The 144,179-nt window shown below is 45.7% G+C and overlaps 1 protein-coding gene across 9 annotated transcripts; it reads right to left on the reverse strand.

Moving 5' to 3' along the window:
• Positions 1–15,243: 15,243 nt before the first annotated feature.
• On the reverse strand, positions 15,244–85,109 carry CACNA1I (calcium voltage-gated channel subunit alpha1 I). Of its 9 annotated transcripts, XM_080633169.1 has the most exons (34): positions 85,052–85,109; positions 84,691–84,788; positions 68,336–68,495; positions 66,047–66,362; positions 65,285–65,377; positions 59,625–59,931; positions 57,866–58,269; positions 48,024–48,175; positions 47,237–47,422; positions 46,454–46,571; positions 45,808–45,963; positions 45,285–45,375; positions 43,152–43,354; positions 41,559–41,975; positions 41,326–41,426; positions 40,156–40,318; positions 39,258–39,326; positions 37,092–37,276; positions 36,630–36,756; positions 35,464–35,589; positions 34,899–34,988; positions 33,650–33,869; positions 32,460–32,611; positions 30,655–30,764; positions 29,919–30,052; positions 29,121–29,191; positions 26,191–26,269; positions 25,499–25,620; positions 24,407–24,745; positions 23,640–23,786; positions 19,619–19,735; positions 19,048–19,216; positions 17,962–18,158; positions 15,244–16,198 (listed from the first exon to the last, which is right to left on the reverse strand). In XM_080633169.1, the coding sequence occupies exons 2-34, from the start codon at positions 84,785–84,787 to the stop codon at positions 15,497–15,499; spliced, it is 6,120 nt and encodes a 2,039-aa protein (XP_080489295.1). In that variant the 5' UTR covers position 84,788; positions 85,052–85,109; the 3' UTR covers positions 15,244–15,496. The 9 variants fall into 9 exon arrangements, with proteins under 9 accessions (XP_080489295.1, XP_080489294.1, XP_080489293.1 ...); XM_080633168.1 differs by lacking the exon at positions 85,052–85,109 and having other exon boundaries at positions 33,677–33,869; positions 40,156–40,279; positions 84,691–84,994; XM_080633167.1 differs by lacking the exon at positions 85,052–85,109 and having other exon boundaries at positions 40,156–40,279; positions 84,691–84,994.
• Between the last annotated feature and the right edge of the window lie 59,070 nt (positions 85,110–144,179).

The raw sequence follows: 144,179 nt of genomic DNA on the forward strand, positions 1-144,179 counted from the left end.
AAACAGGCAAGGATTTCACTTGAAGAAAAGCATAAAGCATGGCAAGAGAGGAGAGAGTCTTTTAAAACACTTTCGTCTTTTGATAATCACAATAATAAGACCTCTGGTGGAAAATCTATACCTAGTAAAAAGTTTAACAAGTCCACGGAGATGTTCCAGGCTACGGAGACCAATTGGTGAGAGCCTGAAACTTACTCACAAGCCCTCAATATGTTAAACCACAATATACACAAGAGAAGAACATGACCCAGAGCTCCGCAGAGTTACAAAAGCATTGCTGCTGGGAGGATCAGGTGAAAGCTGTTTAAGCTGGTGGTGGCAGCAGCCATTATTGTTTTGGGAGGAAAGAGAAAGAAGCTGTTCAGCTATTTCGGAATAGGCAAATGCAGAAAAAAAATGTCTGAATCAATCTTGCAATCACCGAGGTTGGTCAGCCTTGTGTTTTCATGGTAGGCATTTCCACCAGGAGCTTAAAGCAAATGGTGAGGCCAGTTTTGATGGAGGGGTGCAGAGAAAGGCAGGGGCAGCAGGATGGGAGAGGCAGGCAGGAAGGCAGGAAAGCACTTCCCACACAATGCACAGCAAATTAAGGGAGAGATTTGGCTGCAGAGCAAAGGCTAGGAGGCACAGACTACGAGTGTTGGGCAGCTGTTTTCAGGGAAACGGGACTTTGTTTATGTTCCTTGTCAATAAGGAAAACTGCACCAAAGACAAACTTTGCCCATTATCAATTACTTACCAGCACAACCCCTGCACTCCTGAGCTAGTTGCTCAGGTGTGGAGCTGACATTGGCTGCTGGAAGGGTTTTGGGGGATGCTGCCTCTCCTGCAGCAAGTGCCACAAAGCAAGCCCCAGCAGGAGGGCTGGTAACAGCATCTCCAGCTCAAAGCCCAGGGCACACAAGATCACAAACACAGGTCAACAAATACATAAGAGTAGTTGGAATGTTTTACTCTCAGCCCTACTAGCTCAGGCATCCCCACCTCTAAACCCCTCTGAGGCCATTGGCACAAACACACACGGAAGGGATTGGTCCTTGCTTACCCCACTAAAAAGACCATCCTAGAACAGCAATCCCATGTCCTGGTCATATGCACATAATGCTTGGGAAAAAACCCCACATTGCTACTACTGCTTGAGCACCCATCCTCGAGCTTCTCAGAAAATACTGTAGCATGTGCAATAGTGCTTTTCAGTCTCAGCAACAGCAGGAGGAAGATGCAGCAACAAGGAAGGAGACTGTCAACCACCCCCCCCCACCACCACCCTCATCACACAGGCAGACGTACAAACTTACCTTTCACTCCTTCCTTCACTGTCTTATTGCCATAGCAACTGTAATCCTAGGTCATGCAGCTAGGAAAAGAATAAAAATACGGCACAAATGAAGATATACACTATCGCCAAACACAGCCTCAGTGGTAGAATCTGATTTTCATTAGAGGCATAACAGTGGTTTTGCATAATTATACATATATTAATGCCCAATATGCCCATCTTCAGTTAAAATTCATGAATTCAGTTCTAAATAAAAAGCATTGCTCACTGCAGGTTAATTTTTAGATTTATTTTTAAGAAAGAAAATATTTCTAAAGGCTGAAGTAATACTTACACATCTTTTTCTTAATCCTGAGATTAGCAGGGAGAGGAAAACTCAAGGATTAAGTAAACTCTCAAGTAGAAACATGGCATGAAACATAATGGGAAACTTTGCTACTTTTACAATGTGAGGAGTGAGCAATAAAAACCCTCAAAAGTGGCCAGATGCTGAAGCATACCTGGAGTTGAGACCCAAAGGAAAGCATCTTGCAGCTTTTCCTTTGGTGCTTGCAGTGAAAGCAATACAGCAGGAGCATACCATGGAGCAACGTACTGCTGTGAGTGACTGAGCACAGGTTTAGCTGGCACCGGAATTTACTACACAGCTTGAGGTCAGCATTTACAAGAGCAGGCTTATTTACTCTGATGGCACAGATACAAGGTAGCAGCACCAAGGTTCAGCCCCAGCCAAAGAAGCCCTGTGATGCAGTGAAACCCTTTTTATTTGCTCCTGTTAGCTTCAGGTTCCTCAATTACCCACTACTAGCAAATACCTTGAGGTTGGTACCCTATAACTCTTTTTATTACAGGGTTTCCAGGTGTGCCTCATCTGAGTGATGGGGAGTTCTTGGTGCTGGTCAGACCTCATCTTCCCTTGTCCTATGTGTGGGGCAGTGACTGGAGGGTGTTTATTGCCCCTTCAGGTGGCAGGGAACTCACATTGAGCTGCTGCATTGCAAGCAAGCACACAGCAATGAGGATGCTCACAAAACCCTGACCTGGTGCATGCTGGTCTTGATATGAAAATAAATGTAGTGTCCTTAGGGGATGTCTCTTATTTAATTGTATTACTATCCTAGCCAGGGAGTAAAGGGAGAAGCTACTACCTGGGTTTGTCTCTGCAGAGGCTTTGGTTCCTCACTTACAGAAAAGGAGGACTAGGACAAAAAGGAGAGGGTTTGAGGGAAAGATTTGGGGCTGGAGAATGGGTGAGGTAAGGAAAAAGAGGGAGATGGCAAAACAAATGGAAACACAGAAAAAGAGATTGAGAGAAGTCTGACCGAAACAGCAACAGAAATCCCTCATGGCTGTCAATCTACAGCTCCTCTCCTCCTTGTGCTGTCATTAGTGCACGGTGGGAGGAGGAGAGGCTGAGCACAAAGCTCAGCCAGTGTGGGGGAGAAAGCTCCCTTCTCATCCACATTTCTGAAGGGGGGAGAGGGAATTCACTGTCTCTATGTCCAAGCCTGTGTGCACCTCGACCAAGGTCTTGCTTATCCTCCCCTCTGCAGGAGGTAGCCCTGGCTGACATGAACCTGTGGGATAGGCAGCAAAAGTGGCCCCTTCGCTCCACCCTGCGAGCATCTCCTGACCTGCCCGAGCCCTGGAAGTCTACCTGTTCACGACAAAAAGAGAAATAACAGTTTGCTTCAGAGGCCGCAGGTTGCAAACAGGTTAAACATTTTTATTATTATTTTTAATAATGAACATACACCTGTGGTTCACCTGTGCTTGCTGTGTCTGTCCTCCCTCCCCAAGTGCTGGCCCAGACAGAAAAGGTGCTTTTTAGAGCAGTCAGATAGGGCCTGACAAATGATCCCACTGGACAGGAGCTGTGAGCTTAATGCAGGGAAGAGCCCACCTCCTCTCTGACCACTTTCTACCCGCCCTTGTCCTTCAGGTTGTTCCCTGGCTGGAAAGTAGAAGGCTGAGGAGGTGTGTATATGTACACATACATATCATATACTGGGTCGGAGCAATCCCAGGCACAGCTGCAGGTTGGGCAGAGAAGAGATTCAGAGCAGCCCTGCGGAGAAGGACTTGGGGTGTTGGTTGATGAGAAAATGAACATGAGCCGGCTGCAGTGTGCGCTCGCAGCCCAGAAAGCCAACCGTATCCTGGGCTGCATCAAGAGGAGCGTGACCAGCAGGTCAAAGGAGGTGATCCTGCCCCTCTACTCTGCTCTCGTGAGACCTCACTTGGAGTATTGTGTGCAGTTCTGGTGTCCTCAACATAAAAAGGACATGGAACTGTTGGAACAAGTCCAGAGGAGGGCCATGAGGATGATCAGGGGACTGGAGCACCTCCCGTATGAAGATAGGCTGAGAAAGTTGGGGCTGTTCAGCCTGGAGAAGAGAAGGCTGCGTGGAGACCTCATAGCAGCCTTCCAGTATCTGAAGGGGGCCTACAAGGATGCTGGGGAGGGACTCTTCATCAGGGACTGTAGTGACAGGACAAGGGGTAACGGGTTCAAACTTAAACAGGAGAAGTTTAGATTGGATATAAGGAAGAAATCCTTTACTGTTAGGGTGGTGAGGCACTGGAATGGGTTGCCCAGGGAGGTTGTGAATGCTCCATCCTTGGCGGTGTTCAAGGCCAGGTTGGACAGAGCCTTGGGTGGCATGGTTTAGTGTGGGGTGTCCCTGCCCATGGCAGGGGAGTTGGAACTGGATGATCTTAGAGGTCCTTTCCAACCCAAACCATTCTGTGATTCTATGATTCTATATACATGTATCTTGTAGCCATTCTGGGCAAAGCCAGCGCTTCTGTGACCATGCTGAATAACTGACCTGCGTACACAAAGCAACTCTGACCTTCCCAGACCATGCGTGCTGGGGAGGCAAGGTGTGTTGCAGAGCTGTGCTGTAGGTATGCATGGGGCAATCCGTGAACAGGATCCTGTCAAGACTACCCCAGGCTCCTGCCTGAACAGAGAGCAGTGCATTGCTGAAACATCCAGGGGAAGTGTTCAAATCCCTCTGAGATAAAATTCACTGGCGGGGACAGGACGAGCATTGAGATATGGCAGCTAACCTGGACTGAAGATCTTCTCCGGACTGGTGAAGGAAACAAAACCAGCCGCTCCTCTGATTTTTGTGTGCTCTGCAATTACCACCTCTGACTGCCACAAAAAATGCATGGGCCACAAAACGGGGAAATGGGGCAGACAGGGACTTCAGATGGAGGAACGGGGAGTCAAAGAGTAAGATGGATACGAGACATGTTTCTGTGGCCATCAGTGGTACAATTGTGGTGGGTGAAATTGTCTCAGCCTACTTTCATTTCATGCCAGTCTGGCAGCAGGGAACAGTGAAACTACCCTGTTTTGTGGACCTGTGACCTGTGTGGTCCCATGTCTCAGGTGCACTTGAGAAGCTCATGCTGAAGCCTTTTCCTTCCATCCTTTCAAAATGCATGCCTTGAGTACCTCTGCCAAAGCAAGCTCGGGTTTGTCTCCACAGCTCACTATGGTCTACAGCCCTACGGGCTGAATTCAGCCTTGCCTGACACTTGGCACTTCCTCCTCACGTTGTGCCCATCACCCTCAACACTGGCATGCCCTGAGCCTGGTTCGTGGGCACAGACCACATGCAGCCAGCAAGATCCAGCTAAGACCCCCTTCTCCCTTCCCACTTCCCAAAGGCAGAGTGGACAGGGATTTCCCTTCTCAGGACATTTGTGGGGAATGCTCAGCCATACTGGGAATAGTTAGCAAAGGACAACCCTTCCTGCCTCCTACTGTCTGTGATGAGAGATGGGCTGTGAGGGGACATGGGGCCCTTCCTGTGGGTGGGAGAGGGATGGGTCCCTGAAGCGACTGGGGAGGTCCCTGAAGGCAGCATGCATCAGACCCCTCAAGAGAGGATGTAGAATTGATGCTGAAAGCTGAGGGTGGGACTGGCTCAGCGTAGACATTTGTCTCAGGCAAGGACCATTTAACACAGTGGTGACTCCTGAACTTGAAAAAAAACACGAGTCCCCATGCTGAGGGACCCAAATAGCTCAAGGTGTGTAAGGAGACCTGCACAAGCAGTCCCCATGTCAGATGAAAGTGGATGTGACTGACCTATTCCCCTGTGTCCTCATAGAGCCAACTGCATGAGGTCAGAAGAGAAAGGGATGAAAAGAGGAGAGGTGTGCAGGAAGGAATTGGGATAAAGTCAAGGAGGAGCTGAAATGATGACCTAGGAAGCTTCTCTCTGCCCAGAAATACTGTTACACACCCACAACCCCCATTCCCCCACACTGGGTCCTGCAATTTTGACACGGGCTTTGTCTCTCCCTTGGTGTTATTTTCCTGCAGATGTCCCTGCACATAGAAATCCCTTGATGTGGGGCACAAAGTGGAGGAGGGGGAACTCCCCACTCCATCTCTTAGGGCTGTTTTGCCCATGTCATCTGCTGTGTTTCCCACACTGCTGTGGCAGCAGCAGGGAGAGCTACTGCCAGAGTGGCAGGATGGTACCCTCTTTGCAAACTCGGGCACTGAGCTGCACTGAGAGAAAGCAGAGAAGCAAGGATTGAAGTGACATGAGCCCTGTTCCCCTTTGGAGGGACGTTTAAGCCTGCTGGAGAGGCAGAGGGGATCTGCGAGCATAGCCAGCAGCACAAGCTTTATGATTTAGGCAAACACTGCAAATGCCTAAGTACTTACATGCTGATGTCTTCCCTAGCACTTTCACAAATAGACTTTCCTGCCCACCTGTGCAGAGCAACCTCAGCTGTGGTCTCACAGCAGGGACCTGTGTAATTGCCTCCTTCTGCCTGGAAGCCCACTGTGTGCAGTGTGGGCCTGTCCCTGTGCCCTGCCTCCTCGTCAGAGGGATGCTCAGCTTGTCCTGCAGTGTGCTGGGGACATCTGCACGGTGCATGGCACCGTGGAGGGTGGTGTCATGGGTTAGGAACACGAGGCAGGGGAGCAGGTGATCTGTTTCAGTGTTTGCTGAAGCTGAACAGGGATTCTCTGACCAGACAGAGAGGTGGAAGATGTGACAAGCCTGCAATCCCCGGTCTGGTGCTGGAGCCGATGCACGTGCGTACTGGGGTAGGGATTCACCTACCCTTCATGGGCCCAGAGTTACTCTCCTATGTTCCCACAGCAACAGCAAGGCAATCACGTTCCTCCTTCTCTCCTGTGCACACCGATTAAAATCATGCTTATTGCAAGTGCCTCAGCCTGAGCACCCAGCCCTTTAATTGCTGCAATGAAGGATATGAATGTAGGCGATTCTGAGGCCAGCAAAGCAGAAAATTAGCATTTAGCGTGAAAATGATAGCACTGCATCATCACCAGTGCAAAGCAAACAACACAACCAGACAGGCTGCCTCTTTCCCTCCCTACCTGCACACTTGCACCCTTTGGGTGCTGCAACAGACCCAGAGCTTCCCACACCCGCGGGTCCTTTGAGGCTGCCACTGGGAGACCCTGGGCAGGCAGGGGTCTGCAAGTTACCATCTGCTTTCTGCCTCTGGACCTTTGATGAAGCAGATCTATACACCCGTTTCTGACATAATCCTCCCTCAAATGTCAAAAGTGCCACATTAGCCGCTGTATTGATTCCTGAAGTATTTACAGAGCAGAAAAATGCAGTGTGAGCAAGCATGAGGCTGGAAGGAAGGAACCCGCACCCTTTGGGTGCCCCTCAGGGTGAATCATTTGCCTCTCAAGCCAGGATACAGATCTGCAGCTCCTCCAGACCCTTAACTAGCTTTCTCCATAGTTAGTGCAAATTCCCCTCAGGCCTTTTCACTTCTTTGTTACATAGGTGGTATTTTTGCCTGGTTGGACACAAATAAGCAGTAAAATGCTGTGTCCGTCCAACCACAAAAGGAAAGGCTATTTATCACTCAGGCTGGGATGGAGCCAGCATCCACAAACCCAGGGCTTAGCCTGTCCAGGCTTAGCCTGGATGCCAACAGATCAGGGCATCAGAGTTAGCTGGGATGGATGTAATGGCTCTGCCTCTGCATTGGCCACTGAGCAGGAGTATGGATGAGACCCAGAGGGATCTCTCTAGCAGAATCCAGAACGCTGGGTTTCATTCCTGCCACAGAACAGGCAGCCACGTGGGCACCCTTGCTGTGAGATTTGGGGCTGTTTAGCCATGCCACATCAGAGGTGCCCAGGATTGAAAGCAAAATCCCAAGTTATGGATCAGACCTCAAACAAGCTCCAAGATGTTGGGGTGGGGAGCAAGGGCTCCTGATTCTTTCTGGCTCCAAACACTGTCTCCATTTCTTGTGCAAAGCCATGTATGAGCAACATTCAGGTAAATGATAACTAAGCTTCCAAATCTGTGAGCAGAGCAGGAGTGCCCACCATGCTTGCCTGCCTCAGCCAGGGCTCTGCACACTGATGGTTTCTACCACAGAGAGAGCTGCCATTTCCCCAGTCTCCCTTGTGTTAGTGCCTGCACATCTATGCCCAAAAGGGAAAGTATTTCAAGATGTTTTGATATGAGCCTGTGAATTTGGGTTCCTGTGGGAATCATTGATGCTGAAGTGCCACAGCTCAAGTCCTGAACTGGAGACAGACTAGCAGTTTACACAGTGCAAGGAGGGTTCTGGTGGTCCCCCACAGTACAAGCACAAACACACACACATACTTGGTGACTCCAGGAGCCCTAGGTCCCCGCATGCCTGACTCTGTGTTCTGCTGTGGCTCATCACCAGCCCTGATGCCCCTATTTCCCCACCCCACGGACACCAGACCCTGGGCAGCAGCCATGGGCATGCTGCAATCACTGTCTTGGGTTGTAGTCAGCTTTGTAGGTTGCCACTTGCTCCAGGCCTATGGTGCATGGCTAGAGGGGAGGCGAGCAGAGACCTCTGCAACACGTGGTGGACAGTGATGGAAGTGCTGCCCAGGCATTGCCTGTATCGGTGCTGTGGGGACTCCTGGTGAGCAGTATCCTGTGTCAGGAGTGTGTGGGCTGTTTATTCCTTTAATATACGCTTGAAAAAGCAAGATATAAACCACAGCCTCCTGAAACAGGTACATGCCAATGCCCGCATACATACACACACACAGAGCAGCAGTGACTATGGAAGCCCAAAAATAAATAAGTACTGAGCAGACACTAAGAGATTTTCAGAATACTCTCTCTACTTATTTTTCTTTCATTCGATGCCACGTTGTTTGCTGTTGGTTCCTTCTTTTTCCTTCCTGTTTTATTTCCTATGTCTGGGCTTACTGTAACAGCAGAAACTAATCAGTGGCCAATGGTGATTAACAGTCTCTCATGTATCATTAACTCTGCATTTAATGGAAGGTCGTTTTCAAAGACTGTGCTAAGAAACACAAGTGTATGGGGGGTGGTTGTATGTGTGTAGGGGGACTATATACACATACCATGATCTTTCACCCACGCCACCCCATTTAGATTGCACTCAACTCAGAAATACCTATTATTACCTAGAATGTGTGTAGTATTTCTACATGTAGATCATATCTTGAAGCAAACCCTTCATGTGGCTCAGATGAGGAGGCTGGAAAAGAAGTGCACAAATGGGAACACAAATGTGTTTGTGGAGTTGTAATTCAAGTGAGAAATGGGGTCGTCTGCTCTCATTGTTATCATCCCAGCTATTACTAGAGACAGCTAACAGTGACAGTGGTAATTTTAGAGGAAAGACCACCTGGTAATTCATATCCAAAGCTGCGATAGCTTGAAAGCAAGGCTTATACCAGGGACTTGCAGGATAATAAAATGCCTGCCTGAGCGTGGACTACATAACTTAAGTGCTTGCATGATGCTTCTCCTCCTTGTGTGTGGGTGAATAGCTCTCTCCTAAGAAGGCGCTTTGCAGTTAAAGAGCAAAAGCTTGGATTAAAGATGTTTCACTGGAAAACATTTTCTCCTCAGATTGCCATCCACATAGCCCCTGGTATCGTCGATGGTCTGTTTTGAAGCAGCATCTTAGCCCATATGGGTGTTTCTGACTGAAGGAGGGGTGGCTGCCCTGTTTGTGCTGTGTGGTTGCCAACCCCCTTTTTGGAGATGCTCTGCCAGGCTCTGTGGAGGAAGAGTGCTATTCCCTTAGCAGCAGTCATAACAAAGATAAGAAGAGGAAGCAAGTTGTGGCAGCAGGGCAAAGACAGGCAGCAAATCCCACTGCACCATGGTCAGCACGAACAGATAACTTACAGTGCAAAAATTTCATCCAGGATGAATAAGCTGGAGGAAAGGGAGGGGAAGAGTTGCAGGAGGAGCTGCTGTCGTCTTGCACTGTGCACTGTGTGCACTGACCCTGCCCCAGCAACAAGAAACAGAAAAAACCCACAAGTGACAGCACCTTTTATAGCTTTCAGAAGTAATGCAGGTACCTAAAAGCAGTGTCAGCCAGAAGGGTTAAAGTGCTCTGGGCTCCAGGAAAATGTTCTTGGAAGAACATTGCCTCTCTCACTGTTTCATTCTGCTCCATGGACCATGAGACAAAGACAGAGCTGTATCTGCTGGCTTCGGTGACTACAGACAAAACCGCTAAGGAAGAAGATGTGTATTCTCTGTGCCCACAGCACTGCACGGTGAAGGGGAAGAATGAGCTGGAGCCTGCTGTGGCTTACATGACAACAGGCCAACTGCTCATGGGAGCAGCTTCGTGAGATGCCAAGTCCTCCCTACTCCTACTAATGTCACGAGCATGAATGATGTTCAGCAGCTCTGCTGACATGCAAAATGAAGCTGAGCAGGTACCAGGCCATGAGATCCAACTGTGCAATCCTATTGCTGGCATAAGGGAAAGGGCAGAGCCCTTATTACTGTGACTGTTGCTGGAGCAAAAGCAGAGGCATGCTGCAAACCAGAGGCAGGGATGCCTGTTTTGGTGTGTGTGTGTGTGTGTGTGTGGGGAGGCGAAGAGCTCTTCACTTGTAAATTGAGCACATCTACTCTGTAAGTGGCCGGGAGGCATAAATATTGAATATCACATTGCCAGCTCCTGCTCAAAGTGTGACAGGATCTTAGCAGAAATAAACAGGGGGCGAGGGCTTGGGAATATGTAGAAGAAGGAAAAAGTGCTAGAAAAGAAACATGCATGTCTAAATGAGATGGAAAAAATGAATGATAATTCGGATACTGACATACTGAGTTTCTACTGGAAGCCAGTCCCTAGCAAAGAACAAAAATAACATGGAAAAAACTGAGAAGTAAGGCAGATCTTAGTATTCATGAACACCAGGGAAAGAAATATTTGGGAAGTCAGATCACATGTATGTAAACTGAACTGGGTGTCACACATCCAGTGGCCTGACTTTGCAAAGTACCAAGTGCTTCATACAAGGTGCACTGAGTGTTTTGTATTGCAGATAGTCAGAAATCAATTTTTCTCTTTCGTGTGACGTTCTTGTGGTGAGGATAAGCAAACCAGAGCTGCTTACTGCCCTGTTCTCCATAATAAATGTTGAGGTTTGAGTTTCATTGGCTAAAATCCAATCTCTGCTCCTGAACTCTTGTTGCACGGTGGGTGTGCAGGGCACATCTCTTGCAGCTCCTTCTGGGCACCTCACCGCCTGAGGTCCCATCTTCAGTGCCCCACGGGGTGGGCAAATGCCCCAGTGCTTCAAGGAGACAGTCACCAGGGCCACGCAGGACACACCACCTCAGTAATGTCCTGTGGGACCATTTCAGACATAAGAGCCATTTTGGCCGGAATCACTTTGTCCTCAGCAAAAAGAGGAAGCAGAAAATTCCTTTGAAGACATCTGAGTTTTCTACTTTACATTTCTTTTGACTGAAAAATTATTTTCCTGTTCAATGACACTTCCAATTCCCTGCCCTCTCCCTGGCCTGCTCACCTTGTGGCAATTTTAATTTCACAGAAAGCTGGCGGTGTTCAGTCCTTCACAGGGCCTGGCCTCATAAAAGCCCCCCAGAAACAAAACAACCCCTAAAACACAAACCAAATGCACTACACTGCCAACTTCCCATGAAAGAAAACAGTGGTCATGCTGGCCACATTGGATATATGCATGGACCTCATACTTGGGTTCTTGCATAGTGCTTCTCCTTCTTGTGTGCGGTCAAATAACTCTGTTCTAAGAAGGCTTTTCTTCTACATGGCTTCCCCTGTATCTAATTTCACAAGGAAACTTTTGGTAGTAGTAAGGAAGACAGATGGAGAAGCCATGACATGGTTTAGTGCGAGGTGTCCATGCCCATGGCAGGGGGGTTGGAACTAGATGATCTTAAGGTCCTTTCGAACCCAAACTATTCTATGATTCTATTCTATGATTCTATTCTATCCTTTGAGAATTACACCTACTGCCACACTTCATTCATTTGGCAGTGCTGCGACAGGGTCTCTGGGCACAGAAGAAACACTAAATACAGGTGTGTTTTCCATGGGCAGGTGGGAGCAGTTGAGAATTTCATGTGCAAGAGAAGGTGGGAAGCACTGGGGATGAGCTCTGCTCTGCAGCTTTAGTGAACCACACGGACAGGCCCAGAGGCTGTGGTGAGAGGGGAAAAATGTCCATGGAGGGCTTAGGCAAAAAAGGCTCAGCAGAGTATTGAGAAGAGGTGGAGGAACCAGCTGACAAGCCAAGGTGAATGGGATTAAATACACCTACCAGGACATGGTAGCAGTGTGCAAGCACATAGAGGAGCTCAGCATCAAGCAGAGAAAGGGACTGCTTTCAGTTGTAGACATGGGGAAGAGCTAGGCATGAGAGTAACATGGCAGTGGGACAAATCAGAGAGATCTTGGTCTGATGATGGCAAAGAGCTTCCTGGCAGGATCTGCCTGTGATACAGTCCCCTGTGGGAAGTGGGGAGAACGGGAGGTTGAAAAGATGCCTGGGCAAACCCTGGGCTGCCCTCAGGTGTTGTCTGGGAGGTGGGTGGGTGATGACAGAGGTTTTTCCTGGTGCCAACAGCCAGGCATAGCTGGGAAAGGCAGCTCTTCCCAGGAGAAACCACACAACCTGCCCTGCCACGGAAATCCCACAAGGCGTTTGGTGGGTTTTAGTATTCTGCTTCCTCTTTGGGAAGGATAGATGTTTCCTCCTTCTTCTTCAAACAGTTAGTAAATAATTAAAAGAGAGAGACAAAATATTCTCTAAAGATAACCTAGTCTTCTGTTTCCATGGCAACCTCCTTCCTAAGCCAGAAGCCTCTTGCTCGAGTCATATGGCAGAGGGTGAAAGCCCTTTTGCGGGAAGGAAGGAGTGGTGTCATGACCCTGTGGAATACAAAGGGGAAACGTCATGCAGAGCAAAAGGACTGTCATGAACCCCAAACCATGACAGAAACAAAGAAGTTTTTCCTTGCAAGTTATTTCCACGGACATCTGAAAATAAGTTGAGAAAGCATCCATCCTTGAGCCTGTAAGTCACCCCGTGAGGTCGTCACTGCCATCTTTCCCACCGTCTTTTGATCCTTCTTCCCTCCCAGCTGGCCAAGTGCAGGCCATAGTTCTATCATGACATCATGACCGAATATCAGGGTAGCTTCTAGCATTGCACTGATATCTGACCTTTCTCTCATTCCTCAGCTGAAATGTTTCACTGCCAGTACAATCAGGGTCCCATCGCCACATACCCCTGAGGCCACCTTCCAGGAAACACCATGTACATTGAGGTGTCAGGTGTTTGGGTGGGTTTTAAGAGTTTGGGGCTTTTTTTTTTGGTAAGCCCTACCTGTGGCTTCAAAGCAGCTCTGAGTCTAAGCCTTGTGCTGGCCAGGTTCATTTCTCAGCCATTTGGAGACTGACTGCCCTCCTCCTGAGGACGTGAAATCACGTCTTGTCTCTCCTCTCTGCTCGTGGGAGATCAAGCAGGGGCAACTCACCCAAAGAACCACCAGTGCAAAAAAAGCATTTAAAGACCCTTATTATTGCTTTAATAAATCTGGATCAGCATCCTTTCTGCAAGAACAAGGACACATGCTCACCTGTCCTCTCCCCAGAGGCCTGACCTCCCTGCAGTCAGTGTGCACACTTGCAACACAGCAAACACTCCTTCAAGCACATAAATCAAGTCCACACGGTAATTATCGTTCTCCTGGCTGTTGGTCCCATTTGGAACACTCACTGTGTACAGCCCCAGTTTGTAAGATGCAGCAGCTGGTTAGAAATCAAACAGGTCATAATAAAACTAGAACATGGTTTTGTACTCACTTCACAACACTTCATGTGCCAATGGGGAATACTCTGGGAGGGCTGCAGGGGCCCTCTTGAGCTGATGGAAAGAATGGGACTGAAAGCCCCAAGGGAGCTCTGCTCCTTCTCTGAGCAGTGCAACAGTTTCTACACCTTCCTATCTCCACTGAGCTGCTACCCTCTCTCCACTGTCCTTCTCATTCTGTCTTCTCTGACATCCCTGGGGTTGTAGATGGCAACCAGAATTCTTCGTGCCCCTTGGGTGCCTGGTCTTCCTACTCACCTGCAAGCCTGGGAAGGGTATGAAACCTTGGAGCTGCTGCTGAAGTAGATCCCGGCTGGCCCTGGCCGGAAAGGAGACAAATGCAGTCACACTGCTGGAAAGGCATGGAGGGATGTAGCCTTCGGAGGCCTTGCTGCAACCATGCCAGGAGAGGACCATGTCTGCTGGAGTGAATCCTGGATCCTGAGGCAGGTCGTGGTTCAAGGAGTTGGTCTGCCCTTCCTCGCCCTCCACACTGCAGCCCTCCCCACTCACACTGCCCTGCAAGGCAGAGGCAAGGAGAGCTGCAGCTTTCCCTCTCCCCATCTTTCCAGCTGGTGAGCCAGTTAGCATGGACACAACACACATACACATCCTTACATTTGCGTGCACACACACATACACACACAGACCAATACTCCTTGCTCTCCGTGTCCATGGTTGGCACTGAGCAGGACTTTGGTCCCAGCTGATGCAAATCAGGAAAACACCAAAGGATGAAGGTGGTGGTGCAGAGGATGCAGAGACACCACCAAGCTGATGATGTTCTTGTAGGATCTTTCCACTGAGACTTGGAACAGTGTTAGCCCTCAGCCAGGGGACTGACTACATTTTGTGTTGTTGAAGCCCCCTTTGCTTTTATTTATATTTTTTTAAATTCTAGGTTTTGTCTTCTTTTAATATATATATATAGCTATAGATACAAAAATAACAGATAGGCTTCTCTAGAGATGATTTTTGCACCTTTGGGCTTCTAAAATAAAATATCACAATTACTGCAAATGAAAGGGGAAAAAATTCAAATTCCTCTCCCCTTTTTACCTCTCCATCCCCTTCCACCCTTCCTCCGCCGCTCCAAATTTCCCCACGTATCTTGCAATTTTTTTTCCCTTAGAAGTTTTCTTTCTTTGGAAAACGAAAAAGACAAAAAACGATAAAGCAACAACAAAAATATGCCATGTAGCCTCCATTCCCTCCTCCCACGAGCATACCCGCTGCGTTCACACATTCCCTTCAAAGCAAGGCTTTTCACCTCAAAACGTTTCCCGTGCTCCATGGCTTTTTGCTTTTCCCTGCTGCCGGGGCCAGATTTTCACCTGCTGTAAATCAGCGTGAACCCACCTCAAGCCAGAGCTCTGCTGCTTTACACCAACAGGAGCGCACAATCGCGTTTTGCCAATTTACGCTCAACCTGAAGATCTGGCCCCTGAAGATCTGGCCATGAATTTTAATGTTTGAAATGGAAGCATGGACAGTGAGGAAGTTCCCAGAAACAGGCAAGGCAAACTCCAGACGCTCTTCCCTTGCTGTTCCACGCTGCTTCCCTTCCCTTCGCCCCCACCATCCCTGTTTGGCATAGCACCTCCTTCAGCCCCCATTTGCTTGTTCCTCCTTAGCACTTTCTGAAATTCATAATCTCTCAGTAAAAAAAATAAATAAATCGATCTCTATATATATGTATATGTATATAACTAAACAGCTGCCACGCAGCAGTCACCTGGCTGGAGGGTCCTGTCCCTACCAGCCCCATGGCCTTTTCTTGTCACTATAGTCTCTGCGGTGATGGTCCAGGTCTTGCCCTCAGGCAGGACTGTTCCCATATTGCTTGCACTCTCCCACGCCTCTGAGGTACGGTACCAGAGTATTTATTCTATATATATATATATATTTATGCATATATATATATTTATATATTTTTGTTTGCCTGGTTCTTTTTCTTGCAAATCCTTTGGAATTGCTGCTAGGGAGAAGCCAGTGAAACATGCTTCCCCATGCCAGCGGCCGAACGCTCCCTCCCTGTGCCCCAGGGACCCTCATCTGTTCCTCTTGCTGACTCCATTGCCCAGCTCCAGGTCAGATGGGAGCGGAGAACCACGGTTCCCCGTCCCCAGTCTGCCAGGGCCATCCGGCTCCTCTCCTTCTCCAGGTGAAGGGGTGTCCTTGCAGAAGTCCGTCACCCAGGAGGGCATTGAGAGGAAGCCCCGCGGATCAACGGTGTAGAAGGGCTTGGCGTGGTGGGCAGCGGGACGGCGGGGAGAGAGGCTGGCGTGAAGGCTGCTGGTGCTGCTGCACTTCTTCACCAGCCTCAGCCCTGGTGGTGGGGGCGAGAACAGGGAGGTCAGCGAGAGGCTGCTGAGGGTCTCCGAGGGCTCGCTGTTGTTGCCACCCCCCCGCAGGCTGCTGCCCACCCCTTCCTCATCCGAGGGGTCCATGGAGTCGTGGTGGGTGCAGCCGGGGCTGGTGCTCCCGCCGCTGCTGTGGCTGCGCTGGTGGCGGCAGATGCTTCGCAGGCTGAAGAGCCCCCGGCCCCGCAGGCTCCGGTGGCGGGAGGCAGGGGAGAGGGGGGCTGCCAGGGGTCTTTGACTGGTGGCAGCTGGCACGGGGCACAGAGCCACCGGGAGGTCCAGGGTACACTGGGGAGAGTCGCTGAGGTTGAGGCTGTCCTCCAGTGTGGTCTGCAGGCTGCCTGCGGAGCTGCTGCTGTGGCTGTCCAGCGAGGTGTCGCTCTCGGGGGCCTGGGGAGAATGAGTGCATATCATAGTTCTCAGGAGAGATATGGGCAAAGAGACTTTGCCTTTTTTATTTTAGTTTAGTTTATTTATTTGATTCTTTTTTAGTGAAAATAAACCACAGAAATAGGGGAAAAAGTCCAATTCCTCTCTCACTTTCCCCTGCTGAGGAGGGCACCTGTAAACTACCTGACCAATGCTGCAAAGCACCAGCTCTGCAGCATGCCCAGAGGATTCCCTTCTGGAGTAGGAGAAAGATTTCAATACTTTGAGCTGTGATTTCATTCTGCTCCAGGATGAATCTTTCCCTCCCACGTGAAATGCTCTACCAAAGGGAAGGAGTGCTGGGTCTGTGAGTTCTGCAGCCCCTGCTGCTAGGCTGTCTGTGACCACAGGTGGTCCAGAAGGCAGCGGAGCTAAGGTTTCCTGTGGATCCTGCCACACAGGCTGTGGACACATCAAAGCTGGCAGGAGGTCAGGGGACTTCTGTACACAGACCTCAGGCTTTGTATATAGACCTCCTCTCATTAGAAAATCAGCAATATTTGGGAAGAGAAAAGAGGCCTCATGGTTCTGACCAGCACTAGTGGCAATGATGGTGTTTAGGGCAGAAAAGTGGGGTTCAAACAGCCCTTATTTCCTTGTGTTGGAGATCAGTTAAGCTTTATTTCAGTTGCTCCTAGGAAACTGGTATGCACTGAGATCATCACTGGGACACAGCATTGGAAATGATGCACATAGGACTGGGAGCAGTCTCCTGAGCCATAGCTATTCAATACAGTCTGTATCACATAATCAGAAGTGTAGCAATTTCTCCTTTACGACAGTTCAGTACTTTTGCCCCAGTGACACACCAGCTCCAGAGCTCTTTCTCTTCTTGTATCAGAAGTTTCGGCACTGCAACAACTCGGCGGTCTCAGCTTGAAGCTTAAATTTATTGTTGGTGAATTTATACACATTTGTATTGTGCCAGCAGTGTCTGTCACATAGAACTGGATAACATCTTTTAAATGTATTGTTTAGTTTGTCTGGAATAGATTGTTCCTGTACTCTTCAAAGGGGAATTGTTCCTGGAGTATTTTCCATGAACAGTATCAGGGATCTCTATTGGACTTTCATCTCTGCCCCCTCTGCTCTTCAGAGACACTCAGTCTTCCCTCAACACTTTTATTCTTCTCTCTCATTAGCAAGAAATAGCTGCCTTATTAGAAAGAGATAGCACTTTTCTGGGATGTAAGAGCTAAGAGGGCTGGGGAAAATAGCAAGCTCAAGGATGTGGTGTGTGGATGTGGCATGAAGGTCTGTGGAGGAGGCAGGTGAGGGGAAGCCTGTTCCAACCAAAGTGTGTGATTTGGAGTTACGGCACTAAGAGGCTGTCATCTCCCTCAGTCACACTGCAGCTGCTGTGCATGCAGGTGTCTGCAGCACATGTGGTGCAGGGGACCCAGGAGAGAGCTAAAAGGTGATGTGATTTTGTCTTCATGTGGGGCTGCAGCTGTCAAACTATTTTTTGATACAAAGCAGAAGAATATATGATTTCAGATGGTGAGAGCTATACAACACCCCTTTTGCTGTACAACCCTCTCTCCTCCCTAATCATCCTGCACTCTGCAGTCCACTGTGCTCCTCCAACAGGTTAGATCCAGGTTGGCCAGCCCATGACCACAGCTGCTTCTCTTCTTCCTCTCCTTCCTCTCTGTTCAGCCCCCTCTATTTGGGTGTGCTGTGAAGATCAACCTTTCCTAGCAGAGGGAAGTGGAAGCTCTCACCTGATGAAGAAGTGAACAGTTCACACTCGGAGATCTCAGTGATGCCCAGGAGCCTTGCAGAGAGATCTTAGGAAGGTTGCGCGGACACGAGACTTTCTCAGGCCCTGTCTGGTTGGCAGAGATAGCTGGGTGGAAAAATTCTGCTGGTACTGGTAACACTGGGCAAGATGCACCTGCAGAGAAGGGGCTGGGAGGGACTGACAAAGCACCAAAAGAAATGGGGGGGGAACAGAAACAGAAAGAAAAAAATAAGTTGAAGAGTCCTCCAATTTGATTTGGTGCCCGCATTGCTACAAGTCCTACAAGTGCAATGTTTGGAGGATTTCAGTAACACACACTCCTGGCCAAAAAGCCTCAGTTTAGTGTTCACTCCATGGGTCCCACTTTCTATGCAAGGACCAAAACCTACACCAGATCAGGAAGATTTAACACAACTCAGAGCCATAAAGCAACAGCTTAGCTTGCCTCTCCAGTTGCTGCTCTCACAGAGAATACTGAGAGAAATACTGAGCTTTAAGGCCTTGATTCCACTATGTGTCACTGCTAGAGGACTTTCATCCCAGACCCTGCAAGGCAAGGGATGAAGTGAGATGAATAAACTAGCAGTTTGGGGAACCTGGGGACCAATGGAGGCCAAAGAGTGTTCTAGGGCAGAAGTGGAACACCTCCACTAAGAGCAGACATGTATTACACGTTCCCTGAGTCTGTACCTGAGGAACCTGGTCTCAGGGCACAGCAGCATTTTACCATGCCAAGTGAGCACAGTTCATCCACTTGATGCGTCAGGAGAGTCTGTCCCCACTCTTCTCTGACCGTGCATGGGTGCACTACTGTGAATGGGAATCAGCCCTTTCATGACAGTTCACATAGGAAAGTCTGAGGGAGGATGTAAGATCTAGCAGAAAAAGAAGGAACTGCTCCTCACCCCATTCCTGGAGACTGGCAAACTGAAAGCTAATTCCTGGTTAGTGTAACCCCATGTCACATTAACTCCATTTCTGGCAGGGGAAAGGCAGGGGAAATGCGAAGGAGCTGAACCAACCCACACTTTCAGCAGGCTTGGAGAATGATCAGAGCTGTGCTCACCTTTGGTACTTTCGTGCTTTAGCCAAGACTGGACTGAGTTGAAAGGAGCTTTCTCCATTTCACACAGGTAACTGTCTGGATTTGTAGAACCATCTGCACTGGATAATGGCAGCAGGCATTCCCCCACATTGCCTACCCCATTGGAGTCAGGGCTGTCCTGGCCGTCCCGCTGGAAAAAATGTGAGGACAAAGCCTTGTGACATTTAATGGTGGACAAAAAAGCAGACTTGTCAAAGCCTCAGGAAGGGCTGATTCTGAAGATCTAGCCCTAGGCTGATCCTCTGAGCTAGCTGAGATGCTAGGTTGGAGATGGATAGGTTCCCAGAACAGAACCTCTAGGTTCGTTCAGAGGAAGTTACTGACAGTAGTGAAGAGAACTTTTAAGAACATATATAATTTTTTTTCTCCTTAAATGCTTCTCCACAATGTGTCTTTATGGAGAAGCTCTTGAAAAGTGACCAGAATTTATATTCCTCAGCAGGCACACTTGGATGAGTACAGAGCACTTCAAATGAGCACAGGCAGAAATACAGTGCATAGTGCGATATCCCCATGACTGCCTGGGGCTAACCTTGGTGTCCTTAGGGCTCAGCTGAGAAGTGCTTCGATTGTCTGACTCATCTCCTAGAAGGATGGAAGAGGACTTGTCTGAGTTGAGAGACAATGCTTCCATTTCGGCCAGCTGGACCTGCAGTAAGGGAAAGGAGCTGTCACAGGTCATGTCTGGCATCCACATTTCAAGCAGTCACATTGTTTATGGTGGATAAGTGAGAGCCTGTAGACCCGAGATCAATTTTAGGTTATATTCCTAACATACATATATAAATACATCTTTATATGTTTTTCTATATATACACACATATATATATATGTTATATACATCAGGTACTGCCTAACCCAAATCTGGGCTAGGCAGAAAAATCCACTTTTCAGGGAAAGTTTAACATATGATCTGCAGGCAGCCCACCACCAGCCCATGCTCCTCTAGTGCTAGAATTGGAAGAAGGAGTCATCCTGTGTCTGTCCCAGCAATACAGCTGGCATGAGGCCCTGCAACTAAAGCCAGGCAGGGAGAGGGCTCCCTCATGCAGGTGACAAGGCAGCCTGCTCTGCTGAGGGATGAGGAGTGGGACCCCTCTCTGAAGATGCCACGGATGGCCCTGCTTAAACATGAAAGTTCTTTCATTCCAGGGATAGTCATGCCTCTTGCAGTCCATGCCAGTATCATGCTTTTCATATTCTCTTACCTTCATCACCCTCCAGCTCCCTGTGTCTTTCCTCACCTCTAACCTACCCAAGAGCTCAGCTAACACTATCTCCCATCCTGATCTTCACCCTTAAACTCACCCCTCCTGCACAGTCATACTTGTGCTGTCTTGCTTTCTGAAACCAAATCTGACCACTGCATCTTTCTCAGACCTGAGCCTCAGCTCTGCTCCAGTCCTATGCCTGATCCTTCGGTCTCTTTAATACCACATGTGCCCCTCTCCCATCCTCTTTCTTCCAAGCTTTCAATTCCCCTCTACCTGACATCTTTTTCCCACAATGCCTGAAAAGCATATCTGTTTTTCTAGTAGCCTAAGCAGCTGCTCTGTCTCTCCTGTGCTTGGCTTTCTGTCCCACCAGTTCTCACCACCAGCACCTGACTCTCAAGAGCTATATTCGAGGTTGTCTCAGCCAGGACAGCCTGCTTCCTGGCTATTTATCTTGTTCTCCCTTGTATTTGTGTTTGTAAGAGGCGGGTACAGCTTTTGTGCTATAAGAGCAGGTGGAAAGTTTGAAGAGATGATTCCTTTGAGTTGGGAGTTTAGTGGCTTGTGCCAATGCCAGAGATGGAAGAGGGAAAAGGTCTCCATTTGAGGGATAATGCACTTTGAATAGACAGGACAGAGAAACAGATCTGGATCTAAATAAAGGGCACAAATTACATCCTTATTTGGGATATTATTCTGACACAGGAACATGGTGCTGTGAAGAGAGCCCAAAGCCAACAACTGCTGCTCAGAGAACGGGTGCACTGGAGAGCCCAAAGTTATGTGAATTACACGAAACAGCCACCAGTCAACAACTACTTGCATAGAGAAACACAGTCTTCATTAAGTCCCACTTAGTGTGCATACTCATCCATTACTCTCCTAAGTGCTTGTTACACCAGAACAGCCTTACAGCTGTGCTTGTAGAGACACCAGCGTGAAATGTGGTAACATCTGCAACTATCTTCTCCACCCGTAAAAGAGTTTCAACAAAAGCCAGAATAGTCTGTTCTTCACTGAACCAGTTGTTTACAAATCCTGGCCACCCTGGGATCTACACAAAAAACCACAATAAACAAAATCATGGACAGATAAACTACATGAGTGGAAACATGGTTCACTCACTGACAAACGCCTACCACTGGCTAAACTCACTATCAGCCACCAATATACAGATGTCTGTCAAATAGCCCAAGAGTGAAAGGATAGGATGACAAGAAAAGAGGTTAGTGGCATGAAAAAAGATGTTTAGTTCTTATAGCTTCCCTACTGAAGAATGTTTAATGTTGTGTCCATCCACTGTGCTCAGCATCTTGATGGTTTAAAGTACAAGCAAAATTGGAGTGAACATTTTTGGCCAATATGTGTTTTTTGTCATCAGAGTGATTCAGCAGGCAGCAAGCACACGATTTAATTGGAACACACATGTGCTGAATACGACTGCATAAAAACGGTTTTGCCTATACAACTTGCTGTTGATTGCTTCTGAGATAGTAAAATTCTGTCTGTGTGTATAATGCACATTCGGATATGCTGACATACCAGAGTACACTCTAATTTAATAACTACGTGCACTGCTGGTATTAGTTCTGAGACTAGCTTAGCCTAGCTGTGACTCCATGTAGAGATTTCCTATTGGGATTTCCTCAATGTTTTTTATACCATGAAATATGAAGAAAAAGTTGTAATCAACCATGACTTAAAATCCAGAGCTGTAGTTTTTATTCACATGATCAGAAATGAAATATATGATCAGAAACATCTATGTTTTACTACTACAGTTATTCATGCAGATACAGATAATTTCTTCTCAAAATTCCACATCTTAGATGTGTTGAAGTATCAGTTTTGAAAAATAATTTATGGCTCTATAACAGCCAGTGGAAAATATGATCCAAGAATAATGCTTTGGTTGTGATTATTCTGTTAAAGTCTTCACTGCGGCTGTGGGGGCTGTCTAGTCTCCTTGCTGGGAAGGTAGGAAAATCTGTTGTTGTCTTAACTCCTAGGCAGGGTACTGAAGACTATGTGAAGGGTTTTCAAATGCAGCAAACTGGTTGCAAATGACTTAACTTGGGAGTAATTATTGTGGAGTGCCTTAGAAGACCTGATTTTCTGAGAAGGTTGAGCACCAATTGCTGAACCTAAGGAAAGCAGTGGAAATTGCAGTTGACTGAAACCTAGTTATTTGGCTTCATTAATGCAGCATCCATTTGCGAAGTATTGCAATACAGATAAACTGCAGCAATATTCTCCATTTGACACTTTCAAAGGGAAAAGCAGATAGCTGAAAGGCTGAAAAAAAAACAGAGCATCAGAACTAGGCATCTGAAGCTAAAGAAAATACTGTTTTCTTCAAACATGGACAGAATAATCTGCCAATGAGAGCTCTTTTTCAAGTTTCCTGGTTTCTTTACAAGCAATAGCAACATATCAAGTTAGCTATGTGGAAGGACGCAGTTAAGATTGCCACTGATGTACTGATTTACTGTCAGATGAGCCACAATCATAGCACTTAAATACAATAAAATTATTGCAAAACCAAAATGAATTCTGCTACTCACCTAACTTCTCCCAGACTCCTTTGCTCTAAAAATTTCAGAACCAGAAAATACTAATTGCTTAGGAAGTAGTTTTCCAAACACCTACTAACTTTAGGAACACAAGTCTAAGCCATTTGGTGTCCTGCTTTTAGCAACAACTCATTTGTCAGCTAACAGGTTCTACATCAGAAGAGACTCTCAGACTTCCTCAATAGGACCATTTTTATTTAGTTTTCGCTCAAACTAATTAAGTGGTTTTCACCACACACCAATTCTTGTTCACAGACGGTGACTCTTCAACAAGGCATTTAAGCATGTGCTTAATTCATTGACCTCAACAGGGAATAAGCTAGCACATGTTTAAAATGAAGACAAAACACATGCTTGATTCTTCAACTGAATTGCCTCCAAGTGCTGTCACTGAGGTGAGATCCTTTGACTCCTTCATTTGATAGAAGCTTGAACCCCTGTTTTTCTTGCTGAACTGAACACAACAAGAGCTGCCAGGATGCCTTCGTAGTCACTTCTCTACAGCTTAATCAGTCCTTCCTGACTCCTGTGTCCTGTCACATCTCACCTCTCCACCACGTCAAACATTCCCCTGTGGCTAAGGAGGGCAGGCCTGTGCTAGAGGCAGTATCAGCAATTCATGACAGATGACAAACACAGGTCAACAAGCTCTCTGTCTACATAATCTACAGCCAGGAGCACACATCAGATGACCTGCGGGCATGTAGGTGTGGGTGTGCAGGTCTTGGGGGGAGAGTCCCCTCACGCATCCTCGCACGCAGGTTACCTCTTGCTTGTCATGGTTACACTTCTCGCACATGGCCGGCGAGGAGTAATGATGGAAGACGGAGCCCGATAGGTTATCGATGATCATTAACTCCCCGTCGAAGGAGTCCTTAATAATTAAAGAGACACTGTCCAGCCATAAGTTCTCCTAGGGGACAAGAAAGGGGGGAGGATGGGAGAGATCATTTTAAGAATGCTGAGCTTTTTGCTTCAAAGTTTCATGTGAATGTGGGGCTGGGTTCTCCACACTGACTCGTCTGGAACAGCACCTTGTTCTGCAGGTACCTGCACAGGGTCACTGGGGAAGCATTTGCTCCTTAAGGTGTGTAAAGGTGCCAGAGTTCAATGCAAAAAAAAAAAGAAGGAGGAACTGTCTTCACTCACTGTCAGTGCACCACAGCACTGCTCACGCCTCCTCTCCAGCTCTGCTGGACAGCCTCACTCTTGATCTGACATTTCTCCTGCTCTCTTCTCCTGAGCTCCCCTCTTGAATTTGCTCCTAACACACCTTTAGCTGATCTGCTCCATGCCTCCTCTGCTGGCCCTCAGGTTCCTACACCATGATAACAATGAACAGGACCCACTGCTGTCACAGCCTTGTCCCCACATGATGCTACCACTCAAAAGTCTACTACTTGAAAGCAAACCTCTTACCCTGAGGTGGAAGCATCTATCTGCTACTGCTAACCCTTCAGTCATCTAGGCTGCCTAGCTTCTCCCCACAGCTACTTGCTACAGTCTAGTTGGTAAGCTCAAAGGTATACTCACCTGTGCTGGAGAGTAACATCTCATGCACAGACGTCCTTCAGGATCTGTTTTCCCACCGCCTCCTCCTGTTCCTGCTCCTTTTCCCTGTCCTGAATTTGGGGAGCCTGACTTGCGGGAGCACAGCCCATGTGTAAATTCCAGCTCAATCTCGGCATCCATCTCTGCATCCTCCTGGGCTTCCTTGTTGCTGTCATCAAGATGTTTCATGAGCACAGCTACCACCACATTGATGAGGACAAACTGGGCTGTGAGCACAAAGCTGACAAAGTACAGTGGGGAGATGAACTGCAGGTTGCTGAGGCAGCTCCGGTCATCGTGGCTGCAGTCACGCAAAGTATCCTTGAGGGGAAGTTGGGTTTGAGAGGGAACGATGGAAGGAAGGAAGGACTAAAGTAAGAATACAAACTTGGCTGCTCTTTCTGTCAAAAAACACTGATGCCCAAGGAAAGAACAAGGTGAACTTTTCTATCATCCCACACCCTCTGGGATCATAAGGTCTTCAAAGAAACTGGGATACTATCTGACCATGTGTTTTCTGCTTCAGAGTAAATACGTCCAAAAGTGTACAGAGCAAACTACTTCCAGACCATCACATGTTGCTGCCACTGTAACCCCACACATGTGAACAAGAACAAAAATGAGCCATCTGGTACTGCCTTCTCTCATCCAGACTCAAAACCACCATACGTGTTCAAAGAACCTTCCTCTCTGTATGTCCTTTGAAGGAAGTAAGTTTTTAGTTTGGATTGCCCCGGTAGCTCTACAGATGGGCCCCATGTCACTGGTTCTATATTCAGCTTTGGTAATAGGCCTTATGATAGTGGATGCTCCCTTTTAGCCTGGCCAGCCTTCTTATTCCTTCTAAGAAGAATTTGCACTTTTCTAAGCCAGATGACTGGCTAGAGGACTAGATGAGCCCAGGATCTGAGTTACCATGGTGGGGAGGGAGATCTTGGCCCAAGCAGGACCTTACCTAGCAACCCAGCTTCTGTGCTCTTCCCCTTTTCTAGCCCAAGCACTGCTGAACAGAGCACACATCAGAATTTCTCCTTCCCCACAATAAGGACAACCACATCCCTGAGGTCCAGTTACCTTCATAATTCCATTCCAGTTGTCACCTGTGGACACCTGGAAGAGCGTGAGGAAGGCCATCCCGAAGTTCTCAAAGGTGGCGTGACGGCTCATGCCCTCACAGGGGTTCTCATCATTGCATACTGAAAGGAAGGGGATAGCAGCTATCAGTGGAGGGGACACTGCCAGCCCTGAGTTCAATAGCAGGAACTGGGGAAGGGTGCTTCAGGATTCTCACAGCCTGGAGACCTCAGATAATGGCATCAGCACCCCGCCCAAGAGTTGGGTTTTGCACAGCAATACAAAAAAATCCCTGATGGTCCAGCCCCAGGATCCCAGACAGTGTAACTCAGTTGCTCAGGGGTATCCTCCTGATGTGTCATTGTACTGCCTTTCTTCTTGATCTGTGTTCCATGGCAAGAGATGTAAATAAACTTTCCCTGAGTTATTCTTGTACTCTTGAAGGCAATATCAAGGCAGGCAGTGCAGAAAAAGCAAAAGTTTAAGAATGCAAGAGAAGCCAGACACTGCCTTTGTTTTGTTAGGCCAATAACTATTTAGAGGGAAATTTGTTTTATATCAGTTATGTACAAGGGAGAGTAAAGGCCACCAAGTAATTCAGTGCCTTTATTGAATGAGTACTGATTTTGAGAAACCTTAGCTTCCCAGCAGGCCTGTAGCTAACACTGGAACATGATCTGCTTGAGACTTACCTAGTTTTCCAAAGAGCTCCACTCCTAGAGCAGCGTAGATGAAAAAGAGGAGCATGAAAAGGAGTCCAAGGTTTCCCACCTGAAAGCAAATGGCACAGTCAGCCTACCCCAAAGCCTGTTTCATCTGTATAGGGAAGTGTTTTTAATCTTTCAAAGCCTGAAGAGAACAGCAGCATATTACCAGTGTACAAAATTCAGCCAAACAATTCCTCAGCACTTGGGAAATTACCAGTGATGGCACCAGTTGCAACTGAACTCGAAGGATGCTCTTTTCCCAGTCACCTCCACTCCAGCACAAGCTGGCCAGGGCTGACTAAAGTGTGCAGTATCTGGGCCAGGTGAAGAGAAGCACATTGGTGCAGGGGCACAGAAGGTGAAGCCAGTCTAGCTGAGTGAAGGACAAGCTATGGATTACAGCGTACATACATGACTTGCAGTGCTACACTCTCCACCAAAATTGCCTAAGTCCCTTGAAGTTATGCTCATGTGAAAAGTGCAACAGAAGTGCTCCAAAGAGACAGTGACACAGGTACACCAGCTCCTGCTATGAACCAAGTAGAGCATGGTGGGGCAAGGCACCGGGTATGTGTGAAGGTTACAGCAGGGCTTGTAAAAGGAGAAGGGAGGCGGAAAGGAAGGAGGGTAAAGAGGCACTCTTGAAATGTGTGGAGAAGAGGAGAAGAGAGGAGATTGGAGGAGTCAAGAAGCAGAGCTTCCTTTGCATCTCATGAATAATAGGTCAAAGCCTGATTTCTGGGCCTCCAACAGCTGCTGTTTGTAAACCTTCCCCACAAAGCAAGGATTGCTGATTTGTGGTGCATAAAGGCAGCAGTGCCACCAGCAATATGGGCACCGTCCCCAGGTCCTCACTCTCCCAAATCACTGCTTGCCTCTTATTCTCCTGCCTCTCAGCATGTGGGGTAGCCAGGGGCAGCAGGAGGGGGTTTTGCAGGAGGTAGACTAAATAGTGACAGAAAATGGCAATAATGGTTAGTACACTGTTGGTGGAACAATAGAAGGCAGAGAAAAAATTGAGGACCTAACAGGTATATGGGTAGTTTTGAAAAACTGAACAGTGTCTGGTCATTGTCTGAATGCATGCAGTCATTGTGTCTGTGTTAGGATCATCCACTTCAGGAGTCTAATTCAGTCATTTCAACTGCTGTGCCATCCAAATTTACGAGAAAGATAAATGACTCAGCCTAGGACCAGAGCAGGTCTCAGAGGCTTGATCTGAGGTCCCAGGTGTGCTTTTTGCCATCCTGAGCAAAACCCTTCACTGCCTGATGACTCAGTTTCTCCATCTTCATGACAGGGATATGAACATTTCCTCCTTTCTTCTTTATTCTCTGTATTTTGGGGGTAGAAGTTGGGTCTCATCATTTAAGTGCAATTATACTGCAAAGTCCTCTTACCAATGGCAAGCCAGCTCTTATTATCTGTATGCATTTATCTGGGTTGCAGATTAAACATGCCACAGACATGCAGATGCTGGATCTGGAGACCTGCTCCAGACTCGAGACCTGCTCGAGTTACAGATCCTCGTCTGAGAAAAAACAGCTTTTGTGGCTCCTGGAACAGAAAAGAGCCAGGTGCAAAGGAGCTGCACTGAGCCAGCATGGAGCAGCAAAGCCAGAGCTAATAAACATTACTGCCCCAAAGCTTCCTGCTGTAAGAACACCCTTAATCTCCTGTTCCTTCATTGCCCAGTGTATCTCAGCCCTCAACTATCCTTGATGATGATATTATTATATATCCTGCATATGAATTATGTAATTATTATTTTTAGACAAAACCACAAATTATTATTGTGTAATAAAAAACATGGGAGATGAGAGCTCAGGATCCATAAAAGATTACAGTGGTTTCCCCTTGCTTTTGTGCCATGAGATTTGTCTAATTCAGATTGACATTTATTGTCACCAACATCAGAAGTAAACTCCTTGGGTAACTCCTCATGCTGTTTTCAGATTGATTCTCAGCTCTGCATCACTCCTTGAGACTGGCACATCAGCTGATAAATCAACTGACAAATGCCCGTGGATTTTGATATCATGCAATATAGCTGGTTGCTCAGGGTCCGCCAGGGGAATGGTCTGATGTATGATCAGTAGAGCCACTTGGTACCATTTCTCCTTGCTTAACAATTCTCTCTCAAGGATGCAGAAGGAAGGGGACCAGTTTCCCTGGCTGTTCATCCATCACGGAGGATCCTCACAGTGGGCTTGAAGCCTGTGTAAAGCACCATGTCAGCAGCTCATTCGGGAACAGCTGCCGCTCACAGCTCATGAAATCCTTCTGTCTAGCTGTCTTGCAGTAGACACTTAACTGCCGGCTGCGTGAGCCACAACAGAGTGTGTCACTGCTTCTCATACATGAGAGGCTCAGAAACACAAAGGGATCCAGGAGGATAAAGGAAGAAAGTAGAAAGGCAGAAGCATGGGCTAAGAAAAGGAGTGCCAGGAGTGCGAATGAAAGAGAGGGAAGGAAAGGGAGCATGTGCGGGAAAAGGAGAGAGGGGCAGAAACACAAAGACATCTTTTCCTCCTGAAATGGCTGCCAGTCACTCTTCCCTTTTTCTGGAGAGCAGAAAGAGAGGCTGGGGACTAGCCACAAGCAGTTAGACACTAGCTACATGTGATGGGAAAAACAAAATCTGCTCTTAACCAGGAATCAAGCCTTTTATCATTCACCCACTGGAGAACGGAGATGAGAGGTGAGCTGTACCCCTGTGTTTGACATGATAACCTGGACAACACCTATCTGAGGAGAGATGTATCTCTATGAACAACATGAAAACTTGGACAAACAACCTTCAGGCAGTTGCCTGCACAACACAGCAGACACTACTTCTGAGTCTCCACAAGAATCAAGACTTTTGAAGAAGGGTGCAGAAAACAAGAGTCTTTAGGAGAGCTGGTCTGTTTTACCTGTGGCAGGGCTTGAACAACTGTATCCAGCAGTGCTCGCATTCCTGTGGCCATCTTCAGTAGCTTCAGGACTGCCACAACAAGCGCAAGACGAGTGTCACTCAAACTGAGCTCAGGAGATCCATCCTTTGTTTGACTTACTAATAGCACACTGTCTTTCCTTGCCCTAGAACAAGTTGATTGTACCCCTTAGCCCCTTTCTCCCTTCTTTTGACTCTACAACCCTAGTGGTTCTTTCTCCTCCAGCCCACCTCTTTCTTACTATTTGCTGTTTCTTCCCCCTGTGCCTACTGGCTTCTTTTGCTTTACCCACAGTCCGGTCAAGAGCCCTCTTTCTCCCAGAAATATGTATCACACAGTTCTTCCTCTGCTCTGATTTCAGCACTTTCTCTTTACCAGCTATCAACTGTTAAGGCAGCTTAGCACACCTTTACCACCACTAGGAGGATTCTGTCCCCTCCCTGAGCGAACTTCAACCTGCTTGGTGACCCCTTCTCCAAACACCACTTCCATACTTGCCCCGTAAAAGAATAACAGGGAAAGTTCAGCTCTCACATGATCTGCTCACCCTTGCGGTCATTCAAGTCCTGTTAAAACCACTGCCTCTAAATGCCTGGCTAAGTGAAATCAGAAAGCCTCAGCCTCTAGGCAGTCCTTTGTCACATCCCTTGCCTGCCTCCCTCCCAGGGCTAGAGACAGGGCAAGCCCTGACTCTACAGCCACTTCTCAACGAGTCATGGCACCAAGTCCCACTCCACAGCCACCTACACCCCTGCCTCTGGCCAGTGTCTTTCTTACCCCGTGCGATACGCAGCACCCTCATGATCCGGATGATAGTGGGGTTAATTGGGAGAGCAGCATTGATTTCAATCTCTTCCAATGTGATGCCCATGACAGATAGCAGCACAATGGCCAGATCTAGCTGGTTCCACCTTAAGAAATAAAAAATAAGAGAATAAAGGAAGATGGAGCTTTTCCATTTCTCTGAAAAAGAAAGTGAATTGTCTCCACTTCAACTTAAATATTTCTTTACGCATGAGTTCAATGCCCCACTCTGAGTCAGTCTATACAGGCTTTTGCAGACAAACAGAGATTCACTTTGCACACCCCATGAGCAGCCAGAGGCAAGTCGGCCTGATCTGAAAGCATGGAGCTGTGTTACTATGGTGCTATGCTTTGACTAATGGGCTCAGCTTTTTACAGCCTTACTACCTCGAATCAGCTTCCTTACATACGTTCTGCTTCAGCATGCTCCCAGTTTGCCTCAAGCTCAGGAAAAAATGGCTCTCTCTAACCCCACCTCCTTTGCTTTCTAGCCTAACCAGCAGGTGCCAAACAAAAGGCATTTTTTGGACAACTCTTACTATTGCCTAGGCAATGCAGCTCATGTGGGCTGACGCTAGGTCCATGCTGTGCAGAACTGAGAGGCAGTCAGGGCACTGCTTCTAACTCACACTCCAGACAGGGCTCCATCCTCAAAGCCACCCCAAACCCAGTTGTCCCACAGCTGCAGTTGACATAAGCCTCTGCTCACCTGTCTTTGAAGAATCGCCGCAGACCGAATGCCACCAGCTTGAGGACTGCCTCGAAGACAAAGACAGTGGTGAACAGGTAGTTGCAGTACTTGAGGGCGGTCTCCAGGGACTGCCAACAGAAAGAAAGGGAGAAGAATAAGGCAAAAGCAACATCAAGCACATAACCTCTGGGGGACTCTCCTGAGTGCCAGGAATTCACTAGGAGGTGGGGAAACTGTCCCATGCCTCCCACCTATTTGAATGTGGAGGTTGCCAACTAAGGGCAACTGCCAGCTGTCTCCTCTGCCCCATGTTGTTCGCAGGATCTGTTCTTGCTCCTTTCTCCTGTACTGCTCAGCATAATAGGGAGGAGGAAGCTATTGCCAGGGGAATCCATCAAGTACCATCAGCCTCTTCTGTCATTAGTTCATGCCAACTGGATGACACCATGTTAACAGCACTGACATAGCTATCAACTAGGAGTGAGGCACAAAGGTTACTTCAGTTGTGGATACATGTCATCTCTGATGGGAGGAAACCCCTCTGTGCCTTGGTCTGGGGCAAGTATATGTCCTATCCCTTAGCTGTTGGGCTTCTGGTTCTTTAATGTGCTGCCCCTTCTCCACCACCAAGGACCAGTGTGAGCAGTGGGCAGCATTTGGTGGCACTTTCTACTGGAAGGGTTCAAAGTGCTTTGGGAAGATTCCTTAGCAGAGACTGACAGCAGGCTGGCATGGCTGGACCTGCGTTCCAGGGAAAAGAGCTGAGGAGTAATGAAGAGGAGTGACTTGTTCAGGAACAGAAGCCTGATGTGAGGATGACAACAGATAACGGTTGAGAGTTCCTGCAGAGGAAAACTGGGCACCATCAAGGGCAAGATAAAAGCTGGGCAGTTGGGCAAGATGGGCAAGAAACAGAGGAGCGTGGCAGTAGATTTGAATGAGGACAGGCAGATTCAGTTCTTGATCAAAGCCTGAACTACCTTGGACAGCATCTGCTTGCACACGAGAATTGTCACCTAAACCAAGGGTCTCCTGAAGCAAAAGCTTAAATACCACCGGACAGATATCATGATGAATACTTTGTCTATATATTGAGGAAGAAATCTCCTTTGACATGTACAGAACAAATTCTTTTTCCATCAAAGGCATCTGTATCTTTGCCAGGAACACTGGGAGGTACATGGTCTTCCCCAGCCAAAAACGTACAAAATTTATTCGGCCTTCAAGGCTCTTTACTGGGAATCACACCGTGCAGCTGAAAGAAGCTCTGCTCAGCACTTTGGCCCTGCAGCTTCTCTTATGGAACAAAGGTGGCTTGGTGAAGACATCTCATCCCATGACATGCAACCAGCCATCCTAGTACTCTCAGCTCAGGCCATATGGTAGGGAAACTGGACCAACATTTGGAAATCTGATGCAAAACCTGGAGCTCCCAGGACCCTGCTGCTTCCATCACTCCTCCTGTTAGAATCCAGGGGAACAGAAAAAGCAGACCAGGCAGCTAAATTTGGATGACCCACATATCCAATTGATAGAATATAAAGCAGAGACTTAATTGCACCATACTTTCCAGGGGCCTGACTCTTGCTTAGATGCCTTCTCACTATTAATTTTAATGGATAACAAGTGTCTGAGTAGGGGCTATCTTTATGGATACATATGAAACTCTTCACATAACTTGACCTACTAGATTAAATCCTGCAACTCTTAACAGTATGTTTTAGAAGCACTCAAGTGACCTACCTATGCTGGTGGTTATCAGACAGCAGTTGCAAAACAACATAATAACTAGAGGCAGGGCTTATCTCCATGCTCTCACTCACCACAGGTTGGTTGTAGTGCTCCAAGGACATAGTGACCACGTTGAGGCAGATGATGAAAGTGATGAAGATGTCCAGATAGTGGCTGGTGCAGACCGAATGAATAAGGAGGCGTATGGGGCAGTAGGTAGCATAGTACGGCAAACGCTGCGCCTCTTCAGTGGAAAGAGGGAGATGGGCAGAGTTAGGAAGAAATTGGAAGAAAGAGAGAAACACTGAGGAGGGAGCAGGCATAAGAGTGGTAATAGGTGTTGAAAGGAAAAGGAATAAAGGTGGGATAGAGAAGGAACAGAAAAGGATAGGTAAAAAATAGGGGACACAGGAAGGAGGGGAAAAAAGTGCAAAAAATAATAATAAAAGAGAAAAGTAGAAGTGGGGAAAAAGAAGTCAAAAAAAGACAAGGAAAGGAATGCTAGAAGGAAAATCTGTTAGTCTATGTTTGTGGGAATGGTGCTAAATCAGCATTTCATGTCTTGACAAATTAAGATCACAAATGACAAAAGGGAGCAGATGGTTCCAGGAGAGGCCCCAGGTTCTCACAAGGAGAGGGAAAAACTGAAGCAGAGGAAGGTAAAGCATGCCCACAGGCTGTGAATGGAAGAAAACCATCAGTTTGGGGTAGTAAGGATGATTTCCAGGGGCAAGTATGCTTTTGAAATTTTTGTCTGAAGGTAATACAGAAGAGCATGGAAAACCAGGAAGAGGGCTTGCTTCACCACAGTGGATCTGGGACCCAAGGAGTGACACTACAACACTGATAGAAAGAGACAGGAAAAAAAAACACCTCTTCTTTATGTTTGGGGTTAAACACAAAGGATGGTCTGTCCAGATCTTCCCCCAAACACCATCTGGGTTGTGCAGAAGCCCAGGCAGGACTATCCAAAGCCCAGGAGGTGTACCACTGCGTGTATGTCCTATTTTGACAGTGCATGCCAGCATGTGCACAGGGGTGTTTTTGGTACATGTTATCTCACAAGGGGCAGGGTGTTAAAATGCCAGCAGCTTCCCCAGAGTCCCAGCACTGTCAGGCACCCCTCTTCCCCAAACCGCCCTGGTGAGGTGCGTAGTGACATGGCAGTGGCACGGGGAGGAAGGCTGAGAGCATGGCACAAGCGATGCAATTCTGAGACCAGTCCATTGTGAAAGAAAAAGAAGAGGAGAAGGTTTTTCTTAGAAAACCTTGGCCTACGAACCGACCAAACACTTAGGCTGTGCCTTACTCCTTCGTTTCTTCTCCAGGCGGCGCAGGCGCTTCTCTTCCCGACGGCGTGCTTCCTCAGCCTCCTGGTGCTGCCGGCACTTGTGGAAGTTCTCCACCACCACCCCCACGAACATGTTAAGCACAAAGAAGCTGACAATGAGGAGGAAGGATATGAAGTAGAGGAGCATCCAGGGGTTGTTGTTGGTCACAGGCTGGAGGAAGAGGGAGAACAGAGGCAGTTAATTGGTTGGGTATGTGACTGCATGGAAATGATGGGAATGGGACCTGCCATGGTAATTAGCTGCTGGGGAGGAACTATGGAAATCAGGGGAGTGGGCTGGGAAGAGCTGGGGCTATAGGCAAGGCAGCTTGTGATTGGTTGACTGGATTTTGGCATCAGCTGGCAACTGATGGAATGAGAAGGAGTCCAGGTCCCATCTGTGCAGTCCGTTCTGCATAGTCACCCATAATTCAGGCGTAACCCCAGTTGTAGGTTGAGTACATCAGTATGTGTGTAAAGGGTACAACCTTTACCAGTATGTGGTAAAATGAGTGGCCCAGGTACTGGGAACACATTTGGCTCAAGGACAAACGCTAGAGAAATTTGTCTCGAGATCACATTCATGCACCACCAAAATGGCAATGAGACTGGAACAGAAATGTCATGCAGTCTTGGAGATAAAGGAGGTCCTGACTTTGACTGGGGAAAAAAGCCTACAAAGCCAAGAGTGGTGCATCTTGTGCAGAGGTTCAGAGGTAAATGGAGCATCATCCCTGAGGTTCAAGCCTGTGGTACTGCACCCCATGGCAGGTGCCTACACTGGACACTATCAAGGTCACTGCATTAGCAGTAGAGGAATAGAGATGCAGTGGGCATCAGCCCAGTAGTCCCTGCTTTACAGGGTATTAAAATAACCATCTGTGGACCAGAAGAGAGCCAACATGCCCAGAAAGGCACGTGGCATTCTCGCTCGGTCATTACAAATAGAAAAGTGCTTGCTGTGAGATCCAGACTCAGTAGAAGGTGAGAATTACCACAAATACCCACTTGCACAGCCACAGCTGCACTTCCCAGTATGGACCAGGCATGACCCTGACCCCTTGCAAATCAGTGAGCAAAAGATTCAGAAGGGCCACAGAAGGGACTCCTGCTTTGAGGGAGGTGTCAGAAGCAGGACATTAAAGCATGCTTCTGCCTGAGGAAAGTGAAAAAAGGTCCTTTCACAAGGAAGCCTTCGTACCTGCTGGTCAACAGCCACAGCATCTAGTCCGTTATACATAATATTGACCCAGCCATCCTTGGAAGCCAGAACAAAGAGGGACATCAGAGCCTGCAACATACAAAGAAAAGCAGATGTGGAGCAGGTGCATCTGTCAGGCTGGGAAAAAAAAGTAATCATGGGTTTACACTCTAAAACACACAGTGTTGAAATACTCTTCCTGCCTGTGTTTCTGCACATCAAAACCTGCTTCTTCCCCCATGGAGGAAAAGGAGGGGGGACAGGAAGCCATGTGCAGCCAGACCCACCAGAGGAGAAAGGTTGTGAAGAACATCTGCTTCACAGCAGGAAGAAAAAGAAAATCAAGCTCTCTGCTGCCACCACTTTTCCGCGCAACCTGTGAGCATCATCCTGATACCAATCCACTAGTGACACAGCTTCTGTATGGACACCCATGCTTAATAACCACCGCTCAGGGGTCAAGCTTCCCAGGCACTGCATCTGTGCCCCAAGGAGGAGTACATACAGAATGAAATGAACTCTATGCTGAGATCCCATCAGAGATGGGGGCTGTGGGCACACTCACCTGTCCCAGGTTGTCAAAGTTATATTTGTGGTGAACCCACTTGTAGTTAGCAGCCACGCAGTCAGATCGGTTGGTGATGTTCCTGATGTCGACTCCCAAGCAGTGGTAGAACTTCCCTTTGAAGAGCTGCAGCAGAGGAGAGACCATTCAGACCCTTTCCCCACAGGGTTCTCCATGCTACCTGGGATGTGCAGAAACTCCCAAGATGTTGGGTTGGCTGCAGGGCTGCAAGCCACATGGAGCATGACAGGTAGAGGGGACCACCAGCGCAACACAAAGCAAAGCTCAAACATTGCTAAGGAGCCAGGGCCAACCTCATAAACCCACACCTGGCTTTTCAGCCTCCTCCACTGCCTCAGGCTAGCAGTGATTGTAAACCCTTACCATCTGGCAGCCTTTAGTGCAGCCTTTTGGGGTGCAATTAGAGCCACAAATCTATTCAGTCCCCAAGAATAATCTTCCTTCTCTGCTTCCCATTTACTGAGAGATCTGATGGGAAAAGATCTCATCTGAGGGTAAAGAACCAGAAAAAAACATCCCCTGCTTCTCAGATACCTTTTTTTCACAAAGCTGCACTGCACTGCTATGGCTCTTCTGCCCAGGGCTCCTTTCCCCATATGGAAGGTACTGGATTGTGCATTTGTACAGATGCATCAGAGCAGACTAAGTATAGCTCATTCCCTGAGATGGAAATAACACCCACACCCTTGCTCCTCTGCAATGCAACAGCCGAAAATAAAGAGGATTAAACAAAAAAAAAAAAAGAATTCAATAAAAAGTTGTGGGTGGATTTAGGGCTCAGAGCGAGGGAGAGAAACGGAGCTGACTGATGGCAGTGTTTAATGCTTGATCTTGTGGTATGACATGGATGTGCCCAGTGAGCCCTGTGCTCTGCCAGTCCTGGACTCTTCCTGACCCAAACCTGATCCAACTCCTGTCTTGCACACCCAGCAAAGCCCGCACTCATAGAGTGCCTGGATGTCTTTGCCAAAGGCTGCGGGGACATTATGGTGGGATACAGCTCATGGAGGAGGACAGATGCAGAACATGTCCTGGTTTGCCTGTATTCCTGCTCTGCTTGGCTCCCTGTGCCTGTTGTAGCATGTGGGGGTACGGGCACCCACGGTAGGGGCACAGGGGCAGTTTAATGAGCAGTAACAACCTACCTGCACTCCCAGGATACCAAAGATGATGAAGAAAGCACAGCAAATGAGGACAATGTTTCCTATGGGCTTGAGGGAAGAAATGAGCGTTTCCACCACCAGCTTCAGGCCAGGGGCTCGGCTGATGACTCTGGAAGGGAAAGACAGGACGGGATGACAGAGGGACAGGGGCAGGGATGTTTGGCCTAAGCTAAACATTTTGAGCAGCAGCAGTGGACCCCTTTCTCCCTGTCCAGTGACCCATCAGAGGATCACTCTCTTGTGACCAAAAAGCCTCTTCTGTGCCATGGGTTGATTGTCTGATTAGGTACCTCCAAGGCTAGAGCCATAAGGGGAACCTCCCTGAGGTTTATGGCTTGACAAAGACCACCCTTTGCTGGGCACAGCTGGAGCTGACACTGAGACCCTTCTGGGGGAGGCCTGGCGGGAAGAAGGGGGCTGAGCGGGGCTTGGTGGGGCTCTGACCGGAGGGGACGCAAAGTGCGCAGCAGCCGGAGGACTCGCAGCACCCCCAGGATTTTGGCACCGCCAGCAGAGGCTACTGAGACCACAATGTCAATGAGAGACACGAAGACCAAGAAGCCATCCAAGATGTTCCAGCTGCTGCGGAGATAAGCCTGATCCCCAAAATACAGGCCTAGAGAGACTACCTGCAAGAGAAGGGAGAGAAGAGGGTGTTAAATGGCTCTTCTCCATGTTGTCCTGGTAGAGAGCCACTGTGGAGAGAGGGGGAGGATGGAGAACAGTTATTAACTCCACACGACACCAAAGTGTCATCTCATCTTTCACCTGGAAGGCTATGAAAGAAAATGTCTTTAGGGAAAGTGGTGGCACATAACTCCAGAAAGAACAGGGCCATGGTGTCTTCTCACCTTTCCTTTGCCTCTCTGAGGAATAGGACACTGTAGGGAACGTGCAGAAAATCTTTTCCTGTCATACCACAGACCTGGGACAAGTCTCCCAGATCAGAGATCACCTGGGAGGTAAAATCCAGCACCAAATCCCATACTTTGATTCTTAAGGGGGTAGTTTGATTCTCAGGAGTTCTCAACACCAGCAAGTGCTACAGAAATCTCTGGTTTTGGGGAAAGCTGAATACCCTGCAAATCGTGGCCATAATTCAGATATGAATTTTAGGGGTTTAATTTCAGGTGTCCAGTTTTAGGACTCTTTCCCAAACACAAAAGGGGAATAACAAGTTTTCTCCATTGTTGAAACGTATTTAGGCACCTACTGAATAATTATCTCACAGTATCACAGTATGCTAGAGATTGGAAGGGACCTCAAAAGATCATCTAGTCCAATCCCCCTGCCAGAGCAGGAACACCTAGATAAGGTTACACAGGAATGTGTCCAGGCGGGTTTTGAATGTCTCCAGAGAAGGAGACTCCACAACCCCCCTGGGCAGCCTGTTCGAGTGTTCCGTCACCCTCACTGAGAAGAAGTTTCTTCTCAAGTTTAAGTGGAACCTCTTGTGTTCCAGTTTGTACCCATTACCCCTTGTCCTACCATTGTTTGCCACTGAGAAGAGCCTGGCTCCATCCTCGTGACACTCCCCCTTTATATATTTATATACACTCATAAGGTCCCCCCTCAGTCTCCTCTTCTCCAAACTATAGAGACCCAGCTCCCTCAGCCTTTCCTCATAAGGGAGATGCTCCACTCCCTTAATCATCTTTGTCGCCCTGCGCTGGACTCTCTCCAGCAGGTCCCTGTCTTTCTTGAACCGAGGGGCCCAGAACTGGACACAATATTCCAGATGCAGTCTCACCAGGGCAGAGTAGAGGGGAAGGAGGACCTCTCTCGACCTACTGACCACCCCCCTTCTAATACACCCCAGGATGCCATTGGCCTTCCTGGCCACAAGGGCACAGTGTTGGCTCATGGCCATCCTGCCGTCCACTAGGACCCCCAGGTCCCTCTCCCCTACACTACTCTCTAACAGGTCATTCCCCAACCTATACTGGAACCTGGGGTTGTTCCTGCCCAGATGCAGGACTCTACACTTTCCCTTGTTCTATTTCATCAAGTTTCTCCCTGCCCAACTCTCCAGCCTGTCCAGGTCTCGCTGGATGGCAGCACAGCCTTCTGGCGTGTCAGCCACTCCTCCCAGCTTAGTGTCATCAGCAAACTTGCTGACAGTACACTCAATTCCCTCATCTAAATCATTGATGAATATATTAAATAATACTGGTCCCAGTACTGACCCTTGAGGCACTCCACTAGATACAGGCCTCCAACTAGACTCCGCCCCATAGACTACAACTCTCTGGCTTTGATCCCTTCAGCCAGTTCGCAGTCTCAAGTAAGAGCGTGTTATTAATATCGTTGTTATTTCCCCCATTCTTACAGGAATAGACATTCGACAACATTACAAAATCCATACCTGAAGACCAGCTATTCCTCCCATATACTAAGATCCCTTTGGATTTAAAGCCTAGGATAAACATCCCTTCCACACCTGACAAGAAAGAACTCAACTCCAAGTAGTATCTGCCTTTAGCAAGGCAGAGGGAAGGACTGGCACACTTGAAAAGATGGGGACGTTTTAAAAGTGTGCTGACCAAAGGCAAACCATGTTGTTCCTGACACTAGGAAAAGGCTCTGAGCTGTCCATCTCCAGTAACTTACCTTCAGTGTCATCTCAGCTACAAAAATTGCTGTGAAAATGTAGTTGGACACAGTGAGAAAGATTCTCTCCTAGAAAAAAAAAAAATAGAGAAAGGCCTTAAATATGTCTTGAGTTCTTGTTACTTTGCCAGGTCCCTCTGATGAACTCGATATATTTTGCTTTCCTGGGGAGGGTCTGAAACTTGGGGAAATAAGAGATGTGCCCTTGGCAAAGGTCAGTGATGGGCAACTTTGAGCTCATACACCTTGGATCAGCCCTGTGCCACAGCTGGGACAGGATCCTGTGCAGCTCTGCAAGAGCACAGTGGATGGGATTTGCAATGCATCCTGAACATCTGTTTTCAAGGCACTGTCTGCTAGCACTGCTCAGTCCTGACCTGCTGCAGTGTCCTGGAACTCCTTCCTGAAGAGCTGCTGAGCACTGAACACTGGATTGTGTGTAAGTGCAGTAGAGTCTGGGGGTCAGCTAAGGCAGACGTGCAGGAAAAGCCACTTCGCTTGCCTGCTTGAGCTATCTCCATCTTGAGCCATAGCTCAAAAGCGGCATACATGAATGATGGCGTGCCGTTCCCGCAGAATGGAAGTTACTTGTGTCTTTTAGTTCCTAGTCCCTGTCCCTTTTGCCAGTCATCTCTTAGCTGCAGGTGCCTGGAGGACTCACTGTCCAAGAGGGAGGGAACTAGGATTACTGTATTATAAAGTGGGTTGCCTTATTATAAAACCCTGCAGGGGAAGCACACACTATATGATGATTAATACTTGGGCATTTGAATAGATGAATGGGAGCTGGTTTTTATTGCTGAAGTTCTTCCAGAGGTCATAACAATGCCTGGAACACTTACAAACCTCTGTCAAATGTTGTGCTAAAAAGCTGGTTAGAGGTAATTGTGTTGCTCACCGTACTTCTGTGTTCAATCTGTGGTCTCTCCAGGGCAATGGTGATGCAGTTCAGGAAGATGAAGGCCAGCACAACATAGTCAAAGAGCTTGTGAGCAATGACGGTTTGGCAGAGGAGGCGAAACCTGCAAGAGAGTTCTAGTAGGCACAGTAGGCACCTGTGCCTTGGGCAGAGCAAAGTTAGGAGCTGTGAGGACAGAGAATTGAGAGGTCTGGCTAAAACTGGACTCTGACATAGCAACTTTCCTACCACTGATATTCATGTCTCTTGCCATGGCAATATCCCAAGGTGGCCCACAGTCACATAGGGAGCCTGAAGCAGAGCAAGGGCAGAGCAAGGAGCTGAGCCTTCATCTATTGCCTCAGTCGTTTCCTAACAACTATGGCTCTGTGCTCCTCTCTTGTCCTGTAGAGAAGAGGCTGTTCCATTTTTTTCTGCCAGACAGGTGAAGAAACCATGAGGCAAAGAGCCCACATGATGAAAGCTGAGGAGAGGCAGGTAGGTTGGAAGTCATGAGGGCCTTACTTCTGTCCACTCTGAAAGACACCTTTCTTCATAAGCATAGGTGTCACATAGAGCAAGGAGTTCTCCATCATGACCCGCAATGAAACCTTCTTTACATATGGGTGAGAATACTGTTGGCTGGGGTAGATAGACATTTTCTCCTGGTGGGGAAATTAGCAGGAAGAATTTATCCCAAATTTCTTTTTTCAGGCAAGAAGAATCCTAACTTCGCCCTAAAAGGTGTGATACAACCATTGATAAGTTGGTATTGGAACTGAAAATGAAATGGAGAGACTGTTCTGGTACCGGGGAGGAAACAGCAGTATTATGGAGTTGCTAATAATACATTCCTCCTCCTTTTTGGGTTAATGTTAGTATTCCTTGCCTTGCTTTGCTATAAATATTTATTACACAAAAGAAAAATGGGATGCTCCAAAGGGTGGGAAAATCACAATAACTATTTAGGATTCTCATCTTTTCTTTCATCTCCAGAATCAAGGAAGAAAGCTGTTGTTTGGCTGTAGAAGTGGGGATGTAGAAGTCAAAACACAGCCTGCCCAGCTGGCAGGTTTAAAGTTGCAACCTAACATGCAGATCTGGGGAGGCCAGCCTGGCAATAGAATCTGCCCCATTTTTCAACTCTCTAATGGCAAAAACTGCACAAACCTGTTTTGAGGAGAGAAGAGATATATGGACCAGTCTTCCCGTAACTCACACCAGTCTGGCTTATAGACTTCCATCATCTTCCGAATGCGAAAGCACAGGGTCTGGAGAGACACACCAGAAGCAAGTGCTACTGGTTACCTTCCACATGGTAGGGAGACTGAACTTGAAGATGGATTTATGGTTTCCAACAGCACTGTGGTGTAACCCCGAGTTCCTTCCACCCAAGTACTCACATAATCTATCTCTTCATCATCCTCTCCCCGTTCCTTGCGGTTGTTCATCTTTGGGAAGATCTCTTTGGCAATACTGGGCATTTTGCCATTGCAGTCTTGATGCTCACTGGCCCCAGATGCTGCTCCCAGCTTATGGGTCACTCTGTGGCCAGATGGGACGGAGGCCAATTCCAACAGGTCACAGGAGCCTTTGTTGTCCAGAGAGAGGGTCCGGCGGTGATGAAACACCCTTCCTGTCCTATCCGGGTCCCCATCTGCCGCCCTGTGCCTTTCCCCACACAGGAGGGATTCATGCTCAGCAGAGGGAGGTTTGTGCTTCAGGCTGTGTCCCCGGGCCAGGCTGTTCCAGCTAGAGCGACGACTCCCCCAGGCTCCACTGCAGCCCCAGGCACCATAGTGGGAACTGCGAGAGCTGGACTGTAAGACAGTAGGATGGGGGTTCAGAGACTCTGGGCACAAGGAGGGAGCATGCGATCCTATTTCAGATCACAGGCTTCTCCCTGGCCTCCTAAGCCAGGAGGTTGCCATTTTTCAGCCTTTGAGGAAGTTGCATGGTGGGAATTCAGCAGCAATCATTGTAAATCTGACAATAAATCAATAATGAGTTAGCAATGTTGTTGACCATGATTACTTTATAGCACCATCTGTGTGCAAAGCGCTTTTGGGGAAGGTAAATTACAAAGCCAAAGGCCAGGTGCCTGATGTTGTTACACCCACACAAAGCAAGACTAGATCTCTCCAAAAATCTCATTGGCAGCTTTTTACACTGCCCTGGGGTAAAGGATAACACAAGGTACAGGGTGATGGATAATATGACACATAGCCTTTGAGTTCAGTCTTAGTAAAAGGAAGAAATGACAGAAACAGGCTTGTTGGTTACAGTCCAGTCCAACCATATCAGCAACTTACCATGTAGTACGTGGCTGCCAGCTCTCCCTGTTTAGAAATAACAGGGGTATGAACCTTCTGAGCACTGATGCAACCCCCAAAGCTGTGTGTTTTAGTGAAAAACCCAGAAGCTGATGTTACAAGGTGGGTAGGTCTGAGATGCATTGGCTAGACAGCCAGCAGTGATTGGGGAAGCATTAAGGGGCAGCAGGACCTACTATGGGGAGCTTCAGTTCAAGATTTCTCTCTTCACTGTTACAAAAGCTTCCAGAAAACTCATCTGTTATGGGACTTGACAGTTTTGGCATCACCCAGTTATTCCTATGCCTTTAACTCACCCAGGGCATCATTTTGTGTCCTGTGCTCTAGGAAAACAAGGAAAGAGCAAGGAGACAAAACATGTTTCACTCTAAGAAGGCGACTCTGTCTTCTTGCTGTTCCCTCTCTCCTGCCAGAGGAATATAAAAGAGCTGAATCCCACACTCACTGGAATACAGGTCAGCAACCTGGAAATTGACTTTAATAATCTGCAAATTTAGATAAATAATGTGAACCGACCTGGCTTCCTAAAAACAGGCAATGTGCTTGTGTTTGAAGTCTACAGCAGCAATGCAGTCCTCCACAGCAATCTCCAGCTGATGGACAGAAAGACAACAGAGTGCTTGGACTTCAAAAGAAGAGTACAGTACATTTCTAGTCACTCACCAAGGATCGCTGGTCATAGGTCATTCTCCCCAGGGACATCACACTGCTCTTCCGGGAGCCAACAGCAACATGGATCTGGTCAGGCTGCAGGGAATTGCGCGAAGAGTTGGTGACCCCCCCAGCAGTCAATGGTGGGTTGGAAGAGGGCAAGGATGGGTCCAAGTGACCATTAGGTGTCACAGGAATTGCACAGAGCTTGGGATCTGGGTGGAAAGGTGCAGAAAGAAGAAAGAGAAAAGAAGAAGGTGGGTTCCTAACTATCCAGTGACTGTTTTGGTGTCTAAGCTGTTTAGCATGTTAGCAGCACCTAGCAGAATATTATCTGTTTCACATCAATCAACATGGATTCCTTCTGATTTAGGGTATTGTAGCAAAAACTTGGAAGACTTTGAAGTAATCTCCTCAGCCCCCAAAACTGACAGCAGCAATCCTTGGGGCCAGGCAAACAAGCAGAGTGCTGGTCAGGCAGGCTCAGGCTGATGGCCACAGCAAGAAGTCAAACCCTGGCAGCAAGGGGAGGAGAGTGTGCTTCTGCATGCCAAGAACAGATACCTGCATCTTCAGGCCTGAGCAAATACTGTTAGATTGGCCATTTAAAGCAGTTAAGCTGAGACACTAGGGAAGAGACCAAGATGTGAGGAGATCTGCAGCCCTCCATGTATTGGAGTTGTCTTTAAATCCCTGCAATCACACTCTTCAATCCAGTCTATCCTACTACACTGGACCTCTTCAAATGACTCATCATTGACCTTGAAGGTCCAAGATACCTCTGAGGGGTACATTAGGCACTGTGGATGACCATCAGCTTTTATCAAGATGGATGGAGAGGATGGGGTCCTGGATTCTAATGCCTGAAATGACTGGAACAATCATTTCTGTTTTGACGAAAGTCACATATACTCGCCCGCACACAGTGTCACAGCCATGAGCGTAGCAGCAGGCTCCATAACCACTTCCTTATCTGCCCTTCTACGGGTTTGGCTGCCTATATTCAAAGTAAGCTCTGATATGGTGTAGCCATGTAACCCAGGATCGCACTGCTGTGAAAACAGCTAAGTTGCCGTAAAGAGCTGCGACAAGCCAGCACTAGAGCCACTGCTCCTTGTTGTGGGAGCTGCATTTAAGCTCAGACCTGTGTTTGTGGTCCTTGCCTGGGTTATGCTGTGAGTATGCTTGTGCTTGTTCTTGCACCTTGCTGATCCCAATATTATCTTGCTGACTGGACTTTCTGGCTTGGCCTCAGACCTGCCTCACCACTGTGGACCTGCCTAGCAATCACTGAACTGCTGGCTGACCCTTGCTAGTGGCAGCAAACCTGCTCTGCTCACCTTGTGTATGTACTGTGCCTTTGTCAGTGTGATCCCTGCCCTCCTGCCTGGCTGTTCCCCCCACCTCAGCTCCTGGCTCATCATCCATCACAGAGTAAGTTACTCTTGCTGCTCCCTGCCACACAGTCCTGCATGAAGTACAATACCTCTTGCACAAAGACTTGCAAGTCTTCAAGGAAAGACTTTGAGGGGTGGAGACCTTACCTGTCAGTCTGTAGGCAGACTGTTCCGACAGTTAATTATCTTTTCTTAAAAATATGTGTCTTTTTTCAGTCTCAATTTGCCTAGCTTCAGCTTCCAACCTTTACAATCTCATTATGCTTTTCCTTCTCAATTAAAGAGCCATCTACCATCAGAAATGTCTCCTTATGTTTGTCACTTACAGAGTGTGCAATCAAGTCACTTCTCTGGTTTCTCTCAGCTTCATTACCTCTTGCAATAAGACAAGACTTCCAGATTTGTCTGAGTCCTTTTTAATGGTATCCCCTATCAAATGTGGGTCCAAGATCTGGACACAGTATTCCTTAAATGGTGCTCCTGAAGCTAACCAGGGATGGTCCCACTCCTCAACTCCTAGTTTCTGTTGTGTTGGTCATTCAAGAACTGCTTCCTTTAGCTACCACATTCTTCAGGATGCCATCATAGCTCTGCTTTTCTGCAGATAACACCACAAACTAGCACAAAGTTCAAAATGAAAACTGTAAGGTCTTGGAGATTAAAGTACATTTTCTGCACAATCTGCTTTCAGACTTCTCACTAAACAACAACGGGAGATAAGCAAATATGGCTGTTTGAGTTATTGTACCTGAGCCTTCCTGGGCCTCTTGGAACTGATCTAACTCATCCATGTTTGATGAACTCTGATCTTCATCTGAATATGACCGGTTGGCATCACCCTGGAACACATAAATTTAGAAGTTGGGAACTCATAAACAGAAAAGATTGTTTTTTCTTGTTTTTTGTTTCTGGAACAACTGTAAAACCCTCCTTGGCAGCCAGGCATCAGTGTGATCACTGGAAAAAGTCTCACGTGACCTGAGATGGCTGACGTACTGTGTTCTTGCTTTTGGAGGGACAAAGGACTCACCCTGGTAGGATAGGGTCTGTTGCACAGGGTGGAAATTGTGAGCTCTCTTCCAAAGGGCTTGTCTCTTTCCTTGCAAGAATTAATACTGTTGGTCTGGGGTTTTTTTTAATGACACCTACCCTGAACTTAACAAGGGAAATGACAGAAGTGTGATACTTTGGAAGTCCTCCAACCCAGCACCCTCAGAGGTCCCCTTTCTAGTATCTCTCTTTCTCCTGATGAGGCCTCAGTGGCAACTCACCTCAGCCTGGAACCCTTCCACAAGAATAGCCACCAGCAGATTGAAGAGAACGTAATTGCCAAATGTCATGAGAGCCACAAAGTAGAGGGATGCCCATGGTGAGGTGGAGGCCATGCCATTATAGAGCACAACATTCCAGTCCTCCTGGGTTAGGATCTACAACCAGGAACAGAGGCCACATAAACATGCAGGAAGAACTCAAAGGGGATTCTCAGAAAAGGACAGTGAAAGGATATGCATCAGGACCACATAGGCCCCTTAACTTCCCCATAACCATACACACACTGTCCCCTGTCACTGTCCATCTGTGGTAGTGCCCAATAGTTTTAGCTGAGTAAAGAAGAAACAAGAGCAACCATAAGGACAGTCATGTTCTGAGCTGATGGTGCTAAATATGGGAGTTGCCACGCAGAAGTGATATTTGCAAACTGTCTCCTAGGGAAGTAGAAGCGTCTCTGTCTGAGAGATATACCAGTTGTTTGGTTACAGTATGCAGTTGTTCTTCCTCCAAACATCACATGCTAGCACCTTTTGTGTGGCCTTTAGTACTGTTAGGAGCAAGTGCAACACTCCTCAATGAGAAAAAGCACCTCCTGATCCTCTTCACTTTGCCCTGGCACACCCACAGAGAGAAAAGTGGGCTCACCTGGAAGACAGTGACAATGGCCCACAGCAGGGAGTCAAAATTCTTCCGGTCAGGAACTGTATCTCCTGTGTCTGTCCTGAGGCTGAACTTGCAACCAAAGATGTGCATTCCCAGGATGCTGTTGGGACAAGAAGTGGAGATAGTGTCAAATATAAATGTCTCTGCCATCACAATGAGCTCATCAAAGTCATTCTTTTTTCCTCCAACAATCTAATATCAAAAAAGTGAGGGGTACAACAACACAGACCTCTGGGACCTATCTGTGAAGAAGGAGCTGTGTATTGCACCCCTATAACTCACCAAAAACCCTTGCTTTCCACCTGTACTGCTTCAGAGCTATTCCCACTAAATTGTCCTTCAAATCTGCTCTCTTCATCATTCTCATTTGCTTTCATTTTTCTTCATCTCCCTACCACTGCATCTGATGAACTTTCTTGGTTGCCTCCTGCCACCTTTCTGCCAGTCAGCCTCCAGTCTGAACTCTTCCTGCAGCCAGTGTTGATTACCAAGAGACTTCACCTATCCTACGATGGGACATTATGCTCAACATGCACATTTGGTGGCAGTATTTCTCCAACCCACCCAGGCCAGATCTTCAGCTGCTGAACTCAATTTAGTGCAGCAGTAACCTCAGCCCTTATGAACAAATAAACGTTTGCCACTGCTGCCTGAGCCTAGAGCATTGAGCAAGATGAGTCATGCAATCATGCTCTGAAGTTACTGTCCACATGAGCCATGCAGTGCTCCTCCAAAACACTGAGAGGCAACTAACTACCTCCTCACCTGAATATAAAGATGAAGAGCATGAGGAGCATGCAGAAGGTAGCTACATTGTCCATAGTCTTCATCAGCACCACAAGCTGGCGGCGCAATGCGGGCATGAAACGCACCAGCTTCAGCACCCGCAGGAGACGGAAAGTCCTCAGCACAGAGAGCCCCCCATCTGCCTGGCCGATGATCTCCCAGATGCTATGGCCCCGAGAGGCACAAGGGAGTACAAAGGACAAAATGAAAGGCAAGTGAATGAACAGAAGAGAGAGAGAAAAAACAATGCTAATCCTAGTTTTCACCTCTACATTGGCAGCAAATATGAAGGGATCAGAAGGAAAATCTGTTTGAGGAAGACAGAACTAGAAGCATATACTATAGGCATGTACTTATATGTAGAAAGCTGCGTTTCTCCCTTCAGATGAACATGGCACTGCATGTTGCAGGAGTGAGGAAGGGACTGAAGCATTAAATTCCAGAAAGGCAGGTTCTTCTATCACACATTAAACATGTTTTAAATATTTCATAGCTAATATTTGTTGTGGATTTACAAGGCAATCACAATTGCCTCCATTCTACAGAGGAGAGAACTGAGGGGCAGAAATGCTATGTGGCTTGCCTAGGGTGATTCACCAAGTGTTGGGAAAAGACATCTTGCTCTCCCCATCCTTGGTCATGTGCATCAGCTCAGCTCCTCCTAGTATAAGTGCTAAATCCTTTTTGAAAAGGCACGTGGAAATGTGCAAGCTCTTTGGAACTCTTTTCTATGAATGTTTCAGTTGATCCCCATGGCCCTTGTCACCTGATGATGACGATGATACTGTCAAAGATGTTGTAGGGGTTGCGGAGGTAATCAAAGAGACCAAAAGCAGCAAGTTTCAGGATCATCTCCAGGGCAAACATGCTTGTAAAGACAACGTTGCTGATCTCCAAGATGTTGGTCAATTCCTCTGGCTGGAGAGAAAGCAAATTCAGAGAGTCAGAACTTAAAGAGCCCTGAAATTTTGGGAAATAAATTGCCAGCCTTCCCAGGGGACAGGCTTTGTAGGGAGCTTCCATGGGTGAGATTAGAGCTGGATAGAACCACTTGCACTCCAAATCCTTTGCACATTTTCTACCTTCATCATAGATTACGTTTCTAACAAATTCTTTTACTAGAGACGGTCAGGATCCCCACAGCCATTTACACAGACAAGGCTGACCAAGCGTCTCCCACATCCCACTGCACGCCCAGCTAAAAGCTGCTTTATTTGTGCAAAGAATTTGAGTGTTTTTTTAAGCAGGGCAAAAGTGCTGATCTGTGGGCCCCTCTTTCTTCAAGGAATTCTTCCTCTGAGGTTCCCACATGTAGCTAGCACATTTTTTTGCTGTCATTCTGAAAACATTTGAATGATAGGAAAACAGTTCCCCATCTTCCTCTAAATCTCACTGCACTTCTCCACCCCTTTTCCCTCTATTTTTATCTTTACCATTTTTCTTTCCCCCACTTCCCACTAAATCCTTCATACACATTAGCCCTCTGTTCTTGCTCCAGCAGCCTTTTCTCATGCCTCTATCCTTACAGCGGTCTCAATAATTACCTGCCTATAAAGGACAGGAAGAGCAGGAAAGAGTGAGAAAAAGAGAAAAATGAACTCCAGGGATGACAGGAGATGACTGGGTTGAAAGGGGGAAAAAATGGAAAAAAAAGGAGAAAATAAAAAGCAATCTGACCCTTCTTTCAGCCCCAGTGAAACAGCCTTCTGCAGCAGAGACCAATGTGCTTGTGCATATGAAAGAAAGTGTTTTAACAACTCCATCAGTGGAACAAGTCTGAGCAAATTAAATTACTCCTCCTTTTGTTTTCTGAATTAATGACTTTTTCTTCAGTGTGTGCAGCCTTGGAAACTTCCCTGACAAGGTCAGGAACGGATCTAGACTGTTTCCTCAGGACCGAAATGTTGCTTCAGAGGGAAACAGAGGCTGCACTGGTATCTTTGATGAGGGATGTCAGGATCTTGCCATCGCTGTGAAACAGGGGCAAACTGAATTTGGGATGGACTCACCTTCTCAAAGCACTTCTCACCCAGGGACTAGGACTGCACCAGGCCAAACACCGAGGGCTGAGGTCTTGAACAAGTGAGAGAAAAACTTCCTCCCAGTATAATGGGTTGCATCTTGGAGCCAAGCTAGACAACCCATGGCCTTCAGACTGCATGAGACTGCTAGGGCAATTAACCTGATGCTGGACATCATCTTCCCAAGGAGCAACTGAGGGGGACCTGCTCCAAATGAAGGTGTGCCACCTTCCCAAGCAGAGGAACAAGGCATGGCAGCTCCAAGGCACATCTTCAGGGCTCTTCTGGCCCGAATTTCCATGTTTACCTTGAAGTAGTTATGTCATATCTCAGGCAAGTTTACATATTTGATATTTAATGTACTGTGCTACTGAGCCCCAGCTCCAAGCCTTCAAGATTGGTCTGATCCAGGCTTCGTGGTAGCAGGCAGTACTGTTCTCACTGTTTGGATACCCATGCTGAAAAGGTGGCTGAAGGCTCCTTACTTCCTTCATGTTGGTCTAAGCTATGTGTGGACCACTCTTTTAAGCATCATGTGAAAAGGATGGGAACAAAACTGCAAAAGCCTGTTGTTTGAGGCAAGCGAGGACACACACTCCTGGCACTGCAGAAACAAAAAATCAGTCCCCGCAGGTCAGAACCAGCATTTTTACCATGAGCTCATTATTAGTGCCCACTAGAACAGCAGTCACGGTCTCTCCCTGAGGACTGCAAAATTGCTGTTTTACTGAAGAGCAGCCTTTGTGTTGGCTGTACCTGTTACTTACTCATCTGTTGGAAGGTGAAGTGAGGAAGGAATGCAGTTCTGTGCCTGATCCTCCTCTTGAAGCAGGGGGCTGTTTTAACCCCTGCTCTGGGACCCCCAGGGACCCAGATCCTCCCAGGTGAGTAAATGGACTGGAAACTGCTCCTCACTTCTGTGGCTTTCCATACCCTTTGCTAATTTCTTGCACTTCTCATTGCAGATTTTTATTGAAATACTCAATTTCTTTAAAATTAAAAAAAAACTGAGATGGCTCAATTTCCATCCATAATTATATTTGAATAACAAAACCATCCTGAAAAGGAGGGGAAAAGAAGAGGAGACTGAAGAGAGAGAAACAACAAGCAAGTGCACATAGGAAGGGAGAGATGAAGATCACTTCATGGAGAGCCAGCCAACAATGACACTTGCTGGGAACATGAGGTCCATATGCTAAACAGAGATGTCAATTTCAGCCTGAATCAAATGATTGTCAGTGAGAATGAACAATGTATAAAAGTGACAGGCTATGATAGTGGATTATCCTCCCCTCAGCTGTCCACACATTCTCTCTCGAGGAATTGATGTTTGAAAAGCCACGCTTGCATCTCGCTTGTGGAAAAGGTCATCTGTTCCCCTGTCTCTCCTTCCCTCCCTGACATCTGTTTCTCTAGGCAAACCTCCACCTGTTAGTCTTTTCCTAATGGGCCATCAATCAGCCCCAGCAAAGCATCCTTCCTAGAGAGAGGGGCAGGAAAGACTGAGCAGGCGAAGGAAGGAGAGATGAGCAGAGAGAAAGGCAGTGAAGGAAGAATCAAAAAGCAAAGCTAAACAAAAAACCTTAAATAAACTCACTGGCACCCACAAGAAGTAGAGGAGAGATATTTTTTAATTACTTTTTTCTTTTTAATGGAGTAGGGTTCTTCCTGGAGAAGGAAGAGCAACACAAAAGGAATGAACTCAGGAAAACAAAGAGAAAAAGAGAGGACTATGTTGGAGAGGTACGTTCCCTGGATAAAGGACACATTGCAGCTGTTTCTGGAGATACAGGTAATTCAGCATTGTGCAAAGAGCCAGAAGGTGGGAGCTGGGGCTGCAGGGCTGGGGACACCAGGGACCGTGTCCTGTGTGGGGATACCCTCACACCTGAGGCACTGTGGCCATGAATGGCAGTGGACACGGCTGGTGCAGGGTTCTCTCTCTGGCCAGGGAAGTGTGAACTTCATGAGGCAGGCAAGCAAAAAGGGAAAAAGTGGTCTAATAGACTGGTTTACCCATCACACTGAGACAGAAACTTGAACAAAACTGTGGGAGCTGAGTATTAGGGTGAGAAGGGTGGCTCGAAGGGGAGAGAAATCACAGAGGGCAAAGCATGCCCAGAGCCAGTGTTTGAACCAGGCTGGTTCACCTGCTCTGCATACAGATCTCTTTCCAAACCTATGAAACTACCCAATTCTTCATGGCACAAAATCCTTCATCCCTAACAATGCAGATCAAATATGGAGCAGGAAATGTATGAATCAGATCTATTTCAGAGTTCCTGCCCAGTGATCAGAAACTAAAACTGGGGCAATAGAGGGCAGCAGCTCAGCTTTTTTCCCCTTTTCAGTTTCTTACTTACATTAGAGTTCTTATGTCAGATTAGACTGAAAAAGTAATTAGTCCATTAACTGACAGGAGCCAGAAACTGCTGCACTGTCAAAAAGGTTTTCACAGGGAAGTCTGCTGCTTCCCTGGGGCCAGGGTAAGGGACTTCACCGGAAAACTCACTCATCTCATTCAGCACTGCAGCTACTATCTTTTATTAGTATTCCAGGTGGGCAATGAGGAAATCAATTCAAGAAGCCTGAGGAGACTCAAGAAGGACTTCAGGGCCTTGGGGTGACTGGTTTAAAGTTTGGGAGCACAAGCAGTGTTCTTGTCCCTCCTGCCAGTCACAATCAGTGACAATGGTTACATCAGAAAAATCTCAGTAATTAAATACTGTCTCTATGACTGGTGTCAGTGCCATAACCTGGGGTTTTCTGACCATGGGCCAGCCTACATGGCACCAGGCCTATGAGCAGCAGATGGGGTACACTTGTCCCAAAAGGGGAAAAGGATTCTAGCCCAGGAGCTAACAGAGCTTATAGACAGCACTTTCAACTAGGCTTGAAGGGGATAGGGGGCAACACCAGGCTCACTAGATGTGAGCCACTGTTGGAGTCCAGATCCACAGGGCAACTTAAATGCATTTATGCCAATGCCTGCAGCATAGGCAACAAACAGGAGTTAAAAGCCATGGTGCAGCAGGGAAATCATGACATAATTGACATCATAGAAACATGGTGGGATGATTTGTATGATTGGAGTGCTGCAATGGATGGCTACAGGCTCTTCAGAAGCAATAGGCAAGGAAAAAGAGGTGGCGGGGTTGTGTTGTATCTCAGGGAGTGCATCAACTGCCTTGAACTCAGTGTTGTGAGTGAGAAGGCTGATCGTTTGTGGGTGAAGATCAGGGGGAAGGCCAAACAAGTAGATATCCTGGTAGGAGACTGTTATAGACCACACAGCCAGGATGAAGCTACAGATGAAGCGTTCTTCAAACAACTGGGAGAAGTTTCATGATCGCTTACCCTTGCTCTCGTGGGGGACTTCAACCCCTCACTTGTCTGCTGAAAGTACAACACAGCAGAGAAGAAACAACCCAGGAGGTTCCTGGGGGGTGTGGAAGATAACTTCCTAACCCAACTGGTTAGTGAGCCAACTAGGGGAGATGCCTGCCTGGATTTGCTGTTTGCAAACAGAGAGGGACTGGCAGGTGACGTGATGTTTGGAGGCTGTCTTGGGCAAAGCAATCACAAATGATTGAATTTTCAATCCTTAGAGAAGTCAGGAAGAAGGTCAGCAAAACCTCCACCTTATACTTCTAGAGGGCTGACTTTGGCCTGTGCTGAAGATCAAACTGGTGGGCAAGAGACCAGCCTGGCTGAACAGGGAGATAGTGCTGGAACTCAGGAAAAAAATGATAATTTATCATCTGTGGAAGAAATACAAGGATACAAGGATGTTGTTAGGTTATTCAGAGAGAAAGTCAGAAAGGTAAATGCACAGATGTAACTAAATCTGGCCACTGCCATAAAAGATAATAAAAGTACTTTTACAAATATATTAGCAATAAAAAAGGGCCAAAGAGAACCTCCATCCTCTGCTGGATAGTAGGGGAAAGCTAGTGACTGGGGATGAGGAAAAAGCTCAGGTACCTAATGCTGCCTTTGCCTCAGTTTTTAATAGTCACCAGCCATCCTCAGGGTACTCAGTTCCCTGAGTTGGATGGCAGAGATGGGGAGTTGATTGAAGTCCCCATAATTCAGGAAGAAATGATTAGCAGCTTCCTGCTCCACTTAGGCATACAAAAGTCTGTGGGGCTGGATGGTTTCCACACGAGAGTGCTGAAGGAGCTGGCAGAGGAGCTTGCTAAGCCACCCTCCAGCATCTATCAGCAGTCCTGGTCTAGAGGGCAAGTCCCTGAGGACTAGAGGTTAGCCGATGTGACACCTCTCTACAAAAAGGGCAGGAAGGAAGACCCTGGGAATTACAGGCCTGTCAGCCTCACATCAGTGATGGGGAAGGTGATGGAGCAGATAATCCTAAGTGAGATCATAAAGCATGTGAGGGAAAATGGAGGGATTAGGCCAGTCAGCATGGGTTCATGAAGGGCAGGTCCTCCTTGATCAGCCTGGTCTCCTTCTACAATAGGGTGACCTGACTGGTTGATGAGGGAAGGGCTGTGGACATTGTGTATGTGGATTTAAGTAAAGCATTTGACACTGTCTCCCACAGCATCCTCCCAGAGAAACTGGCTGCTCATGGCCTGGATAGGTGGATTCTTCACTGGGTTGGAAACTGGCTGGATGGCCAAGCCTAAAGAGTGGTGGTAAATGGTATCACATCTAGTTGGCAACCAGTCACTAGGGGTGTCCTTTAGGGCTCAGTATCAGGGCCAGTGTTGTTTAACATCTTCATTGATGATCTGGATGAGGTGATTGAGTGCACCCTCAGTAAATTTGTGGACAACACTGGGCTGGCTGGGAGTGTAGATCTGCTGAAGAATAAGGGAAGCTCTGCAGAGGGATCTGGTATCGGAACAGGCTTCCCAGGAAATGGTGATACAGATTAGTGGTGGCTTTGGCAGTCCTGGGGTAATGGTTGGACTTGGTCTTAAAGGTCTTTTCTAACCTAGTTGATTCTATGATTCTATGAACATGCTGACCACCATGAAGTTCCTGCAGGAGAAGTTTCTCTTAACCAGGAGTAAAATTACAGCTGTCTAGAAACTGAAGAGTAATTGATGTGATCTAAGCAGACCAGCCCTACAAAACCTGCACATCACTGCCTCTGAGAACATGAGAGAGAAATATTCCATAAAGAGGTCACTCCAGACTCCATTTTTACTCACTATTTCAAAGTCACTTGACAATAATCAGAAAAGGCATAGAAATCAGCCACTGAAAATATCAACTAGCTTTTACTTACTCTAATCACCACCCCACAACCAATGTAGGATTTCATGATGTCTTGTTATACCCTAGTTTTACAAGACTGAAGTAATGTGGTTTCATTTACCACCTCAGGGAGACTGTTCCATCATTTACTAAATGTCAGTATGATGAGCTGGCTTGGACATTTGCTGAATGTTTTTGACAAGCAGCAAATAGTAAAAAGAGAAGCAATAACTGTAAAATATGAACTTCTGGATGCAATAATGGCTGGTTTAAAGGGAAATCTCATAGGCTATAGGATATGAAGGTACTGATCCACAGGGCTGCTATAGTTAGGAAACAAGGGATCGTCTCATGATCCACATAAGACCTCATAAAGTATTGATCTGATGCACAAAGGAATACTGTGAGTAGATACTGGAGAAGATAAACCAAGTTATCCTGCAATTGTCTCATTGGCTACTAATGGCAAAGAAGCTTGAGTCCAACAGGCCATGCAAGAAATATAAGAGAAAGGCAGCCTGGGATGTTCAGCTGGGACCAGCCCTTCTTCTGAAAGCTGAATAAGGGAGAAAAATGAGCAGCACCACCACGTCCTCTGTGAATATTTTAAAAAGTGAGCCTCTTAAAAGGATCCTTCTGGACAGCCACAAGCATCTAATATTTTCTATACTGGATTTTAAAAATAGGCATTCCCAAGTAGAAGCAGATCTGAAGAACTGCAAAAAATATTTCAAGGAGGACAAAGCTTGAAATGATTGATTTTGGCTTGTGCAATGTCCCAGCAATGTCTGAAGACTTAATATTGAGAATATTATATGGTATAATGCACATTGATGGATCTGAATAAACTTACCTATTTACAAGTGATAACTTGTGATAACCTTAAGAATTAAAAATGACTCACAGCAGTGCAGTTTGTCCCAAAATGAGTTTATTTCCTTCACAAGAAATGCACAAGGAGATGGGAAACTGCCCTGGCCACATATATAGGAAAGGACAAGAGGACTAGATGCATAAGCTAAACAAAGCCAAATGCCAAGGTGATTTGGATTCAAGTAAAGTGGTTTGAGTTGCTGAGGATAAGTGGCAGAAAGACACTGTGAATATTAAACGCCTGACTTGTAACGAACAGATAATTTTAATTCATGCCATTCTTTCTGTTGGTCAAGGCTCAGGAAGTGAAGGTCAGACTTGCACATCGGCTATGGCCCCCAGGTTCCTGTGTTTCTGAAGCTGAACCTTTGTGCCTGTACCACCTGTCTCACCCATTAACCTGATGGTTGTTGGGTGCTTTGGTCAGTGGACCTACTCACCATTGTATAGTCTATGAACAAGTGGAGCAGCACGGCTCAAACCTGTGACACTTTCACACATCTTCTTGCCCAGCCAGGTATGTCCCCAGAATGTGGCTGGCATTGTGATCTCCCATGCACCAGAAAATAGAAGAGGTCTCTGTATGCATTAACTCTGGGCCAAGAGACATTTGTATGATGAAGTAGCTGAAGCAACAGAAACTACTTCGGTCATAGGATGTCATTGCCCTGCAAAACACAGATCCCTGTGGACAGAGGTCTTTTGCTGGAAATCTTTCTGTGAAATTTGTGTTCCTGGGAAGAAAAAAAAACAAGAAGAAAAAAAAACCCAAAACAAAGGAAGGGGAGAAAAGGAGGTGATGAAGTACCCGTCTGAGATGTACTGATAATGTGGCTTGAGGAACACTGAAAGAAAGCAAAGGGAAGTGTATATGTCTGTGTGCTTTCGAGCTAACTGCTTTCTGAAAAGGACCTCGAATTCATGGTATGGTCTGAATTGTTTTTAACCTTGTGTCAGGATTCACTGTACATATTTTAAATAAACAGGCTACACCACATGTTTCAGTTATGATCAATTCAGCTGACATAACTTTCTAGCAGAAACAGTATGCAGGGTCATAAGCTTTTCCTAGCTACTTAAGGATAAAAAGTGATAACATAACTTTAAGGACATGTCATTAACAGCCTGCTACTAGAAGCCTCAAGGCTGCAGGCAGATCCTACTCTGCTGCAGGCTGTACAAACATAGCAGAGGTGGCCTAGAAGGGCCTAAATCTGCACACAGGTTTGCCAGAACATAAGAGTGAATTCTCTACCTCCAGCTCAACTATTCTTCTGCTAAATACTTAAGTCACGCTGTCTCCAATAAACCAAAATGAACAATGGTTTTCTCTGCTTGGTGCTCACATCTTTAAAATATCAGTGGGCAGTTTTCATATTTTCCTGGGCTTCAACCCTTAGTCATCTCTCTGCTATGTGTTAAACACATCGCTCTTTTTTATCTGCTTTCATGAGTCAACCCCTCCAGTCTCTTTTTCATTCTTCTCTCCTCTGAGCTCTCACCAGTATTTTTCTGGTACTGAGGCATCCAGTGCAGTTTTGCAATCTGGGTTCAGATTAAGGTTTCCCACCCTTGTATCAGAAATTAGCTGGGCTTTGAAGAATGGTCTAACGCTTGGTATGTGGGTGGGATCCAGACGTATGAGGCTTCAAATACTGGCTCACACGCTACGATGCCTCAAACAGGGAATTTAATGTACTCTGGGTCTAAAGATATCTCCATCCTGATGCAGCAACGGGCAAACCAGAATGCCTTGCTTGAACCAGATTCACTGCTTGTCTCTTTGCTACCTGAGACTGTGTCCAGAACTAGACTTCACCTTGGTTCCAAACCACCTGCTGTTGTCTGACCCATCCATCACTTCTTGCTGCCAGGGCAAAGGAAAGGCTCAACCCATCTGAGCCCCCAGAATTACTGGACATGGGAAGTGGTGCCTTTCCTAGCTATCTTGTATAGTTAGACTGTGCTCAGGCATCTCTTAATTAAGCTGGAAAGGCTAGCAAGCTGATTGATAGATTTGAATTGACATGCTGGTGAAGTGCCTGTGACATCCCCAGAGGGCGCATTAAATAAACCAAATAGACTAAGGATTCAGTAAGCTAATGAAGAGGGAAATGAGAGAGAGATGAGGAAGATGGAAGACACAAGGGTGAAGGAGAAAGAAGAGTATGGGAAGAGAAGACAGGGTGAAAAATAAAACAGAGGGATAAAAGTGAGCGAGAAGGAAGAAAAGAGAGGAGCTGAGAGGAGGTGAGAAGGAAATACATAAAGACAGTGAACAGGATTAAGTGCAGGGGTAAGGAAAAAAAGACCGTGCAAGATTCTGAGGATTTCTCCAAAGCCATGCTGGGACCATCTGTGCTGCAGCCTGGAGTCCAAATTGTTCAATCTCTGCCTCCACCAAGTTGCATTAACTGCTTAGCAAGGTCGTAACCCCCAGCAGGACTCACCGGTCCCCTCTGCCCACCCATGCCCTAAGGTGCCTTACCTGCTCATGGTGCTCGATGCCCATGCTGATAGTGTTCACTAGGATTGCAATCATGATCCCACGGTTGAAGTACTTGCTGTCCACAATCACTCGAAGCTTGATCCTCACTTCTCGCCACATATCACTGCAGAGCTTCAGTCGTCCGCCTTCTTCCACCTCCTCTTCCTCCTTCTCCAGCGCCGAGGCACCCTGGTCCTCTCTGCTGCCCTCTCCTTCCTCTTTGCTGGCTTCTCCGTCCTCCTGCTCTGAGTCAGTGTTATCCAGGACAGAGAGCCTTCGAGATGCTTCATGCTCCACCCTATGGCATCGGGGACAGTTGGTGGGATCAGAGGTTGCTGTCACAGCAATGGGCTGGACAAAGCCCTGAGGAGGGCAGTCAAGAGAGTTGTGCTGCTGGCAAAGCCCTGGGGAGAGAAATGAACATGCTTAAAGGAGGAGGCTTTGAAACAGACACTGAAACTGGGCACATGTTTGACTTTTGGGTATTTAGACAGGGTAACTGGGCTTTTTAGTGGTAAAGATGATTAAGCACTGGCACATCATCTCAAGGGTACCAGTAAAAGCCATTGCCGTTACGGGCTTTACACTGGCTGTGTCACCGAAAGGCATGGTACTGTTCAGCTGCCAGCGATTAGGCTCAATGGGGGTTTGCATCCATCAGAGGAAGAACTGTTTTGGCTGATACAGGAGTCACAGCTTGAGACTCAGTAGCTTGTGTTACATGGGAACTGAGGGAAAAACCATCACGAGGGCTGATTTTTGGCCTGAACTGCTACAAGTGGGGTCCAAGAACCCACATGCTGAGCTGAACTCTCTAAATTAGAGGAGCTACATTAGCAAAGCATCTCAAGAAGCAAGAAAAGGTAGCACAAGAACACTTTCTCCTGACAGTGTGCTCTGAGTCAGAACAGATCTCCTGACTTCAGTGAGAAAACTAAGTTTGTGCTCCTCAACCCTCCAAGTTGGGCCTGGAAGATCAAATAGACATGAAACAATTAATTCATTAGCTCAGTGCATGAAGGCTGCAGAAACTTTTCTCCCAGCAAGTAAAGAAAATGGAAGACTGAATATGCAAGACCAGCTGAAGGAAAATACGCTTTTTGCTTGTTAGTGGGAGCGTAACTGGGGAAAGGCATTGGAAGCAGTTAATACTAACTCTATAAAACCACTTTTACAGTTACTTTTCAGGCCAGGAATCCAATTTACATGGTATCTCATATCTAATTTTACATAAGAGCATGTGCTTTCATCAAGAGAAATTGTCTCATTGCCCTTGCCTAAGTTCTTCAGTATTGCTCCCTTGGTTCAGGAGATACCCATTACAGTTCTGCTCCCTTTGCCTCTCTCTTACAGCACAGCAACTCACTTTTGGCAGAGAACTTTGGGGGATCTGCTATGTCACGAAGTCAAATCCTTAGTCCCACTTTGTCATATCCCCGTAACACTTCTCTCTCCCAAACTGCTGTCATTACCCTGCTGTATATCACACCTGGAGCTCTTTACTAGACTCTGGGTTTTAGACCTGGTTTTCCCATGTTCCTTGCTGGTCACCCCTGTTTCATTCCAATACTTGCTGGTCATCCCCACCTTGCAAGTCTAAGCGCACTGGCCATGGCCCCATGCTCACTGTGCCCAATGTTAATTCTAATTCTGTGCTTTGTAGGCACAGGTCCTTTGGCAAGCTGGCACACAGAGATACTGCCAGTTACGCTCACATTTCCACTACTGGTATTTCCAGCTTTACACATGCAATCCTTACTGTAGTGCCTCTGGCTTTTCCTGTTCATGCCTAGCTTGGCATTGCTCGGCTGCACGTGGCCCTGGCGCCGGCTCTGTATGCTGTTATACAGCCCAAGGGTGCGGCGTTTGGCTTTGCGCATGATGTGGCAGATGTATTGGAAGATCTCCTCATAGCAGTCTCCTGGCTCCATGTAGCTGGCGACAGTGCTGGAGGAGAGGTACCGGGCCCTCTGCTCCTGCATCAGCTGGTGCTCCCGCTGCTTGGTCTCTGAGAACTGTGTGGCAATGACCACCAGGCACAAATTGATCATGAAGAAGGAGCCCACCTAGTAGTAAAGGATAAGAGGGAACAATCAATGAAAGCACAAGGAAGAACATGCAGGAGGGGGAACGTAAGAGGAGAGAGGAGTGGAAAGTGACTGGAGGCAGACCAGTCTGTGTATGGATATAGGATTCCAGAGAAAGCCAGGACTAGCTGAGCTTGTTCTTGAAAACTCAATGGGATTTCCATGCAGAATTTAGAGCTCTGCATTGAAATTCAGGAAACACAAGCCTGGCATTTGGCTCTTTTGGCAGGTTTAGGACCTTTAGCAAGTCCCTTAGAAGCACTTTTATATCCCTCTTTATATTTGTTGGTGCCGAAAGATCTGGAGGTAACAATCTCTCACTGTTACATATTATGAAATTACAGATGAATCTCCACTAGGAGATCTATCTGCTACACTTAGGATAAAACCTGGGCTCCAATATGAAGAGAATTTCATACATAAAAGGGCTGTAACCACTTTCAAAATAATTTTCAAAGCTATGATGCCCTGATTGATGCCTACTCCCCACAGAGCTATAAGTGGTGATACGGCATTGATAAAACGCAGAGTCTGATCTCTGAACAAGGACCACGTGTCTGCTGTGCTCGGAAATGGACTCTGCAGGGTGGCCCCTGGGAGCAGAGGAAGAACCAGCTCAAGATTTCTGCTTCCGATGCACCAGGGAGCATTCCTGCTAAGGGATATCCTCACACACTGTTCCTCCTGTACGAACTCACACAGGACCCAGTCTCACCTACCTGTCTCTCCTTTCCTACCTAACAGCTCTGACACAGAGCTGGATCCATCCTGACCTTATGCGTGTGTCCTTCCCCACATAACCCTTCCAGCAGAGGTGAGAGGACAAGCAAAGTTGGTGATAACCTGACCCCAACCCTTCTGCATGGAAAAAGCAGAGGTTTTCTTCAGCAAGTACCCCAGCTTGTTTTATCTACCCAAGCAGCCTTCTCCTCAGTGCACAGCTCTTGCTGCTGCCCATACCAACTTGTCCCCTCGGTTGTCCCCTTCTCTTGCACACAGGTGCCTAGAAGCTGTGTCCGGAAGCTTAATACAGTGGTTCTCAGTGTTTCGAAGGGGAGGTGTCCCTGCTAGCATTTGAATAAGCCTTTGAAACATGAAGCTCTTCCCAGATAGATTCAACATAAGGACAATAAACCATCTCAAAATAAAGGGCTGGGTTGGGGTTTTTTTTCTCCTCTTCTTTGAACACTTCAAAGCTGTTCTAATTCTGCTTCCCTTCATCACTGAACTCCTCTCTTGCCTCTTCTCCTGCCCGTATTTCAGCCTATTTTCCCTTCAGCTTTTGTATGTGGCCTTGAAAATTAAAACGATGCCTCATTCAGTTTCCTTCCCTTTCCCCCTGGATTTTTGCTAGTCCATAATGTCTTGCATGTTTTCACTGACAAGAATACGACTGGGAATCCAAATTCTCCAATGTGCTCTCCTGCCGTCTTCCCCCTCAGCTTGCCCATTTGGTTATGTCCCTCAGCTTTCCCTGCGTGAGGCAGGGTTGTGAGCTGGACACCAGCTACACATGCATTTCTGGAACTCTAGTTGTGACACTGCCCAGTACTTTGCAACTTCCAGCACCTCCACAATCAACAAGTGGTTGAGACTTGCAACACCTTTTCTCTAGGCTACCTGCAAAGGAACTGAGGGTAACAAGATGCTCTCAGCAGGGTCACACTGCCAGCCTGGGCTTGAATCTGCAGGGTTGTTCAGGTTTAACGTCACCAAGCCCTATCCTCACAGGCACCATTTGCTGTGATCTCCCACCACATGAGCAAAAAGGAGAGGAGTGAGAGGACTGGATATGGCAACTAAACCCAATCCCTAAACCTCTTAGCTAAGAACATCAAACAAATGAGCTTGTTTAAACCCAAAGACAACAGGCAAGTCCATAAACTCCCAGGCTCTGCCAAGCTTGACACAGCCCCCCAGCTAGCAGAAGAACAAGAAAGTTCCCAGATGGCATGTAACTGAGTGATCCATCTCAGCTAGCTAAACAGGGAGATCAAAAGTGTCTGACATGAGTCGGACAAAGCATATGACAAAGGCAGAAGGAGACCATTGATTCAGAGCCCCAACACAGGAGTCCTGTTCAGCCCTGAGGCTGAGCCCAACTGTGTAGATCCTGGCCTTGTTCAGCCCGAGGTTCAATCCCTGACTCTGCAATCTTGAATAAAACCTGACTGGTGCTGGAGATGCTGACTAATTTGCCCGTTATTTTTAATTTGCTTACGCCTGGATATCCAGCTTGTCTTCTGAAACCCGCATGTGTCAGCACAGAGCACTCCAAGAAGGTCACTGAATGTTGCAACGTACATGCCAGCCTGACAGTTCAGAAGAATTTTCTCTAGTCCAAGAGCCACACCAATGGCCAAGTAGCTGGAGAAGTGACAAAGAGACAGCTGGACCTCAAGCAGGAAGATCCAAATGAAACCCTGAGAAGTGAAAGCAGTCCTCCTTTCATGTTAGCTTCATGATCTCTTGCAGAGCAGGAACCTACTTGCAATTTGCTGAATATGTAAAATGCTTTTACCAAGCTGTTCTGCAAGGCCACTCTGAGCGCCAGGGTCAGCCAGCACTCCTCCCCTTGGTGGAGCACATCTATGCAGGAGTCCTAACTGTGCTAGGAATATATCCAGGTGGTGGAGCCTTCTTCCTGCCAGATGAGCAGCAGCAGGTAGTGCCTTTATGTAGGTGTTTGAAGATATATCTGGGAGGGAATAAGAAGTCATGGATGAAAGCTTAGCTCTAAAGTAGTTGCTGCAGAGATCCATTCCCAGAAGAGTAAGTTTGAGCCAAGGCTAGGATGTATGTGGAAAAGCAAAGACTCAGGTCTTGAAGTATGACTGTCAGAGCAATCCTGCTTAGAAACCCAGGCCTTTCAACCATGGAGAAGGGAAAGATAAAGGCTGGAAGGACTGTTCTTCGTCACATTTGAAGAGAGGTCATCATTTCTATAAGAAGACATGGAGGGAAAATAAAACTAAGGGATTTCTATTCTGCAACCAAGGGGAACTGGTGTGTTTCTACGTGCTGTAAAAGATGCAGTATACATGCAAAGAATGTAACAGAAAGGTTAAATATTTTCATGGTGTAACTCCATCAAAGGCATAGGAAATATCCCACCTAACATATGGCTCCTTTGTTCTGAGCAGTCTCCAGAGTAACTTGATGTTCATGTGCACCTGCATCTGATGGAAACAAATCTACATAGCTTCTGAGAATGAGGAGGGAGTGTCTAGAAATGCCAATGACACTGCAGTAAGATCTCAGGTGATGTGTTTAATTGAGGGGTTTCAGCACCTGCAAATTCAGAGGCAAAGTTTGAATCACTGGGAATCCACATGAGGTGAGCCAGCACTAGAAGGATGCTCCTGCTTAGGAGACAAAAAGACACTGACAGCATTTATGTAGTTTGGAGCAGGGGGTGAGAAGCAGTTTCTGGAAGTCCCGCAGGAGGCTGGGCCCACCCCAGTGGTTAAACACTGGCTGTGCACAGTCCTTCCTGGCCCTACGAGAGTCTGTGTCTGAGACAAGGAGTAAATTCTGTGCTGAACTACCTTGTACAAATCTGGATATTCTGGCCATGATGCTCAAAGTGAAAATGCAAGTACTAAATATGTATCATATGGTGGGAATCTGAACAAACTTCATGGGAAGTAATTGCTTTCTGAACTCACAAAAAGCAGTGGATGTTCAGTGTGCGTTTGGGAAGAGTTGGGGTGAATTCCCCTCCATCCTGCGCAGTCATACCTCTGTACCGTCTCTCCTTGGGACTCTCCAGCCTCAAAGTAAAAGCAGCATTCCTACAGGTCTATTTCACCTCTGCTGTCCTGCCTCATGATTCAGCCCACAGGAGCAGATTGTCTTCCTGTTTTTATCTGCTTGTCTTTCCCTTGTGATGGCAGGAGACCAGAAGGCAGGGAAAAAAGAAGTATACCATGAAGATTCAGCTTTTTTATAAGTTCTCTGTCCTGAATGGACCAGTAGGTTATTTTTTGCATGCCACTCCCCATATGTACAGGCAGCAGAATTTCTTCCAGAAACTGGATTAAGGTTTGTTTGCTCTCAAGTCACTGCATGTCAGCTTGAAGTTAAACTAGTTCCTGTGCCAGATGAGCCTGGGCTGTTACTGGATGACTGGTTCTAGAGATCCTATCTCTAAGAGAGCATGATCACATAGGACAAGTAGCAAGTGAAGAGCAGAGTCTTACCCAGGTCTGTTCAGCAGCCCATCCAAATACACGCAGGCCTTGAAAACACACACTGAAGTCCTTACTGGCAAAGTGACCTAGAACTAAATTGCACCTATAACGTACAGATTTCATACTTCCCATAATCCATCCAATGTCTTTCCTTTCCACTCTTGACTTTGGTCCTAAACTAAAGCATCAGTGTGTTATCAACGTTATTCTCAGACTAAAATCAAAACACAGCACTGAAACCAGCTAGTAGCTGGAAGAAAGTCAACTCTATCCCAGGTGAAACCAGGACAGTTCCTACATGTGAAAAGTGCAAGAGTCTTCATAGAAACAAAATTCTTCCTTGTTAGAAACAGGATATTCTCTCCAAGAAAATGCATTTACAAATGAGAGGCTTGAGAATGGAAGAGGGAATGGCACCATATCTCACCTCTCTTTCGAGGCACTCACAACAAACATCCTTACAGCAAAGCAACCTTCAAACTTCACTTGTATAAATCCACAGGGTTTATAAACTGTTTATTAAGCTCTCATCACAGACACACCTCTCTCTTTCTATTTCCACCAGCTACAAGTAATCTCACACAGCCAGTTTACATTGGACTGCTGACACTTTTGGAGCAGCAGCTCCTTTCTGTTCATGGTGAGGAAGTAATCCAGCATGACAGATGCCAAATCTGACAAAATCTGAATCTGAGAACCTGGATCTCCGAAATCCATGTCCTGCCAAAAGCCATAAAACATGGTTCAATAATAACTCAAGAGCTTAAAACATATAAAGAGACCAAGTAGGAGGGCAGATGCAGAAATGGTTTTCTGTGCTTAGGCTCTAGGCCTACGAGTTTGGGAAACTGACTTTGAGAGAAGATTCTTGGATGAGAACATTATTCTACACTGGGTATGTATATCTCTAGGAATCAATCCTAAGCATATTTTTTTGAATGAAAGACAATAACCAGGCTGACAACCACGTGATCCTGCCTCCGACTCTTGGTGAGAATCAACTAGCTGGTTCTGGAAATTCCTAGAAGAAATCCAGGAGAAGTAGTTTGCTTCCCTGATATTTGTGTTGACATAACGGCTGGCTTTTAGCTTTTAGCATTTAGCTTGCAATGCTGACAGTCATCAAGGCTTATACTTACGATTATCAGCAAGATAAAGTAGATAAAATTGTAGAACGAATGGGCATCCATCACATAGTACATGATCTCCACCCACCCTTCCAGTGTGATAACCTGCAGAGACAAGCAACAAGAGAAACAGTAGGGAAGTGGGCTTCCAGAGTTCACTCCTCAGTGTATACAGGCAGATACTAGCAGGGCTGTTGCAACCCAAAGAAGGTGAGAAACAACAATTCATTTCAAGGAGGCCAAATTTCCATTCCAGGAAATCAGCATGGTACTGCTTGGTGACACTGGCATACTGTCAAAGCCTGTGAGATCATGCTAGCCCACAGCAGGAATATTTCATTAAAATAGTTCATTTCCCTGGATCACAGCAGGGAAAAAGCCCGCAGCAGGTTTCTGTGCCCCTTGGACTGGACACTGCGTACAGCCGGCAGAAAAGAGAAAAGGTTTGAATTTTAGGTCCCATCTGCAACGCATGCTTTGCTATAGTGATCTGGACTGAAGGGAAGACTGGTACAAGTCAGCCTGAAGAGTGTAGCTCATTTCAGCAAGAGCCTTGAACAGCTCTATGTCCCTCTTCATCTCAACCTTTATGTTCCATCTTCAGGAACACCATTCGTGATGGGCACTCTGTCTTTCTCGATAGGATAGTTACAAGGCCCTTTTCTCTCTGCTGCTGTATCTCACCCTGCAGAAACTGTCGCAAGAGCACAGAAAGATTGAGTTGGAAAAAAGAAAACTTGCTTGAGCTATGTTAGGAGGCAAACTTGATCTTACCTGAAATATCACAATCCAGGCATACCCAATGTTGTCAAAGTTGATGGCACCCTTGTGTGGATTGGCATTGCCTGTACGGCACACATTGTAGTACTGGTTCCAGTTGACACACATGCCACTGATGTTGAACTCTTGCCGGACCGAGTTGTAGTAATAATAATCATCCTTGTCCAAACAACATTCATGGCCCCGCTCTTTCAGTGGGGGTATCTCGTGACAGCCCATAATTCCATTGTCTCCTGACAGCGAGCAGATAAAGGGCATCTCATCATCTTCCTCAGGCTGGTAATAAGGGGGAAGGACAATGTCACCTTGTCTGCAAGGATAAAAAAACACAGTCATAAAGTTCCTGTAACAGACAGTTTCCCATCAGTGACGCTAGTGGAGCTGGATGCTCCCTGGATAGGGACTGCACTGGGTAAGAGATTTCCAGGTTTACTGCCTCAAGACAGGGCTCCTGGAAAGCAGGAGATTTCCAGGGTGAGTCCCCAGTTTTCAGAGCTTTGCCTCCCATCAGATCACCCTAAGCCAAATTACACAATCTCCTTCTGATCACTCTCCCATTAGCATCAAGGCTAAATTAGATGCAGTGATATTAAGGAAGTTCATCAGGCTTTACTGTGATGTGCTCATGCATGTACTCATGTTGATGGACATGTTTTATAACATTTGGTAGTGAACCTTCTGTACTTCTAAAAAATCAAAATCCAGCTCATGCATAATTAAGGTTGCACAACTCAGCCTTAAAATCGGGAAATGCGAAGATAAAATTGACTTAACCTTAACTATGACTCCTTTTTGACAGTTGGCATTATGGGTGCAATGTTTCATGACAAGTTCACAATAATGCAAGCACCTTCCAAATACATGAATAATTAAAATCATCTATGCTTGCCTAGCTGGAGATGAGCTAATGATCAGGAAAATGAAAGGTGAAGATTTAAAACTTTCTATTAAACTTTATCTGGTGTATTCCTTGCAGTGCCACAATACACAACTTTTATGTTCTGTAAATGCAGACTTGTTCGTTAAGTGTCATAGGAAAAGGACAGGTATTGATGCTGGGGAGGGACTCTTCATTAGGGACCGTAGTGACAGGACAAGGGGTAATGGGTTAAAACTTAAATAGGGGAAGTTTAGATTGGACATAAGGAGGAAGTTCTTTACTGTAAGGGTGGTGAGGCACTGGAATGGGTTGCCCAAGGAAGCTGTGAATTCTCAATCCCTGGCGGTGCCCAAGGCCAGGTTGAACAAAGCCTTGGGTGGCATGGTTTAGTGTGAGGTGTCCCTGCCCATGGCAGGGGGGTTGGAACTGGATGATCTTAAGGCCCTTTCCAACCTAAACCATTCTCTGATTCTGTGATGAAAGAGAAAAGAAAGTCTCTGATTCTAAACTAAGTGGAACCAAACCACAAAGATGTGTTGTAGCACATCCACATCACTGCTGAACTGGGTGCCTGCAGAATTCATTTCTCTAGTAATGGTCAGCTAAAGATTTTCTAGTATCTGTCACTTTGCCAGCTGCCCCAATTCAGTTCTTGGTTACACTAACTCCGCATGGATGTAATTACACTCGTTAAAGTAGTACTACCCCTGATTTACATAAAGGACAATCATCCTAAACATTCATTTTTCCCCAAAGAATATATAAACACAGTAAATGGATGCTTTAAGCAGCTCCTACTCTTCAACCCCACTGCTCTTCTGCAGATTATATTTTCACACTTTTTTTTTTTTTCCAATTTGAGATGATCTAAAGCTTCAGAATTGTTTAATCAGTCTAAACTGATCTACAGCTTTAGGGGTTTTTTAAGCAGTCTAAACTGATAGCTTGCCTGGGATTAGTATACGGTTTTAAGAAGATATTTCAAAGCCTGAGATCTACTAAAGCCAGAAAGTCAACAGGAGGAGCTGTGCCCTGAAACTGATGCTCTCAGCTCCAGCAGGGTAATTGGAGAATACATAACAGGCAGAAGTATTTCCACCCCACTGCCTGCTTTGCAGGTTCTCCTCTGACCTCCCCAGAATAAACCTCAGATACCTGTAATCAACCCCTGTGTGGTCCAGGCTCTTTTTGCCAGGGCTGTGCCCACATTTCTCCATGTTTTATTTTTGTCCCATTCAAGCAGCCATTCTTCACTTCCAGATGCTCTCACTTCTACTAATATGGCTGTGGGACACCTCTGCCAACAGCCAGAGAACCAGGCAGCAGAAGACAAGAGAGCAGGGAAGAGGAAAGAGAAATGTCGCTGGAAGAAAGGAAGGAGACATCATCTCCCAGGCACTCACATTGTGAAGTTCTCCTCCATGAAGCAGCGGTTGCGGAGCAGCCCAGCCCACAGCTGCACCCCAATGATGCCGAAGATGAAGAAGACAAAGAAGCAGAGAAGAAGGACGTTCCCCAGCATGGGCAAGGTGTCCAGGAGCAAGTTCACAAGGATGCGCATGCCTGCAGGGGGAGAAGAGAACCAGAAGGAGCAAGCGCGGGGCGGAGAGAGAGAGAAAGGGAAAAAAGGAAGGAAACGAAAAATTAGAACACACACACACACACACACACACAAAGCCACATGAAGATAAAAGCAGTGTCAGAAATTAATTACTGCCCAAACCAGGCCAGATTCATGATTGTCACCCTTTCTTGTCCTAACCTCTACTGACAGGCAGCCAGCAGACCTGCTATGATGCCATGATCTCTTAACCCTAGGCCTTTGCAGCAGCGGGAAGAAAGGGGAAAGAGAAAAGCTGGCACTATCAGCTATCTGACCAAAATCCTTCTCTCCCACTTCCCTGCAGAAGGGCAAGAGAGTGACAATTGTCCCGAAGGTGTGCAGAAGCTCAACAGCAGCATTGTCAGATGTCTTGAACTGAAATCATTCCAGTTAAACTGTATGCTGCAACCTGTGAGAATTGCATCAATAGACCAAGCCAGCCTGCATAATGGAATGAACCTATCCAGCACACGTAAACCGACATAAGTTGGTTTTCTCAGTGACAGTATCATCAGTGGACAAGCCATGGAGACCACACTCTCCTCTCTAGGCTAGCCCTCCCTCCACAGCAGCGCTGAAGCACACAAGTAGCAGGCAAAGCCCAAAATGCTGTCAGCACAGCACCTCTGGCCAGTGCAAATGTTTCCAAACCCCTTTTACTTTTAATTATCTAATTAATTATTTCTATGGTTTTATTTCTCCCCTGGCACTTCAGCTCACACAGCTGCAAGTAGGGGTAAGGATAGGCTCCTTTCACTGTGGAGCTAATGACTTTTCCTCTGCTCTCCGGGGATGGCAAAAGTTTAGAAATCCTCCTGAGCATCGTTGTACTGCCTTTACCACAGCATACACCTCATGTGGTTGTCTCTCGCGCCTCCGTGGAGATCCTTCTCCCGGGGGTCCAGGGAATTCCTTCACTGAACATGTTCCATGTAGACCAGCAAATAATTAGCTAATTAGGTATTTATAACCAGTTCATTACTTCAGATGGCAGTGGAAGGGGAAAGAGGAGGAGAAGATAAGCTTAGGATTCTCTGACAGCCCTTTGAGGCACAAGTTAATTCCCCTTGCGTGCCCAGCATCAAGTAATTAGCCACACAATGCTGTGCATTACACTCTATCTCTATTTCCCAGGCTGCTCACACTGCAGAGAGTAGGGGGAAGTGGTACCTGCTGGAGGCACGCAGGCATGGGGTGCATGCACACTGAAAGGCTGCCCAAGGAAGCAGAACTGAACAGGCTGAAGGCAGCATTTGAACAGGCTGCCCAGAGAAGCGGTGGCTGTCCCATCCCTGGCAGTGTTCAAGGCCAGGCTGGACATGGACTTGAGCAATCCAGCCTAGTAGAAGGTGCCCTTCCCATGGCAGGAGCATTGGAACTGGATGATCTTAAGGTCCTTTCCCTATGAAAGGAGAGGGAGAAGAGTGCCTGGTGGGGATTGGTTTAGTTTAAGACGGAATGTTCTGGGGGCAGATTAGGGTAGCAGAGACAGGAGTGGAGGTAGGTGATATGTAGGAAAGAGAGATGCTTAATGTCAGTTAGATGGGTTCATGAAGGAAAAGGAGTGATGGCATTAGCTCTAAGGCCAGGCTGTGGAGCAGCGGCTAAGCCTTACTTGCCTGGCTGCCCAGCTGTATCACCAGTCACCAGTTAAGGCACTTTCTAGACAGCACGTCAGGAACTGAGCCGTGCAGGGGCAGAGTTCCAGCTGCTCGCTGGCAATCACGGACATGCCATGAGTCACTGACAGCTTCCTGATCTGCTGCCACACAAAGCCCAACAGCACTGCCACAGTGCTCTGCTGCCTCTTGCTGTGACCTGCCAGGCTTTGGAGCAATGCTCTGCACAACACTTCGGCTTTAAGGCCACGCAACCTCACTGCGGTGCAGCATGTTCCCAACATTAATGCTGCTTCACAGCACAAGCTTGGTACTTCCCATAAACTGTCCTGGCCAGTATGTTAGGGAGAGCCAAGTGACACAGGAAGCTGTGCCAGCAGTGCTGCAAGAGGGGATGATGTTTTTCAGATCGATTGATGCTAGCTTTATCTCAGAGCAGAGGCAATGGGAAGAATGAGACTGCCCTTATGCTGAAACACAGAACACGGAGAACAGACATCCCCACCACAATTTTACAGACAACACACTTGTTGGATCAGAAATTGATTTTGTCCACGTTCCAAGAAAAGAAAAGTAACTTGTAAAACTTGCCTGCCTTTTCCTTGGAAACATCCTGCCTGCCTATACATTCTCCATCCTGATTCCAAGTAGCTCCACTGATGGTGCAGGATCTCTATCCATAGCTTCAGGGTCACAGCAATTGCCCTCATGCTTGGCCTTCTTGGGGTACCCGGGCCCATAATCCAAAATCTGTCAGGTGGCCCCGCGCCAGGCAGGTGATCACCAGGAAGGTGGCCCTAGCACTTGGCATCTGTTCCACATCGCAAAGAATTTCAGCATTGGTGGGTTCCATTTCTAAATCCAAATGAAACCAAACCTGTATCTTTTAGAAACTCTCCCAGTTAAACACCCACCCTTCTGTGCGCACTGATGCTGACACCGCATATAACATTTTGAGATGGGCTCTACCAAAAGCAAGAAGGCTGAAGTTCCACCCATCCAAACATCGATTGCAATTCTCCTATGGGCCAACCACCTCTAAAACAAATACATTATCTCATTTTGTGCAAAGCCTCTTCTGCTTTTTGCTAAGCAATTGCTCTGGAAACCCATTTTCACCAGAGGCATCAGTTTTCCATCAAATGGACCTCCTAACTGAGTTTGCCCAGTTAGTAGAGTACTTCAACTCCACTCACTCATCCATCTTCCATATAGATGAAAGGCACAGTGTCAATACAACCTTTGTTCTCTCCATTGTTAGCCTCCCCAGCTGCCTGCAATACTCATGCCAGAGTCCCTGAGCACCCTTTGCTATGTCATTTTGGCAGTATCCCTCCTGCACCTCTGCCAGCTCCACTAGACACTTCAGGGGGAAGCCCTCACAGCCTCCCAGTCCCCTCTTGGGCCAGCAGCCCTGTGTGGGTCTGCCCATTGCTGGGGCTTTGCAGTCCCACTGACCCAGGAAGGGATGGGCTGGTAGAGCAGCCACAGCAGTGCATCTGCTGGGGGTATCCAAGGGAGGACCCTCACTGCCAGGTGTCTGAATGCTGTCATGGGCAGGAGGGGGTGGGCCCCACTCTGGCAGAACCCATAGAACAGTGTGTTTTGTGGTCTGCACAGAGAGCAGGATGCAAACAGTCCCTGATTCCCCAAGCACTCACAAAGTGTAGGGAAAAGGGGGAGCAAGGCTGAAAAGCACACGGATAGAGGCTGATGATTTACTGCAGACTCTGGTGACTGAGATGTCAAGGTCTGTAAAGCAGCTGTGGGGCAATGGAAATGGGCAGAAAGCATATTTCTCAGAGCAGCTTTGGGAACATCCTGCCCTGAAGAACTGGGACACCTCTCTTTTTCAGGGGGCCTTTGCCAGACAAACCGCCATCCACAGCAACACTGGTGCATCTTGCATGACAGCTTCTGGAAGGTACTGGAATCTTTGCAGAAGGTTCTTCTGCAAAGTGCTGCTGCAGCCTCCTTCCTGCCTTCTGCCCCTTTACTCTTCTCTTGCCGTGCCTACATCTCCTCTCTGCCTCTGCACTGCTCTGCAGCATACATGTGCACATCTCCCAGCCCCCACCAACACTGCTGCCTTTCCCCACATCCCCATTTGTCCTCTATCATTGGCAGAGCAGAAGCCACGCTGGCTCACAGCAAGGAGGAAAAATGAAAGGGACAATGACCTTTTCTGAAGCAGCCTTTGAAAAAAAGAGACATTCCCTGAGAAGAGAAAGGAAGAGGGTCTTGGGCAGTCTGGAGGAAAATCAGGGAGGGAGAGCATTGATGAAGCAACATTCAGCAACCAAACAGGCTCCCAGGGCATCAAATATGAAAAGGTTTTGCTCTTCACGGGGAAGAAAAGCTAGAAACATGAAATATTCATGAGTGCCAGGTGTGGGCTCTGAAAGGCCTTTTCTCTTCCCCACTCATCCTTACGAGGAGACCAGGGCAAAGGAGGAAACCAAATGGCATCGGCTAGGGGCATCCAAGGGAGAATCCTGATGAAATGGTGCTCAGATTATGCTTCCCTACTGTTCACCCATGCCCTTGGGCAAGGGATGGGGAAGGGTGCTCAACGAAACTCATGGTAGGACATCCTGCAGGAGCAAAGCCACAAGCACGAGAGATATGTTCACTGCTCCAATAGAGCAGTGTACATGGAGGGGAAGGCACATCATAGGGGTAAGAAGCAGCGGGGGCGATCAGAGGACTGTCAAGGTGCGAGCTACCAGAGGGAGGCACAGGGCTGAGCAAAGCCAAAAGCCGAAGCAAAGTCATTGAATGCTGTCCTGGCTTCAGGCAAAGCAAATCCTCTGTCTCACCCCAACGGCACCCAGAGGCCCTCTCTGACAAACTGTGAAGATGCTACAGTGACCACAGTTCCCTCCAGACACTTGCCATCAACCCCGATTACCCTGGCCATCACAGGTATGCAGACTCATCTGGCATGTGTGAGGGAAAGTGAGGTGAGCAGCCAGGGCAGGGCTGGGGAGGAGGGCAGCTCCAGGCAGCCAGACCCAGCAGTGCAGTGCAGGTGTGCCCAGTGGCTTACCACTACCTCACCCTGCTCCTGCTCAGCATCATTCTGCCACTTCGCTTTCTCTCCACCTGCCTCTTTCCAAGAGCCAGGGCCAACAGCTGAGCTAATTTACTCTGTAGCACTAATCACCCTGAGATCTGAATGGAAGACTGGTTCAGGAGAGGGTGAGAAACCTCGTTCTTTCTAGTTTCTTATATCTCACCCACCTCTGAGTCCTCTCCAGCTCTGCAGTGAAAGACAAAGCTAATGTGCAGAGTCAAAAGGAGAAAGCAGTTTGAGGTAATTGTTCCCTTGCATAGAGTAAACCAGATGGAAGAAAACAGAAATTCTCAGCACTCGTCTTATCTGCACCATGGGCCAAGCCTTCAATTGTCATTTTAACTGGAGCAAAAGCAAATTTCTTCCCCATCAGCACTTGTGACTGTAGCTGGCAGGACATTTTGCAGAGTCCAGAGACTGAAGCATCATCTTGTTCCTCAGCCAGACCACTTGTCCAAATATGCCTTCTTTCCTTCCTCCCCTGCCCCAGGACACATGGCAGTCCACACAGCTAGCATGGGGTTGGCAAGATTTTCCTGTGCATGCTCCTTTATAGGAATTTTCAGAACTGAGGAACCATTCCAGCGGATAGATTGTATTTGTGCAGAAAGCACACACAAAGAGATGCACCTCTTTTTTGTGGCTGACCCCTGCTAAAACAACCTCAGTCTATGTGCATGGTACAAGCTGGTGCTTCAACTTGTGACCCTATTCACTGATCTCTTGCTGATCTGAGGCTTAGCTGTCATTTCACACGTTGCGCTCATTTACATCGGCTAAAGCGTGGGGCCAAACTACTGCAAAGAGAAACGGATCAACTGTGCACGCACTGCCAAGCTTATCATTTTTATAACCCACAGCTCCCCTCACCACTCAGATCTTTTTCCCTCTGCTGCATGCCTCCAAGCTGAGGCCTTTCCTTCAAACACAAGTGTAAGCAAGAGGAGCTTGGCTGGAACAGCCAGTGCTCAGCTCCAGATACCCTCTCCTCAAGCTGCAAAGCCAGCCTAACTCACACTGGAGACTGTCATCCCCTGCTTTGCACCAGTGCAAGAGAGAGCAGGACCAGACGGCTGGCCTGACCCAAATTAAGCTAACCATATGGAAAAACAGGTCCAGACGACAACGCAAGGTAGTGAGAGATCTTGAGCTGGCTTTACTGGTAAGGAAAAGCTGCCCCAGACACGAATGTGAAACACTGGCCTTGCTCGGAGGCAAGCAAAGTCTTTCCATTGATATCTCTTTCAGGTTTCCGGTATGTTCATAGGATATATTTAGGGTTGGGTTTTTGCACCTGCAGGTTGTCAGCATGATCCATAGTTTAGGAGCACCACGAAGTTCCTCACCAACACCCCATTCTTGCCCTGCCTTCAAGCTTCTGGCATCTCAGACTAGCTCACACACCTCATCCTGCACAACCTGTTGATGACCTCATCTCCAATTATCCAAATCTTTGTCACTCCTCAGCTTGACCACAGAAAATATCAAAGCACGACACTTCCAGCACTTATAAAGCTTCAGCCAGTACAAAGAGCTGTTGTTCATTTTCTCAGTAGCATAAGCTACTCACCTTGGTGCAGTGACTTCCCTTAGGATACTGAATCAAGTTCAAGCATTAAGTGTCCTCAGTCCTTACCTTCAAAGTACTCCTCAGCTTAAGCCTGAGGTAGCCCAAAGAGAAACTAAAGCTTCAGGAAAATATTGTCAGTCAAAGCTTCACCCTGCTGGGACAAGAAGAGCTCTCCAGAGTAGGTTTAAAGTGCACTGATGTAAGAGAAAAAGCTCTCTCAAGGCTGCTCCGAAGCTGTAAAAACAATTCCCTTGGGAGCCAGAGACTAACACAGGCCTCATGCTTTTCACTCAGAGAACAAGATGCTTACCTTAGATGGATCAGGTCAGGGCAACATGAGCATCAAAATGAAGAGGAGGAAAAAAAATGTATCACTTACAAGACTTCCCAACATACGCTCAGCTAAAACCACTGCCAAAAAGGGAGTGCAAATGAAACCTGAGACATGCGGTTATCCTTGGGGGGAAGATGAGAAAAAAACCACACAGGTGCTGCATAGCCACGATGCTCAGCACACTGCTCAGCACACTCAGGTGCCAGAGCCAGAGCAGAATTCCCAGTATTCTTAATCCCTGAGAGATTTCCTTCCTGCCTGCCCATCAAATGCCATCAAGGAAATGGGCCCTTCCTAGTGAGACTTAGTATACTGAAGTGTCAGCAACCTTGAAAATTATAATTCTCTTTAGCACAGTATACAGCAAGAAGTCCCATGGAGCCTTGGCCTAGCTCACACTACGAGTAGTTATTGGCACATTTTGCTGCAGACCTACAGTAAATCCTACAGAGAAACAGCTTCCAGCATAGGTTAGTGAAGATCTCTTCATGAAGGGCTTTTTTCAAAAGAGAATATCAAGACGTCAAAAGAAAAAAAAATAAAAAATCTAAACCAACCAAACAAAAAAATCTCCCAAAATCCAAACCAAAAACCTTGGAGAATGCTATGAGAAGTATACACCAAGGTCATGCAAAAGTACCTACTCACTAGATCATAAATAACACCAAAAGTGAACTGTGGTTCAAAGTTCATTTAAAAAAACAGACTATAGTAGCACCTTCCAAGTCTTTCACAGAAGATGGATGGTCTATACAGCTGTTCTGACCACTAATATTTCTTAGCTTTGTCCAAGATGTCCAAGACCCAGGGGACAAAATAGCTCCTCCCCGCTGAGCGGGAGCCTAACCAGCCCTACAGAGGGAGCAGAAACCAGAGCCATGCCAAGTGGAGCTGGCAGTAGAAGAAGTAAGCCCAGAGATGAGACCTCCTAATTGCAGACTTGAGCCCACGGTTAAAGTGGCCTCCAGAATGAAGGCAAAATCCAGAGCATTTACCTTGACACTTAAATGCTGACATCTCTGGAAAAACAGAGGCACAGGTCCAAGCTTTGTTGTGATCCAAAAAGGAGCCATCTCAGCTCTGCAGCAGGATACACCATACTCAGGGGTGCTGTGAGAGCAGCTCAGGTCCATGGAGAGCAACAGAGAGCTCGTCCACCACAGGCACACACATTCATTATGTGCCACCATAGCATTGATTATGTTAGTAGCTACGTAATCTGTGACCTGAGCAGAAATAGATGCAAGCAAAGGTCTCAGTCAGGAGCCCCCTTCTTCACTCTCTCACCCCTTGCAAGCTTTGGGCAGTTAAGTAACCTTGTCTTGGAGAGTGATGCCAGGTGACAGATTATTCCTTAGAGAGGTGTCTCTGGGGGATTGTTATTGTTCTGTTCTTTTTTCTAACACTGAACATCTAATAAGCAACACCTACTACCACCTGCTACTGTTGTTCATTCACTGATCATCTCATTTTCTCACCATTTATCACTGCAATGATGACTGCATTCACTTTCAGTGAAAACCCTATTAAAAACATACAGTGTTTTCTTTCAGAATTGCAGGGGTCACCCAACACCAAGGACAAAAGGTAACTCTAGCACCACGGCTGCGAGCCTCCATTCTATAAATACGCTTAAGTTCTTTACACATCTCTAGTGCTGTGTAAGTAGGACAGAATAATGCAAAATATTATGTAAAACAGTGTTAATGCAACTTCTGGTTAAGGTTTAAGGGAGCTAATTTCCTCTTGCTGTCACTAGCATGAATCATGTTTCTTTCTACTGCAGGCAGCAACCTGACATTAGGTAAAATGCATGTGAAGAGGAGAATTGGGCCCGAAATACACAAAGATGAAGAAATTTAAGGTTATGGTTGTAAATTGCCCTGCCCACACACACGAAGTATAATTTGCATTAGTGTAATATGACATTATCTTTCACCCCATAATACACTGTCATTATTGCTCACATTTCCATGGTATCCACTGCTTGATATGTCCCATGGGACAGATTTTGCAAAACAGCTCAGCTCCCATTTAGGCAGCAAAATACATGGCTGGGCTTTCGAGAGCACCGTGTACACTGGAGGCTGAGCTTGTTTGAACAGGCAGCAAAACTGTCACAATGGGAGCTGCAAGGCACCAAGGATTTTAATATTCTGGCTGCGCAGGTTCCCCAAGAGGAAAGGACAAATACAGATCCCAGCAAAGGTTTCCTTATGACTGGTTTCTAGTTTGCTGTTTTCTGCTTGGTTTTAATGTGCTTTTTTTCAGGCTTGCTTTACTTCCAATAACACAAACTCCAAAGTGCTGCTGTTAACTCTTGTGATTTTTGTTGGGAGCCTTGGGATGTGTGGCATAAACCTGCAGGCATCAATCCTGCTATGACTTGACAATCTCGGACCACAGTAAAAGAAAGAGAGAAGAAGTTTTATTCCTCACTACTATGGGGAAAAAAAGAGGACTGCAAGATCTGAGCCACAGGCCTAAAGGTCTGAAAGCCACAGGAAAAATTAAAACCATATGTGATGATTTTTTTTTTTCTTCTTCAAATCTCATGGTTTTAAACCCATCTGACAACCTACAAGTACACAACTTGTGACTTTGGAATGCTTGTTTATAGTGACAGTGAAATCGAGCAGACTTGTTCAGAGAGGGAAAGATGACTTTCACCTATGATCTGTGACCACAAAAAAAAAAAGGGACTAAACAATGTATGGTACAAAACAAGGCATTACCAGGTCTACATTTCCTGCATTTCAGTGTTCTCCAGCTCCCTGGCTAGGATGCTACACTAACACAGGGATACATTTTTCTTTTTGTTTTGTTTTTTCTTCTCTCAAATTTACATTGATTACCCATTTAACACACGGCAATATATCGCACACTGTGGAATGCACATGAAAAATGGCACTGACATAAAACAAGAAGTAAATAAACTTGGAGCCTGTCTTCAGTGACCGAAGACTTCCTCCAGCATTACAAGATGTGGGTCTGTTAAAGCCCACTCTGTTTGTAAAAAAGCCCCAGAAAAGCACTGATTTGCAAAGCCATCCAGCGTATTTATCTGAGGATCAATAGACTTTCTTTATACCAGTCCTTGCCCTTGTTTCAGTTTTGATTTCTGCCCCTTCTCTCCCTCCCTTCATCACCACTTTCTCTGTATTATCCTACACACAGAGGTGCATCACACCTTTGAGTGCTATGCCCAGCAAACCCTGCTGCCTGCTTTCCTGTGTACATCTCCTTCAAGCCCTGCTCCTTCTCTGCTCTCCTGTCTGTTGATCCTCATACTGCTCTGCTCCTCCTCACACTCATTCTATGTATCCTGAACATGCCTGTCTGATTTAGGGCTCAACTGACAAGAGTTTCACATACAGAAAAGTGCAGCTCTGAGCTACATCTTCAACCTGCCCCCCTCTCTGAGGAAAGGCATCCTTTAGTGGCCTGCTCTGGGCATAAATCACATTGCTCTCTTCAGTGCTTTGCTCCACACTTGGGTAGAGGATTACATTGGGAAGGAAGGATACAGACTGAACTCGACCCTGTTGATCAAGTCCCTGTTGGCTTTCCTCTATCCTTTCACTGCCTGCCTGCCCGGGACAGAGTCTACAGAAAGCTGGCAGCTTCACCTTTGAGACATTTGAGTCACACATAGCCTGACCAGGGAATGAAAAGGCTTTTTTGACCTCTTAACTTTTGTGTATGGATGGTGCAAGATAACATCGCTCTTGTCCCTGTACTAACCTGCTCAGGACTGTGGCTGCATGTGGATACATCTCTCTGTGTACACATTTGCAGATGGTTTGTGTGTCACTGAGTTGTGACAATAAATATTGACAGAGCAGATTTTACTGTGGATGGGGTGAATTTAAATATTTAGAAAACATAACAATACCTGAGTTTAAGTTATCACTTCCCAAGTAAAGCCACGAGGAGAAAAAAAAATCTACATCCAAAAGAGTCAAATGGAAGAGTGGATTTTTGAAAGGGAATCAGTGCTAGAAGAGAACAAGTGACAGTCCTCTTTCAGAAAGGCCAAAGCATCTGAAGCAAAGACCCTGTAGGGGGGTCTCAGAAGAAGAATCTCATAATTCCTTTGCCTTTCCAGCTGCTACAGCAGGACTGGGCTTGTCAAATGCACTTGCTTTTTGTCTGATCTAGCTGCAAATGAGACTGCTTTACAGCCTAATATATCTCAGTCAGAAGCTAATTTCACACACGCTCATCAGTGAAATCAGTTCTTCAAAAACACATTTAGAGAAGTAAATGCTATCACTTTTCCCCCGTGCCAAGTGTTCATAGACAGACCACTCTGTCTTAGGCACTGTTACAGCACCAAACACAGATAGCTTGGAGCTCAGAGTGCAATACAGATTTAAGGTAGGCATATAAATACAAAATTTGTGCTTTTCCCATGCCAGGTTTCAGCTACTTTAAACTGGTTTTTATGTTGGTGCTTTGGTCTAGTGAACTGAATGCAAGGCTAAGAGTTAGGAGATGTCAGTTGAGTCTGCTGGTGACACTCACTGCACCTCACTCACCTTGTCTGAAATATGAGACATTAAACTAACAAGCCTTGGTTTATATCTCTGAGATCTGTAGAAGATAAGTAGAAAACTCCAGTCTATTTGGACTCATAGAGCTACTATAATAATAATATTTACTAAAGAAAAACGGTGCTGGACCAAGATTTTCCTACACATCACTTTTACCAGCAAAAAATGCTGTTTTATTGAAATTGAAACACTTTAGTGTTTTGATGAAATGAAAATCATTTGGCAAAAAAATAAGGAGGACAAGAGGAGAGAAAAGCATTTTTATACTAGAATGGCATGGCTGAGGTTTTTTCTTTTTTGTGACTTCTCTGTCACAACAAAGTATAAGAAAAAAAACATCAAAAAGCCAAACAAACCACCTAAAATTAGGCAGAATAAATCAATATTAAAATGGATGGGAAATGCTTATCCTTGTTCTGAGGAAAAACAGGTTTAAAAAGAGCAGGACTTCCCACAAATCTGAAATTCTATTTCCTGCACAGCTAGTAATAAGAATATAACTGTATATTTCAAATGCCTATACCTCCACATAAATATTACTGTACTTACACACCAAGTATTAGCACACGTTTACATTTTCTATTCAATAAAGTTGCTATGCAACACTCTGCAACAGACTCCTTCACTTCCGTACAGTGTGCTCAACTGAAGTAATCTGCTTTCAAACGATGAATCAGTTACTAAATTCTAAGTGGAAACTGGAAGGCATCAAACACAATGCAAGGACTCTGCGCAAGACCAATGCAACAAGAGTAAGCTGAAGAAACATTTTCTGCTCCAACATCAAAAAGGTGTAATAATAAAAGTGAAAGAAATTCAAATGATCCGAAATGACTACAGACTCCCTGCTCAAAAGCAGACAGAAATAAACCAAAACCAGCCTCTCTCCCCTCCCAGCCTTATGTCATGCCAGGAAAAGAAGGGATGAAAGAGGTAGCAGAAACAGCATTTCACCTAGCAACCTGACACGCAATCACAAAAGGATAATAACGAATGGATGTGGAATTTCACCCCAAGCCCAGGACACAGACACGTCCAAAGCAGAAAGCAGCTACTGCTGATAGAGACCTGGAGAGTATTTTTTCTCCTCTTTTACACTTGCTCAGTGACTCTTGGGGCTTGTCACACCAACTCACGGCCATGCAATTGAATCACATGGTAGTAGGACCAGAACAATCACTAATTTTTTGTTTTATGCATTTTCAAGCAAACCCCCAGAAGGCAGCGTTCCTGGGGCTGTACTTAGGAATGCAAGAGATAAGTGGGAATATTAATGAAGGTGTGATATGTATTACAAAACTAGGGCACCTCGTGTTCTCTCTAGTACGCTTCACAGGTGACATGCGAACAGAGGAACGATCATACAGGGCAGAGCCACAGACTTCTTCATCCAGAAGTGAAATCTGGAATGGTCAATAGCGCATCCTGCTGAGAACTGTAACAAATGGAATTGACTGCTGATAACCAATAGCTAAAGTTCAGCTCTAACCCTAAAGCAAGGAGGTTTGAAATCTAGAAGTATCTCTACAGGAGCTCTCATCCCTTGATGACAAATACTATTTGTCAGATCCTTGTGAGGTATTGTTTCAAAGCCTCACAAGTTTCACTGTAAGGAAAGGCTTTCAGTAACACGTTAAGAATGAACACAGGTAAGCAGAATTTAGACATAACCAATTTAGGTATTTAAACTTCAGCCTTGCCCACCTGCCAAGAATACAAAATAACTTTAACTTGTTTAATAGGTGATGCGTTTTCCTCTACCATGATGCTACTATTTCCTTAGAGTCATTCTGAATTTTCTCCCTCCTAATTTTCTGGCATTGCTTCTTTTTTGCTTCACGTAGCATAAAATTTCCATCAAATTTCTCCAGAAATGTCTGTTTTCAGTATGTGGACTTTTCAAATGTTGGCTGGTTATTAGAGTGTTACTGTTCTTTGGACGCTAAATAACTTACCCAGACAGGTAGCACTCTTCCACTCATGCAGTAATCATTCAGGTTCCTAATCACTTTGTCCATTCTCCTGGTAATAAACTGCCATTATTGAGTCCACATGGCCAGACTCCTCTGTGAAAATTGGTGCCTGCCTGAGTGCCCATGTGGAAGCCTTTGAAATGGCCACCGGTGAACTCTGGGCCACATTGTCCCTTCACAGCCTTCTGAACATGGCCTAATATCTGCCTCTGGGATTAACTTTCCTGTACCTCTCCAAATACCTCACGCTCCCACCAAGACCTCAGTTTCCCTCTACCTCCTGCTGTCTCATTTCCCACTTTCTTTGCTAACACCTGCAACACCTCCAGCTTGGTATCATCAGTATATCTCACTAATAGACTTTCCTCTTGCTTCACATCAGTAATGAAGAGCTTTAAAAAGACATTAAAAAAAGATTTGTGGCCAAAGGTCTCATTAATTATGTTTGCTGTACCCCACTAAGTACCTTCCTCCAATGCAGCTCATTCCATTTATCACAACCCTTTGTTTACAGCCTCTTTGCCAGTTTCAACTCTCAAGTCAGTGCTTCCTCTCTCCCAGGGAATCCAATTTCTTTTCTTTTTTTTCTTCCTTTATTTAATGGCAGGATGTCTTTCTTCCAAAACGTTTTCTGCATTATAACCACGGATTTATGTAGCGAGAAAGATATATAAAGGTTTAACCCCAGAGTGGAAATTAAAACAGCATCAATTTCATACAGGTGAAGTTTTATATGGATAAAAGGAGCAGACAAGCAGCATCACGGCTGGGACAGCCAGAGGAAATTCAACCGCCTGTGCTCTGCAAAGGTCAGACGAGATGATTGAAAGCATCCCTGGTGCCTCTGCATGGACGGAGCAGGTCTCTGGTGGGCCAGCTCCTGCTGGTGCGGGAGTGACTCCAGCTGTTCTGGGAGATAAATAGGAATAAAACAAGACCTTGACTTTTTGTCAGTCAAGCTTTGCTCCTGGTTGCTGCTGTCCAACAATTAACATGGCAGACATCTGCAGGAGTCAATTGGCAATCATTCAAGATGTTCCCACTCATCACCGAGGTTAAGTTTACTCTGATAAATGGGATCAACCTCTAAGTGGTCTTTAAGAACAGACTCAGGGGAACTTCTTATGAAGCATGGAGGAAAGGGGGCTGCATAGCATGAGGATGGTGCTGCCCTTACACAACCAGCCATACACTTCCTGGAAAAGGCAAACCTGCCATGCACAATCCAGGCCACCCCCTCACAGAAGAGATGTCCCCCACACTGCTGGGGTGCCTGCCCGCAGCATGGACTGTGGCTGGCTCACAGCTCTCTCCTCTCAGGATAAGAGCCAGAGAGATAGAGAGAGGCTGAGGGAGTTGTGCTGACAGGCAATAGATAAAAAGCTGTTCTTGGTTCCCATCTTTATCACCCCATGACAGACCTGTCATGTGCCTGGGTGGGCACTCAGTGCCCAGCCCAGCTGCTCCTCTGCCTGCTACACTCCTGCCACATTGGGCACATAGGACTGTGCCTCAGTTCCTCCATCACAGCTTTCAGCTACTGCTCAGAGATAAAAACACACCCAGGAAGAGGGATAAGACCCTTTCTAGAAGGGCTTTGCATGGAGCCAGACACCCTGAAATCCACCTCCGTAGCATGTTTAAGAAATAGGTAGCATCAGGAAGGTGACTTTGGCACAAGGCAAAACGTACAATTTAAATTGTGAGGTCAGCTGTGTAAACTTTCCTGATCTGGAAAAGAAAAGGGAACTCCGAGCTCAAGAGAAGGATTAGGAGAGCTCTGGCAAGGTGTTAACCACTGCAGACAGCCTGATTAGAGAGATTACAGGGAAGAGCAAAGAGGCTTCTTGCCCTTCTGCAAGACAGAAAGAAACCTGTGGATGAAATGCCTAAAGGGCTGCATGTGGCAGCTGCTCCCTTTGCACAGGGAATAGCAGAAACATCAGAGTGACACAGTTCAGTGCTCTTGCAACCCCCTGATCCCAACTGCAAGCAATCTGCCCAGCAGTTCTCTTCCAGCCACCTGGATACAACCACAGCAAAGACTGAGCCACCTCCACTGATGTTTTCTGCAGTTAAATAACAAGAGTAATGCCTGCTTACTCACTTCAGGGTTGCAGGAGAATAACACTGATTTAAAAACCAAAAACAAACCAGGAGAGGTAAAGGAAGGGAAGGAACAGTTCAGCACCAATAAAAACTGCAAAACACAACAATGAGGCTGGTCTTGTCCCCATCCTCTGGGAAGGGAGGAAGCAAGAGTTACGGAGGGGCCAACTCCACCGTGGGAATAACACATGCGCATGGCACATGCCCCAGGGCTGTAGCACCTCTCTGGTTTGCATGCAAACCTGAGCTGGGAACAGCATCGCAGATCTGAATCGCACCAGCAAGCAGCAGTTCTGCTGCTGACACATCTAGGCTCACATGCAGTCCCAGCAGCCCTATGCCCAGCGGTGCTCAGCCTGGCTCACACATACACTCCAGCTCACAGGGGAATAGTCTGCATAAAAGAGAGATTACAAAGCACAGGGTGAGAATGAAAATAAAAACAGCCATGCTACACACCCCTAAACTGTAATGGCATGAAAATTTTTCATGTGAGAGGATCTGGAAGAATGTGTGAAATCCTGAGTAAACCAATTCCCCCTGCCTCCCCCATCTCACCCCTCTCCAGACCTCACACACATCCCTCTTCAGGCAGATGTTATCAAACTTGTGATGTCCTTCAGTAAGAAGAAAAACCCCTTTCCTTTGCTGCACACTGTTCATCTTGAGCTCCTGAGCCACGAGCATGACCTTGCACTAAAGGATTACCAGGGCAGATATGCTAGGAGACTGTAGTTTTCTTGCCCATCCAATGACAACTCTTGGTGCCATGATGGGGGAAAGCATGCACATACAGTGCTCAGCCTGCACTCAGTTTGCACTGAAACTCCACCTGAAGAACACCACCACACACAGCCTGACTGATCACATACTGCCCACAACTCAAGTTCAGCAGGTGTGGAGGGAAGCACGGCTTACTAGGCACACGGTTGATAGCTTTCAGAGGTCTCAGGACGCGGACAGTACGGATTGCAGACAAGTTAATGTTCTGGAGATCCAGGGAGTACTCCACCATCCTGTAGAAGGGAAGAGAGAGAAAAGAAGAAGAAAGTTTAAAAGAAAAATTAAACATTTTGGTTTGAGCCATAGAGTCATCATTTGTTCATTGAAGGGTTTCTGCAAGTCATGAGGATGAAGCCTGAGTCTTTGGGAGCAAAGCCAAAGCCTCCAGGAACCCTCCAGGAGGAGGACTGGAGACCACGGCTCCCCTGGCAGAACATGCAGCGAGCAGTGAAAGGGTGCCAGGCGAATGCAGGCCAGCAGCTGTGATAACACTTACTTGCTGTGACTTTCAGGTGGAAGGAGAGCTGTATGAAGATGTGCCAACAAGGAGTGTGCACTCCTGGCGAGGGCACGCACGTGGGGTGGACATTTCCCATGAGGACAGGAAGAGGAGGGCTGTGTAGCTGATTTTACTGAGCATTACCTGCAGCACAGCAGCATACTCCCATTGTTCCCCTCATCTCACAGTGCAGGATGAGGTCCCTGGAGGCAGCTTCAGCTAACCTGTTTTACCTCACGTAGAAGCAAGCTCTCTACTTAAAGCGGTAACTGCTTTGCCTAGGCAGGAAGGCTTCTCCTAGAGCTGTGATTCACTCCTTTATGACAGCAACCAAAAGGGGAAAAGCCTAATTTTAGGACATTTGCTAGACCTTATCTTTCCTAACCCAGCAGCATGCTCCCTAAATAACCTCAAAGTGCAAATAGCTATGACTAACGCTTTGGCTTTGCTGCAAGAGCAGCAGATGCAGGTGAAAAAAAGTGACCTGGCCTAGCATCCTGTGGCCCTGCGCTCCTGTCCTTGCCCAGTATGGCGGACGTCCAGTAACGTGCCTGCCTCTTGGAAAGCACAGTGAGAAGCTGGACTTTACTAACCATTTACCCTGGCCAGCAATTTCCACCTGAGGATCTCAAAGCATTTTGCATGTTTTAGTTAACATAGATGCATGAGGCCTCCAGGAAGACATGGGCTGCTGTCATCAGCTTCCTCAGGGTGACCCTGATGTGCAGAGGAAGGTCAAGAGGGTGACAGCATTGATGGGTGAAATAGCAGCAGAGTCAGTACAGAAACTGCTTCTTCTGAATCTCTTCTCAGATGTGATTAATGAAGCTATAAAACGCTCCCTTTTCCTTGGTCTATCAGCAGGCTCAAGAGATGGGGAAGAATCAGGGGACTCAGCCTTTTGTTACTCCACCCTTTCTCAAACCAAAACCATTATAATTTATATAGAAAGACCCATAAGTCAGTAGTCCAGTAACCTAGTCCATCCAAATCCTTTTTCCCAGGAACCACTGAGGAGTGAATCAGAGAGCCTGAGATGTTAAGAGGGCCAGTCCATAAGAAATATCAGGGTGAAGACTGGATCGAAACTTCAGTGAAACAGACTGATCTTTCTATCGATTACCCTCTTCACTCAAAAGGACCTGGAAGAGCAAATGTCTAGTTATCTGTCTACACCTTTCACAAAGGGGACTTGTCAGAGTGATAGATTTTCAAACACAGTGCAGTAAACTTGTTGAAGTGTTGTGATTATTCTCTCTCATGCTCTCTTTCTTTCTCTCCCTCGTTCATTTCACTCTGTTCTCTCATGCACTTTTAGGGTAATTGCATGAAATAATTCTTCCTCTGAAATGCAGTGGCATTCATTTACATCCCTGGAGCTGTCAGTTCCATGTACAAAGAGTGCAGAGGGAGAGAGGAGGGATTTCATGCAGATAATCAAAATATTCACACCCCCAAAAAAATGCAACTCAAAAAACGCCTACCCCAAACCAAGCAGCAATACTTAGATAGACTACAAAAAGCATCAGTGATAGACAGAGGCTTAGGATCCAGTCAGATTAAACTGGGAAGTGTGTATGAAAGGAAGAAGAATGCACACAGATATAATTGGAGACATGACTACAGGCATCATACTAAGGACAAACCTGTGTGGTGTAAATGAACACAGTGCAAAGGGTCTTGAGTAATCACTGATCAACCTTGCTCCAAACGCATAAAGTAAAACTGTCTCACCAATGTGCTGTTGCTCCAGAATTAGACAGACCTGCTGCAACTTTGGAACTACAGTTACGGGGAAAGCACTGTATGGACATAGCTGTATTGCTCTCAGGACATGGGTTAGTACCTCTTCACAGCACAGTTTCACAGTGCCAGCTCCATGACTGAAGAGGTTCTTACACTGCAGTTTGTTATAGGGGGTAGGTATATGGACAGAAACATATAAAGATTTCCAAGCTTGGTGAAGTCCCACAGAACTTCTTTTCCTCTCCTAAAAAAACACATCCCCTAGAGCACTGGGTTAAGGCCAGACCTCTGAAGGCAAAGATATTCCTTATGAGGAAAGGCTGAGGGAGCTGGGTCTCTATAGTTTGGAGAAGAGGAGACTGAGGGGTGACCTTATTAGTGTATATAAATATATAAAGGGGGAGTGTCACGAGGATGGAGCCAGGCTCTTCTTGGTGACAACCAATGGTAGGACAAGGGGTAATGGGTACAAACTGGAACACAAGAGGTTCCACTTAAACTTGAGAAGAAACTTCTTCTCAGTGAGGGTGACGGAACACTGGAACAGGCTGCCCAGGGGGGTTGTGGAGTCTCCTTCTCTGGAGACATTCAAAACCCGCCTGGACACATTCCTGTGTAACCTTATCTAGGTGTTCCTGCTCTGGCAGGGGGATTGGACTAGATGATCTTTTGAGGTCCCTTCCAATCTCTAGCATACTGTGATACTGTGATATTATTTTTGAGCAGTAGCAAACAACCTGAAACACACTCTGCCAGATGCCAAATAAGAAAATAGCCCCAAAATACATCTCATTTCAAAAAGTGGTCTTTTCTGAACTGCAAGTGATTAAATGAGAAGTCTTGAAGAACACCGTGACCCTCACAGAAACTGAGCACAGCGGAACAGCACAGTGCTAGAGCTGAGATGAAATCAGCGGGCAGAGGTGAAATCGTTTCTTAGACTTAGCCATGCAAAAGTCATTTAAAAATAGAACCTCTGTTTACAAAGCTTTCGAGTTCTGTCCTCTTGTGGCTACATCCATGTTGCTGGCACTACAACAGGAGCAACCTTAACTCTTAACTCAGTGATGTGCCCTCTTCTAACTGGAATGAGCTTGCCACCTATATGGCACAGTTTGCATGTCACTAGAAAATTAATAATCATCACAGTAGTGAGCACGGGTCCTTTGAGAGCAAGATGAATGCTACTCTAGCTGCAGCCATGCAATTCATGCAGCCAGTGAGCCAGTCTCCTGCAGCTCTTGGTGGCTGCAGATCTGCTGTGATTACATCTCAGTTTAGCTAGAAAAACAATGTTGAGCAGTCAATCCCTCTGCCAATGAACACAGCAGTCTGTTTCCAAGCATGGGTCAGAGAAGGGCAACTGCTACATTTTTCAGAGAGCAACTTCTAGCAAAAACGAGCTCAGCCCTAGCAGGCCCCAGGGCTTCAGCTCACTTAGCAGACCCCTTCTGCTTACAGTTACTCCTGTGGCCTCCTGGTCTTGGCTGTAATAACAGAGACGCATCCAGGATGCTTAAATCTCTGTGGATGAGTTATGTCTACTGTAGCCACATAAGTCATATACAAAACAACTCCAACATAATTCCAGTGCAATTTTACATTAAGGACACTTGTTCTCGCCTTTTTGTTCCTGGTGATGGCCTTAGCATCAGCTGATGTTTACACTTCTCTTTGCATAAGGGTAGCATGCCCATACCATAATGGACTGCAGGTGACCGGGGTGAAATGAAACTCCGTTAAATAACAAGAAAACCTCCAAACATTATCTGTGTAAGTAAAACCAACAAATCCAAACACTGCTTCCTTTCTCCAATGAAGTGGCATTTTTAAGTGACTCTGCTATCACCTCTGTGTGGATGATTTTCTGGCAAAGAACAGCCACATACCCAGATCAGCAAGTGCCTACATGGAGTTCGACATGAACCAAGGAACAACAAAAGGTGAAGGAGAATGGGAGCGAGGCACTGGGAGTGAGAATCCCAGCAAGATAAGAAGGAGCTGGAATTTACTGAGTTGCTAAATTGAGGACTGTTGGAAAACTTTGAAGGTCAGGTTCTCACACCTGTGCTTAACCAATTATATGTTAGTTGTTAAGGGCCTCACAGATATGTATCCAATCACAATGTGCCAAGTTAGTGAAAACAACTTTAAGAAATAGTATATAAAGAGTTAGTTTTCTATAATAAATGGCTTTGTCTGATCACATTGATCTCCGACTGAGTCCATTCCGTGACACCTCTGGGCATCCTCATCCTTTCAGGGATTGTCAACCCAGCTGCTTGTTGCTCTTACCTTTCTCCAGCCAGTCCTGCTCCCCACTGCTTGGACACCCTCTACACTTCACCCTTTCTAAGGTCTGGGGCTGTACCTGATCTCCTACTGCCACATGTGGAGGTGGTGACAGATTGACAGAGTCAAAGGGGCTCGTCACATAAAGCAGATTTATGTCAGTAGGCTCATGTTTTCCCCTGGCTGTATCTCAGGAACTTGCAATGGTGGATTAGGCACATGGTGCTTATTTGGACTCCCAGGCAGGCACCCAGGCTTCAGTGCTTGTATCCTTTTATCACACCAGCAATCCGAGGAACCATGTGTTCGTTGGGTGTTCATAAACCAAGAGCAGGGAAACATTAAAGCTAATATAAAACAGTTGACTCATTAAACTCCAGGAGCTTTCCAGGCCTCTTGCTCTTGAGTTGTGGCCCCAAAGTGCCATGAGTGACGGTAGCCCCAGGACCTGATGGCCCTTCATCTATTTCTCCTCTCTTTCTTGGCTATTTCAAGCATGTCTTGTTTGTAAAAGCCTTAGTTTCTTTAAGGTACAGGGGCAGTAAAAGCCTAGGATGTGGGGGAAAAAAAGCCCTGTTCTTGTTGTTAGCTGACCTCTCCTCTTATCATAGTGGGGCAGGGGGAAATGCATCTCTCCCAAGGGAAAAGGCATCTCATTTCTGTAACCGCTGAAGTACTTTACAGCCTCTGGAGTGGGTGGCCAAGTGCAGGGACAGGTTAGGAGCTGGAACTATGCTAAATCAGAGAGAAACTCTGATCCATTTGAGCACTGAGCTGTCAAGATAATTGAATTTATACAGTAATTCTTCTTCCCTCGGCTAGAGATTTTCTTCTTCAAAACTTTCCGCATGAAAGTCTTGTGGAAGGAGAGAAGATGGATGCACACACCATCCCCATGGTCCTCAAGGCTGGTGCATGGTGAGAGTGTTGACAGGTGGGAAATGAGACAGGGGCACCGGCTGCATGCATGGGCTTGATCCTGCAGAAGCATGGGGGATGCCCAGTAGGGAATACCACCCAAGAAGAGCTCTGGCTCCCTCCTCACTCTCAAGGTATCCCACCTGCTCCCAAATCCCTCTCTCTACTTCTCTCTGACTCATGCCTGCCTGCAACCATTTCCACCTGTCATTTTAGTTTTCCTCCGTAAATCCTAGTTTTTCCATTCACTCCTTATCTTTACTTCATCTTTTTCCATTTTCCTTCATATTATAGAATCGTAGAACAGTTAGGATTAGAAAGGACCTCAAGATCATCTATATATCCTTCTATTCTTTTCCCAATCCTTTCTTTCCTCTTTCATTCTCCTCTTTATTCCTTTCATCCCTTTCCCTACTTATCTTCCTGCTTACTCTTCCAACTCAGTCTCTGCCTTGCTGATAAACATTAGCTTATATCAGGTAAGTCTGCTCAGCTGAACACACAAGTGACCTTGAGTTTAGCAGAGATAAGCACGAGCGAACACAGGGAACAAGCAAGCAATTTGTTAGCACGCTGACCCTGCCCGGAAATCACTTGGTCTTCTGTACCTCCACCCCATGCTAAGCCACTGGAGCAGAGAGCAAGCACATGAGGACAAGGGGGCACAAAAAACACCAGTATTGCACACCTTCGCTGCTTGTGAGGTCTCAACCAAAGCAGAATAGCTTCATTGGCTACAGCTTGGCACTTCTTTTACTTCTTTGCACCTGTGAGCTCAAGAGCAGGCTTGGATCTGTCTTGGCACTCTACCCTTCTCCAGCAGCAATGAAACTCAGAAGAGTGATGTTCATTGCCCAACAGCAGAAATGCATGACAAGTGGGGCTCTGTACCAGGCATGGGAGAGCAGACTGACCAGCAGAATGAGGGAATAAAACCTAAGGCTATTTAAAATAGATACAGAAAATTCAGACTTTATCTTGCTGTACGTGTAACCCCAGATAATGTACTTATGCAGTTCCTGGCTAGCAGCTTCCTTGCAATTAAGTTCAATGAAATCCATGATTAAAACAGTTCAAACATTACCATTTACCTCTTCATATTTACATCTCCTTATACCTCTATTAAATACTTATTAACTCTCATAATCTTAGCTCCTGAACTTTTATTTGCTGAAAATTAGGAGCCAAGAAATAATATTTAAAATGTATTCATGAAAAATACCAAGCCAGTATTTTTCTTATGACATAAAGCCAATATGTTTTTGTCAAATTCAAAAGCTGCCTAATACCCCTTCTCTGATAGGGACTTTTAATTGAAATCTAATTAACTGCAGTCTAATCAATTCATATTTCTTTGTCAAATAAATTTGGGTTTGGCATTGAAGCCAGAAACTTTGTGACTGTGGCTGCCTAGCTGTAATTTCAGGCTTGCTATAAGTCTCTGCACACAGGGAAGCTTTTCCTGCTTGTGGACTTCTATTTGGTCCTTGCATCTATGAGCGCTTGGGGCAACCAAGGCAGAAGATCAGTTGCTCTCTACTCAAAATTCTTTCTGCTTCTTCTAGTGGAAGTAGATGACTTTTAAGGACCCTTCCAACCCAAAACACTCTATAATTCTATGACTTTAGCTGTGTCAGGGGTATAAACCTGATGTACCATGTACACGACTAGATGTGATCTAACCAGAGTCTTCTGTATACAAGAATATGCCTTTCTGTCCTTAGCTCCTTGCTTTGGCCATCAAATTCCACCAACTGGAATGTCTACCACTTTGAAGATCCAGGACATAGGAGTCACAGGGAAAACACAAGACTAAGTCTGACAGTTTTCCCTGTCTGAATTTTTAATTCAGATACTGGTGCCAAAAATTGAAGCTGACATCTCTTCATTTACCAGTGTGTCCATCCCGCCAATATACGAGCTGTGTGTGAACCATCCCACAGCTGGAATTTGCCACCTGCACTTTGTGGGGTGATAATGGGAGACAGATTTACCCCTACGTCCTCCCACCTCTGTAGTATACACCAGGATGAAAGGAAGGACTCACTGCCTCTGCTCAGCCTTCAAAGATTGTGGCTACAATGCGAAGAAGGAAAAAAGGCAGTCCTCTAACTGGACAATGTACTCCAGTTGTCCCATATGTCCCCTCTCATAATCATGAGCCATTCTAATGAAAGTTTGTGCTTTTGCATGTGCATCACTAGATCTGCTCAGTCCTGGCCATCTGTGGTCAGAGGTGTAGCAGTGGTCATGGGATGTGGAGAATGGGACTGGCCAGGCTTCCCCAGGGGCTCTATTAGCTCAATCTGTGGCGTGCAGAAAAGGGACAGCAGGCAGCAGAATCCACTTACAGGTTCCCAAGACTGCCTGCATAGTAGGGAGCATGAGTTCTGGAGACACAGGAAGAAGAGCACACAGGTGAAGAGCTAGAACATGGGGCACATGTAGCATTCAAGATGCCTTCTTATCAGCCGTTGCTAAGGCTGGAAGTCCCCTAGCTTGTACACAAGGAGAGCTGTAAGCAGGCAGGCACCAGTAAGGGTTGAATTCAATTTCTCACAAACCTATCTGGAGACATCAGAAAGGGAGCCAGGAGATTCTGACAAGGTCTGCCCAGATGCTGGGCAAGACAGGAAGGCTACTGCCTCCACCCTGAGTCTGCAGTTACAAAATGCACACATACCAATGGAGAGAAAAAACACACAGCGCATGCAAACAAGCTCTTTGGACCACAGAGCTCCTGGAGAGACATGTTTAAGATTTCTGCACCATGCAGGCTTCTGCTCTCCAGCTGGTGCCACATCCTTACTTGCACCCAAAGGCCCAGGGGGCTATAACACAAATTAAAGACTTCTTCCTGGTGTCTCCTTTTCCCTGCTCAGACAGTTGTGTTGTGGCCCATGCCCCCATTTCCTTCACTTGCTCACAGCTGTAAGAAGGCACAACCTTTACCAGTGCACTAGGAACAGGCAGGGGCTTGAGACAGCACAGGGCACCAGCCTGCATTGGGTGTGCTAAGCACATGCAGCCCAAAAGCTACCTCATGGCTGCAGTCATCTATGGACTTCTTAAAAATGCTGTCTTCACAGATGCTATGACTCTCTGCTGATGGGTTATTTGGACCTGATCTTTCGCTATATGTATGGAGGTTGCTCTGTGGTACAGGAGGCAGCAGTCAACACTGAACTTGCTATCAGCTCACGTGATACATACTCAAAGAGCAGAGCCATGCAAGCACTTGTACACATTTTGCACAGTTTGATGCCTTCAGGGCCAGGGTTCGAACTGCACCCTACATAGATGAGTCAAGCTCCTTTCAACACCTGCTATAGAAAGGATGGAATAACATCACATGGGACGTGGCCAGACATTACACAGTAGGCCTTTAAATTGCTCTGCAAACCACAGTGTACTCAGCTAAGTAGTCTTGCTTATACCCCTTTAAGTTAGAGCTCATCATGCTGCAAAAAGACAACTTTGCTGACATAAAAGCTGGGAAAAAAAATCCCTTGCTAGTGAAACGAAACTGCAAAAATCACATCCTTTTTTTCTCCCTTTATAGAAATATAATAATAATTAAAAAGGCTATAATTCGATTCACAAAAAGACATTTCTTCAGGCAGTGATAGAGCAATTTACTAATTACACAGCTCCAGAGTTACGATGCTTAAAAAAAAATAACCTGCAACTGTCCCTCCCACCCCAGTACAAAACATTCAACATTTTTTTACCTTTTTCTTTTTTTTTTTTACTTCTCTTTTTTTAACTGCTTTGCAAGCAAAAGCTGCTGAAAACTTCCAGAGCCCGTAAGACTGGTCCCTTGCTGCCTGGGATGTGATTACTTCACACCCCCGAACACTCAGATTTCTCTCCAAACTGTGTACTCAGAGAAAGTGTCAGAGTTTCTGAATAGTTTTGGAGACATGATATGAAAAGACTTAAGCAGGTTTTCACACAGTGATAAGAAAGCCAGAGGGACTTGCCAAGCTCAGATGACAGAAGACAAGCAAAGGGGCCTCACTTTTGAAAACCACGAGTCTGAATACAGCCTCTGAGCTCTGTATTTCACTGCTTAGGGCAGGGAGAAGGAAAAAAAGGGTGTCTGCATTTTGGTCCCGCAAGCGTGCTGATGTTGGGTTTTGGGGTTTTGTGGGGGGGTTGGGTTTTGTTTATTTTTGATAAAGCTAGGTTCATGTGGTACAGAATTAGCTTTTAGGGAGGCAAAAAATATCAGAGGCAATAACTGCAAACTACACGTAACACATGCAGGGTACCGCTGCCTCCTTGTTGTGATTCTTCTCTGGTGTGATTCATTTCATTTTGATGACTGCTTTCATTTTAATATGTTGCATATCTACGGATAGTTTTACTAGGAGAAAGCAAATGAAATAATTAGTATCATTAAGGAGGAAAAAGTGAGTGTGTTGGGGGGAGGACTGTGTTTCTGATATTTCTGCCTTTAGTTAAGATGCTATTTAGCCTGCTGCTTGCTGGTTTCCATCTTTATCTGATCACTGCTTGAAACAACTAATTGCTGTATTTATTACAGTTTTCTTTAACTTGCCATAATTTTATAGAGACTTTCATTTGGCATCGAAGATCAGCTAACTTAAGATTTTCTGAGCATTCTGCTGTTTACACTGCTGCTAATAAGTATTTAATGATCTGAGATTTTAAAGTCATAACTATGCAAATTCTGGCCAGGTCCCTGAAGGGCCACAGTTAATTAAAAGCAAAGAGAAAGCAGAAGATTGGCAACACACTTCCCCATCTTGCGAGATTAAGGCCAACCAGCGTGTTGCAGGCTAAGTGACATCTTTCCAGCATGGAAGGGCACCGCATGGTGCCAGTTTTGCTTCCTGGGAACACAAGGGCATTTAAGACTGGTGGGCTGGTACCTCTCATCCTTCAGAAAGCTGCCAGCCCCCTTCCCTGAAATGCAGAGGGATGAACTTAGGGCTGTAAATCTAAATATGTGGCTTCCCGGTAAGGAAATGGTCAGCGTTCAGAAGCACGCACATTGATGCTGCACAGGTTTGAAAAGAGCTTGGATGGGCAGATTCAGTAAGCAGCATCACTGCAGTATATGGAAGAAAGGGCACAATTATCTAAGGAATTAAGGGGCAGTAGAAATGAAGGACAGTAGATAACTATCAGAGAGAGAAGCTACAAATCATAATTATCATCTCAGTTAATAGAGATCAATACTGTTAAGGCTCCCAGTGTGGAAGCTGCATAAAGCACCCCTGAAGAGCAACTAGCCAAAAGGCACAGTAAGCAAGAAGAAATGTTCTGCTTTCTGGCATGCCCAAGAAGGCATCTCCAGCTGTACAAAGATACCTGAAAACCCTCTCCAAAGGCTGCATAACTACTCAGAAAGGAAAGGATGATTTTGAAAAGAAATCAAGATATCAGGATACCTATGGCTCCGTACTAGAAGTGAAATGACAATAAAAAAGCAAATTTAGGAAGGTTTTCAAACTTCGAAGGCACTATTTAAAATGCATGATAATGAGTTTTAAAATTAATTGTTTTTCTTATCATCACATACCACAGATTATAGACAACTTCTGAAGAAAATGCACAAGAAATACTCAGCTGAGCTCCTCGATGGTCCATCCTAGCCAACAGGCAAAGTAGATGATGGAGGAATCTGGTAATAAACTGCTGGCTTGGCCAGCTGCATAGGGCAGGAGCACTGGGCTACCCCTTGGAGAAGCAGAAATCTTAACCAGCATTTCATTAGAAGAATTCGGTTTTAGGTAACTGAAAGAGAGACCAGTCAGGAGATTGTTAGATGAAAAACCAAAGGGATTAGGAAAAAAGTTAATTCTTACAAAGCCTCCATGTCAAGAACAAAACTAATCAAGGGACTAGAAGATGTAAAGAAGAGAAAAATGGTATCATCTGTATTTCAGTGCCAGGGGCCTGAGTAATAAAGAGAATATGAAATGTTCATTTTATGAGCATAAACAGCCTAAATGGCATTAAGAAAGCCTGGTGGGAAGATCTGCATGAAAAGAATATTAAAATCAAGGATTTCAACCTAGCTAGGGAGGCTCAAGTGGACAGAAAGGGAGGGGGAATAGCACACTCTGTCAAAAATGGCATTTCCTAGTATGGAATCAGTAACAATTTAGAAATGAATACTTACAGACTATAAATTAGGAGATGGAAATGGTAGGAAATTTGTAAGAGAATTGAACAAGCACATGATATGGTATAAGTTAATCACTGGAACAAGAAAACTATTGTCACAAACAGTGTAAAAAGGTAGAAAACTTTAATTAAAGAAAAAGTTCTAGGGGGAAGGTCAGACGATGTATACGTACCATAGATCATAATGAGGTAGTTTCATATCCAGCTGTGATTAAGTATTTTAGGCTATATTTAAAGTATATTTATTCCTATCAAAACAGAGATATTCTATGATAAGCAGGCCTGGACAACTTACGTGCAAGAGTTTTAAAAGAGATGGCCAGAAAAGATCTGGACCAGTACTGATGATTTTTGATTAGTCTCAGAAAACTGGGAAAGCATCCAAGGGTCAAAGAAATTCTGATGTTGTGCCAGTACTTTAGAAACACAGTGATCTCAATAGGCTGACTGGGCTGATGCTGATCACAGCGCAGTAATGAAATCGCCAATATGCAGCTTTGATAGATTACGGATTAAAGTTGGATAATAAAATTAACCATAATCAACACAGGTTTAAGGAAAAATAGACATCATCAAACTAATGTGCTATAATTTCTTATGAGATTACAACTCTGGTTCACACAGGTAATTATGTTGATATGGCTGGAATGATATGAAATCATCATGACATATATTAGCTGGAGAAAAACTGGCAATGTAATAAACCTCACATACAACAGTAAATGAGTAGTCATTCATGAGCAGATGTACTTCTGTAATGCACAATTCTTGCCACTCTGTTCTTTACTTATCAAAACATGTCAGAAAAGTAAAGAAAAACAAAAATCACCAATGGATTTTGCAGTTGAAGCATATATTTGAGAGAGCAGAAAAGAAATGGACAAGTCAGCAATATAGAACAGCATGAACTGCTTTGGAAATGCAAATAATCTCTATGCCAATGTGAACAAATGAAACAGCATACATCTGGGAACAAAGTTTGCCATTCCTACTAATAGGAAGGGATTTTCTCTCTTTTGACGAGGAGACAGGGAAAAAAACCCAACCAACCAAGGTTGGAGCCAATGGACAAAGCATCCTAATGGACTCATAGGATGATGCTGTGATTGGTTAGATGGGCTACTGCGATGCTTGGCTGTAGGAACCAGGAAACCTCAGATTGGAATGCAGAGAAAGTATTACCACTGAAGGCACTGAAACAGCTACACAAGACTGCTTGGCCTGTTCTGATGTCCACTACTTTTAAAAAGCCGTTAAAACACACTGCAAGTATATCACAAAATGCCAAAATATACAAATCGTTCTATTCTTCTCATCAAAGTCAAGGTCAGGATGGGATTTGACCACACCTTACAAGATCTACATGACAAGCAACAGTGGAATAATAGAGCGAGGCAAAGACGGGCCATTCATGGATAGACAGACTAGCTTCTCCTCAGCCACTGGACTCCAAGCAGCAAGTAGTTAAGGAAAGCTTTTGGACCTATTTTGGGCACACACTTGTAGTTACAATTATCCCCCCCAGCCACAGAGTGAAACCCTGTCCACCTTAACTTACCGATCTATTTGCACAAGTAAATTGCATACCAAAGTGTGTCATGGGGATGCCACAGAAAAGGACAAAGACAGGCATATTTCCCACCATAAATCATTAATCACAGTGAACGGCTTAAGAGAAGCAGAACAACCACTTCATCGGTGGAACAGATGGCCCCAAGGCCAGGCAGATTGCTTGAATTCACTCTCTGCACAGGGACCTTCAGGACAGAGTCATGTAAAGGGGCATCTTCCTTCCCAGATGGACAGTAGCATCATCTCCAACCACATATGAACACAACTGCCTCACAGAGAAGAGCAAGCAGGAGAAATTGCTCATTCTTTGTTTGCCAGAGAACTGCCTGGCTTAAAAAGCTGATGAGTGCTAGCTCAGAAAAAAGTGACTTCTCCCAAATTCATGCACATATAGACAGTGACTGACATTTCCCATATGATTAGTGTTTGCATTGTCTCAACTTTCAAAACATAGTAGGCTCCCAACTTTAGGAAGCTGCCCTCTGAATCAAGCTCTCCAAATGCACCCATCACTTTGGGAAACATGACGACAGGCAAGACCTAACCACAAACAAAGGGACTCCCACCAGGACAGCTGGTGAGGAGCATAGTCTGCTTGAAGTGTCTGGGAACCTGCAATCTCCTGTCGCCAGTGAGCAGTTGGGACCTGGAGCATTAGCAAGCTGAATCTGCAGCCCTGGTTGTCTGTGCACACAAGGGCATCAGGATTCTTCAACCCAAATTACCTCAGTTGGTTTTAGGGGCTCCAAGGGGAACAATGGAGAGCATTGAGTTAGGACTGTTGTTTTGGGGGTTTTTTCTACTCATTTCTGAAAAAACGTGTTGAAGGTGGTTGGGGGAGGGAATGTGCAAGAGGGGAGAAAGTTCTGATGATGTCAGCTCCTATTGCCATGGGAACTGAATATTTTTAGTGACAATGGAGTCTTCCTCCTTGAGCTGATGGGTTGCGTGGGGAGCAGGGGCAAGCAGGGCAGGGACACATGAGGGAATTCAGCTAACTAAAACTATAGCTTCTGGCTTTCCAAGGAAGTGAGGAGACTGAATGCCTGAATGCATGGTTTATGTAACCAAAACACCGTCTGGGGCAATAGCAACAGTCATTATGCTCTTTGATAAAACATGCCGTCATGCAGCAGATGGAGGTATCTCAGCTGCCCAGGAACACCCAACAGAACAGTCTTTTGCCTTCACTTTGTTTTTCCATTCTACAGCTTATTCTTCCAACCTTTGCTGCCTCATTGGTGTTTATTTGGAAAGGGAGAAGGGAAGAGAAAGGTTTGGGAAGTACAGTCCTTGCTCCTGAGACTGAGAGAAGCTGTACATCTTCTAGCCTGCACATTACTTCTCAACGTCATGAATGTTTTCTTGAGAGCCAAATTTATGACCTGGCAATGAGAGTCCAGGACCATGAAGAGAAGGCCATTAGACAAAACTGATTAGCCTCTGATCAGGATCTAACTCACTGCCATGAAGAAAACATGCAAGACTTATTGCAGGATGTCTTCTCTTATTCAGAAGGCTAAGACAGCATCTGAACCCAAAGAAAGTTGAAGCCATGATCCAGGTGTGAAACCAATCAGGATAAACCTTGGAGCTTAAATCTGAAGTTAAATAAAAGCTTACAGTCTGTATGTAAGGGCAAATTTGAGCCTTGGATTTGATTTAAACAGTGCAGACAATCCTAATGAATTTCAAAGAATAATGAATTAATAACCACAAGCTTTTATAACTCGAGATACATTATATAGTCATTAGTTCTATATAGCTAAATTGAAAAATCTTTCTTTAGCAGAAGTCTTTTGAGATCAGATATTCTAATGAGATTACTATCATTTCAGCCTGACACCTCATGAAGACAACTGTACAGAAATCAGGAAACAAATTTCTTTCAGTCTTGGACCTGAAATGAAAAATCCTCCACACTGATTAGTTTATATCTAAGGAGTTGATTCTAATTCTCCTTGGCATTAAAAGGAGTTCAGATATGAGCTTTTTTTCCTAGCACTCCTATCAGACACACAAAAGACACTCTCTTCTCAAATTTCTGCTAGCAACAGCAAGAGAGGGAAATATGTAAATGGGGTTTACTCCCTACTCATTTAGGTAGCATGGATTTTACTTGTTTCCTGCATGGAGTAAGCACTTCAGCCCACCCTCATTTAGCATTGCTCCACTGATTTCATCTCTCCAGATAGCATTGCTCACATATCAGGCTTGTAGGAACACTGGACAGAGTGAAAACCCAAGTTCCCAAGACTTTTATCCCATATACCAGCAGTCCTGTGCCAACAGCACCTTCCTCCCAGCATACTGCAGCATACCTCCATATAATGGAAGACCATAAGCTCCAAGAACCCCCTTTCAAACACACTCGTTCTTCCCTTTCCTCCTCAAAGGCTGCTTTGGTAGGGTCTTGTTTTCCCTGCATCATGTCACCAGCAAATGTGCCACCAGGAGCTCAGGCTAGAGCATACAATGATCTGATATTCCTCACTACCGCGTGTCAAGTGCCTTAACTCACAGTCCCCACACCAGACCATTTTGTATCAAATGCTAATCACAGCAGGCTTAGCCATGGAAAAGGTCTTCTCATCTCACACATGTAGTGTTAATTCAGGAAAAGCAACAGCTTTCATCTGCCTGTCCTCCTTTCATGCACAAGCTGGCTAAGAATCAGCCTTCAAAATTTACAACTGAGCTGAGTTTGAAAATCTCTGCGCCTCCCAGAAGCAAACAATTATACACCCCTCCAAAGGGAATGGCTTTCAAGTCTAGCTGTAGAAGAGCTCTATCAAAAGCAAATATAAAGACAGTGCTGCTCCACACTGCAGGGGAAAACCCTGCAAAGTGAGCTTGAACTCATTGCTGGCTCAGTCAGTAATGCATGCACTTCCATGACAGCAAATGTGGGTAACTCCTTGTCGGGAGGAAGAGGAAAGTAGGAGGTTCTCACTGAAAAGATATTCACCTGTTTACCTGTTTGCTGTGAGAACAGCAACATTATATATTTATTTCTGGGGTTTTTTCTTCTTTTTTTTTTTTTTTTTCACTATATCACAAAGCAATCTAATGGAAAATGGACACATTCAGAGAAAGCGCCCACCACTATCAGTGATGGACATTTTGATGTGATTCAATAGGTAAACCCTGGTAGGCTTTCCACTTCGTACAGGCAGAGGGGAAATCAGAGCTTCACCATAGCAACTTTGTCATAAAAAACACTCAAAGGTCAACTTGTCCCAATAGTACAGTGGGTAAGGCCAGTGTGAGACAAAAAGCCCAGAGTAACAAAAATGACATTCCTACTTTTGAAACACTGCTGCTGGAAACAGAGAAGTGAGATTTGTTCTGGTAAAGGTTAAAGCTCTTCCACCCAGACATTTTAAAAGCACTTTCACCTGGTACAAATTAATGCCTTCTACAGAAGTTGTGTGAGATGGCTGCACATCAGCTGGGGAGCTAAGGTACCTTGTCTACTGTTTCTTCCATAGACTGCTATGCCCCACAAATGTACTGAAGTAGCACCAAAGTGGAGACTTCTCCCTCAGTAACATTTCTTTTCCATGCAAAAATCCAGCAAACACAGAACAAATAAACCCAGAAACTATCAACCTACCCAGCCATGACAATGAAGAAATCCAGGCGGTTCCAGGTATCACCAAGGTAACACTTCTTGCCAAAGATCCCCAGGGCCACCATCTTTAAGACCATTTCCATGGCAAAGAAAATGAAGATGAAATCGTCAAACACCTGCCAAACAGAAACCCAAGAGCACATTTGATAAGCATTCTCAGCCTTAGACTTTAAAATGCAAAATACAAGATAAATACAAATTTCAGTACTTCTGAAAATGAGTTAGAGCGGGGCTGGAAATGCTTCTTATATGCAGCCCTGGTATCGCAGCTTACTGCTGCTCAAGTAAGCAAGGGGTTGTTATAGTTTAGGGGGTTTTTCCCCATGGATAAAGCAATTGATGTAGACTCAGAAACTCTTTACATGAACTTGAAAGGAGGAATTGGCTCAGAACCAGCAGATCCAAACCTGGCCAGGGAAACACCATCCTTCCAAGGTCTCCCAGGAGGGATTCCTTATCACCCTGCTGCAAATGGCTCAGCTGAGGACACAGTGCAGCTTCACACACAGCTTAGACACGAAGGCTTCAGATATCTTAACGTCGTAGCCTCAGCAACGTTATAGCTGACAGCCTTTGCTGTCACCTTCTCTCTGGGATAGCAGTAACCGCAGCTAGTGCATTCATAGGTTGGATGTACCCATGGCCCTTTTTAGTATACCTTTTGTTTCTTCTCCCTTTAGGCATTCTAAATGTCACATTACCTGTAGACTCAGCGATACCCTTGCTACTCAACAGAGTAGTGAATGCATTAGGAGCTGCTATTGTCTCCCGCCTGGATGCCATAACCTTAATTATTTATCCCTGGCTTACCTCTGAGCTATGTATCTTACAGCTGTCTACATCAAGAAACCCCTGCTTATGTGTAGGATCAGGAAGCCAGCAACTGTTCTGTATTGCATGGTCACAAGTAGACCTCATTCCCCTCCTCAAAGCAAGCTCTTACTATTCTACAACAGGATAGCTTACTGCCGGGGACGTTCTTGCCAGTCTGTCTGGGAAAGTGTTGCTCACACAACAAAGGAAAACATGTGTGAAATTTTGTGACTTGGACTGAAGCACCACCACAACAAGAAGGAAGTCTGCTTACCTGCAAGATTTTGCACCTGTCAGAAAGGCAGTCCATATCCTCACAGGGCTGGTACATCCCCAGGGTAACACAGTTTAACAAAATCACCATCATGCTGACACATTCAAACCAGGTGGGAAAGAGTCAAGGAAAACTTCTGTGAAAGCATCATAGCTGAGATAAGCTTGTGCTAGGCTTGGGGTGACAAAACAGGAAGATTAAGGTAAAGAAGTTCTGGTAGGCTGACTTTTTACATTCTCATATTTTCCTCCTCACAGTTCCTTATTACTCCATTACTTGATTAAGCCAAAACTCTTTTCAAAACGAGAAAGCAGAGGTAGCACAAAGGTCTAAGGTATTCATAAAAGTCAAGTCATTGCCATAATTAAACACACGCCCACTCCTCTCCTGTTGGCTTGCTGAGTTCATTCCCTCGTTGGTTTACTGAATCTCCCAAACACATGGAAAAGACTTTCCATGGTGGCCCATACTCAGATGTAGCAGAGATCTCTAGAATCCAGGGATCTAAACCAAAATGGACAGCGTGAGCCTAGCAATTAGTGCCCTTCTGGGATCCCCTTCCCAATAACACAAAGCTAGAAGTCTCCCTCTTCCCCCTTCTGAGAAGAACTTGGAGATAGAGTTGCCATATTGGAACAGGTTGAGGGTCCATCTAATCAGTTATTCTGCTTCCAGCAGCGGCTTATGCTGAATAAAACTCCACAATATGCCTAATTAAGTTATTTGGTAACCATAGGGGGAAATTTCATTTCTGACCCCAGCTGGTGATCTATTTATGCCCTAAAGCAGAAGGATTGATAACCCTTATAATTGTTTTCTCAGCTATACTAGTATCCCTGCAGATATTTTGCTTATTCATTTGAATCCTTTGTTGATAATCTTACTAAAATATCTGTTTCATAAATAGTTGGCAGCCCTGAGCTACACTGGCTAATTATACTTTACATTAAAAATTGTTTCCTCTTATTTATTTTTAATTTGTTGCCTTTTAATTTCATCTAGTGCCACGTCACTTATACATTACAGAAAACAATAAAAATGGTGTATTTTGTGCGACCTTCTCTGTGCTCTCCACACCCGCTACCTGCCTCCTCTTCACCATCCCTCTCCTCCTGAAGGAGTGTCAAGAACCTATACACACTTATCCAAGAACTCATTTACAATATTTGAGCTCTAAAAGTGGGCACGTATCTGTGATATCTTTCCAGCATTTGCATTGCAAAGCAGTGATGTAGATCTAGTGCATCCAGACTTGGGGAATTCAGGCAAACAGAATGAAACCATGACAGGGACTCAAAGTCAGAAGTTTATTTCATACAGATCAACACTTTTGTGTGCATGCTTAGGAAGAAGCAGTGTGTCAGTGGTCAGGATGCTCCCATGCTCCCTTTGCTCCTCTTGCCTTGCAGCACACTTCCCCTCCTCCTAGGCCATATAGATCATGGCAGGCTGCCTTTGGGCAGCTGGCAAGACCCCAAAGCACAAGACCTGGCCAGCCACAGCAAGTACTCCCCAAAATGCTGCAGCTTAGTCCAGACGTGCAAGGCCCTCATCTTCTTGCTCAAAACGCTGTGGCTGGCTGCACTCGATTTCTCCTCCCCTTCCATTTGGATACCAGCTCTCTGAAAGTTTGCCAGCATTGTCCAGGCTTCCCAAGGATGCTACTGAATTGCTGGCTGCTCCCGGGCTATTAAAGTGACATTAGGAAAATCTGCCGCCTCATGGTTTTCTTTTCAGAGCAGGTGGGGGCCCTCAAAAGGTACATCAAACCTGCAGCAGAGAGGAAGAAAGAGCAAGGAGAAAACTGGACCATCTCCTGCCCTGAGTCAGGAGGGGTTGCTGCCTGCCTGGGTCGGTGGAAGGGGTAATTAGAAGTACCTGCTGCCTTCAGCGTGTCACTGCTGTCAACCACGACAACTGCCTCTTGTCACCACAGCAACAGCCTGCAGCCAGGTTTATCATCTTCCCTCTCGTGGTGCCTCCCCCTCCCCACATCCTTCACCCCCTCCTTTTCCCTGTGCCTGAGCCTGTAATTAATTGCAGCTGCTGACAAAGCCAGTCCTCACAATCTGCATCATTCAGTCACAAGTTTCATTATTAATTAACTTCTTTCAAAGTTTAAATCTCCTAATTACAAGCAAACCCGTGCACATGCTCTCTCCCCCAGCCCTCCCTCACTGCTGCTCTCGCTTCCCATGGCCCCACTATCAATACCTTTCCCAGTGAGGTCTAGGGCCTCTAACAGGTTTTGGAAACTAAAAGGAAACCCAGTCATTTCTGCCTGTGGTCAGCTTGCCTCTCCTGAAAAAGGAGATACTTCAAGATGCAGCAATCCACTATGTAATAACTTGTCCATCAAAGTAGCTTTTTTCCCCTGGTAGTGACAGCTTACAGTTGATTCAAGCCATTACAGATAAAGTGGACATGGCACTTATTTGAAAAAACAAAGGAAACAGCAAATGAGAGAGGTTTCCTCACTCCTTTAACCATCGGCTATCCTCATTATCCACATAATTGTCTCCTTCTTGTAAAAGTCCTGTTAAGCTCTTGGCTTCACCGCTGCCTTGTGGCATCAAGATCTATATCTAGGTTAATTATATTTTACCTGAAACTCATTTCCTTGTACTGGTGCTGCAGCTAGTGCCTGCCTGTGGCAGCAACACTTTGCTGATGGGTGCCATTCTTGCCATTCCACACCCCAAGCAGGGCCCAGCCAGCTGCTGGCTGGAGGCAGCCACCATGTACCCATTGACCCTTCATCATGTTTTCCAATGGACAAGCAAGTCTGGAATGGGGAGAGACTCAAAGGGGAATGTATATCAGCAGCATGCACTAAGAAAGAATCATCACCCACCTCAAACCATCTGGGATAAAGTCAGTGCTGAAGGCCACAAGATAGGTAAGAAGGTCTACAGATGTTTCTGGGAGCTGGAATGTGTTGCAGGAGTGCTTAGAATGTGACTATACATAATGAGAGATGATGTTATGATGGGATACACCCATATAAGGGTGATGGGATACAGGCAAAGCTTTTGGGTTTGATTCCTGAATGACAAATAGCAGAAGCACCACTTCATGTTCTTGGGATCAGCCTCAATCTCTGCTTTTTCTCACTGACAACAGAGAAAGCAGTATTTTGGGGTCCTCTCTCCTCTTCCGTCTTCGTCATCAGCTGGAAAAGTAAGAGTACAAAAGGCCCAAAATGCTGCCCAGTAGCTGGCACTCCTAGCTGCACATGAAATATATGATTTACAAGCATGACAATCCCTCAGTCTTCCCTATTGCTATCTCCAAACCATTCCTAGGGTATGCCTTGTGTCACTTCAGATCTTGGATACCTCAGACCTGTTTAACCGGCAATAGAAATACCTTGTCTACAAAGCACTTACAGCATGGGGAAAAAGCCAGCCCTGTGGTGTGGCTGGTCACGGCAGCAAAAGAGAGGAACCTGCTACGGTAGAGCCATTCAGTGACTGAACTGGGAAGACAGAGCCCTATGCAATGCATCTCAAACACCAGCCACTGATGCACACAACTCTTTGTGAGCTCCCACCTCTGGTCCAGTGCCAGACAGGCATACCTGAGGGCACCCTGCAGCTGAGACATATGCACGTGATCACTCCCCTCTGCTTCACCTTTGCACCTCTCTCCACTCACCTCTCATCCCACCATGCTTCCCACCAGCCAAATGGCTGCACCCTGTGATTCCAGTTTGTGGTGATTGCATTGTCTTTCCCAAGAAGGGAAATAAGCTAAGGACACTGCTGTGTTCCTTCCTTCCTTCCCTCCTCTGCTTTGTGACCCTCCTGCAAGAAGCCAGTGGAATGCTGAAACCGCAAGCAGGAAAGTTAGTATTTTATTCTAATGGAAAGAGAGATTTGTGTTGTGAAGGTCAGAGAAACAAGTAGCTCCAGGGAAAGAAGCGCTTAGTTTTTCTCCTTCATTGCTGTTGGCTTTTGCAGATGCCCTCACAGGTGAGTTTCATTACGCTCTGCCCCCTCTACACTTTTTTCTTCTCAACACCCACTTTTCTTCTTCAGTGATACATAGGAGATTTTCATGGTCTTTTTTCTACAAAACAAGCTGAGACAACCAACAGGGTTCTTTCTCTTCAGCCTTGGTCTGCTAAGCTAACCCAGTAGAAAAAGCTGAATGCAACACCTGACGTTCACTCAAAGGAAAATACATCTCGAAATGTGTTTGTGTTCAACTAGATCAAAGCAATCAAAACATTTCTCAGAACAAAAAGCTTTAAAAATCCTATTTTGGAAAGGCTGAAACGTTTCTTCTCTGTCTTTTTTAGTGCAAAGAAGTGTTTCAACATTGGAGAAGAAAGGTTGTGGGTTTTTTTGACTTGACTTAGAACTCTATTGGTTTGGGGGTTTTTTTACTTCTGAATCAATTAGAAATTAAATGCCAATACCCAGCATTGCAGTACTGGGATTTCATGGCAGTCAAGCCACAGAGAACAATTTATAAAGCCTTTTTGAAAGCCCTCAAGGTCAACATACTCTAGGTGCTCCCATGCCATGTAACGCCTTGTACTTGTTTGCTTTCATCACATCATCATTTATACACTCTTCTCACAGAAGAGGAGCTGAACTTCAGACAGGTGACATACGCATCGCTATGGTCTTCAAGTCTCGTACAATACTGATGCCAAGGAAACGACTGCAGCACTGCCAAACACGGCAGGACTGTTACGTTGATCTGAGAGACACTAGGGAAGTCTTACATGGCTTGTGATGGTGTTACTGGGAGGCAGGACAGGAATCCACAGAGAAGAGGGAGGCAGTAGAGAGATTTTCAGTGTTCGGCAATACTTCATGTTTATGCCCTTTGGAAGGGACTTCACATCAAGAACAGATTCATTAGAAAAGAAGAAGGCTCAACTGTATTCATATTAAATCAGATGAACACCAACAAAACAAAGCACCATAGGTCAGCCTCTCTGATCAGTCTAACTTCCCAGGACTGCTCAGAAAGCAGATCCTGTACCAGGCCACACAGGCTTTTGGCTGCATAGTTTAAATTCAGATTTGGCTTAGAGACTAACAAAAACTAAGTCAGTAGTATCTCATATACCATGTCATACCCCCCTGAGAGTTAGGTGAGCATTGAAGATGGCTTTTGGAAAGTTGGTGGGTTTTTTTTTCATTACAGGAACAAAATTACGTAAATCTCTCCTTTCTAAAACTCGTTCCATAATTATTTATTCAGACCTTATAATTGCATCCATTAAGCTCTCAAGTCCAACAAAACCAAAGCTAATAGAAAGAAATTTAACCTCTGGCAGGAAAAATGTACAATGGAGATTGAGGCTAAGAAGGAATCTGAAAAACAAATAAACAGATGTATTAAAGCAATGTGACAAGTTTTCAGGTATTCCAAAAATAGGAAGCCAAAGAGAGAGCTCTGAGCTAGTGTAAGGCCACAACAGGCCACAGAGGGCCCCTAACCAAATGGGAGGCTGCAGAGAGAAAGCAAGACTTCTTTACAATGCTCTTCACCACAGCAACCACAGGAGAGCCTATTGGTCCTCAAGCCAGTGCAAGTGATGTCAAGAATTCTGACTGGCTGCCGTACCACCTGGATGGACATACACTGGTCTTCTAAAGCAACCCAGTGTTTTCCTCAGAAAAGGTGTGCAGTTCTTGCGGCAAATTATTCAAGTATCTTACAAATACTACGCATCTTCATCAACGCTGCTACACAGCCCTGCTATTAATGATTACCTCCTGCCTGAAACAGCTGGGCCCCAGAGCTTTTCTGCTAATAATGACCCACCTCCAAATTGCATCTAGCTTTCAGGGTACAACACAGCATCTGTTTAGCAGTGTGTATCATTCCTACAAAGCTGTTTAGTATAGGCAGCATGAGAAAAAATACAGTATCTAGGAAAAAAACACCCGAGAATCTTTTTTTAGGTCTCAAAAAAAGTAATTACCCAAATTTAAACTTGAAGAGGGTATTAGAGGTAATGACTGTTCCTGGAGAAAGAGCTTTTTAATATCCTCAGATGGTTGTGACTGCGGCCGCACGTCTTACTTGCCAGCAAAGCAATATTCCACCATGCTGTGGGATCAGTTCAGGACTGACTTGAGGAATCGCCCCTCCTGCTGACTCCCAAATGGTGCCTCCTGCAGCATTCTGGCTCTGCCCAGGAGATCGCCATCCAAACCTGACCTGGCTTCACATTAGGAGCTTCAACAAGGTCACAGCATGAGGTGATAGGACTGCAGCTTGGAACATTATTATGCTATATGACAGTTAAAAGAATTCTGCTCCAAAATCTCCTAGTCAAAGCGGCAGGTTCAGCAGCCACTTGCTGCTGGAGTTGGAGCTGTAGGAATAACAGAAACCAGAGAAGAACCACCAGAGGAAATTCCCTGAACCACAAACTGGGATCCAAAGTGTAAAACTCTTCATGCTTACTGATATTTGTGGTGGCAACTCCCTACTGACATCAATGGCAAAGCAGAGTTACTCTGGTTTTGCACTTGGTTGGACACCTGCTCTAGGGAAGACCTGAAACTTGGCAGGCCAAGGCAGGAAAGCATTTGCAATCCAGAAGTGATCTGAATTAGCAATAGGCTCCAGAGTAACAACACCTGAATTTGAATGGGGCAGCTGAATGCTCTGATGCAAGGTCCCCACGATCCATGACCACAGCAAGTGAGAAGACTGGCCAGAGAGGCTGGTGGAGTTACCATTCTCAAAACAGTGTCTGAGACACAAATGAGTGTGTGTGTGGACTTGGGGCGAGAGGTTTGTCTACTATTTACTTTATTTAATTTGGATTTGATCAAGCTTACTTAGTGAAAATTTCCTTCAAAAATGTAAATAAATAAATGCATTTAAGTGCTTTGCAAGGATAATCAAAATCTCTCCAAATCCTTCCCTTTACTTCTGTGTTTCATTGCCCTGAAACACCAGCCAAAGCCGTGCAGCTGATACCCAGCATCTGTCAAACTGATGTAACAGTCCCACCATGTTTGGCAATACTGCAGTCCCTTTTTTGACCTTCCTGTCATGATGGGTTTCAATGGGGTCCTTACCTTGGGTGGGTCCACTAAATATATCCACCAAATGACTATAGCACTATATTCACTATAATACTAATGACTCAACTTTAAGAAAGGGCAATGAAAAGAACTAGTGAGTATGGATGGATTTGGGAGGGCAGAGAAAGCAGTAGAATTTAAAAAAATGGAAGGCATTGCTATTTTTCCCCTAATGTTTCTAATGTTTTCTGGTTTGGTTCGTATTTTCTTCTGCCTTGGTCTCCTTTTGCTTTCCAGAGTTCTCTTTCCCCCAGTCTAATGGAAAGAAATGCTTAAATGTTTGAAATGAAAAAGCATGAAGAGAGGATTGGTTTTTTTTCAGGAACCAGGGACAAAGGGCCAGGTTTTGGAAGACATGAGGGTCCTTAAGAATGCAGAACATTTTGTGGGACCTTTCACAGCATACAGATCCATGTCTCCCACTGATTTTGGTGAGACCACACTGTGCACCTCAAACCCACAGATGAGATCTTATCTGGTAGCTCACAAATACAAACAGGTGAAAGGAGGGCACATGTGAAGGGGGGAAAGTTGGCTGCAAAGTGCCAAGCAGCCTAAAGCATGGTCGACTCCTTCCATTTCCAGCACAACTTTCACCTTCCCAGTAAAGGGAGGTCTTCTCATCACACTCTCTGGTGCTTTACAGGTGTGGGTTTTGTCTTCTTATTTTAGATGTCAGGTTTGATGAGCCTTAGGAAAGCCTGTGGGGCACGAAGAGGATGTACCACCAAGGAACCTTCTGAAACAAGGTCTTCTATGGACCTGCCTGTCACTGCCCAGGCTTGGAATGGGCAGATGTAGGTTTTGAGGGCTGGGGGTTTTTTTCCCCTTACTACTTTATAGCAAACAAAAAGGGATAGTGGAAATATTTGTCTTTGAATAAGAAGCTATTTCCCTGGAGAGGAAAACAGGTTGAAAAAACCTCACTAGCACTAAAGGTCTAAAGTCCACCAAACACTCACCGTCTTCCTGTTCTGCTCTTTTATTCTTGCACTGGTCTCTGTTCATCACTTGCCTTTCTAATCCCTCCTAGTTTTCAACATTACAGACCGCTTTTTTCACTTCTTGCAACTTCCCACCTATCTCTGGCAGAGGTCACATGAGTCCAAGCTGAACTCATAGGGATGCAGAACTCATTTATGCCTGAAGGGAGTGCACAGCATCTTTGATAAAAGGCCATCTTACCTTGCGTGAATGTGAAGGTGACAATGAAAGCATAAAGGACGGATTATGGACTGTCTCTGAGGTGTACGTGTCATTATGCTCAGGGACTCTGGTCTCTGCAGGTACCAGGGCAGTACCCTGTACCCGAGCACATCACCTGGTGGAGGATGTGGAAGTGAGCACCTTGCTGCTCCGGACAGCCAGTTTCCAAGGCTAATTAATCTTAAACAGGACTCTGCCTCCAGCAGCAGTCCTGAATTAGACAGGCAGAAATGCGGGATGGAGCCACTTTGCCTTTCTTCCTTCTCCCAGATAGGTGATGCTTTCAGTGGATACAGCATCACTAAATCATGTGCTGGTGCTTAGCTTAGCAGGCTTTTCTGATGAGTGCTTCAGTACAGAAAAGAAAGTCGTGCAGTGACAAAGCTTTGCAGCAAAGTAAATAAAGATTAATTCACAAGTGGAGGGAGTGCTTAGTAAGGTCACTCAGAAAAACTGCATACAGTCTAAGCAAAATGCAGGGCAATAACAAAAGGAGCTGGGTACATTATTGGGCATAATTAGATAGACAAAATTTCCAGTTTCAAGATGCCAACCCCCTCTTACTTTGAAAGCACATTTTTTCCCTCACTGTTTTTGATATTTTTGAAGGTTTGTAGCTGGTGCTTTTAGTTCCCAGAGGAAGTGCTGGAAGAACTGGCACCAGTGGCCTGGAGGAAGAACTGACTGCAAACTGAGCCAATCTCTCAGCAGATAACTGGAGGCAGGGAGCTCCAGGCAGGACGCATGCTCACAGCAGCTGCTGAGACCTCCTCAAGGACACAAATCAGGTATGGATAGCCTCCTGAAAAGAAAGCTCCTGACGTGTACATATGACAGAGGTACCTATGAGGGGTGGGAGAGATGCTCGTTATTTAAGCTTTTCATCTGAGAAGGGACCCTGTGGTGAATGAGCAGATGTGCCAGTACTCTCTGTACATCTCTTTCTCTTCCTTCCCTCCTCTTACATACCCTGCAACAAAAAGCACTCAGTGAAAATTAAATTATTTAAACTACCTAGCGCTTCCTTCAAAACATTACATAAACTTTTCCTAATTTCCACAATTACTTTTTAAGGTACACAGATACTTCCCCTTTGTTACTGATAAAAAACCCAAGCAGGAGAGAAGCAAGTTTTTCCCAAAGTGGCCCCTGATACGGGTTCTCCAACACACAAGCTTCTTAAAGCCTGGTTTTCAGGAGTGTGCAATACTTGTCATGTCTAACAGCCAACAAGAATGGTGAAGCTCCAAGCATCTGTCTGCCACCACTTCAGTTCAGATGGCCAAAGATCAGGGTTCCCTTTAGAAAAAAAACCAAACCAACATGACCCAGAGATCGCAACATAAGTCACTGCTGGGGCTGCATTTGAATTCAGGTGCTCCTGACATCCACTACCTACTCACTCAACTTTCTGGCTAGCTGACAGATAGCACCATGCCAGGGAAAGGAGCCAACATGACTCACACTCCATCACCACAATGCCAACAGTACTGAGTGCTGGTTTGGGGGGGTGGGTGGGGTGTGAAACCCTATGAATGTGCTAAGCATTATCAATATTAAAATATTACTAGTATTATTCATGAGGTATCTCCACATGTCCTAGATGACACTAGCCAAGATCAAATTCAAATTATGCAAAACGTTACATAAACGTGGTAAAAAACATGCTGCCTCCTCCAAAGGGTTTTTCATCTAACCGAAAAGGACAGGCTAAAGAGGCATCACAATCTCTGCTTTGCACACAAGAAGCCAGAGCACAGAGAAATGAGCAGATTTACCCAAGGGCTGATAGGAGACATGGGGCACAGCTGGGAACTGAGCAAGAGTCTCCCAATTTATTCTCCAGTGTCTTTGACCTAAGGTCGTTCTCTATCTCAAACACAACTGCATTTGATGAGGACAATATTCACAGGGAGAATGGTTCTTTCATAAATCTTTCCCAAGGACAATGGAAAAAGTGTTCAAGTTCCACTTTATAGAGGTGAGTAATGTACTACATATACATTACCCTAAGTGTACGGCTCCCTGCACCCATTCAGACAGACGCCTGGCTGTTCAGCTGTGCAGTGCACAGACAGGCAGGAGCCGGAGGAACTATGCCATCCTGCTGTCTACCTCCATTTTCCACCAATACCTACATTGGGATCTGAAGATAGAATTCAGTCCATAGTTATGTTAGTGTTACACTAAGTCCAGTCTAATACCCATGCATCTTCCTTTTTTCCAATCTGCCACAGAATTTACTACCTTTCAAGGACACTCCAGACTCCTTTGACAAAAATGCACTATGTAAGCACAAATTATCAACACATTTGACTACAGAATGGCCAGCTCCAAAAAAGGCAGTTCCTACGCAGCAAATTGCTAACAGCAAAGCTAGCTAAAGCCTCCATTGTCAGTAAGCATAGCTCTGCTACCCCTTTGATGTCTTTCTGCCTGTTGTATTCATCACCTCTCTTCAGATGTAGGACTAGTCATACATTGCTGTTACCGTATTCATATTCCTGTGACCTATTTGCTTTCATATAGATTCAGCTTCACACCATTTATTCTGTAGGTTTTGACAGCCTCTGGAAATATATGCTTCTTCCCATTATTTACAGCCTAACTTATTTTTCCCTGTACAGTTTCCAGTGAGAAACTATGGATGTGCATTAATTTAATTTCATTTTTGGACATACCAGTTACAGCCTAGCTCATTGCCCTATCCTTTCCAGCCATGCCAAGTATTTCCCTTTCTTTCTTTCAGGTCTTTCCTGTAAGCCTACTGTTTTAATTTTTAACAACCATCCCCAATTCTGTGTGATTCTGCAGGAGCTGCTCCTTTACGGGATTACTTTTCACAGTAATTACTTTTCAGATCACTTCTCACAGCCATCCATCTCCCATCATGTTAATTACCGAGCACCAAAGGATCACTCGCATTTCCATTGTCTCATTGGTTTCTCCACTGGCCAGTTACCCTCAGATTTCTCTCCCCTCTCCACAGTACATACACTGTTTAAATACTGCCACTTAGCTACCTTGTTTCCAGCAGCCTGCTAGCCGTTTGCTTATAGCAATAAAGTGACTTTACCATAAAGATGGAATAAAAGTGATTGTTTAGCTGGATCATAACTAGTATAAAATGTTGGTGAGCAGAACAGAGGTACTACTAGACTCAGAATACCTGCAGCTGGCAGACCCATTACCTTCTGCAGATTTATTCTCCTACCCCTTACACACAGAGTATCCCTTTCCAAAGAGATGTAGCAGTGACTTAAAGTTCACATCTTTACACAGTCCTTTATCTGAGAATTTTTTTTTCTGTCCAGATACAACCAGGCATGGAGCCAGCAGCATACTAGAAAAGACTACCACAGAAACTTCAGCTTTAGGCTTTCTTGCTAATAATCTGTCCTTATATTTCAAGATTCTTATATTGCTGACAATGCTGTACCATGACCACAGGCTCCTCCACAGCTGCCTTTAATATGAGTCATATACCTTGTGGGATTTGATGCCCTTGTATCCAGTAGGGAAATTATCCTACAGGTCTCACGGCCATCATAGATCCAGCTGTCTGCATCGCAGGCAGCAGAATTATCTCCTCTCCCCATAACCTGTTTGCACATCACGTCCAATCAGCTTACGCAGCCAATGTAGCAACTATCAAACCCCAAATAGAAGCTGTCTGTGCTCCTGCACAAGCTGACACCTCTCAAACCTACCTTTTCCCTGCCACCTGCCTGGGAAAGCAATGCATATGCAAACTGACAGTACCAAGTGCATCCTCATCATCACCATCAGCAAGGTGCTATAGGAGCTCTAGAGGGGAAAGTCAGGAGTTGGAGGGAAAGAGTCCTTTCATTTCACTGCATGTCTGATACTCTGCTAATCACATGTGCTTCTCCAAGCAGAAATAGACCACAGCCCTTGGCCTATCCCACTTCAGGTTACCTGTGGCAACTCAGCGATGACAGGACTTGAGAGGGAATCTGACAAAAAAGTGTGGAAAAACCAGTTTTCCTGGAGTCAGAAGGCAGGGAGAGCCTGAGGAGTGAGAAGTCATTGATGTGACTTATACCTCAAGCATCCATCCATTTTGGTGTCAGGATGCGTGTTGCATCACATGTCCATTCCCACAGGACGTTGTGCTGTACAGGAAGAATGTCTATTTTGGTCTGAGTCAGGTAAGGGACCAAACCATCTTCCCTCAGGTAGCTGCAGTCACCACTTACCAGGGAGGAAAAGAAGAGATAGTCTTGCCATAGCACCTCTTCAGACGAGGATAAAAACCCCTCTGCAAAAGGGGTTTTATGGAGAAGTTGCCATTCCTACAGCAGAAGGCTGAAGCAGGAGGCATCTGCACCTCCACAGCATGCTTTGAGCACCTGCTTAGCTTCACCACATTTCTTTCAAAATGATACAAGGGCTTTTATGTTATTTATGACAGCGAGCAAAGGAAAAGTAAAAACAGATCACACGTCAGGATAGTAAAGGCAGACTTGGCATGCCTGGAAGAATCAGCCAGTGAGGACCCGCAGTAAATCTCCAAAAATGGGCGGAAAAGAGCTCCCGTCACTTTCCCAAAAAGAACAGCCTGTCCCTAAAGCCAGCTCTGCTCCCAGCCCCTCCACCAGCTGGGAGGATGAGACATTGCCAGCCAACAGCAAGGTGGCCGAGGTCCTATGGCCCCATGGGGTAACAGACCCTTGCCAGGCAGGGGCTGGGGGCCAGGGCAGCCAGAGTGTGCCAGGTCTGGAACCAGCCACAAGCTCAAATCCCTGCATACTGTGCTGGGCTGATAAGGCATTTCTCTCTTACCCTTGATCTGCACCCTTCTCACACACCTGCCACTAAGAGTGGGGAGTAAGGTATGGAGGAAAATCACCCATTTTCACCAGTATTTTGTGTGCCGTGATCCCTATTATAACTTCTTTTTCAGTCTAGCTTAGTTTCTCCAGGTAATTAGTTCTAGCGACCCTTCAAATATACTTTTCAGCCTCACAGAGCCATAAATTTTCAAGTGACAACCGTCACGCCAGACTGCACTATCATGTACAAAGCTCTTTACTAGTCCTGTCTGTGCTGTAAGACCATTTCTGTGAAGCCGCCCCGCACTCACACGCCTGATCCTTTCCTCCCCCATTAGCAGTCACACTTCTCTCTCACACTCCTCCTTTCGGCTTTCTAGGATGCTGCCTTTCAGGGTTTTGTTTGAAGGTGTATAGAAAAGAAATGATAGACTTCACATTGGCACTGTTACAGGCTGCTGCATGATAGCTTTTCAAAGGAAGTATGCCTGTGCATGTGTAACACATACAAGGGTATTGGTCACATACATAGGACAGTCATCCCAATTTCATTGGGAAGGTATTTTGACAGTTTGCCTAATGTTTATTTCTTCACTTGACATACCCAGGCTTTTTGATGACACATTTGATGCTCACGTTTCTTTTAAATGGTTGAAGTCCTCTATATTAAGCCAGTTATACCTATTTGGAAGCTTAATCTTTTTCTTCAGAAGGTTTTTTCTTCCAATGTTTAAGAATTCCCCTACTTTTTCCAATTAACCCTAATTCAAAAGAAACAGAGCAATAAATTATCATCTTTTCCTATCCCTATTGCACTGAAACCCTGCGCGGTGCAGAAAGAACCGCTGTGATCCTGTAGTACCTGCCCTCATAACTACCCCCCATCAAGGTCTAAGACAAAGCCACTGAAGCCAGCAAACCTCCACAAGCTGCACAGCCAAGGTTCTGAGTACACCAACCACCTCTCAGCCCACAGCACAGAGACTGCAAACTTACTCGTCCAAACACAGAGACCACCTTGAAAATCTGAGCTGGGGACAGAAAATCATTTCCAGCTCCCCTTTCCAGACTCCATCACATCTTGGCCACCACACCTCTAATCTCAATAGCACATAAATTTGTGGATCCGTATTTAACTTGTTGCATAATACACAGAGGGAGCAATGTGGACATGCATGTGGATGCTTGTCTACCTGTTTGGTGGAGCAGTGAAAGATATAATTCCCATTTCACTCAGTCACTGCAACTAACTGTAGGTCAGGTTTTGCTTGTTATTTCTCATCCCTGAGCACTGTCCCCACTGACAGTTCCACGAGCAGGCTGATGAGACACAACATTAGACTGAGATAAAGCAACAAGGGCAGAGGAGAGCAGGAACCCATGAAACACACAGAACCCAGCCAGTTCTGTATCTGAACCGGGGAGAGAAAGAATCACCCTCCATACGAAGGAGCCTCTTACTTTCTAGCAATGTTTCTGCTTCCCTTCTAGTTGTGAAATGGTTCAAAAAAAGGCAAAAAAAAAAAAAAGAGTATTGCATTGGAGAAGCTATCTTTTAGAAACAGAGGTGGTCCTTTCCAGCCCCAGTAGAATGAGGCGGATGGCATATTAGGCTCCTGACCCTGACAGGACAGAAAAACAGCTGCAGGAAAACAAATCTGAATTCCCCAAGGTCTTCATAATGCAGCCGCTTTCTAATGTGCTTCAGAGCATGTGGTGGTGTGATGGAAAGGTTTTATTAACACAGAACCTGCTTAACTCAATTGTAAGTTTTAATCCATTCCAAACCATGCCAATAACGCCAGTCTGCCTGATCCCTATTCTACAGCTAAAATAGCAGAGGTTGATGGCTCAGCCTGAGGAAATGTAAACTGGAATAACTCCAGTGCTTACCATCCAACAGCTTCCAAGAAGGGTCCTATATTTGTACCTGGGCAGGAATAGCTCTTTACTCCATCAATGAGTGGAGCTCTCCGCCAATTTACGTATCTCTATGCATAGACCTGCAAACTGCTGCATCACAGGGGCAGACACTTATCCTGCTCAGCCCTTCTTGCTGGGGGGAAGAGGGGGAACCTTCAGGGAGGGATACGGTGAAGAACAGAAGATGGCAACTGCTTCATTCTTGCCAGTGTAACCCAATAATACATGTAGGACAAGACCACACAGCTGCAGTCAAAAGCAGAGCTCAAATTTGCTACAGTCGATTTATTAGACCAATTGAACATACATAATCACATTTTCTGCAAGGCAGAGATAGCATTGGACATCCTCAACCTGGTTCAAGATATACACTCAAAACTGCACAAAAGAACTACCTCACAGCAGGTCTGGGAGAAATCTCTCACACCCTCAGGAGCTGGCTCCTTAGGAATGTTTAAATGAAAGTAGGGAAACACCCAGCATACACTGTCTAGTAAGGAAGCCAGCTGGTAAGCCTGAAAGACCTTTCTCAACTCTAACGTAGCGAGACACAGGGGTTTTATCAGTTAACACAGAAAAAGCTGGATGGATTTGCTGCTTGTGACAGCATGGTGAAGACAGAAGCTAAAATCCAGGGCAGGGCTTGCAAGACCAAATTCAGTCACTCAGCTCTATCAGTTCTGTTTTCAGTTTAAAACTTCCACCTCTTCCTATAGCAGCACCTTCAGCTTGCCCAGCCCTGTGCACAGGCTGGTGAAATGCTTACCTGTGGTTACAGGTTCAAGCCTAGGAGAAAACTCTGTGTGCCATCAGGCTCCTTTTTCTAGCGTCTTGTGGACAGGATTTCTGTTGAAGCATTTCTGCTCTCTTCCTTTGCCACGAGGTTACTCTGTTTCTAGACCACACAATTATATTACGAAGGGTCATTTATGAAGGTTCTTGGCAGCAGCATCATTTATTTGAAGATGATCAAATCTAGATTAAAAAGGCAAAACCGCAGATCTCTATCATGTTGCTGGATGTGTAGGGAGGGAAGAGTTGTTTGTTTTTCACTGACCCTTTAAAACAAATGTTTTCCCATCTAGATTAGAAAACATGCCACATCTGAGTAAAATTCAGCTCAAATCTCCTTACTGTTTTCTGTTCTCTTCAAACAAGGAATTTCAGAGACTGCTTCACTGATGAGAAAAAAATGGATTTGGTTTATTTCAGGAGCGGAGGTTGTGCCTTGTTTTTCTCTGATATATGAAACATCCCTTGATTGTGCAAATGCATCCTGATGGTGTCTTTGTGTTCCTGTCACTCCTGATTTATGGGGGCCTTTTCTCCACTCAGAAGAAGAATTTGCATTTCAATTTCCATTAGTTGTACCTCTCCCTACATTTCTTGTGCTCTTCTTTTCCCCAGCTGCCCCACACTTCAGTGGCATCAGGAAGGATACAGGAGTAGGGTGCTACAGGCACTGTTCTAGGGAAACAAGATCACGCTGCTGAGATGTCTGGTGAGATATATGTTTGCTTATGCCCAAAAAGGACTCTTGCTACATTTAGTCCTGTTTCTTATGGCTTCCTCCATGCTGTGGTGGAGGAGGAAGGCAGCTGCCCTGGGTGCCAATACAATCCCTTGTTTGCTTACCCATTCTTTGAGAAACAGCAGCCCACAAAAGAGCAAGAAGGACCTGGATATGCTCAGGCTTGTTCCTGCAGGTGACCCTTCCTTTACCATTCTGCAGGGATGGCAGGAAGACAAATGGGAAGCCCTCCTTGGGGAGCTCACATTGTTTCCCGTGGGGTTGTCCCCATTCTGAAAACAGGAGCTTCAAGCAGACTCCTACATAAAATCAGCTGAGACCACAGAATATGTCTTGGACAAGTAGGTTAAACAGAGGTCCAAGAGCCACTCTCCCTCCTAGGCTTTATCCTCTTCTGCAAACCCTGGGGGCCACAATAAGTTCCTGTGTCAGCCCAAACTCTGCACTCCTGGTCACACATTGCCTCCTCTTGTTTGTGCAATCTGGATGGGCTGTCATAGGCAGCCTGAGCAGACTATAAACCCTCCGAACCTACGCAAGGGGTGGGCTTGGAGCCAGCAACATGTAAGAAACCACACAAGCTGCATTGCAGATCCCATTGTCCACCTCACAGCTAAGCTTGTACTTTGATGGACGTAGTTCATGCCTACCTGTGAAATGTTACAAGCTTTGAAAGAAAAAAAAAAAATAAATAAAAAAATAAAAAAAAAAAAAATTAAAAAAAAAAAAAGGAGAAAAATGAAGCTTCAGAAATGGAGGAGGAGTTGCCAGGACACATCAAGTTTTAAAGATGTGAGTAGCAGAAATGCACTAAAGCTCATTCTTCAGAGCTGTCAGACCCACAGCCATTATCAAAACTGAACTGTTAAAAAAAAGAGATGAATAAACTGAACCTTATCAACTGTGTGTGTGGACACGAAGGCCATGGATTCCTAATAGGTTGTTGAAGGTCAAGTGTTGTGCCGTGTGCCATAAGCCTGTGTCATCTTAATTTGCAGTGGCCTGAAACAAGATATTCAAAACTACATTTTGATTTGACTTGTTTGAAGTACACTGTTTTGACCTAAGGGTTTTGACTATCGCCCATTACCATGTTGACTTTTACATTATCATACAAAGCCAAAAGCAAACACTCTGAGCTGATTAAAACATGCACATCCTTTCCAGGGGGCAGAGAGGTAACAATAAATTTATGCTGATTTCACTGAATCAGCAATTTCCAACTGAAATCAGCTTCAGGGTAAAGCTCTCCAGAAGCACCAGTGGGAGCTCATATGATGTCCCCAGTACCCACCTCGGACAGTATGCACATATGGATATATTCAAACACCCAACTTCGTTCCCTTTTCCCCACAGAGCTCCTTTTATTGGGGCTTTCAGAGGTTTGTAGAGTGCTGAAAGCCATTACATTAGGCAGCATCTGTCCTACTTATCAGCTCCCAGCTGACTGCAGAGGAGCTTTCATCAGTGGGTCTGAACTTACAAATACTGACATAGAAATTATCTGTCCCATGAAGAATGGTTTAACCAGATTAATCTGTGGGAGATCCCATCAGCCTCTTCCCTGCAGAGCCCTACAGCGAAGGACTGGCATAATCTCACAGCCTATGGCATGGCCCCCCCCAAGATGAAGTTATCCCATTCCCCAGGATGCCTAATCCCATTTCCCTCCCTTGGCTTGGCCCCTTTGCAATTCCCATCACCCCTTTCAGGCAAGAGCCAGCCTGAAGGACACAAAGGGCTGCAGTGGGATGGAACAGGACCCTGCATCCTCATCAACCCCAGAGTTGGCAGCCCTGCTCCCAGCACAGCATGCCATGCTAATAGGGACACAGAGCAAAGCCCCATAACCCTCAGCCCCTTAAACCTAGGAGGTTTACACAGCAGGGTGGAGTAAGGGGAATTACTGAAGGTCCTCTCTCACCTGCTGGCTCCAACTTGCTTGCTTTCATTGCAGTGCATCAAAATGTAAACCAGTTAGATGGCAAATCTAAGCTTAGAAATCACATTCCCTCAGCAACTCACAGTTTCAAAGGAGACGAGTAGGGAAGACCAATCAAGTCACATCCTACACAGACTCTTAAATAAGGGAGAAAGGTTTGGCATTAGCATTTCTACTATACTGGCTTCTTTTACTCCCCCCCATCCTCTTCAATCCTAGTTTTAAACATCAAAATGGGCTGGGTTTAAGGTGAACTAGAAATCCTGGCAATGAATGATGACTTATACACTATGAATGACAGAAACTTGGTAGAACACTAAAAAGCAAATGGGTATTGCAATGCCTGGCTGCAAGTTATGTAGAAAAGCAGGTTCAAGCCAAGAGGTTGGAGAAATAATGCAGTCTTCTAAATTCCTCTGTGGAATTAACTCTGAAACCCTGAAACTCTAAGGGGAGAAAACTCTACATGCAGAAGATCATACCATCAACTCTGCATGAATTCACAACCCCAGGAGTTGTAATACATTTTAATCACATGCTGCACATTTATCATCAGGGCTCTAGATAAAGACAACTGGGTGTGTAGTTTTGAAAGAAACAGTGGTACAATTTAAAGAAAATGAAGATGGGGGAATTCACCTGTAAACTGGCACAAAGAATGCAACAGCTCCAATTTAAACAATTGCTTCTTTGAACATCTAATTCGAGCATCCACAAGCAAGAGCAGCTATTCCTGACTTCATTTTCAGTAACATGAAGGAATTAATTCAAGAAGGAACAATATCCAAGCCCTTAAGTAATAGGGTTCACAATGTAATTAAGTAGGATTTCCTAGGAGGCGGCAGTGAATAAAAAGATACACAAGTGACACCAGATTTTAGAAAAGTGTTTAAAGCACGACAAGAGACATTCAGAGGACATTATTTCAGAGTAAAGGAAGAGAGTGCTGTATAGATGGTTTGAATAATACATAAGTAACATGGGAAGGGAGCTCTTGGTGGGGTCACAGAACCTGCAGAGGACACGGGTTATTTTAAGTAGGTCAAACAGCCCCTCAAGACCAGAGAGTACTCTTGGGTACTGGAAAGAGACTTAACCAAGCAAGGTAAATGGCCAACAATAAGTGACACTGTGTCATTAAAAACAAAGTGATTATCTCAGAAAACCCACATTAAAGCTGTACCAAGTCATCTTGCACGATTTCAAGCAGCAACAGCCTGTGCAAGGAATGCTGGGATCCCCACATCCAGCTCAGTCCTCCTCAGCCAAGCACACCACCATCAAGCAAGGTGTCCAGTTGCAAAAGGGCTGGAAGGAGGAAGGCTGCTGATACCATGCAGGACTGGTCATGTCAGGTTGGGAGGGATTTTGCAGAACCCAAGAAGGTTCAGAGAAAGGCAACAGAAATGATGGACAGCCTGGGAACACTGTCCTCTGCAGGGAGAGGGGAAATTTTGAGCTGGTTTCTGGTCCCTTTTACCAAGGAAAATCTCTTTCCCACTACAGGCACCAATCACATGAGCTATACCCTTGATTCCTCCCAGGACTGTCACTGCAGGATATTACTGTGTGAGATTTTTGATCTGCTGTTGCATAGGTCCTACATCTGCTGTAGAGCACACAGAAATATTTCACAACCTCTGACATGTGAGTACATTTTTGGCAGCTCGTTCTGCATTTAACAGCACAGTGGTTCATGATTGCAGGGTGCTGGATAAGGTAACTCCAGCCACCCCTTTTGGTCCCAAGCTCCTCTGAACCAGAAAAATGATCGGAATGCATGAAATAAAAATGGTAACTAGTGAAATTCTGTGCTCCCAGCACAGGGCCAAGAGGATACACAGTGGCATTAGAAGATGACAAATCCAAAGCTGGCAGATAGCAAATACGTTCCTCCCTCCCCCATTTCAATATATGATTAAACAGCAGAACTGTCTGCTGCAGGAAGGTCAGAAGAACAGATCCCCACATCATTCAATACAAGCAAACCATAGGAAAATAAACCCACACCCAGTGTTATCATAACTAGAGAGACTCAAATCCCCAGCACTTACACCAATCTCTAACCCATACACACGGGATTAATCCACACCTGCCTGCAGCAACATCTGGACGCCTTCCCGCAAGGCGTTCCCTGCTGTGGTTAATCACCAACAGTTATGTACTGGACCAGCCCCAGCTCAGCCATTCCTCTTTCATCCAAGCTGGATGACATTTATAATCAAGGCAATCACATTTACTGCTTGAATTTTTGAAGTGCCTAAGCATACAAGGCCCAAGCAGACAAACAACAGGTCTGCAAGCTGGAGGACAGAGCAAGTAAGGCATTACATGAGGGCAGTTGTGCATAGCAGCAGGTGAAGTGGGTATCAACATTAACTTCTCTGACATTTATTTATACTTCCTTTCCTTTCCAGGATCAGTTTGCTCTCATCATTTTGAGTCAGACCTTCACAGATCAGACCAAGCAGACCCTGCTTAACACCCCTCTTCACATCAGCTTCTTCTGTAAGATGAACTGGTGGAGAAACAATTGCTTAGCTCAGTGTCCAGGGAAAATACAGCTACAAGATTGTATTGCACTGGGATGCTGCAGTGACACAAGCCAGTTTCACGATGAGTAGATTGCCTTGCCAGCCAATTTTTTGTCAATGCTTTATCTAGCCAGTTAGCCTGAGTGCCAAATGCCCAAGTCTTCCCTGAGCTCCAAGCTCCTTTTCAGTCATGGCACTTGACTGTTTTTTCTTTATGGATTGTCAGCCAATCTGAACAGTGTTCCCAGATCCTAATTAATTTGCTACTCATTCCCTTATCACCGAAAAGCGTATGCATGCAAGATGGCAGCTTACACACATGTATTATGAGCAGCAAGAACATGTGTCGCTTCCTTTCAGTGTAAGATTGGGCTAAACCTCAACAATGTCTCTCCCTGCCTGCTACTGCTGCTTTTCATTGTTCCCATGATATTGTTTATTCCTTCTCACATCCTCCAGGGTATTCCTGATGTCTTGTTCCTTTTGCACCACTTCCCACTCCTTACACCCCCCTCCCAGCTCTCCTGCCCCACTGTCACAATTCCAAATTTCTTCTCCTCCATAACTCTCCTGCCACCTTGCCAGATGTCACTACTTATACCCCTGCACACTCCCACCTTTGCCCTGACATTCTCCCTTTGCATTCCTCACTCTTCTCAGGAAAGCAGAGAGAGGGGAAAATGCCACCTCTCATTTTAATACACAGCACAAACCCAGCTTGTTTTTAGATCAGGCTCTGGCAGAGCCAGAGCACTGGAGCTGCCTGGGGTCGCTAATGATCTCATCTTCTGCAAACCATGAGCTTTTTTCTTGGTTCGTTCTCTTTGACCTTAGCACAACCTTAAATGTTGAGCTGCTGCATCCTCCTGCAATTCAGCATTAACATCGCTTGCTCCTGCCTGGCTTCTTTTTTGTGATACAGCTACTTTACCTCCTTCTGTAGGTAACTCCTTTTCTCTAGTGCTATCTCTACATGTGCACTTGCCCACTTTAGCCTTCTAATCCCCTTTTTTAAAATGAAACTGTAAGTGGTCCCTCCTGGACTGCAGCAATACCTGCATACCGCTGCTGTCATAGATGGGGGTGCTCCCAGCCTTTATCACTCCTGGTGATGGTACCCAGTAAAGCCTAGAACACTCTCATGATTTGTGGGGTTTGGCTACAGCCAAGGAAACAGCAGTAGGGCTTCCAGTTTGGCTGACTCATAATTGCCCTATTCCTCCTTAATTTTGTGCTTGAGCTGATGCTTCTCTCCCTAGGAATACACAAGTCAGCAGCAACAGAGGCACAAGCAGCAGCCAAACCTTTTCTCTAGGCTCCAACTAGAAGGATCCTAGCAACACAGTTTTTAGTGCTTGAGCTGGGTTGCAAGTATCACAAGCCATGGGGCATTCATCAGCTTAACACCTTCACAGGCACAAAGCTTTTCAAAATACTTTGTCCCTTTCCTCCTCCATAAGCGTCCAGCATTTCTACAGTCTTAAAGTAAATCCTCTCCATCCCTGGGAGAGAAACTTTTCCTATTGTCATAAATTCCTTTCAGGCTCCCCCTTGACTTCTTCCTAAGTCAAACAACCCATAATTGTCACTTTTAGTCTTTTCTGCTGAAAAAAAAACCCCACAAACCCCTCAATCCTTCCAGATCTTTTGTCATTTCCCTTGTTTTCTCTTTCACTGTTATTCAAATCTCCCTCTTCCCAGAATCCCCCCAGAGCTCAGAGTACTCAACATAGAGTGATCTCAATCCCATAGAAAAAAAGTACTACATGCCAGGCCTACAGTATGAAGTCTTGCTGCACATCTAAAAACAAACTCTCTAAAGCAGGGACCACCTTATCTTCTAATGTTTATACAGGGTCTACCGCAACTAGTTCCTGATCCTCCTACGTAACTGTAAGAACAAGGTGCTCTGAACTGCAGCTTTTATGAAGCTTTTATGGTTTGTGTCTTGCCCCTCCAAAAGTTCAGAAGGAGGTCTCTGCCCCAGTGCTCCCTTTCCTAGAAAGGGTTGCAGGGAATGAGACACAAACTGCTGCTCACAAAACTATTCTCTTCAACCTGTCTGGGTTTGCTCATCTTCCTTACAACTTACAACATGTCTCAGGTCAACTTCACCTACAACTGTATGCACTCTGCATCACACCACAATGTTTCATTTCTTCCCTGTTACCAATATCTTCTCAACGATTTACCACCTCCCTGGCTTAAGCCCATTCTTTTTGTTCCCACCAGTGCACCCTACTCAGGATAGCATGTCCTACCAGCATGGCAAGCGGCAGCAGCCACCGTGGCTACTGCTGCACTGGACAAGTGCTGGTTGACTATCTGGCATGGCCAGTTGACTGGCCAGGCAGCTGCTGCCTTTCAGTGACTGTTAGACCAAGCAGAATAGTTGAGGCCTCTGCTTTGCCCATCTTTCCTTTAGTGAGGGCACCAGTAGAATTGCTGTTCTCCATCCATCCACCCACCTCAGGTGATGAGACTGAAATTCTTATAGAGGCCATTGATCACCTCTGCTTCATTTCCTTAGAAAACAGAGCTAAAATAACAAGAGTAACAACATTAACAGTGTAGCCCAAGACTGCACTGTACCTTTCTTCTGATGACATTCAGTTGTAACTTCATATCTAATTTACTTACCATTGTTACGTGTAGGACTCTATAAACACATACTGTACATCCGAAAGCTGTTCAGATGGGAAATGTTATTGAGTAGCAAAGCCTTATTGATCATTATTAGAGTTTCCCTGAGTCTCCTTTCTACTGCAACCTTCATCCACACTTTCCTTTCCTCTTATCCTGACCCATTTCCCTATTTCGCCTCAAGTCCCATTTCACTCACACGTGTCCCCAGTATCACTCTCACTGTTCACATCACACAAAGAAAAGCTATCATCTTTCTTGCACTCAAATAGCTTCACAAATCTTCAATTCATTTAAAAGAAACTAGTTTAACATTCTCCTTTAAAAAAATTCTCCTCTGACCTCTTTTCCATCCTTTTCTGCACTAAAAGTAAAACAACACTGCTGAAGATCGAGGGGCCAGGACAAGAAGTGGCTCAGGAACAAGCCAATATGGTAAAAACCAAGACGCTGCTACTACTAATTATTACACCGATGATCTCTAAAGGACTTGCAATATAAGGCAGCTCCATTACTTAAAATCCAGGAACATCAGCCAAATCAGGGAATTAATAAGCCACACATTGCATTTGGAAAGCACCATAGGAGCTAACCCAGACTTCTAGACAAAGCAATTTTCAAGTTAGGCATAGCAAATGTGATGAAATAATCTTTAAAAGCAGAGTAGCTAAACAACTGGAAGAACATGCTGTGACAAAATCCATGTGCTTTGGGGTTTTTTAATACACTGAAGAAAATCACATCTTAACACCCTCTGAATATTTTCAACATGACAAGGTAGTGAATAAATGAAATTGGTCAATGTTTATACCCCAGCAGGATTAAAATCCTTACTATGGCAGTGAATTGACTTTGTGGTGATAGAGATTCATTTCTAGGTTGCGTCACACGTTACTTAAACACACTTAATCTGGAAATGAGAACACCCAGCGAGTGACAAAATTGCAGACAACACCAAGTAATATGAAGTAGCCAAGAGCAGAAGGAACAGGCAAGAGCATGAGTGAGATCTAAGCAAACAGACAATGAGATAATAAGTTTTATTCAACGCGGTAAATGTAAATAATACCTCTAAAGAGGGGAAAACTGTACATTATTCACACATCTTTCAGATTTATGAAACAACTGTCTCACCAAAGAAAAGAATCAAGATGGCAATAGGAACAGCTGAATACTGAGCTCAGCTTACTGTGCAGCTGTGGCAAATACACCAACCATGATGTCAGAACACAGGAGGAACAGGATGAAGCAATACAAAGACTGTGCTGAGCCCTCTGTTAATTCAGGTGGGGAAATCACACAGATTATTATATGCAGTGCTGGTTACCAACTCGAAGGGAAAAAAAAAAAAGCAACCACCACCCAGGTATGGAGAGTGTGGGGATCATACAGTCATAACCATGATCATCACACTACACAATTCAGGAAGAAATACATTGACAGCTCTTTAAGATGGAGTACCATTCCAGCCTAAGACCATTCCCCATGTTCCTACCTTCTCCACTACATTTCAGGCAAAGCAGCCACCTGGATTTCCCCCTACATTACCCCCTCACACACACACACCCCCCAATACATTTCAGTTGTTTCAGGACTGGTCTGCAAGAATCAATCTTGCATTAAATTTAACTCGTATGCTAACTCATAGCTAGAAACATCTCATTCTTTCAGTGGCTGATTCCCCCTTCCCTCCGCTGTTGCTATTATTGAATTCCCTACTTCTGTTATGTAAAATAATTTGTGCTATTGTGTTCAGAGAATACGGCTAGCACGGCACATAGCACACAAAATAAGATGATATTGTATCAGCTATCTGAAAATCTGTGCTTACAGCAGAGGAGAAAGGAGGAGAGAAGGCACCTGCTGAAACACAGGTTTCGCAGAGGTACCTGGACTAGAGCAACGAGGTGGGCACTACCTCATAGGACTGCATATGCCACTCAACAGCAAGCAGACCAGGGGAAATGGCATGTGTGTATAGCAGATCCTCAGTCCCCACCATCCCAGGCAATGCTCACCAAGGAGCAGAGTAGACCAGATTAGACAAACACAGCAAAAGGGGTCCTCCATAGAATCATAGAATGGTTTGGGTTCGAAAGGACCTCTAAGATCATCCAGTTCCAACTCCCCTGCCATGGGCAGGGACACCTCACACTAAACCATGTCACCCAAGGCTCTGTCCAACCTGGCCTTGAACACCACCAAGGATGGAGCATTCACAACCTCCCTGGGCAACCCATTCCAGTGCCTCACCACCCTCTCAGTAAAGAATTTCTTCCTTATATCCGATCTAAACTTCCCCTGTTTAAGTTTGAACCTGTTACCCTTTGTCCTATCACTACGGTCCCTAATGAATAGTCCTTCCCCAGCATCCTTGTAGGCCCCCTTCAGATACTGGAAGGCTGCTATGAGGTCTCCACGCAGCCTTCTCTTCTCCAGGCTGAACAGCCCCAACTTTCTCAGCCTGTCTTCATATGGGAGGTGCTCCAGTCCCCTGATCATCCTCGTGGCCCTCCTCTGGACTTGTTCCAACAGTTCCATGTCCTTTTTATGTTGAGGACACCAGAACTGCACACAATGCTCCAAGTGAGGTCTCATGAGAGCAGAGTAGAGGGGCAGGATCACCTCCTTCGACCTGCTGGTCTTGATGCAGCCCAGGATACGGTTGGCTTTCTGGGCTGCAAGCGCACACTGCAGCTGGCTCATGTTCATTTTCTCATTGACCAACACCCCCCAGTCCTTCTCCACAGGGCTGCTCTGAACCTCTTCTCTGCCCAACTTGTATCTGTGCCTGGGATTGCTCCAACCCAGGTGCAGGACCTTGCACTTGGCATGGTTAAACTTCATCAGGTTGGCATCAGCCCACCTCACAAGCGTGTCGAGGTCCCTCTGGATGGCATCCCTTCCTTCCGGCGTATCAACCAAACCACACAGCTTGGTGTCATCGGCAGACTTGCTGAGGGCGCACTCAATCCCACTGTCCATGTCACTGACAAAGATGTTGAACAAGACCAGTTCCAACACCGATCTCTGAGGGACACCACTCATTACTGGTCTCCAGCCGGACATCAAGCCATTGACCACAACTCTTTGTGTGTGGCCATCCAGCCAGTTCTTTATCCACTGATTGGTCCACCCATCAAATCGATGTCTCTCCAATTTAGAGACAAGGATGTCATGTGGGACAGTGTCGAACGCTTTGCACAAGTCCAGGTAGATGACATCAACTGCTCTACCCCTGTCCATCAGTTCCATAGCCCCATCATAGAAGGCCACCAAATTGGCCAGGCAGGATTTCCGCTTAGTGAAGCCATGCTTTTCCTATGCCAGGGGAACAGCCTGCTGCAGCTCCTGGCAGCTCTCAGGGTTGCTAGTTACTGGATCCTGCTTTGCATTTCTGAAAGAGAAGCTGTGGCAGAAATGATAAAACTCTCTTCCATTTGGACGAAGGAAAGAGATTTTGTAGCACATGGGTTTACTTTGGCTAATTAAAAGCACAGGCCATGCAAGGAAAGCAGTACTTTAATTGCTGAAAATAGCTGGAATTAAAACTAATCATTAGCATTTAGCATGACACAGATAAAGATGTTTGAAAGTTTCTGCCAGGGGACTGTGCACTGCCTTTACAGAGCTACAGGAAAAAAGGTACAGAGTCCCTCACTGATAAAGCATCACATAAACCTGCTTGCTTGTATTCTCTGCCACCCTCTTTAGCAGCTTAAGAGCCCTACCAGGAGGGGAGAGAGGACACCAAGGCTCCACTCATTGAGCAGCAAAGCCCAGCTCCCACCTGGACACAAAGTCCCCTCACTCCTGGCCATGTGTCAACAGGCCAAGGAGCAGGTGACCCACAAAGGCAGAGAGAGAATCACTACACCCAGTTCCTTCCCTCTGTCTCCTGCTGCACCTCCTTACTCCCTGCGGTCACAACTCTGTCTCCAAGATCTTTCTGTCTTTATACTCAATGGTGGTGCACTGGGGCTCTCTGGTCTGGAAGGTGCTACCAAAATGGCTCCGGTAACAGCAATCCTCCTGTCTTGAAAGTCTCTATAAAGCAAAGTCCATCACATCTATTGCTTTGCAGTATGGGAACAAACTCTACGCTCCCAAGCCAACAAACCACATCAGACAGTCACCACACAGCCAGGTTGCACCTCATGTTGTTGAGAGAGGGTGGCCAGTTCACATCAATCTACCCCTATCCCAGCCTGAAGCCCTAATCTATCCAGCAGCTCTCCTGTCAATCAAGCCCTGCTCTCTGACACTAGACCCAAAATGGGAAATTTCCTTAAGTTCGTGAACTCTCTTACAGTTCATGGTCCACCAGTTGGCCTTTCCTTTTAATCTGTTACAATAAATCCTTGGCTCCACTGGAGAGTCCCCCAAACGTGGACAGAGCACAGCTTCAGCAAGTCCTATCTCTGAGCTTTGAAGCAACGAATTTCCTACTTCTCCTTTTTCTAGTGTCCTCTGACAGACCTTAGTCATGAATGACTTCTAACCAAATTCAAAAGAAAGGGGGGACTTGGCTTTAAATTCTGAACAGCTTCTCCCTACACATTGTCTGTTATTCGTCTTGGTGACTTTCTACTGTATTTCTGAATATTCAAACTGCTTAGGAAATACCCTGTAACTCACTGAGATCATACTTCAGCTACTTATGCACAGCAAAGATATACAAGTGAGTAATTCCAGCCCATAATCACACAGTCACATAAAACCAACACGGGAAGTAAACCAGCTTTTGAACATTTATCACAGGTTATATTTTCATAACCCATAGCTCAGCGGTCATGCCAGCCCATGCAGGTGAGGACATCTGCTTGGCATAAAGACAAGCTTCCCTTGTGTGAACAGCGAAGGTTTGTCACGCTATGCTGGGAGTTAGAATTTAAAGTCCACAGGAGAGGCCAAATAGATTGTTTCAGCAGCACTTTCACAGGCATGTTTTCTGCCACTGACCACACTCAGACTGCTAGAGGACTGAAATTATTTAGACTGACCTCCTGAATGACAGACAGACAACATGACAGTTACCTTGCAGACCTAAACGAGATTCCAGTGCTGTAGTGTTCAGCCATAAGTATCTGGCCATAGAAACTCAAAGTGCTTTGTTTCCACTGAGTCTGATTTAATGCTACTAAATGATAGATGCCAAAACTTTACTGTTTTCATGATTATAAGAAGTTATTTTTGTTGGCTTTTCCCTAAGAAAGGCAAGTTTATCCTTATCCAAGCAGCAAATGCCTTTACAATAGTTTCCACTCACTATCAAATCCTCCTCTTTTGCTGATTACAAGGTCAGCAGCTCCACCTCACCTTTGGAGCCCCTACTACCCCCAGGAGACTGACTCTCCCACATGCGAAATTCACAACAGAGATACTGAGCCGCGGCCCTTCCCTTCAGGACCAAGATGGGGAACAGATGTCATCTGTCAACCAGGGTGATCCCCACTCAGATGTCACAACTGGCCAAATCAGACAGTATGCTTTAAATTAAAGAAAGGTTCAGGAGTAAACGCTCTGCCCCAGCAGCATGGGCAGCTAAGAGCATATAAGAGTGTATTCACAGGACTGTAACCAGTTGGTTAAGGAAAGTGATTATTTCTCTTCATACTGTACTTCCTAAAACATATATGAATACTTATTTGGCTCAGCTTTGGATCTGTCAGTACAAGAAAGATGTTGATAAACTGGTTCAGGTTAAGTGAAGGCCACCAAGATGTTCAGGGACCTGAAGCACTTGCCCTGCAAGGAGAGGCTGAGGGCCTGGGGCTTGTTCAGCCTGGAGAGATTTGATGGACCTAATAGCCCTCCATCCAGTACATAAAAGGAGATGAAGCCAGGCTCTTTACTGCAGTACATGGCAGGAGAACAAGGAACAATAGTTTTTAAATGAACCAAGGGAGCAAGAGTTTTCCCCCAAAGCAGATAGTGAAGCTATAGCAGATACTGCCCAGAGGGGTGGTGCAGACTCCATCCTCCGAGGTTTTCAAAACCCAAGCAGACAAAGCCCTGAGCAGCCTGGCCTGAGTTCAGCGCTGACCTCGCTTTGAGCAGGAGGTTGCAGTCCTGAGGGACCCCCTGAGATCCATTCCAGTCTGAAAGATTCAACTACAGCCCCCACTTCCTCAACTTCAAATCCCATCCAGGAATTCAAGTACAGCGGACATCTCAGTAACTGAATAAAATGGCACGGCTTTGAAAAACTAAGCTTGTTCCTTAATCACAGACAAAATAAATCAATAAAGCCCTCCCTTCATCCTTCAGGCAGGCAGTGTCCCTCTGCCCTCCACACAGAATGCCTTTTCCTGAGGACGGATGCTCCATTTGCTCTTTCACTCTCATCTACTAGGTTACAAGCTTTACTGCTACCCTTACTCTAGGATTTGGCAGCCTTGTTCTCTTGCCAGAGAAAGAAGTTTCTCTGCTGTGACATGAAGACGTCACTTTTGTATTCCTGTCATTTTCCCCAGATGCACATCAGTCTCCCAGTCTCCAAGGGAATGTGCATATTCACACAAAGTTGGAAGCAAATATGCCTGGATCAGCCCCCAGACCAGGCATGCATACACAGCCTTGTGCTAACACACCCACCCACTCAAACATTAACTAAATTTTGACCTGATTGCATCCAATTAACCTGAATTTCTCACTTTCTTGCAAAGCAGTTTCTTCACAAGCCCATTGCCCTTTACCTTGTGGCTATACTGGAAGTATGATGCCCCAGAAAAATGCAATGAGAGGAAAATAAAGCAATACAGAGCATTAATTGGAGGAAAGACAGAAGAATTAGGGAGATGTGCAAATAGAGCAAAAGAGAGGAGAAAAGAAAACGAAGGAAAGAAAGCTAAGTAAAACACTTAAGCAAAAAAAGAAGGTACGTAAGGCTCGTGAAAGGTGCAAGAGGTGAAGTGGATTGAAGAAAAGTTATACTGAAATATACTTGGATCAAAAGAAAAAGGCCTCCACTCCAGGAGAGGAAAAAAATCCACCATAACAACAACAACAAAAAAACCAGCACCCCACAGAGCTGATTAGAAGAGGTAAAGCTACCGTCAACACACACTGAGTTTCTGCAGCCTGCTGCTCCCTACTGCTCCCCAAGCAGAGCCACCAGCTTCCATCACTGCAGGTACAACTCTGGCACAGCAGATCCAGCCTCAGCTGGGGACATCACTGCCCAGTATACTTCCAATGAGTAGTTATGGTGGCACTGCAGAGAGAACAGGGGCAGATGGAGATAGAGAGAAAACCAGAATTGGGATTACATGAGACCAAGCTCATTTGTCAAACCAAGCAGGAGAAAGAAATAGGGACTTATTTTTGGATAGTGCTTCTGAAGTGAGTAAGCCTGCCCCTTCCTGCTTGGTCCTTTAGTCCACCTCCCTCCCTTGGCTCACTGCTCTATTTTGGGTTTAATTATACGCCAATGCACAGAGACTGGAACACACCAAGATCTTCCCTGCTACAGAATTTAACTCTTCCTTTTGCCTTTTCCCCTTTTCATTTCACACATAGACTTATTAAAAGAAAAAAATAATTTGTATGTTTCTCAGATGAGCAGAAACACCATTTGTTCCCCCCTTCCCCCTTTCAATCATGCTCACTCTGTGTGCCCCAGTGCCAAGGTAGCAAATTAAGAGCAAAGGTTTTACAGAGCCATTTTTTAATCCTCCTTTCAAAAGAAGATGATAGTGAGAAAAGGTAAAAATACAGACAACTGCAAAGTAAAAGGGGGGGGGGGGGGGGGGGAAGAGAGGAAGGGGTAGAGGCCATTTATTTTTTCTGTAAAGAAAGCAAATTACCTCCCTTAGATACCTGCCCCTCTGGGCAGGTCCCCCTAAATACCTCTACGTGGTTAGAGGTCCAGGTAATCACATTTGTTGCAATGCCAAGGTGCGCCAGGTCCGGTGTACATCCTTGGCAACTACGGTGGGAGGTGACAGCAGGGAGGGACCTACAGCCAGCAACAACCCGAGATGACGTCTGAGCAGAGGTAACACAAGGCTGGAGGAGCCTTGTCCCATATGAAGACCGTCTGGCATCAAGAGACCAACACCCTCGGGCTGCTACTCAGCTCTCAATGGAGCTCCTGCAACAAGCACAAACCCTGTTTGCAGACACCCTGACCCAAGGAAGGGAGAGCATCAGTTTTGGGCACAGGACACAACGAAGACTATGTGCAGACTGAAATAAACCAGCTCCTCCTGGACCACAGCTGACAAGTTCCAGGAGCCCACACCAGGTTAAAAGAAAACTGCCACCACCACAAAAAGCTGTGTTGATAGCTCCCAGCATAGGCTCATTGTTTCTAGACACATCACAAAGCGAAGCCTTCCTCTGCCCAGCCAGCCGGCTCTGAAGTGTTCCTCTGCTGCCTGAGAGCATGCAATTAGCACTACTAATTGTTTGCACAATTGCAGTGCTTACATGTCCTGGTCTGGTGAGGACCCCTATGCCAGGTGCTGCACAGACAAAGCAAAAAGATAGCAGGACAATTCCTTCTCTCCACTGCAAACCATCAAGGGAATCACAGCAGCCCTGGCATTTGAGGCAGCAATAGGAAATTAGGGTGGAGGGGGTGGCTCTTCTTCTGCAGCCCCTAAGGGCAGGCAACACAATTTCTTTCTCCTTGCAGCATAGCAGGCGCACAGGTCTTTTCGATGACAGAAAACAAGGCACAGGGTGCAGATGGATTCTGAGGCAACAAGCTGCTTCTGTGAGGAGAGTTACTGGTGTGGGACCTTCCTCCTTTATTCTTCTTCAATGGAAAGATGAATCAGTAGATGCATGTGACAGACTCAAAGCTCAGATATGTCAGTGTGAGGAAATACTGTGTGAGGGGGTTTTTAGGGAAAAGATTAGGCTCGTACACAGAATACAAAAGGACCAAGCAAGTCACAGAGTCATGTGGGAAGCTAGTTTAACCTTAACCCAAGCCAGAGGGATTTTTTCAAATCCTGTGAAATGCAAATACATTTTACAATTAAATGCTAATTTAGGCTTGAGACAGCAGAAGCAGCTACTCCAGGTGACATCATTAAAAAAAAGGAAAGACAAGACAAAGAAACCCTCAGAGCTGAAAGATGCAGAAAACTAAAGCAACAATCACAGATCTTCAGAGCACAAGTACAAAGGGCTGACTCCACACCCCGCCACAGCCAAGAAAGATCCCCTGGTGCCTCCAACACAGCTGTACCAAGCCTTACACAAACAGGAAAATAAGAGCCAGAAAACACTCAGCACTTAGTCAATTATGTCATCACTGCTTACACCCAAGAAATGCTTTTTCAAAGTTATATCGCAGCTATAGCTAAAGCCTCTTACATGCTTGGGCAGCACCAGGGCAATGATCCATGTCTTTCAGTAACTGCAGTGACCACAGTACAAACCGCTTCAGGTTTGCAACTACAGTTGAATAGAGACACAGCTCTATCTTTTTATGCCAGGCACCAGTGCTCCAGGCAGCGGTAATCCTAGAAAATAAATAGCATAGCTAAGGAAAATGCACAGAAACCTAAGGCAAGGCACGCTGCTTATTCAGGACTTGAAGCACAAGGGCAAATACCTACTTCCCCTGCTCACAAATAAAAAAATAAATAATAAAAAAACCCTAATAGTAGCACTTAGTGGGAACTTCTTCTATACAGTGCATGCAGATTAATGTATCGTAACTGAAAGCTTGCCTCACTGCAATGACAGACACGAGGAGACCAGCTCCAAGCGTCTTCTGCTACAGCTCTCTCCAAGGCCCTGCAGAGAGCCACACGGCTCCTCTGTTGAATCGCTCTCCCATCGTGACCTGCATTAAGATGGAGGGTAATCACTGCTGAGTCACTCGATGGGACAGGAAAATAACCTCCAAGCGGGAGGAAGAGGAAGCTGAAGCAACCTTCAGGCTGGATGTCAGCCATCAGATGCATGTCAGAGGCAGGGCACCCAGGAAAAAGATTTTTTAAAAATAAATTGGAACAAACAAACAAAAATAAACACCAAAAAACCCCACCTCATCTACTGTGGTCAAATATTCATCTTCCCAGCTGCACAGGCTGCCAAGGGTGACCTTTTCCCTCTGTTGGCAGGACTCAACATTAGGCAAGTGGCAGGCTCCCAAGGCACAGGCAGGGGCTTTGCAGGGAGCAGGGTCCCCCTTCCATACATGCGTCCCAAGACTGACCAGCCACATGGAGTCATGATATCCAAGATAAAGGGTGAGGACACACAGCAGGATTTCCGCTGCAGAAGCCGTTGTACAGTCTGTAACGTCTACATGGCCTCTTTACAACACCTTTGCTTCAAGACCTCTGCCCCACTGTAAAAGGGACTGAAGTAAGACCAAGGGGTTCAAGAGATGGATGGTGCAGACACCAATTCCCTTTTTAAAGAAAGGAAGCTAAAAATGCAATTTTTCCTAAGATACAAAAAAAACCCCAAACAACAGTACAGAAAGTCTGAGGAGTTGTAGAAAAAGTAAAGCCATAGTCTGTGCCTGTTTATTGAAAGGCCACGTACGGCTATCCAGTGATTCATGGGATTTACATAAAGCCATAAAGTGTGAACGTTGCCTGAGGAAACACATTGCTAAAGAGAAAGCCAAGTTCCCAGAAGACACAGGAGATTTTGTATGTATGCACATAGAATCATCTTGGCAAAAAGCAAGGGTTAAGCTTAAATTAGTGACAGAGGTACGTACTGTTCAGATGTCATGTAAGAGCTCTCTACCTGGCTTTAAATCTCCTCTTTGGAGATTTAAAAGTCTATGGTTAGCAAAGTCTAACCATTTAGATCACTACAGAATTACAAACTAGTGCATTTGCATTATTAAATAATGCATTCCTAATTAGGGTAATCCATTAAGGGAACAATCAGAGAACAGGGCCTAATTCTCTCTCGTGTTATTCCTCTTTTGCAAGGTTCTGCCACGAATAACCTGACATAACAAGTGGTGAAGAGCACCCTGCAGACAAGCTTTGTTGCAGATATACATGCATTAGCTAGTAAATGTATTAAAAGCGTGATTATAACAGAGAAAAGCATTTGTGCTCCACAGTTGAGATTCCCGAGGTGAAGCAGCTTTCAGTAAGCCACCCAACAGCACACCTCAGAACTATAACCCAGGCTTCCCAAGACAAGTTTCCTGCTTATTCCTAAAATCGCTCAACCCCACCTTTTGAGATAAGGGTCACAGACTTTAAAGCATTCTGCCACAGTAAGAAATCTCACTGGCTTTGGCTTATCATGCTTCACTTATCCATTTATCTTCAAACTACAGGTAGTGAAATTCTCTGGTCCTAAGAGGTGTTGAACCATCACTTGCCAGACAGAAGGGAGGATCTAGGGGAAAAACTGGATCAACATTCACGTGTCTCATGAAATGCAGAGAACCCCTGCATGCTTGTATGTGAGCACTTGTGTGCTGTAATATTCACATGCAGACATCTAGTCTTGCACTGCATTCAAGTCAAGTAACTCCCATATAAAATTCATATGCTAGGGGCTGATCACAATCCATGCAGAATTAAAGTGAACAATTGCATCTTCCACATGATAAATCTGTGTTTAGCATATGCATGTATACATGAAAACAATCATATTTCATAGTCACATGTGCACAGAAAACTGATATGAATAGACATATATTTATATGCAAAGCTTTACAGCATGCATTTCACATCTATGAAAGATCCAGCAGTGCCTTGGTTCAGATAACATGGACATTTGTTAGTGTTGTTCTCTGGAAAGCAAACAGTTCATTTCTGCACAGAAATCACAATTCTTCTTCATCTCGGGAACCTTCACACACACATAAGCTCCAGGAAGATACCACAGAGGAAGATTCCTCACCTCTGTCCACCTAGGAGCCAAGCAACAGCCAAACTCAGGGTCATCCCACTTCTATAGGGAATTTGACTTGCAGTGAATGAAGGTGACTTAAACACGAACAAAATAAAAGCTATGGAGGAAATAGCCACACCAGAACCCAAGTCGATCTACAAGGATTTGCAAATATGATAAAGCTTAAACAAAAAAACAGTGCAAAACTTCCTATTCAGCAATAATACCAGTCAGCAAAGTGCTGGAACGCAACTTGCTTCCAACTTGCAGCTGGTTTGAGGGGTGTAGAAAGATACTGGAGCAGTTAAACACACTGAACGAGAGGCCATCTCTATACTGTAATTTAAAAAGTCAGCAATTTTTGCCCCCACCCCCCAAAAAACAGTATAGAAGATGTTTTGCCCCCTCAAGAGCAGCAGCCAGTTGCATTTGGATTGCGATCTCTACGTAGAGCTAACAGAAATCCTGTCCAGCTGTTTTGTTATCCGGCTTTCAAACACATTATTGTATAGGGGAGAGAGAGAAAGATTTAACTACCTGAAAGCCTTTTGAAAGGTTGTATGCCCTTTAGCTTGGTTTATTTTATGCCTACCTTTTAATACAGAATAATAAATTCCCTGGTACAAAAATTACAATCTCATAAATATCAAACAGATGGCTGCAGGCTCCTCTTAAGAGCCTGCTTTGGAGCAGCACCTAGACTACAATATATGACGCCAAAGCTGAAAAGATAATGGAGCTTGCTTCACCTGCAGTTCAATAAATCCACTTTGCATTTCTAAAAATGCGAGGGGGGATAGCAAAAAATGCCCTTTATTTGCAACTGGAATACAAACTGAGAAGAGAACCGAGCACACCCACAGCCACATCAGCATTACTTCAGAGCAACATCCCTGAATACACAGGTCATGCAGGATTAACTTCTCCCACAGGTAGAGGGAGAATGCAGAGGTTGCTTTTGGGCAGCCTCTCCCCACTTTGAGAGATACTTGGACTTGCGGTTCATAGAATCATAGAATAGACAGGGTTGGAAAGAACCTTAAGATCATCTAGTTCCAACCCCCCTGCCATGGGCAGGGACGAAAATAGTTCTGCAAGCGTTGCAACTGGCCACCTTAGATTTCATTAGAAAACTTGCTATCTGAAGGCAAGTTTCTCCTCCATTCAATTTCAGCAAAAAGTCTTGAAAACCAGCACCCTTGTAGCTAAGAATCAAGAATTGCACCTGCATTACCCCAAGCATCAGGCAGTTTTTCAGATGGTGTCCCCTGTGTGGAGTAGTATTAGTGCATTACATGTCTCTTGGAGTGGGCACCGTGTTCTCGCAACTCCGGGATGATCAAAACCTGCCCTGGCCCTGTTCTTGCTCGGCTCTGAGAAGTTCTACACAAAAGCAACATCCACAGTGTCTGACAGGCAGTGCACACACCATACTTCTTGGAGCCAGCGGGAAGCTGTGACCACATCAGCACAGCGCCGAGTCCAGCTTAACACACTGTGACCTCAACATGATTTAGTGCCACAAGTAATTGCATGGCTTTGATTTTGCTCATCCCAGGCCAGTTGGGAGCGCAGGCATGCAGAATGTGTGCCCACGTCTAAACGATGGCACAGTCATTGCCTCAGCAAAGCAGCTGTCTCTCCACATCCAAATGTGCAGCATTTGAAGTTGAACGACAAAGAGACGCCTAATTATGCATAAGCTGCAATTAGCCGTTTCACAAAGATGGCTTGCAGCAGGAGCAAATTGGGATGGCATCGGCCAGTGAAAGAAGAAATCAGTGAGGGGAATGTTCTGTTAAATGGTGCAAGACAGATTGCTCTAGCAACACCTAGAAAGAAAAGACATTTTCCCAAATGCGTAGCAGCCACTCTTGCCTTAGAAAAAGATGCAGGTAACAAAAATACTTAGTTCTGCACTGGGAAGAAAAGCTCAAACAGCCCACTGGATCATTTGCTGCAAATAAAAACACAGGAGTCCAATTCTCAGCTGGGAAACTTAACAATTTTACTAACACACTAATTTCATCCTTTTACCTCTTCATCAAGATGCACAGAGAAACAGACGTCCCATGAGACAGCAAATATGTATGTCTAAAAAAAAAAGCTAAAATTGACAATAAACAGCTCCATCTATTTTCGCTAGATCCTAGAAACACACCAGTGGAAAGATTAGATTTTCTACCACAGATGCCAACAAGTAGACAAACAAGGACTTTTTCCCCAGAAGACATCAGTTATCCAAACCCAAGCAAACACCAGACTTGCAAATACAGCTGGAAGAGAGGAAAAATAAACCAAAATTTTACTATGACATACAAAACCATCATTTAGACAATCAACCAGTATTGGCTGAGATCAACCAGTGACAGCTGGAAGTCAAAAAGGAAAGCTGGTAGCCTTGCAACTGCGATGCATTACGTACTGCAGAGTGCAGCACGTCAGAAAAATGTTTCCTTACCTCCCCAGAGGAAAAATCTGTACTTTTTGGCATTAAATCAAGATATTTATTACATCAAAAGAGATGAACTGTTTGGATCCCAAAAACACTGCTTTGTGGGGCTCTTCGCCATTCGTTAACATTCAAACTTTTCTCTCTGCATTGGGCTTCGTGCTCATATTCCTTTTATAAAGCAGGGTAGCTATTCTGGCAATCAGGAGAGGGATATCTTGACACCCAGGCAGCGATAATACATCCTAAGAAAATGTGTCGAGCTGATGTCATATCCCGCAACTGGCTTACTCTATAATGAGCCAGAACATACTGCAGAACCTGGACACTTGGGGCTTAGAGCAAGCATTGCAGACCCTGCGGCGTTATGCTTGTTGCCCCAGATAATCCTTTTCTGTGAAAATGAGACATTTTCCATGGCAAAGCTTCCATAAAATGGCAAAAAAAAAACCCTCTATTGAAAGATGGCTGTGATGAGAAGCTCTCTGGAGGAGATAAAAATAAAAAAGTACAAAAGAGTACATAACTAAAATTTACCTGAAATAGCCAAGACAAAGCAAACAGAAGTTCAAACAGGAAGATACACCAAAATAGGGTTCCCTCAAAAGAACCATATTTCCCATATGGGAATATTCTTATATTTCCCAAATATTCTCCATACGGGAAAAGCAGGGCCCATATTTCCTTGCCTGCAAAACTGGCAAGGGTTTAACACAGGTGTTTGGCTCCAAAACAAATAACTGATGGATGCTCCCACCAGGTGCCAAAGCAAGATCCCACTGATCAGCTGTCTCTGAGGAGACAGCAGCTCCCAGCTCCATTGAAATTCAGCAAGAGCTACACAGCCAAAGGTCTAACAGCACTGCAAGCTGACGGAACACCTGCCATAGCATCACTTGGAGAAAAGCATCAGAATGATCCCAATGTGGTGTAAAGCATCAGGACCTGCATCCCAACCCCCACACCACCCTCAGTCCTTGTTCTTCTGGGGAATCACTTTTACTACCATGAGAAGGGTGTCTTGAGAAGACCTTCTTCAACTTTGACTGTAGGGCAAGCTATCTACTCCAGAAGTCTAAACCAAAGGTGTTTGTATTTCCCTGATATACTTTAGAATTGTGGTGGAAAAATAAATCCAATTAGGAAGTTTCCTGTATGATCACCCTCCTGTGCCAGCACACACACACTAGCTCACCCAGCACATCCTATTATCCCTTGAGGGCATGGTGCAATTGCACAATCTGATAACCTATTGCAGTGACAGCCCACAGCAACTTTCTTCCAAGGGCTGTTGCTGTCACCATGGGGTCAGAAAAGAGCTGATCACAGAAAATCTCTTGTCCTGAGGCTCTGCTCTCTGGGTGAAATTAGTCACTTTAAACAGAATGTCACTAATTCTGTTAGTTTAATTATGCACTACAGACCATAAATCCCAAGTCCAGCTTAAGGCACAAATGACACTCACTTCTAGAGCTGAAGGCTTCACACTCTGAGCATAGGAAGTGCTATACTTCACAGGCTCTCAAAAATACTAGTCCCAGGTATCTCCAATTAGGATTTCAAAATTACTGGATGCTTCCAATTTCAATTTGTGTCCACTGCCATCCCCTCCATATAAGCAGGGAGTCAAGAGCAGCCCTTTCCTCCCATGGGTGTTGTAAAGATAAATTAATGTTTGTGAAGCACTTGGGCTCTATAATGACAAGCACTCAGATACTACAGTGATAAAAAAAAAAAAAGAGCATGAGATAATCAATAACCCCATCTCTGGAGCACGACTTAAACAGCAGCATGTTGTCAGTAAGGCCTAGAGCCATGCACTGAACACACAGGAAAGCAAAGGGTAACCTGGCTGCTCACTAAGTGAGTACCATCCTTCAAGCACCTGGCAGAGGTAGGAGACCAGTGGGAAAGAATATGGTCTGTGAACACATAAGAAAAGGCACTGGCCAAGTTAATTCTGTACTTCTGAATGGTGGAACACTTAATTTTGCAACAGTTCTTTATGTTTTCATCCTCTCTTTTCCCCAGCTTCTTCAATTACTTAGGAAGGCCTTAATTAGCCATCGCAGCAGGTGGTGGAACACAATTACCCTCATTTTCAGATGAGCAAGAAGTACAGAGGAGTCCAGGGACATGCCTAAAGTTAACCTCAGAGGGGCATAAGGGTTAATCTGGAAGGGGCAATGGGTTCAAACTAAAAACAGGGGAAGTTCAGGTCAGATATAAGGAAAAAGTTCTTTACTGTGAGGCTGCCCAAAGAAGCGGTGAATGCTCCATCCCTGGCAGCTTTCAAGGCCAGGTTGGACAGAGCCTTGGGTGACATGGTGTAGTGGAAGGTGTCCCTGCCCATGGCAGGGGGTTGGAACTACACAATCTTAAGGTCCTTCCCAATGCTAACTACTCTATGATTATTTTAGTCTTAAACTTCTGCTGCGGGACAGCTCATCCAATAGCTGGGTCCTTTACTGAAAGGCCACACTCATGCATAGAAAAGCTGTAACTATGATGCTTATGCATCCTGATTAAGGCAAAAAGGGAGAAATGCAGAAACATTAATACTGACATATTCTAGTAATATTCATAAGAGTATGAATAGCTGAGCAGTGATAATTGTTTTCTTGCTGTGTAAAGCCATTCTCACAGCATTTTAAGTGGCTTTTTCAGGCAAAAACTGAGTCCATAGGTCCAATGCTTGATTCCAGTGGCCCCAGAATTTAGCACTGCAAAACCTACTTGAGCTGAATGAGCAAACCTGGAAAGTCTTGATCCCTAGGAGGAGGAGTCCAGGTCTTGATGAGCTGCTATTTCTTCAGACAAAGTTATTTTTTATACACTGTATAAAATCAGGAAAGGGTAAAAATGAAATAAAATAAAATAAAATAAAATAAAATAAAATATATATATAAAAAAACCACCACCAAAAAAACAGGAAATGATGCTTCCCTTGACCCTGGGCATAGGTAGCAAAAGCTATCAATAGGGCTAGAGTAGAGCTAGTCTGTATGTGCTATGAGATAGCTATTCACTAAGGAGAACAGCAAATTAGAAGGAAAGTGCCAAGAACAGCCACCATGCCTTGGATTAATGACAAGAAACAACATCTTTATGTAATAAGATCCAGTGCGTCTAGCACTGTAAACTGCAAGGAAAAATGGAAACACGTACAAAAAAGCTGAAACCTTTCCAATTTTGCTCACAATTTTCAAGCCTTGAGCACACTGGGACACCTCTTCCTGCCAAGGCAAAGAATAGAGAGAAACCGGGGAGTGAAGGCAGAAAAAAGGCTGTGGCAGGAAGAGCTGAGAAGTCAGAGAGAGTTCCTCACATCCCTGCGCCTGAGGAGCAGCCGCGTGTTCACACACGCGCATTGCTCCACTGACAGCCCTGTCACCTACTGGGAACCAGCACCAGGGAACAAAGCACCCAACTGTAAGCACTCAAAATGCCAGTCTCAGCCCTGAGGAAAGCACTATATGAGGACAGGGTGCCATTACTGATGTGCACAGAGAGCTGGTGCAATATGGCTTTTAGCAGGCCATGAGAGCAGAGCTGCCTGCTGCAAGTCATGAAGAGGACAGCCAAATGACATGCATTCAGCACGGGTAATGAGAGATACCTCCCACATGCACATCCTGATTCCCCTCGTGTCACTTCAGCCAGCAGGCAGAGAATCCATAGGAAGGTAGGGATGCAATTTAGCCTAGTAAAAATCAGCCTCCCTTTCTAGTCATTGGTGGGACACACACCTCCACAGGCCATCTAGCCCACCTGCTTTGGACATCAAC

Source organism: Psittacula echo (assembly GCF_963264785.1).
Source record: "Psittacula echo genome assembly, chromosome: 1".
Lineage (NCBI taxonomy): Eukaryota > Metazoa > Chordata > Aves > Psittaciformes > Psittacidae > Psittacula > Psittacula echo.

What these genes read in the sequence shown, in the direction of transcription:
- CACNA1I (XM_080633164.1), bottom strand. Translation starts at nt 84,859, where the DNA reads ATGGCTCAAACCAAAATGTTTAATTTTTCTTTTAAACTTTCTTCTTCT. An exon ending in TTGTTCAAGCCCTGCCACAG is followed by an intron (nt 26,270 to 29,120) that starts GTAAAACAGACC and finishes ATTTGCTTTCAG; the next exon opens with GTGGGAAACCTTGGACTCCT. An exon ending in GATGTTACTCTCCAGCACAG is followed by an intron (nt 23,787 to 24,406) that starts GTGAGTATACCT and finishes CTTGTCCCCTAG; the next exon opens with GAGAACTTATGGCTGGACAG.